We start from the raw sequence: 139,662 nt of genomic DNA, 5'->3' as shown, positions 1-139,662 counted from the left end.
GATGGAGAACATCAACAGATACAGCCCCAGTGTTTGTAACTTGGGCTGAGCCCGTCCTTGATTACACAATAAAATGAAAGTAACCTGACGCTTCGGTGGCAAAGAAATACAGAGAAAATGTTTTCTGCATCTATGTTATGACAGCTGTAACATAACATACATGAATTCTTGGAGAATTAGAGCTTGGGCTGCTTACCTGTTGCTTGGCAGCATATTCCTATTTTTTTTTTCCCCCGCTTAATGCCTAGTCAACCTTTAAGCTTCTGAATTTGAAGTTTTTCTATTTGATGTGTCACAGGCTGTTTTAAATTTTAACTGAAATCTCAGCCAACTGTTTCCTGAAAATAAGGTTAAAGTAAGATTTCCACACCCAGGCACACTTACTCAGCCCCTTTATGAAGAAGCCGAGCAAGTCATAGGATTTTTTTAACTCTCTAATACTTGGAAATGGCTTTTTGTCATCGTCACAAGAATTCCCCCAAGACCACTCACAACCCCAGCCTCCAAGTTACCCCTCTAATAGCTGCCTTTTTGCAACTGGAATGTAAGCAGTCTTTTTAGCCTTAGTCCTCTGGGCCAGCGGGGGTGTGAGGAACAAGGATGGTGCCACCACTCATGTCGGCAGCGCAGGGGAAAATAATCGTAAGGCACCCAGTTGAGCACAGGGCGAGGAAATAATCCAACAGGCTCAGTGCAGGGCTCAACCCGGTGGTCACAACAACGGACTCACACCCCAGCCTTAAAGTAATAGCTGCCGAGTCAGAACCCTGGCACCTAGGGGAGAGAACATCTGTTTCGAAGTTGCCCAACACCTAACTGAAAGCTCTCCTAATGGTTATCGAGGCCAAGTTAAGGTATTAGAACACACTTCCTGTGTATTGTTACGCCACCCGATAGTGTTCTTGTCCCTTTGATGTAGTATTATACTGAAAACATGAGGACTCTGAGAAATATCCTTTTTTCAGCCAGTGCCATTTACCTGGTGTTCAGGATGCTTTCAAAGACATCCGTACTTGGGGTGTCTTCCCTTTCCAGGGTTCACCCCCCTCACTGTGTAATTTAGCGCTGTGGAGAAGAGCACTGGGCTTGCTATAATCAAGGAATGGATGCTGTACGAGCCAGAACTGCGCAGAAAGCTGAGTGCACCCGTTCCATCTGGCCTTTGCTATTCAGAGACGCATTCAGAGGACAAGGGATGAGTTTTTCATTACATTAAGTGGGTCTTCTCGGCTGAGTGGCAAAACTCCAAAGAAAGCACTGCAGGGAAAAAGCTATATCCAGCAAGAGCAGCGTTCTCCCTGTTCAGCAGGGCCACCCAGCGCAGCAGTGCTCTGAAATTAGGCTGGCAAACCTGCCCCATCTCTCTCTCCTCCTCCACTAACCTTGGCTCATCGGACATGCCCACTGCTGAGCGTGACGCTCTCGGTGTCCTCTGCTACTCTGCTCCCTCACGCCTTGCTTGCATTTACCCATAATAAATAATAAAGTAATTCAAAGGGAGAAACAGCTCCCTTGTTGAGAAGCTTACTGTGGAGTTCAACTATTTTAATTAAGTTCTCCTGAGATCCCCTCTCTAAGCAGCAGCTTCCCCTCCACCACTGGGAAGTGGCCAAGGACCCCACTAAACATCGTCTGAACTGGTCTGAGCTTTTCTCACTGGAGAGATACTCCAGCGAGCACTTGGCAGTAAGTGTTTTGGATTAAGCCAAAGGAACAGTTAACTGCTCACTGCCAGGCTTTTTGCAGCACTAAATTTCTCACAAATGGGAGATGAGCCTCCTAAATTGCCACTTTCTGGCACAGCAGCCGATTTTCACCATCCCCAGGCCTTTGATATCAGCTGGATGGTAGGCACAAAGCTGACTCATCCGATGTCACATGCAGGTTAAGGCTCTGTATGTGAGTCACTCCCTGTCACAGCGCTCTGGTGGAGGTGACAGCCGTGTCATTGGGAGTAGTGAAAGCCAACAGAGTAACTGGGGGAAGAGGTAGAAGGAGGAAGCAAGCGTAATCACAGTTTAGGTAGGGGATGAAAGGTGGGACAACCACGATGTAGTCCCAGTAGAGAGTAAAATTGGCAAACAAAATCAGCCATTTAGGAGCCCATCTGTCACCTTGCAGGCTAATTCACTGGGCACAGAGCAGCAGACACTGTCATGAGGTACTTTAGGCCCCAACCCAAAATGGGGGAGCACAGAGGAGCCTGCAATCACAGCAGAGCAACCTGAGCTCAACCCCAGGTGCGCTGACAGCAAGTTATTAGTCTGTACAGAGACAGGGCAGGGACAGGTGATTTTTTACTCCACTGGGGAGCTGGTGGGAGCACTGTGAGTAGTTCAGTCCCAAACTGAACAGTTCTCAGGGTGTCGGAGCACTGCTGGGATCAGACACAACCAAATCATGGCTTCTCTTTTGACACTAAAACAAAAAAAGTCTGTCTGATTTTAAGCCTTAATTCATGTTGGTTTGTGTTGAAGTTAAAATTGTATTTGAAGGTAACTACGGAAGCTACTGTCACGCAGGCGCTGCTGTGCGAGCCACAAAGGGTGACGAATCCCTGCCAGCGGAACAGCAGCGGGAAACACAAACGCAGGCAGAGATGACTGCAGCCATCCCTCCCACCGGAGTTCAGCATTGAAACACTCAGGAGATCCAATTTGCTGTCGAAAACCTGTTTTCACTACAGCAAAGTGAGTACAAAAATAGCATTAAGCAAAAAAAAAAAAAATCCAACTCTATACAAGTATAAATGAAGAGAACTAAACTCCCAAACTAGCATGCTTGTGACAGCTTGCTGAAGTGCTGCCCGCAGCCCAGCCATCAAAACACCAGCACTTCAGGACAAACAGGAGAGGGGTTTTTTCCCTGAAACTGAGGGCTTGGGCAGTAGAATCTGGCAGTGTTTATGACATAACCTCCTCCCCGGCTTTTTAAACATTATACAAACAAATCTTGGAAAGATATATGGATTTATTTTGCCCAGAAAATTGGTTTCTGTCTAGAATTGTAGTAGAGTGAAGCCTTTCTCTTGTCCTTCCCAGCCTCCTTTCTCCAGCCAGCAGCACAAACCAAAACACCACCAACGCAAACAGCACCTCACAAGGGTTCTTTCCACTAGATTATATCTCTGCTTACTGTGGAAAACAAGCAAGAGGCAAGTAATTATTTGATTTACATCTTAGCATGGAAGTGTTATTGCCCCATACGAGACAGGCATGAAAGCAAACAGGGCCCATGATCTGGAGTGTATTTATTTTCTTCTCCTTAGCTGGAAGACCCACCTCAATACAAAACTCATGTTGGGAATCTCTATTGGGTCCACATGCCAGAGAACACAAGTATTGTATTTACAAATCACAGGGAGAGGGGAGTGAATATATATCTCACAACCAGATGAAGCCACCCAATAAGCATCTGGTTTTGCCAAAAATCAGAGTTACAGATCTGGACTCATGAGATCAACACCCTCCTTCCAGGTATTTGCTGTAGTTAGACACAAGCGAAGGTGTGTGTGAACTACCATTGGAAAAGAACAAGATGTTTCCCCACCACCACCAAAAAACCTCAAAAGCAGCCTTTTCCACCCAGAAGAGAGTCTTAAAAGAGCCACCACAAGCCCTGCTTGTTCTCAGCCAGGGCTTCAGCTAATGCTGCTTTAGAGGTGAGTTACTGTCACATGCAATTAACACCTTCAGTCTAATAATCCTGATGGGGTTTTGGGGAATGTAGCTCAAAAATGCACCCTTCTCTCCTCTCTACGCCACTCAGTATATACTCATTTAAACCCAGCCAGCAGCACACTTAACACCAAACTAATTGCAGGGTTTTTACGTGGTTGGCACTTTACATCAGGGATGGCCACTTTGATCTTATTACCATTAAATAGCATTTTACCTCCTCACCCAAGTTCCCAGCTAGTGGAATATTTGATTACGCTTCCCTAGGAATTAAGCGGAACAGACTGCCTTGACGAGGAGCAGACTAGGTGGACTACCTGCGCCGCAATTCAGTCTTGATTCCTTAACATTTCGCCACAACCAAAGGTCAGATTTTTTTCCAGAGGCAACACCTTTAATCTTAAATAACTCTGTAGACTGAACAGAAGAAAAAACTGTCTCTTAAGGTTACAGCAAGGGCTCTTCCTCTACCTTCCTACTTGCTAAGTGCTCCCTTGTACTGACTTGGCACACCAGTGTCTACACAGTCACTTTAAATACTCACTTACAGGTTAATCCACTGATTTATTTTTTTCCTGTGAGTTGCTCTAATCATTTGAATCCATTTAATCCTCCTGAATTTCCATTTGCTGCCTCTGTGACTTGATTGTCATTATGCACTGAGCAATTGCCACCTCCCCTGGATAGGATTGATAGGTGCCTCTAAGAGAGGTCAGGAATTTTACATGCTGAGAGGTCCCCTCTCAGTAACCTGTGGGGTTCAGCTGTCGAGTTTGCAGCAGTTTTGTGTCCAAACACAGGCTATTCCCCACATGGTCACTGATGTCCCCTTTCCTGCTGTTTTCCAGGTGCGCTGCCTCCTGTCAGGGATGAAGGGGAGAGCAGCCCGCAGCACTAGGGACAGGAATGAAGCCCGCAGCTCCAGGGGCACGGTAAGCTGTCCTGCTGTGTCACCTCCTCTTTCCTGAGGATCCCTTTTGTCACCAAAGAGCATTAAGCATTATTTCACCAGGCTGCCACCACTCCAAGAGCTCAATGGAAACAGCTGCTGGAAGCTACCATAGCCTGCCCCTATTGCAAGTTACCCAGGCATGTGCATTTCAGCTCTAAAAAGTTTGATTCCATTTTGCACCTGCACTGTGAGGTCTCCATCACAATGACCCTGAGTGCACAGGTTGAACCAAGCTCCCTCCACTCCCCTAAAGCCAGTTCTAGTCAACAAGCAGGAGCTGAAACTGTTGTTCCCAGTAGCGTTTGCTTCTGTATTCCAAGCAGCTTGTGCTGAAAAGTATATCTATTTGATGGGCTGTTAAGCTGTCTTCATCTGTTAGTTTGATTATGTCCCTTAAATACCATAACCTGTACCAGCCCTACCACAACGCTGCTACCAGCAAGTGGCTCCAACATCCTAGTTTTATCCACCAGAAAGCAACAAAAAACCCCAGGCACCCTCTAACCACATTGACCAGGGTCACCTAATGACTAGTAGCATTTTAAGGAAACCCTCGGCCTCAGAGATTTTAGGCTTCACTTGTGGTGACAGTTGAACACACAGAGTGCAGTCCCTCTTCTAAAGGCAGCGTGAATGATTTCCTTCGAGAGAGACAACTGCTTTTCTGTCACTGCAGAACTCTTGATACCTTTCACTGACCACACCAGAGAGCTGGAATTAGTCAGCAGGCTCCAGCTAAAGTCCTGCTACAAGGAGAGGTCAGGCCAAAGTTTTCAAAAAAACCTTATCCTTGGATTTGAATGCCATGTGGGGAATTATTTCAGTCTATAGTGATCTATCAGCATGGAATTAATTAGTCACCTCTCTTGGTTTAAGGGCATTAATGCATCTGATAGTGGCATCAGCTACTACCAGCCTACCAACTGTTTAACTTCCATATCAATGGGGCATTTCTCACCCAGCACACATGAAGTCCTGCCTTCAGTTTGCTGCAGTTCAGGGCCTTCAGTGGGCCAGTGGCTGAAGGCACGGATGTCCTGGTGGCCAGGACCCTGTCAGACTCAGCCTACGCTCAGTTTGCCCTTGAGGCGCCACGAGCAGGGACAGCCAGTCCCGTCCTGTTTCTTCTGTGGCTATGGCTGTACCGCACAGGCATCTTCATCTCCTGGGGAACTGCAAGTTCAGGGTCAGTTTTCTCACGATCCACATAGAAACCACCCATCCATAGAGCCTGATGAGGTCAGATCCCAGGTCACAAGATGACTGGAGCCACACTGCGGAAGCAGTTGACCCAGCTCAGTCCGCTTGCAGCTTTGGACCAGTCTTCTCCCCATCTTTTGTTGCTCCTTTACAGAACTCTGCAAGCTGGTACCGCAGCAATGGCCACGCCACCCCAGGCAGTTTGCTACCCAGCCCTCTCTCGATAACCCTGTGAGTCCCTTGGCCTTCAGCGCTGCTGTACACCACCGTACAAACCATCAGCCCCAGGGGATTCAGCAGAAGTGAAAGTCCAGAAGCAAACACAGTGACTGAGGGTGACAGAACCCCATCATATGAGGGCTCCTGCCAGTCTGAGGTCTACACGATTTGATTGCTTACCAAATTGCACGGTACGTAAATTCAGCTTCTAACCTTTGAGAGTCTTACATTTGTGGGGGAGCAAATAAGTTTTACCGAGATGCTCATTGAAAAGAGTAACCTCAGCACAGCACAGGAGTGAGGCCATGCAGTGGGCATAAGGGAAACTAAGCCAGGGTTTAGGACCTGTAATGGCCATCAGGGGAAATATCAGATTGCTGCTCTGCCTCAAGCAGCAAGGACTGGAAGTAAGTTTTCCTTGCCAAGATTTTCCCTGGAGAAGAGCAGCGGCCCAGGTCCATCCCTTTGGTTCGAGATGCCATCTTACAAGTACCTAACTGTAAGCCTCCAGAGATGGTTCTCCCTTGCAGAGACTTACATCCAATTAACTGACCCTTTCTCCAGCAAAATACTTGAAGCTGATCCTGCTGCGCTCCATGCTCTGCAGCCCCCGAGTATGGTTCAGACTTAAAGAACAAGGCACTATTTTTTCTGTGCATAGAGTTCGATAACAAAAGGTACTTCGAGCTCCAGATGCTTTTCTCCTGCTGGAGGTAGTCTGCTATTGCTATACAAGCAAAATGAGAGCACGTAAAACTTTTCTTAATCACTGCGGGGGGGGAAAAAATGACCAAGTCACCCCTTGGAGAGCCATTCTGATGGTAATTAGTAGTTCCCTGACTAAACCAGGTTGTCCTGGACTTAAAGCACCCCAAATGTATTTTTAATGAGAGTTTTCATGTTTACTCCCTTCAAAATAACATTGACATTCAGGTTGTTTTCTCCTCTGTGCGCATTTGGTGGGTGATGTGAGCACAGTTGCACTGCTAGCACAAACAGAAATACAGCACAGAGACCACAGAAAACTTAATTAAAATACTGTACTAGTCTTTCCGCACCTTCCCTCACAGCCCAACTAACATAACCCTGATTCCTGGCATATCCATTTCCCAGCCTCGGCAGGGCAACCGTGTTAACCAGCAGCATTTGATAACTGACCTTTAAAACATTATTTCAGCCCTCTTCAGTTGGCAGCCGCTTGTCCAGACAGCCAGGAACAAAGCCAAGCAAGTCCCAGGACTGGCTCTGCTCGCCCCCGGTCCACAGCCGGGCTCTTAGTGGCAACAGGCTTGGTTTTTTTTTTTTTTTTTTTTAATAAAAGCCCGGAGCCCTGCACAGAGATCAAACCCCCAGCCCATTTAGACCCTCACTCTCCACAGCAGCAGAGATGCTTTCCCCCCCGTCACACACAGTGGTCCTTGCTGGCCATACTGCTGACTTGTCCCTGCTGTTGGGAAAGTGTTGTGTGTGTGTCCCCCAGCTTCCAAACCACTAAATGCATCAGAGGCATCTCCTGCCACCCCCTGTCCCTCCCCAGTGCAAGAACTGGTCACTGTCACAGCCCTGGGACCAACTTGAGCAGCATGCGGGTGCGGGGGGGGGCTTGCCTGGCAGAAGGCAGATGCTGGCACCCCCAGGACCCCCATGCAGGTGGTGTTATGTCCCCAAGTCAATCAGGGCATCCCACCCCCCCCAAACCTGTTGCTAACAAAGCACCTGCAGTTTTCCCTCAGCTCCAGCAGAGAGGCAGGAACAGCCCGACCCAGGTCCCAAGCAGCCCCCCCAGCCCCAGGGTCCCCCCACTTACAGGTGCCCGAGCTCCGCAGCAGCCCCTTGGTGTGAGCGAGGAGGAGGAAGGCTGCAGCCCCCGGCGCAGCAGAGGGAGAAGAGACCCCGCAGCTGCCGCCTGATGCAGGAGGAGGCAGAGAGAGGAGGAAGGAGGGACTGGGGAGCACAGCCCAGAGCCAGGCTGGCGAGCCCTGGGGCTTGGGGGGTGTCCCCTGCGGCCACCCCTGCCCTGGGGTGGAGGGGGACGCCTGCTTGGCACATCAGGACTGGCTTCCTCGCACAGCTTTTGTTGTGGAGCCTCCCCCTCCTGCTCTTCTTGAGGCATCCCTTCGCCTCAGGGAGCTTGTTGTCAGGCACCAACAGTCTTCCCGCCCCCCCCCGCAGATGCCAGCCCTCTGACCCCCCCCCAGCCATTACAGCCAGGGGAGCAGCAGGCCAGAGCCTTCCCCGACACAGCATGGAGCTCCCGGGCTCACCTCCTGCCTGCTGGGGGGCAGCGCTTCCACCAAGCCTCTCTGGGGAGGGGGCAAGGGCAGCTCCAGCAGCTTGTAAATCAGCAGCAGGAACCAGGGGAGAGAGAACAGTCTGCCCAGCCCGCCTACCTGAGATGGCACCTTCTGCCTTCCCTGCTTCTGCCTCCCCAAAATCCAACTCCCACCCAGCCCCATAGCCAAAGCCGGGAATATTCATCCCAACACAGTCCCCAGGAGCTTCCTTCCTCCTCATGGGACTAAAGGGGGGAGAAGGGGAATCTCAGGGGGAGCAAGGGGTGCTCCAGGCCCAACTTACATCTCCACAGCAAGGAAAAAACTCCAGGGCTCTGCCTTAAATTGGAAAGCACATCCCTGCCCCCAGGGGCTTCCCCACAACACCTCTCCATGGGTACAGGTTACCAAACCAGCCCTGGGATCTGAACTGAGCTTAAACAGATCACAGACATCTTACCAGAGGCCAGGAGAATAAGGACTTCTGCCACAGGGCTTTAACCAGACTGAGCATTTCTAGGTGTAAGCAGTAAGACAAGAGTTAACAGGCACATCCTAAGAAGAACATGCTCCAGCTTTATTTTATCAGCCAGAAAAAGTAAAACAAAAGTAGAAATAAAAAGAGTCACATCCTGCCACTAACTCAGGTAATCTAAACAGATGACAGTAAAACTGAGACACACACAAACCCCATGATAGCAGCAAACCAGAGCCACCACTACCCCCTTCCACACACACTGCCCCACAGCACCTATATAAAAGTCCAAGGCAGTGCAACAACACCACCCAAATAAAAGCAGAAAATAAAGAAAACAATAACACATCAAGACAAACAAGGAAGCCACAACACAGCTACCAGGGAAGTGAGAAACCAGCCCCCTGGCCGCAGTTTAAATGCAGAGCTGTGGCCAATGGGGAGGGGGGGGCGGTGGGGGCTGCAGGTGAGGCCGTCAGGGTGATGGGACCTGCTGGGGCACTGGGGGTGCTCCGCCAGCACCTGGGACCCACCGGTGCTGACATCTCCACTGACACCTCCGGGGCTGTCAGCGTCCTTTGGGGCGAAGCAGGAACATCATCTCCATTTAGGAGGCGTCAAAGTGTCTTCTCCGCGGTGAGGGCGAGCGGTGAGAAGCGTGTGCGTGTGTGTTCCTACACCCCACGCACATCTAATCAGCCCCGTCGTTAGGTCTGACTACGTGATGACTCCAGGCCCGGTTTTGCTCATCATAGTCGGAAAGCGATGGATGGGCACAGACTGCCAACGGAATGTTTGCTACTTGATTTGCCAACTGCCCTTCAAATCAACCAACGGCTGTTGAAATTAGAAAGACCCATTAAAAATAACAAATGCGGGGACAGACATGATAAGGGAGACGCTTTTTCGGCTTTTCCGGATCCCGGGCCCGTCCCAAGCACATCGAGCGCGAGCACCAGGCTGTCAGGGTTTGCGGCCAGCAGCACGGAGGCAGGAGCGAGGAGGTCTCTGGATTCTGCGTAGGGATGGCAGCACCAGTCTCACGCTTAGATGAGGCGTGTGTGTTTGTTTTGTAACGGTCCCATCTGGCCTGACGAAGGAAGAAAAAAAAAAAGATCATCTGCGATTTGAAAGCCCTCGTTCCACGGAAGCCTTTTCTGCCAGGAAAAAAACAAAACGTGCCCGTAGAGCTGGAGGCACCGGGTTTGTGTGTGCGCACACGGAGCGGGGCTGCTGCCGCGGGCAGGGGGGTCTGCCAGCACAGTGACATTCCCCTTTGTGTCTGCCCTGGGGTGAGCGACACAGGACTAATTTCTCTCCTAATGCGGGGGAAACTCCACTTTTGGAAGACTCTAGTGTCCGAATTTGTGAAAATATTTACTTTAGAGCCAGCTAGGCTCTGTGGGATTCGAGGTCCTGGTGTTTTCAAGCCTTGCCAGGTGCAGGGATGAGGAGGAGTGAGACCTGGGCGTTTGACCCAGGCTGGCCAACAGGGTTATTTCATACCCTGAACGTCACATTCGATATAAATTAGAAAGTTTGCTGCATAGTCTCTCTCTCCCTTGATGGCCGCAGTCCAGAGAACTCCTTGCTCCGGTGCGGGAGCCCTGAGCCCTTCCCTTCCTCCCGAAGCCGCAGTGCTGTCAGTGTCCCACATGTACTGTCCCCTGCTGGGAGTGCACGGCTTCTGCTGATGGAATGGGCTGAGTATAATCCTTGTAGATCTTATATTAGTATCGGGATTAATGCTGGTTCTTTAGTATTATTGTTAATTATTTAGTCTTACCCTATTAAATCTATTCATATTTCAACCCTGGTGTTTCCTCGCTTTCCCCAATTCCCCTTGCCGGGTGGGGAGGGGTCCTCGGGTGATAGGATAATTGTCTGAACGACAATAAATTGTTATGGGTTTTCTCAAACCATAGCAGCATCCCAGGTGAGCTGCTTACGGATGCGACGGTGTGAATATTGGCTTTCCATTCCCGAGAACGGCTCACAAAGTGTCGGCGCGTTGCGGGCCGACCTCGTGGTCTCGTTTCTTCCCCTAATTCCAAAGTCTTTGAGTTGTCCAAGGGGAAGTTCCTGTGCAGGAGATGAGCTGTGCCTGGGTGTGTGTTTATAGACTTGGTTTTGTTCGGGTAGGTCCTGAAGCAGCCTGTGACATTGCTGCGGTGTGGGGTGTCACTGCAGGCGCTCGCGATGGCCTCAGAGGGTAACGACCCCCTCTCCTCTGCACGCCGGAGCAATCCTTCCCAAAGTAAACCCAGCTCAGGGTGAGTGCTTTTGGTTTTATCCTCAAATAATGCGTGTGGGGGGGGGGTTGCAGCTTGCCCGCTTTCTGCCTGCCACCGCAGCCATTAGAGGGGGTTCCCTGTCCTTCGGGCAGTGTCACAGGCGCGCGTGCCATCGGTACCTGCTGCCCGAGGACTGGCCGAGAGGGCGGGATGGCCTCGGAGGGAAGAGAATAAAACTGGTGTCAAGCTGCACACCGAGGGTAAGGCGGGGAGTTACGTCGCAGCCGTGATTTCTGGCTGAGAAGCCTGGGAGCTCGTCGGGGAGAAGCGCCAGGGAAGAAGGAAGCTCTGGGTTTATTAACCCAGTGAGCAACTCGCTGGGATCTCGGGAGAGCGGGACACGAAGTTTTTCTGGTGGAGTTCTCTTCTGAAAGTTCCCCGGAGTACTGGGAAGCCTTTACCTGGCATAGTCTGTATTAGTCAAAGCCCACGTGTTCAGGAAAGGTTAATTTCAAACAAATTCACAGAGATGCTGCCGAAGGACCGGGAGAGGATGCCCTTTGTAGGAGAGACGCTGCAAAGCGCTCCCCGTTGTGTAGCCCGTGCAGCATGCGCCGAGGCAGGACCTCATTTTTCACTGTTCTGGAATCTCAGAAGTGTAAATACCAGGAAATACACCCAACACGTTTAGCTACGAGAAAGTATGGAAAGGGTACCTATTGGCAATGAGCAAATTTAGGTAGGGAATTGGAAAGCTTTTTCATAGGAGAAACGTAAGCAAAAAGTACCCCCGAGTATTTTTAATAGGGGGATTTTGTCAGCTTGAAAGAAATGCTCCCTTGCGAGTTCCGAACTCCCGGTGAAGGCAGTGAGATTCCTGGGAAAGCTGTGTTAAATGGCATTTCAAAAGCTGAAACGGCCGGCTTTTACACCTCATCCTCTCCTTCCTCCCGGGGTGGCAGAGCTGCCCTTTCTCTTAGTCTTTTATTAGACGAGAATTTAAAAGGAAACTGGTTTTGGCTACAGTAATTTTGTGTAGCGAGTGACAACAGCCGAAACTGGAGATTTGTTTTGAGTCCGATGGGTCGCTGATTTATTTTGGGTCAGATGGGGATGAAAATGGGTCTGCGGTGGCTTTGTCGATGTCGGGGGAGTACGGACTTTTATATGGGGGGAAAGAAATGAGGGAAGCGTTGCTTCTAGGAGCCGAGTTCCTCATCCAGTGGGGACATCCGTGCGTCTGGGGTGTGAGATGTAGTGCGACGGCGGGACAGCGGAGGAGTTTGGACCTTCAGCGTTTGACTTGGTTCCCCACGGGTGACATTCTGCTGGCCGGCCTCCAAAACCGCATTTCAGCTGCAGGGAGGCTGCATCAGAGGTGTGGGGGGGTAAGTCCTGGATGCTTCTAAGCGCATTTCTAAACGCAGCATCCTAAAAAACCAGCTGGGCTTCAGTCCCAACAGCCAAGGCAGGACTGCTGTTGCTGGAAATTCGTCTGCGTTCATTCCTGCCTTGATGTCTCACGATGAGAGATGTTTTACTGACTTACTGTGGCTTGGAAGGGAACGACCACATCCACAGCCGAAGCTTGCTACAGCCGCAGACCTGCCTTTCGGGCTCGTTTCTGTGCTTGACGTCCCTTGTGGCAGCCTGACACCGATCTGTAGGTGGTTTCTTTTAGTGGCTTTCTCTTGTTTGCAGGATGGAGACATCCATCCCCGAGGAACACGTCTCCTGTTCTCCCTTAGTCAGTGCAAAACCCACTTCTCCGTGTTTCCCTCTGCTGCGGTGCCCTTGCTTGAGGGCGAGGGTTACTCTTTTTCCATCAAAACCAACAGCAATTGGGGTTCCAGGCCCTCCGGGCAGCGCGGAGGTGGTTTTCTCGCTGCTACAGCAGTTGTTCTCTCTGCAAATTCTCGCTGCCCCCCCATTGCCCCGGGAAGGGACCCCGTGGCGCGGTGCAGCCGCTTGCCCGGGGGTCTTATCAATGCCCTGTGGGGTTGGGCTAGTGCCTCCTCGCTCCAGCTAGCCAGCAAAGGCTGCTTTGTCCCGAGAGCTTGCTGTGCTTGGAGAGAGGGAGAAGTCTGGGGCTCCTCTGCTCCCCACTCCCCGTGTCCCATTTTGGGTGCCCCCCCCCACCCCCCAGCTTGCTGCTCTACATTCTTCCTCCAGCAAGGGATGGGCATGGAAAACAGGTCACCGGGCACAATCCCTCGGTTGGGTCTGGGCAAAAACCCCCCAGGTCCCTCCAGCAGGTCGCCAGGTGTGAAACACCCCCCCCTTATTCTGGTTTTGGGCACGTTAATGAGAAATTAGTCTCCGTCACCAACAGGATCCGCCCGGGCCGGGCCAGCGCTACGGGATGCTGACAGCGTTCTTTGGGCCGTTGGGTGCCCTCAGGGCCTCTCCCGGGACAGAGGGGCCGTGGCGGCGGGCTGACGAGCTCTGTCGCTGATGCGCTCCCTGCCTTTTTGGGGGAAAACCCCTGATAATTAGGGACTTTGGGGAGGACGCGGCTGCGGGCGGGCGCGGTGCCGCTGCTCCTCCGCCAGGCGGCGCCACCGCACCCCCAGCTCCCGCCCCGCCATTGGCTGCTGCCCCGCGGGCGCCGGCGCCGCTGATTGGTGGGCGCCGGGCGGGGCCGACCCCGCCCCGAGGCGACAAGAAGCCCCAGGGCGCAGTACCGCTCGCCACCGCCAGGGGGCGACGCCGCGGCGGGAGCAGCGCGAGGGAGCGGGCGGCGCGCGGAGGTACCGGCGGGGCGGGGGGGCCCTGAGGGGAGAGGGGGGGGGGTCCCTGCCTGCAGGGGGGGGTCCCTGCCGGGCCCGGGGCCCTCGGGGCCCGTCTCCGGGCGACCTCGGGGACCAGCCGTGCCCCTGGCGAGTCCCGGGCCCGGCCGCGGTGAGGGGGGACCGGGCCCGGTCGGGGCCGGGGGGTGGTTGGGCCCGGCCGCGGCTTGTGGGGGGTGTCCGGGCCCGCTCGGGGTCTGAGGGGTGCCCGGGGGGGGTTTTTTCCCCCCCCGGGTTGGGGTGCCGGGGCCCGGTCGGGCTGTGTGGGCGGTGGGGCCCGGGTTGCGGGTGTTTGGGCCCCCCCGGTTGGGGCGGTGGGGGGGCGGCTCTATCCCGGAGCAGCCCCGGGGGGCTCGGCCGGGGGTGCGGGGTCCCTGTGCGCAGGAGGTGGGGGGCCCTGGGTGCCAGGGCCGTGGGGTGGCTGTGGGTGACCGTCCCCTGGGAACACCCCCGGGGGGTCGGCGGGTGGGCCTGTGTCTGTGTTCTGGGGGGGTTCCCAACCTGCACAGGGGGACATAACATTTCTCTCTGCGCTGTACTGCGTTTTGGGGGGTTGGTAATGACTTTGTGTGGGCTTTGGGGTGGCAGACAGGGCCAGGAGGGCTTTCGGGGGCTGGGGTACGTGGCCGGGCACTGCTGGGAGCCCCATCTGAGGTCTCCTTTGGTGGAGTTAATGCATTTTTGGTGCAGGTTTTACGGTCCCCGTGTAATGCAAGCACCGCTGGTATTCGCTAGGATCCCAAAATGAGCCATTTTACATGGCTAGCTCTGGACTGCACCCGTTTCCAGGCCACGATGGTTTGGGCTGCACAGACGGGGCGTTCCGGGGACACCAGGGCATGGTCTTGGCATCCAAATGTGCAGACCAGATGGCTGATGGACTCAGAATTTCCAGGGATTCTCCAAAGAGGGGAAGCAGGGGTGCTGGTTGCTGCCCTAATCCCAGTGAGTACCAGGAGGCATGAGGAGAGGCACCAACAGCTGGAGGCACCTGAATTGACTCCACCTGTCTGCTGCTGCCTGGCTTTGTCCACAGTTTCTTCTGCTTCTCAGTTTCAGGTATTGGCTAGTACTTTGAAGAATGTTTTTTGTTCCTTCCTGCAAAACCCCAAGAGCTGCAGCTGTTTCCCAGCAGGGCTGAGGCTGGGGGGTATCATGTCCCCTGTGCTGCTGGCCGCAGCAGGGCTGGGACCAGAACGGCTGCGGCATTCCTGCAGGTCACCTGAACAAGAAGAGCCTTTCTGCCTTTCTGTAGCAGTTTCTGATGAGATCAAGGGTGTAATTAAATGCACAGTTAACACAGTTTACCAGCTGATGTGTTTAGGCAGCTGTTTACCAGTCCCCTGTGTGTGCTTGCTGGCCCTGGTTTATGGTTAAGATTAGAAGTTAAAGTTTTGACTTCACACAGTAGTAGTTGTATTTGTGCATTGATTTTTACCACTTTTCTTTCCCCCCAAGGAAACAGACTGTTTTATTGTCCCTTTCTCTCTCTGAGCCCTTCCCGTCTGTGTGCCTGACCCCGCAGTCTCTCAGCCACTGGGTTATTGCCAGGACCCACAAGTGACCGTGGACAGATGGCGGCACTGGCTGCTGGCCGTGATGTTTCATGGCTCTAGGAGCTGCCGGACATGACGGCCACTCGCTCACAGGGCTGCTGGCATCGGAGGAACCGGCTGACACCACGGCTGCTCCCACTGCTGGTTAGTGGGGACTTTGGTGGTGGCTGTGGTGACTTTGCTTGGGGCGCGGGAGAGAGGAGCGGAGCTCCTGGGGGTCTGGGGCCACTGCAGATCCCTTGGGCGAAGTCCTGGGGGCTGACACCTCCCTGCAGGACTCGGGGGAGCCCGGGGGTGGCGTGTACCCCCAGCCTGGGGAGTGTGAAGAAAATGCCCTTCCCTAACGATGACGTCGGTCGGTCTTTATCGTATGAAAGCGTATGGACTTTGCTGATCTGTACTAGGTCCCGTTCTACACCGCAGCGTGATGAGTGGTGTTTTACTGCAGACGTGGGTGGTGTTTGTGCTGAAGTAAAACAAACTAAAGGACGTCCAGGCCCTGGATATGAAGACTTTGCTGTGTGGAAGCCGGGAGCTGTCCCTGAAGGACAACAGACACCCCAGGACATCCAAGGTAAAGCCAGCCCCTCGGACGAGGCTTTGAAACCCTCCCGGCATCGCCTGGTGTCAGAGGGAAGTGGCTCTGGCCAGACAGACTGCAGGGGCATCGGGATCCAGCCAAGCAGCGAGGATGCTGCAGAAATAGAGCTGCTGTGCCGGGATTTTCTGTGATCAGTAATGGGCAGGGTGGGTGCCAGTGAGCAGTGAAACGTGTTGGACCCGCACGTGTGAAGGGTGCGAGAACCCCGGGTTTGGGGAGCCCCAGTTTGCCTGGGACGCCTCATGTGCAGGAGTCGGTATTTCCTCCGGTGAGTCTGTACTTTGTGTTCCAGCCTCTCTCCTTGGACAGCACGGGCCGGGTGCGGATGTACGGACCGGTGCTGGGCCCTGCTCTGCTCCTCTGCTCCGGGGCCTCACGCAGGCAGCCGCGGTGAGTTCTCTATTTCCCTCTCCCCGGTGCGGGATCCCCCGCGGTGCCTGGCCAGGGCCCGTTAACTTTCCTGGCGGGTTTCGGCACCAACCCTCTGGGGTCCCCTCTTGGGGGCCAACGGCTGTGGCTCGGCCAGTGGGGCTGGGGGTCCTGGCAGTTCCCGATTTCCACCATGGGATCAGTCCTCACTCGATGACGCTGGCAGCTCCTGGGCCTTGCTCCCATCTGTGTCCTCGGGGGAGGAGGGGACTCAGTGGGGCTGGGGGTCTCCTGGGGTGGCCGGTGACCCCTCCTGCTGCCAGGCTCCCTCCTCCTGGTGCAGGCACCGGCTGGTTTCTTCTTCGCAGCTCTTTTCCAGAGCGGCTGCTGGCAGGACAAACCCCTCCAGCCTGGCACAGGCTCTGCCAGAGCCAGGGAGAGCTCAGACCAGGGGAACTGGTTTGCACTGGGGTTCAGCCCTTCGGCCCTGCCCTGCATCATCCTCGCAGGCAGATGGCCCGGGGCAGGCAGCATTAGGGTGCTGCCACAGCAGGGCCTTGGGCTGGCTCTGAGCCCTGTTTGAAGCTATGCATTTACCTAAAGTCTGTTTTTTTCAGCTCAAAATGTGCTGCGGTGGGAGCAGAGGCCGCTCCAGGGACCCGCCCCGGCTCCTGCAGCCCCATCGGTGGACAGTGAAGCCGGGCACAGGGAGCGATGCCATCCCAGAGCTGCTGGTCCCTCGGGAGGTGTTGGTGGCCCCGGTGATGCCCGTGGCTGTGCCCACGTGCCGGGAAGGCTCATCCCAGTGCCCAGGCGAGGAGCGTGGCCCCGGGGCGGGGGAGGCCGTACCTGGTGAGGTGAGTGCCCTGGGGCAGCGGGGAATGGAACCGGAGCTGCGCGGGGGGACCAGGACACTCGCCTCCCGGGGATGGGGAGGGCATGTGCTGCTGGTGCTGGCCCCGGCCCCACCTTGGGGCTGCTGGAGTCGGTCTGTGACGCTGCTGCGTGGGCAGGTTTTCAGCCAGATGTGGCTGTCACCCACCCTTCTGGGGAGAAACGGGACATTTCTGGTGTCCCGTCCCCTCTCGGGTGCACAGTGACGGGCTGCTGCTGCCGAGGGTTTGGGCAGAGCTGCCCGTGCCTGGGCAGCCGCAGGTTTGTCCGTCCCAGTGCCACCAGGAGCTGATTGTCCCACCTCTCTCCCTCTGCAGGGATGGACAGATGGACGCAGGAGCCCCAGCCACACCGGGACCTGCGTGGGGTGAGGAGCCCCGGGAAGGAGCCGGGCTGCCTGCGCTGAGGCTGATGCTGCCACCTGCCCTGCGCCTGGTTGGGGACAGGGGACAGTGTGGCCTGCGCCCCCACGGAGACCTGTGAGGACTGCAGCGCTCCAGGTCCGTATGGCTTCAGGTCGGTTCTTTGGGCCCCCGTTTGTTTCTGTTTGTTTGTGGGTTCACTCCCATTTGTTCCCATTTGTTCCAGGTCCAGCTTATTTGTGGCTCCTGTTTGTTTCTGCTCTGGTTCCAGTCCAGCTGATGGACGGCCCCAGCTCCATTCCAGCTCATGGATGGCTCTGGCTCATTTCAGCTCCTGTTTGCTGTGCCTCCAGCTCATTTGCACCTTCAGGTGAGTTATTTCTGCACCCATTTTGTTTCTGGTCCAGCTCATGGACGGTTCCAGCTCGTTTGCAGCCCCAGGTCATTGTTCCTGTCCTGGTTTAGGCTGGGGCACAGTTAATTTCTTCCCAGTAGCTGGTGTGGGGCTGGTTTGGGTTTGTGCTGGAAACAGTGTTGATCCCACAGGGATGGTTTAGTTTTTGCTGAGCAGAGTTTGCACAGCTGGGTACGGGTCAGCTGGTGGTGAGCAACTGCACTGTGTGTCACTTGGTTTTGTATATTTTAGCATTATTATTATTATTATTATTATTTCCTCCTTTTTTGTTGTATTAAACTGTCTTTATCTCAACCCGTGATGTTTACTGGTTTTTTTTCCTTTCTCTTCCCCAGTTTTGGCTCCAGCTCGTTTGCGGCTCCTGTTTGTGTCTGCTCTGGATTCAGTCCGGCTCATGGACGGCTCCAGCTCATGGATGGCTCTGGCTCGTTTCACCCCTTGCTCGTTGCGGCTGCAGCTCATTTGCCCCTTCAGGTTGGTTATTTCTGCACCCATTTTGTTTCTGTTGCAGCTCATGGGTGGTTCCAGCCCGTTTGCAGCCCCAGGTCATTGTTTCTGTCCTGCTTTCAGCTGGGGCACAGTTAATTTTCTGCACAGTAGTTTGTAGGGGGCTGTTTGGGGTTGTGCTGGAAACGGTGTTGATCACACAGCAATGTTTTACTTTCTGCACCCATTTTTTTGCAGGTCCAGCTCCTTGTGGGCTCCAGTTGGGTTTCATCTCCTGGGCAGTTTTGGCTCCAGCCCATCTCCGGCTCCAGCCCATCTCCAGCTCCAGCCCATTGATGGTTCCAGCTCGTTTTCGCCTCCAGCTCTTGGGTGGTTCCAGCTCTGGCTCCAGCCCCAGCCCATCACAGCTTGTGCTTGTTCAACTGCTCCTGGCTTTTGGCCAGGTCGTAAATCAATCACTGTCATGGCTTGTATATGAATATGAACTGTCATAATTGTACACGTGTTGCCTAATGAGTGTGTTTATTGTTCAATGACTAGTCTGGTGAATAAACAGTTGGACTCTCAAATGAAGTGGGAAAAGTGCCTTTTCGCCCAGAGACTATCTCAGACGTTTAATTCGGCCTGGTGCATGCCGGCGTCCCGCACTTTGGGGAACAACGCGACTGGACCCCCACCTCCGGCGGGGGTCCACGCACCCTGCCTACCCCCCCTCCCGCCCGGGCCCCAGCGCCCTCCCACCCCCCTCTGCCTCCCACCGCCCAAAGTGCCCCCCTCCCGGGCCACTGTTTTGGGGCTGAAAACAGATGACTGAGCCTCCGTTTCCAAGTCCCAAAAACGCAGCACTTGGTCATTTTTCTGAGCCCAGACACGCAGGACTCCGCCGGCATTTTCAAGCACAGAAAACGCACGACTTAGTCTTTTTTCTGGGCTGCAGAAATCCCCAGGCTCTGCCCCAAAACCACCCCAGAGCTAACCCCAACCCCCAAACCCCCAGTGGGAGACCCAAGCCCTGAACCACCCCCCGGTGCCCAGTTGAGCCCCAAAGCTGGGCCTGAGCACAAACCACCCACCAGTGCCTGTTCCTGAGCCCCGAACCTGCCCCCAGCTCCCGGTCCTGAGCCCCAGATGGCCCGAACCCGGTCCTGAGCCTGAAGCTGCCCCTGGTGCCTGGTCCTGAGCCCCAAACCTGCTCCAGTGCCCGGTCCTGAGCCCCGAACCCCGTTCTGAGACCCGAACTCTCCCCAGCGCCCGGTCCCGAGCCCTGAATCTCTCCCCGATACCCGGTTCTGAGCTCAAACCGGACCCGTTTCCCAGTCCTGAATCCTCAACCCCTCGCTGCCGCCCCGACACCCACAACCGGCCCGGCCCGGGGCTCCCGGCCCCCAGCACCCACCGCTCAGCCCCGGCACCGGCTCCCGACTCCCCGCAGCCCCGGACGAGCCACGAACGGGCCCGGACACGGGCGCTGGCGGGACGAGACGGGGGGACCCGCCAGGCGGACCCGGGGCGCCGCTCTCCGGCCCTCCGGGCTTTATTCCCCGGCGCCCCGAGCCACGACGGCTCCTCCGACGAGACCCCGGCAGCGCGGACCATTCTCCGGGCGCCGGGCCCGGCCTCGGTCCGACCCTCCTCCGCTGCCGGCCGCAGGCCGAGCCCCCCGCGCCTCACCTGGCCCCGCCGGGGGAGCCCAGCCCGGCCCGGCCACTGCCGCCTCGGGGCCGCGGGCGGCGCCGCCGACAGCGAACGAGCGGAGAGAGAAGGAGAAGGGACGGCGCCCGGCGAGGCCCAAATACCCTCGGCCCCGCCCCGCGCACGCGCTCTGGGGCCCCGGCCCCCGCCCCCGGCCCCGCCCCGCGCACGCGCCCCGAGGCCCCGCCCCTCCAGCCCCGCGCACGCGCCCCGAGGCCCCGCCCCTTCCGCCCCGCCCCGCGCACGCGCCGCTTCTTCCGCCGGCAGAGCGGGGCCGGTGGGTGCGGACGCGGGGTCTTCTCCCGGGGCTGGTGAGCTGGGGACGGGGCTGGGGCTTCTCTTGCGGCCGAGGCTGCTGCTGCAGCCGGTGTTGGGTCTGGGAGCGGGTCTGGGTCTCGCGGGCGCGCGGTGCCGGGTCCCGGGGCCGCGGCGGGGTCGGGGCTGGGCCCGGTTTGCTCCGAGCCCGGCCTGGCCGCCCCCGTCCCGGCGCCGCGGGCCGGAGGAGCCGCGCTGCGGGGCCGGGCCCGGCCTGGCGGGGAGCGGCCCCGGGGCCCAAGTCCGGCGCTGCCGGCTCCTGCCCGCCGGGCTCCGGGCCCGGCCCCGCGGGGAGCCAGGGGCTGCCGGGGCCGGGCACGGGAAAACGGCGGCGGCTTCGTGCGGGCGCGGAATAATAAAGGTTGGAAGCCGCGTCGGGGCGGGGGCTGGCCCCCTCCGGGGGAGGTGGGGCCGGGCTGGGCGGTGGGTGCGAGCCCCACGGCGGTCCCGGGAGCCCGGGCTGCAGCCCCCAGCGGGGCCGGGGCTCTTGCCGGAGCCCCCCGAAGGCGGGACTCGGGCTCTGCTGCCCGGACACGGGCACACGGGGCCGAGCCCCCGAAGGCGGCACTCGGTGGCTCTGCCGAGCCCCAGCACTGGCCGCAGGAGCCTTGTCTGGAGCCCACGCACCCCCCCGGGGCTGGGGCTCTGCTGCGAGCCCCCGCAGGCGGGCACTGACCTCTGTTCCTGAGCACCAACACACGCGGCTCGGTCCCTGTCTCTCAGCTCTAACACTGGCCACAGGAGCCCGGGCTGGAGCTCCCAAAGGCAGCCCTTGGTCTGTCTGTGGGAGCCCTGACACTGGCCCCATGAGCCAGGTTTCAGGCCCCCAAACACAGGGCTGGGTCTCTGCTGCCAGGCCCCAAAAAGCAGCACACTTAGTCTCTGTTTCTGAGCCCAAAACCTGACCAAATGAGCCCTGTCTCAAGCCCCCTGAACGCAGCACTTGGTCTCTGATCCCAAACACACAGGGTTTGGACTCCATTTCAAGCCCCCAAAATGCAGCACTTAGTCCCTCACTCTCCACCTGGCCAAATGAGCCTGGCTTTGACCCCTGCCACCAAAACGCAGCACTTAGTCTCTGTTTCTGAGCCCAAAACCTGACCAAATGAGCCCAGTTTCAAGCCCCCCCCCCCAAAACACAGCACTTAGTCTCTGTTTCTCAGCTTGAACACTGGGCGAGTGAGCCTGGTTCAGAGCCCCCTCCCCAAAACACAGCACTTAGTCACTGTGAGCCTTAAATGGTCCCAGTTTCAGGCCCCCTCAAAATGCAGGACGTCTTAGTCTCTGTTTTTGAACCCAAAAACTGACCAAATGAGCCCTGTTGCAAGCCCCCCAAAACACAGTACTTACTTAATCTCTCAACCTGGCCAACTGAGCCTGGGTTTGACCCCTGCCACCAAAACGCAGCACGCACTTAGTCTTTTTTTGTGAGCTCAAAACCTGACCAAATGAGCCCAGTTTCAAGGCCCCCCCCCCCAAAACACAGCACTTAGTCACTGTGAGCCTTAAAGCGGCCAAAGAGACCCAGTTTCAGCCCCCCTCAAAATGCAGGACTTGGTCTCTGTTTCTGAGCCCCCAAATGCAGGACTTAGTCACTCTGAGCCCTGAAGTGGCCAAATGAGCCCAGTTTCGAGCCCCCAAGACGCAGCACCGAGTTGCCCTTTGTGAGCCCCAAAGCTGCCTTAGTGACTGTCCTGGTTGGCAGTAAAACAGCACCAATTCTCTGTTCAGTGACTTCACTTTTTAGCTAAGCCCCTTCCAAGGAGCTGAACTCTGAAGTCACCCATCTCTTCACCCCTCTCCTCGGGGAGAGCATCTCTCCTTTGTCCCGTGGCCAGAACGGCCCGAACCGCGACAGTGACCCCGGTGTCCAGCCCCCAGAGCGCAGGACTCGCTCTCTGCCCGGACACGCAGGACGTGGGCGACGTGTCCCGGCTCCGTGTGCCGGAGCCCCAGACCCGCCGGATTCACCCCGGGGTCGGGGTTTAACCCCAGCGGGGGCCGGGGGCCGCTCGCTCATCGCCCCCCCCGCATCCAGGAGGGTGGGGAGAAGAGGGAGAAAAAGGAGGAAAAACTCGTGGGTTGAGTTAAGGCAGTTTAATAGCACAGTAACGGCAGAGAACATCATCATAACAACAATAATAAACAATATAACAACAACAAGACCATCGGTACAAGGACACACACAATAACAATGCAATAACGACACCCACAAGAACAATAAAATATCGATCACAACAACAGCATCGGTCCAAGGACCCACACAAGGAAGCGACACAGCCCAGGCGGCTCTCAGCCCCCGGGGGCCGGTTGCCCGGCCCGTCCCCGCCCCGGCAGCCCCCGTTCCCATCCCCTCCCCGGTCGGACCGTTCCTCGCCGTGTTGCCGGCGCCGTTCCCGTCCCGCTGCCGGCAGAAGGGAGCTCCGTCCCGCCGAGCCGGTCCCGGCGCCCCCGGGCGGACTCGGGCCGTGCCGGAGCCGCCGCAGCCGCTGTCCCGGGCGGGAAGGCGGGACTCGCTGCCGGCTCCGCGCCCCGAGCCCGGCCCGGAGCCCCAGCCCCGGTTCCCGAGCGCCGCCGGGGGGAAGCGGGACCGGGCCGGGGGGCGGCGGCGGTCCGTCCCGGCGGTCGCCATTGCCCGGGTGTGGGTGCGTTCCCCGCCCCCTCGCCCCGCCCACTCCTTTTATGGACATCGCCCCGCCCACCGGGGGCCGCCCCGGGTCCCGCCGCCCGCCGGCTCCGCGCTGCCCGCTCCGCCCCCGGCCCGTGGCGTCATCAGCGTCACTAGGGCGTCACCACTCACCCCACCCCCGGTTGGCTGCGGACCGTGACGACACCGCGAGGGTGGGGCGGCGGGGGAACACCCGAGGGGGGAAAATCAGGGGAAATACACACACCCCCAACGCATTTGTGGCGTCGTTTTTGACAGCGGGAACTCAGGGGTGAGAAATGGAAAGAGAAATAAACAATGGAAAGAGAAAAGTTGTGACACTTCCCTTGATCCAGTGCCCACAGGGCCAGCAGGGAAAGGGAAGAAAGGGAAAAGGGGAAGAAAGGGAAAAAGGGAAGAAAGGGAAAAAGGGAAGAAAGGGAAAAAGGGAAGAAAGGGAAAAAGGGAAGAAAGGGAACAACAGTAGAAAAGTTGTGACACTTTCCTTTACCAAGGACCCACGGTGCAGCCAAGAATAAAGGGAAATAACATAAAGAGAAAAGTTGTGACGTTTTCCTTGACCCAGTGCCCACAGTGCAACCAGGGAAAAGGGGAAGTGGCAAAAAGGGGAAAAAAGGTGGGGGGGCGGAAATGGCAAAAGGGGGGGTGGGATGGCAGAGCCAAGTGACCGCTGCCTGCCCTGCGCCGGCCTGTCCCAGCCTGGCCACCCCGACCCCTCCGGTGGCTCCTCTGTCCCCGGCCCCGGGCAGGAGAAATCCAGGGATTTCCCGGCCAGAGCTGAGGGTTCGGGGGGCAGACCCGGCCCCCGTCAGCCGGGGGGGAGCTGAGAGGGGCCTTATTGTATTGGTGCCTTTTTAATAGACGGCCTACAGTTATCCAGATCATAAATCTCCCCGGTTCTGCATTTCCAGCCGGAAAACGCATTTCTCTGCTCTGCGCAGAGACACGGACGGGCCCCGGCTGCCCCGGGCAGGTTTGAGCCCAGAACCCGGCTGCTTCCCCCCAGACCCTCCTACGGCGGCACACCCCACACCCCCCCATAGCAATAGATATATGAAAATGTATGAATATCGATAAAAACACACACAGAAACCTCCGTCTCCTCGGGCAATGCTCGCTCCATCCCGGCCGCTCGCCCGGAGCCGCCTTTTGCCCGTTCCCACGCGTTCCTCCCCCAGTTTGGGGCATTTCTTTGGAATCCCCCCAGGGCGAAGGCGCGTCCCCGAGGCCGGGCTGGGGCTCTGGCAGGGGAAGGACCCCCCGTGTCCCACGGCAGCCCCCCCCCAGCTCCCCCTCTCCTTACCGTGCTGCGGGGAGAGGGGCGGGGGCGGCGACGGAGCCGTCGCTCTCTCTGCCGGCGGGGCCGGGGAGCGGGAGGGACCCCCCGAAGCCCAGCTCGCCCCCGGGCTGGGCCCTGAGCAGGCTCAGAAGAGCCGCCCCCGGGCGGGGGGAGCCTGGGAATGCCCCCCGAGGGGCTCCCGCTGCCCTTAAGGAGGAGTTTGGGAAAGGGCTTGTTAAAGGAGAAGCTGCTGCCTGGACCCAGCATCCCCCCCCCGTCCGTGGGGGCACACACAGACACCCCCCGGGCATGGGGACACACACACGCTCAGGCGCTGGATGTCATCAAATAATCCATTTAATCCTAAGGCCCAGCAGCAGGGACAGCCCGGGCTGGTGCCTCCAAAGGGAGGGATCCCAAGCAAAGGGATCCCCGGGCAGCGATTCCCTTGTGCCCCACACACCCCCTCACGCGCTCTCCATGGGTGTCCAACGGTGACTGTGGGTGTGGGGTCTCCTCACATCTCCTCGGGGTCCTGTCCCGTGCCCAGGCGGGCTCTGCTCTGGGCCCTCTGCAGTTGCCATCAGGGGTTGGAGCCTCCGTGTCTCCGGGTTGACGTTCCTTGTGCCCCTGCCCTCGCTGGCAGAACCCGGGGAACCGGAGAGTCCTGGGCTGGGGAGAAACACGACCAAACCCTGGGGGCGACGCTGACCCCCGTCCCCGGGGAAAAGACGGAACCCAGCGGGAACCAGCTGCTGGGAAACCACCCAGAAGAACGACTTTCCCATGGCCCAGGGCCAGCAAATCCCTTCCCTCGCGCTCAGGAGAGCCACAACCAGCACAAATCGCCCCAAAGCATCGCCCTGAGTCACAATTCTACTTACAACTGGGCCAACGCCACCAGCGAGGCTCTGGGCCACCCCACGGCCGGTCCCACAGCCCCAACACGCCGCCCGGGGGCTCAGGGGGAGCCCGGGGCAAGTCCCCGCAGCCGGGCACAAGCCCGGCCGGCCCCGGGCACCCCCGGAGACCTCGGGGCACCCAGAGCCACCTCGGAGCCAAGCCGGGGAGCAGGGCTGGTCTCCTCAGCGCGGCCAGGCCCCTCCCAGCCCCTCTGCGGGGCCCACGGGGACCCCCACGGCCAGCGCTGGGGACCCGCTGCCCCAGGAGGGGGACACAGGCTCCGGCCACCCCCGCCCCCAGGAGATGGGGGGCTTCAGGCAGCCCAGGGGAGGGAGGGCAGCCGCAAAACCAAGACCCTGGCAGGGTCAACAGCTCACCACCCCTCCCTGCACCCCCCCGGCCCAAAAGCACCCAAGCCCCACATCCGCCATCACATCCCCCCTCCACCCCCAGCCAAACCCCCCCCAGCTGAGGGTCATTTCTCATCAGCGTCAGCCAGGGAGGGCCCCCAGCTGTGGGGCTGCCCCAGGGGCTGCTGGGAGGGAAAGAAAAGGTGGGAAAAAAGGAAAAAAAAACAGAAAAAAGAAAAAAAAAAGAAAAAAAACAGGAAAAAAAAGGAAGAAGAAAAATGAGAAAAAAACAGATTTAAAAGGGAAAAAATAGAAAAAAAAAGCAGAAAAAAAAGAAAAACCCAGAGAAAAGGTTTGAAAAAAAGAGAAAAAAAAGGAAAAAATAGGGAACAAAAAAAAAGAAAAAAGTAAAAAACCAGAAAAAAGATGAATAAAATAAAAAGCACTAAAATAAAAAATGATAAGTATAAAAAGTAAAGGTGGAAAAGCAGCAGAATGAGCAGCAGACCCACCTGCCCCCCCCGCCATGGGCAGCTGGTGGTGGGGAAAAAGCAAAACAGACCCTGCAAAGCCCAAAAAAAAAAAAAAAAAATCAATGCAAAAAAACACCCAAACCCCCAAACTCCCCAAACAAATCACACCAAAAAAAAAAAAAAAGGGAAAAGAGGAGAAAAGCAGCAGCGGGGTCTCCCCAGGGGTGCCGGGGACGGGGCGGGGCAGGGGGGCGGTCAGGGAGAGGGACAGGTTTGGGGGGGTCGGACAGTGCTGTGTTGGTGGGGGTGGGGGCGGGGGCGATATTGCAGCATCACTGTGATGGGGGACATTGGTGTGAGGGGGGACATTGCTGTGATAGTGGGGACATACTGTGTGATGGGGGGGCATCGCTGTGATGGGGGACACTGGTGTGATGGGGACGTCGTCGGGGGGGCAGAAGGGGCCAGTGGTGATGCGCCATGACGTCACGGCGCCGGGCGGTGACGCAATCCCGGAGCGGGGGCTTTGCCCCAGTGACCCCCCCCCCCCGGAGCAGATCTGCCCCCCTGGGGCCCCGTCTCCGTCCGTGGGTTTGGGGGGGGTTTCCCAAAGTGACGGTTCTTGGGGGGTGACAGCAGCGTTGGCAGAGATTTGGGTGGGAGCCCACGCGGCAGGGGGGGAAGCGGCACCTCACGCGGGGTGGGCGCGGGTTGGTGTTGGCTGTGACAGGGAGAGTTCCTCCCCTGCCAGAATTTCCTCATTCCCTCAGGATTTTCCTGACATTTCCTGCTCATTTGCTAATTATTGTCACCTGCCTGTGCCGCGCCTTCCACGCAATGAAAAGAGCGAGACGGGGCTGGGGCTGGTCAGAGCTGTTTGCCAGGATGCTCTTCTGGCTGTGTCTTAGTTCCGGGGGAATAGAAAGGTCCTTCCTATCCAGAGCCAAGGACACAAATTCCTCATCTCCTGGTGCCTCGCAGCCCGCAGAGGTCGTGTCCAAGGCTGCCCTGGCGTGCGGCATTCCAGGTGGGAACGATGTCATCAGGGAAGAGGGAGAGGTGCTGATCTGTACGGTGTAGAAATCCGCTCTGCGTCGATGGGAAGCGATTCCCGGCTCCCCAGCGTGGTGCTCGGACATCGGGGCAGCCGGGGGCTTTGCCCCAGAACAAGGGATTTTGTGTTCTCTTGTGAGATGAAGCTCAAATGTGTCGCTGTGTCTCAACGGCTCCTCTCCAGAGACCATGGAGGCGATCCAAAGCGGAAGCCGCCGGCAGCACATTCTCTGTCCCTCCTGTTTGTGCCATCACTGCCCCGTGTTGGGTTTCCCGTGGAATTCCCGGAGCCAGGGAAGGGCAGGGAGAGCTCCCTCCATGCCACCTGCAGATGCTGCTCCGTGGGAGACGTCTCCAGGGCAGACACGGTCTCCGTGTCCCGCTCCGCCCCACTGCGCACCAGCGGGGAGGGACGGAACGGGCCCTGGGAGGGATGGCGGGGCCGGGCTGGGCTCCGGAGGGCTTGGAGAGGGAGCAATATTCCTTATATCCCAAGGTTCTGGCTGTACAGCAGCCTCTGGGGCAGTGGGAGGGGACGGACGCCTGTGGAGGCTCTCCGGAGCCCGGCAGAAGAGGGTGAGGGCCACCCCAGGGAAGAGGCTGCGAGTTTCCCTTGGGAAACACCTGAGGGATTCCAGCCCGCTGCAAAGGGAGGGGGGGATCGAGCAAACCACCCGGGACTCTCCAAAACGCACGTCCTCGGGCTCAGGAAGCACCTGCAGGGTTACACAGACTCCCTGGGATATTGTCTGGGATTTACAGAACCGCTTTCCCAAGCCACGGGAACCTGGGAGCGTGTGGAGCGTAACCGGTTGCCGGAGGAAGGCACATGGAAAGCGCTGAAATCCCTGGAGCCGCCTGCGCTGGTGGGATGGACGTGGTGTAAAACCTCTGGGGACAGGGAATCCGGTCCGGCATTCAGGGATTTGCTCATTCTGACTAACCAGAGTTTTGTCACGGGCCGGGAATACTCCGGAGAGGGAGGGAGATGCTGCCAGGGCCGAGACGGCCATCCCCTGCCCCCGGTATTCCTTCAGTTTATTGGGAACTCATCGCCTGCCGTGGCCATCACTGACCGCAGCCAGGAAGAAGATCCTGGGCTCCGTGGTCCCTCTGTTCCCGGGGGCCCCTTCCTTGCCACCAGGTTTCCCAGGAAATAAAAGGAGGACAACTTTGAGTGCCCACTTTAGGGTTTTATTAATAATTTTTTTTCTTGGCTGCTGTTGTTTGTTATCCGCTGCGTCGTAGTCTCTGCGGGAAGAGCCGTGTCTGAGAGCAGCTCCGGCGATGGACAGCGGCCGCTCTCTCCTCCCCTCCAGCAGCGGAGCCACTGCGGGGGGACAACGCGGGCGCAGGAAGGGCTGGGATTCATCTGGAGATGGTTTAAGGCGTTTGGGATGGGGACTAGGATGTAAGAGACCCTCCTGCACCCTTTGGAGGGTCACCATCGCGTAGAAGTCTTGGTGGTTTGGGCCCAGCAGCTGCGGGCTACAACACCCCCAGAATGGATTGGTTTCAATCTGCCATTGGAGCTTTGATTTCATGTGAAATGCAAAGCGGTCACCCCAAAATGGAGGGGAAGGAGTGGCGGGAACTCTGCCCTACAGAGCAAATCCCGGCTTTTTCACACGCGCGTACGTTCGGAGCCATCACCCCTCGGATTCCCAAGGGCTTTTGCGCTTTCCTTACGAGGCGGAGCGTGGGGAAAAGCAACGGGCTGAAATATTGGGCCTTGGACCCAAAAGGAAAGGGAGGAACTGGCCCGTGTGGCTCTCAAGGAAACGCAGGGCATCTGTGGGGGCTGGAAAAACCACAGGGCCAAAAGTAAAATGCAAATATGCCCCCCTTTATTTATTGGTTTTAAAAGTCATCCAGGGTGACACATTCCTGTAACTGGAAGGACAGAAATCTCTCTGGGAGCAGCCTGGAAATCTGCTGCTTCTAAGCGAAGAACACGCTCCATCCATGGGGAGGGGGATTTCTCTTCCACATCTGGGCAGCCGCCTGGTCCTAAAACTAAATCGTTCCAACAAAGACACAGATATTTTCATGTGAAATTTAAAATAGAGATTTCCGCCCCCCCTGCTCCCTTTTCGCTGCAATGGGGTCCCGCCCCCGCGGCACCTGCCAGGCGAGATCTTACCTTGGGCAGGAGTTTTCTCCCAGAGAATTAGGGGAAAAACCCCCATATGAATAATACATGGAAGCGCGAAGCCCCTGGAAGAAACCGGCCCTGTTTTGTGCCACGTTAACATCAATTTGCCTAAACCTGAACTTCCTTTGGGCACTTGAAGGACGCGAAAAGGACAAGGACGACTCCTAGTTGGAATAGAGCTGGTCGGCACCTTCCTTCAGGGGCTGGTTGGAGCTGCTGGAATCTGCCTTAATGGCAGCTCAAATGCCGACAGGCTCCGACTGTCCCTTCAAAGACACCCCTAATGCTTTCTGAGAGTTAAAAACTGAATTTTGTCACGTGAAAAGCTCCCTGCTGCTCTGGCAGAACTGTTTGATCCCTATTTGAGGCGGCTCTCACCTGGTAACGCCTTGAAGTTGGGGCTTCCCGTTCAAATTCCTGCCCCGCAGGTATTGCCGTGCCAAAAAGCCCCCTCCAGTGGGGCGAAAATGCAGCCTGGAATCTTCTTTAAGGCTCCTGGTGATGCAATGTCAGCATTAGCGCTCTCTGCACCAAGGTGAATGCCACTAGACACTCCCTTCAGGTTTGCTGGCCCAGCTTCAAACTGTCGAGGACGTACCCAGAGACCGTAATCTTTGGCAGAAGGTGGGAAAACAGAGGTTGAGCTGAGACCTGAAGCCAAACCGAGTGACACAAACTTCTCCTGTCGGTGCAGTAGGTTGGAAATTTGGCGTCTCAGCAGAGCAGTAGTAGAAACTAGGTAGAAACTCCTTCCTTTCCCCCTGTTTCCCTGCAGCCCGGCCTCTCCGACGGCAAAAGAGGGCCTCAGTGGTTACAAATCAAGTTATTTAATTCAAAGGAACTTTTTCCCCCCCCCCCAAGACAATTAATGTCGTGCCCGGGATGTGAACGGCCCTTCGCTTCACAAAGGACGAAACTGAAAAACGCGAAACCCAGAGCCTGCCCCGCGAATCAAAGCAGAGAAAGACTTGTTCTGGTCAAGATTTTATTGCTCCGTGCTCCCCAGTACAACCGACAGGGTCAGTGGTGTCCACTTTATAGAACGAGAAATGAGCTTGGCAGGAAAGAAATCCAAAAGGCACAAGGATTATCTACCCCCACGGGGTGTGTGTGTGTATATATATATATGTAGAAGATCAAGACAGAGAGAAAAGAGAATCGGGCTTTTGGGGAATGGGAAAGACACACAGACACCCCATTTGTCTGTCTGAGGCTCAGGGATTGTCGGTACCGTCTACACCCGAGTTTCTGGGCCCTTCCGAAGCCTGGCAGAAAGGCAGCAGCGATGCGTTAGCGGTGTCAGTCCAGGGGTTGGGTCACGCGCGGCCCCACGGCGTCCATCCCGCGGCCCCGCGCTTCCGCCCCGGCGTTATCCCACCCGCCGCCTCCATTCCCTCCCAACGCCTTCTGACAGCAACTCCCACCCTGCTCTCCTCCTGGCCATTCCCCTAAATCCCTACAAACGCTTCCAGAATTTAAGCTTTCGGGGTCCCCATCTGCTCGGGGGCGCTTTAGAGGTCGGTATCCCCTGATCTGTTAAAGGAGTCGATCGCCAGAACTTTTTACGGGGAAGCAAAAATTGCACGCCAAACTTTAATAACCTCTTTAGAAATTAAAGGTGCCTGGAATAAAAAAACCCCCAAACTGTCATAAGACTTTTTTTTTTTTTTTTTTAAAGAATAAGATCAACAGTTTCTCTACGCAGTTGAGTTAGCTTAAATTTCTGTTCTATGCGTACGACCCAGCACGTACAGGTACCTAATTCCATCTCTCTCTTTTATCTTGGCAAAAAGAAGAGTCACCTGCCCCTAGTGTAAATAGTTAGGACACAAAATACTATCAAGAAACCAACTTTTAATAAATCTCTTTACTTTTCAATGCTATATACAAGTACTTTACAGCAACCCGCAGGAGAGGGTGCGACGGGGCGGGCTGTGAACAAGATGGTCAGGGACAGAAACGACTCGTCCCTTATTGCAGGCAGATGCCTTGTGGGGCTGGAGAGTTTGAGGGGAACCGCGCCGAAAAATAAATCTCTCTCTCACCTTCACATCAACGCTGCTGGTAGGAAGGGAAAAAAAAAAAAAAATCCTCTTACTTTCAGTCTTGCCACAGCTATTTCTCGTCAGCGCCTGTTCCACCTCCGGGATGCTTTTTTCAGCTTCGGGAATCACCGCGGGAGCGTCTGGAGAAGAGAACGGGTTGGGGACTGGGGAAGGTGACAGCGCTGACGGCACGTCCAGGGTTTCCTGCGCTGGCGGGCGAGAGGAGAGGGACGGGACGGGACGGGACGGCGCTGCTGCTCCTCCACGGGGCGCGGGGCTCACTCCACAGCCGCCCCCCGGCATTTTTCCAACCTCCGACGACACCAAAGTGTCTAAACCTGCTTTGGACGGGCGGCTGGCTCTACGCGGACTCCTACCTTCAGCTTTACACCTTTTTTTTTTTTCTTCCCCTATTTCAAAAGAAAGTGTCACGTTGGTGATACTCAAGACAAAAAAAACCCCTTTCCCAGTGTCAGCAGCTGGAAACGGAACTCCTCCTTTCATGATAATGCTGCTTTAAAAATCAACTCCTGGGATGTGAATAAGGCAGCACTCGATGGCAGCCACCCAGCAAGTGTCCAGAACGCAACAGAGGTCAACAGTTGTCTGACAGCACAACACTCTTCAAAATAATCCTGACTTTCCGCAATATCCAGCATTGACACAACAGCTGCAAATTCGCTCAGACAACATCCCTTTAGAGAGATAAATCAGCAAAACAAGTCTTACGGAATCAGTCCTTCCATTGCAAAAAAAAAAAAAAAAAGTGTTTTATATAGTGTAAACGTCTGGTACCTCTTGGAGTGGGGCGTTTTCTACGTGTGAGCGCTAAAACCCCAAAATAAGGAGGTGAGTGCTGAGGTCAGGGCCGGAGCGATGCCCTCGGCGACTTCTGCTCGCGGGCAGGAATAGTCTTTTGTGCTTGCCTCCCAGGCGCTGAAGCTAGCCAGATAACGCAGTACGGGAGGAGGACGGGAGCAACCAGAAAGTGACCCAGCACTTCTCGTTCGTCTCATTGACAGGGAAAAGGAGTCGATGACCTGCAGCGTCCTGCTTGCGGAAAGCAGCGTGCCCCAGAGCGTCCAGAAGGAAGGACGTGAAACCCAAAGCGCCAAACAAAGCCTCTTCCCGTGACTCTCCTCCACGAGGCGTTCATCTTTCCACGGTGGAGGACGTGGAAGGCCAGCTCTTCTCAACGTGCTTCTTGCTCTTCCCGGAGGTTCTTGGTGGCGAAGGAGCACCCGCCGTGGTGTTATGAGCTGGCACCACCGGAAGAGCTGCTGCCAAGGCCAGGGCACCATGAGGACCGAGGCTGCTGCTGTTGGAGGGCGACTGGTGTAGCCAAGCAAACAGCCTAGAAGTCTTCCTGGCTGGTGGAGCTCTCCATTGCGGAAACTCAGCGCCTTTGGGCTTGGTGTTGGACGGGGAGACGTGCGTATCGGCATCTTCTTCCCAGAGCCTGCCCGGAGAACTTCTGCCAGGTTGGAACTGCGCGGAGCGGGGCACTGCAGGCGTTGGCATCACCAAAGCCCTGGGCAGGTCACTCTCCTCAAAGATGACGTCCTCAGCAGCTGGGGCCGCTTGGGTGAGGAAGGGGGGCGGGAGGGTGCTGCTGCGCTTGCTGCAGGACTCGCAGCACAGCTTGTTGTAGCCAGGGATGGAACAGGAACGGGCAAGCACTTCCATTTGACAGAAGATGGATTTGTCTCCCATGCAGGGCTCATCTGCAAAACAAACGTAAAGTCAATTGTAAACACAGCGAAGAGCACCCAGATGCCCAACAGCATTTAGGTGGGCACCCAGAAAGTTCTGCCTGCGTTTCATGAACGACGGGTTACTCGGAACAGGCAACCTGAGATGCTTCATCCCCCGACAAACCCTAAAAAATACCCCTCGCTGGGAACCAAAGAAATGGGCAGTCCCTTTGAAAACGTCAGCTTCTGTGCACAGCAGAAGCCAAGAGCTGCGGCAAGGCATGTTGTATTTGCGGAGGGCCACAGACGTCCATTTCCAGTGCTGACCTACCAGAGCTCCCACGTACCCACCACAAACCACCTTCACTTCCAGCCTGAGGACGTTATCCATCATTATCTATCAACAGGATTTGATAAAAAAGGAAAGCCAACATTTCTAAAGCATTCACTCCCCCCACCTTTTACTGTTCCACTTTGGGTCATTTGTCATTCGTTACGAGAAGGTGCTACATCATCGGTTTACCTCCACCGCAGGGTTTGGAGCACTGCGACCAACTCTTTAACACCCACTCAAAAGTGTCTGTTTCTTCCTGCAGGACATTGTTGCTGTTGATAGTTGGTACCGAATCCTCGTGAATGATGTATTTGTAGGTCAGGCTAGATCTCGTGTCATTCTCCCGAGGAACGATCTATTAATAATTAAACGGAAACAGTGGGACAAAACCAGAGCTATTATTTATTCCTTTGCAAAGTAAAGAAACCAAGGCCTGGCTCTTAGGGGAAACATGGAAGCTGCTGGTTAACTCACTGGGGAAAAAAAATTGGGTTTTGTCTTCACAGTTAGAACTAACAATAGTAAGATCAACAAGAAATGGACTGCAACTATCTCACTTCAAATGAGACGCATTTCTAGGCCAGCATTCTAAGCTGGCCAAGCAGGACACCATCATCGGGGACGAAAGGATGGCGTGGCCACATCATTTACTTGGCTGAAGAGTCTGCTCTCAGACACGGTTTGACATGCAATGCACTTTTTTGGGCCGCTGGAAGTGTCCCACTGATGTCTGACAACGCAATACGGGGCTTCTGACGGACTCATGACATGAGCAGGCAGCCGTTTCCAAAAGAGGGTGACAGCTAGGGAGAAAAGGGCTTCAGGCGACCAGCCGTCCCACCACACGTGTCTTTGGGAGAGGCGTCACACAGCGGGGTTTTATCTCAGCACAAGCTCCACGCTGGCCGTAGATGTTTTATGAAAGACAAACCCACCACATCCCCACCGCTTGGCACGTAACCTACCAGCACAACCCCCGCGTCGTGCAAGGGCCCGTCCGTGTGGAGGGTTTCGATGTTGTCTTCTATGTTGTACTCCCACTCCACGCCCAGGTCGAGGAAAGATCGGGATCTGGCCTCCTCCCCTTTCCCGTTCAGAATATAGTGTCCCGTAGCCTGGTTCTTAATTGCTGAAAGGATTGAAAACAGCAGCAGTCGCGCCTCCCATCACATCGTTGGCCATCACGGTGGAGATCTCATAGGTGGCCTTTTGCCGGGAGCCCCAGCGCAGCAGCAAGGGCTGTAGATGCGTTGCCGCAGAGAAAAGCCCTCCAAGCCCACCTCATGCACCCGCCAAATTCCAGTTTGATGACAGACGTATTCAATTTTGTACCTCCTTATCCACGTGAATTAAACATAGAAATACAGCTAGAGACAGGCCGAAGCTCCTCTTCCTATGCAATGTCCCCATTCCCCACACGAGCTTAGTTCCCAAGAAGCACGGGTAGGAACTCAGGTCAAATCTTCACAGTCACCCGTCTTCCTTATTTGCATAAGACCAACATCATTATTACTGGGAATGCCTCTTAGTATAACAGGCTCCTCAGCAGACTTCAGCTGCACTTCTTAGTTTCCTCAGATTATGAAAATGACAACTTTTGCATTGCATTTTAGTTTCTTTTGAGTACATATGTACGTACCAGTTGCTAAAATCGGTAAGCAAAGAGCCGAGGCATTTGAAACCCCGAGAAACTACTTGGGTTTGGGTTCCTGCACCACACCTTGAACATCACGCGCTCTCAGGATCATTATCATTATTATGATGGTCCAATTAGAAGCCAATACATTAAAAATCTGGAAGGTGGATTCTCATTTTTTCTTTTGTCCAATTTTTTTCCAATGCACCATACAACACGATGAAAAACAACTACGCAGAAACCTTACAAGTTCCTGGGATTACAGCAATCCAAGCGCAGGAGCTCTGCAGTACCTACTGAGTAGCTCCATGAAGCTGCTTGCTGCCAAAGCAAAGCTTTGCTTCTCTCAAAGGCTACACTTGGTCCAAAATGAAGCTCTTGGACCTCAAAAGCCAAGTTTCCCCCTTTGACATCATCACAGTTGAAACAAATTCTTCTTTTTTTTTTTTCCTTTCCTATTCCTACTTCTTTTCCGTAACTAATCCAACTCTGCCTGAAGGGTTTACAACTCAGACGCTGCCCTAGGGCACGAGGAGCTGATTAAAAGGACAATAAAATCCACGGAAGATCTCACCCCTCTCCTGTGAGCTAAAAATCCCTTGAGCGTTAGAAAATGGTAAGCAGTAAGATACAAACTCGTTGACGACGCTATGACCCGTCCTACGTGGGAAACATCTGAAATGAAATGGACTGCAAACATATCACAAGTTCCCCAATCTGCTTTCCTTAAAAAAGCTGTTGCTGACCATCTGCAGCAAATAAGAATAACTAAAGACACTGCATTTGAGTCACGTAATAGAATATATAGTTTTTACCCATTTAAATGTGAGTGATGATGGTATTTTGTTAGTAAACATGCAAATTAGGATCAGTTTGATATTTTGAAGAACACAAACGAGAAGTAAATACTTGTGCGCTGAGCTTATGCTGTAGGACTCGGGCCCGAACATGCCATTTTTGAGTGCCCATCTTTACCCTGAACACTTGAATTTGGGTATCTCCTTTCTCAGGTGCTTCTGCACGACTGCCCCGTGCTTCTGCTTCTCACCATGCCTCAAAGCCAAACCTGAGGAGAGAGACACTTACCAAGAAAGGGAGGAGAAGCCTCGTCTTCTTGGATAAACACATGTCGAGCACCAGGAGGGATGTCAAACATCTTAAGGTACCCTTTGGCGTGTGTGGCAGTCAATGGAGAAAGCAGAGATGGACAGAAAAAGTAATAGCCATGGTTAGGAGCGCGCCACACAATCCAGATTCCGCTTGCAGAGGAGTGCATCCATCACCAACAAAGAAGCCGGGGCAGAAAGAAAACGGAGCAAATAGTTTGTAACGTGTTTGATGGGACCTCCTTGCGTTTTTCCTCTTTTCAGGGAGAGAAGAGAAACCAGTTACAAACCTATTTGTCACTTGCCTAGCTGCACTGCTGTAGGCCACATCCGTTAACAATTCAGGCAAAAATATGTTTCCTATGTTCCTCGGCAAACAAGGGGGGAAAAACATGCGTTTTCCTGATTATTTTTTCCAAATCCCTCATCAGCCAGGCTGGTAGATTGGAGTTTACTTACTGTCAGGTTAGACGTTAGCCTCTGAAGTGTGTCAGCTTACCTCCCAGACACCAAAGCCTGGAGCAAGGTGCGTGTAGTGCGGAGCGTTTTGTCGCTACACATCCACCTCTACGGGAGTTCACCCAAACTACTTACGACTGTGGATGGAAAATGCATCCATTAAATTGCTGCTGCTGAAGCGACGGGGCTGAATTTGACTCTCCACAGCTCAAAGTAAAAAGCTGTTCCCAAAGGAAATGGTTCTTCTTTTAAATTCCAATTATTTATCAGTCCAAACCACGGGTAATCAGTGTAACATTAAGTAGGTATTGCCTTTAGGAAGACTAAAATCCCTCCGGGGGACCTGTCAACAGGCACTTGCAACAGGCAACCTGTCAACAGGCACTGGATTGCCAAAGTTACGGCAGCAACAATAAACATTCCGTAAACACTTCTAGCACTTCCACAAACTTCTGCAACTAAGTGGCCGATGAGCAGCAGCAGTCCTTGCTCTGTCTCCTAGCACTGATTCCTGCGTTATTCCGTGTCCGATCCATCAGCCTCCGGGGAACCATCCCTTTCGGAAAGGTGCTCTAGTCTAATTAGATAATTACAATCAGCAAACTTTTCCACTTGGTTTGTAATTATTAATAAGCATTTTCAGCAGAGTATTTGATGTATTTTATTTCCAGTCGCACGTTAGCTTATCTTTGTCCAAGTTTAGTTTGGCTGCTCACTGCCCAACTGTAATTATTAATGCTGCAGTAAAGCTCGTTTCACGGCAGCAATTACCAGCCTCTCAACTTTAAATGCAGATATTCACGTTATCTGTGCCTCAGCCTTTCTCTGCTCTGTCTTAAAACACTTAGTCCTATCAGACAGATACTCCTGAAATAACCGGAGATACACTTCCCTGAGTAGCTTCCCCAGGCTGGAGAAAGAAAAAGCAATACGGGAAAGCCTTAACAGTACCCAAAGCACAGCAAAATGTACAAGATGATACTGCCCTGGCTTAATGAATAACTGACAACATAGAAATTGCAGAAGTCGTCCAAGGAGATCCTGAATTATTATTGATAGGAAACGTGTTGCAAAACGCCCCAGAGCGCAGCCTGAAGATTGGAAGCGGGTGACTCTTAGTTCTGAGCGAGCAAAACGCCATCAGGTGTTCTACTGCGCCTCAGTCACACACCTTAAAGGGTGCGAGAAAGGAGGATTCCTGCCAAAATGGTTTCATATTTGGTTCAGAATTCAGCTGAATGTATTTTTGATGTGTTTATTTGACTAAAGGGCTGTGATTTGTGAGAAAGCGTCATAGAAACCCACGTGGACAGGAGGATCCACGTGCTCATTTCCTAGGCACAGAAATGCAGATTTCCATTTAAAACTCTTTGAGTTTAGGTTGGAGAGGAAAAGCTTCATCTTTAACGGGAGAAAAAAATGTTTCCTTTAGGCCTCCTACAGTGAGAGGCACGCTACCCTTAGCGCCAGGGAAGCACCTCCATTTCTTCTGCATTTCCCTGCGAGAAAAGTTGGGTTTTGTTTAGCCCAGCTCAGCGTATCCCCACGTTATCACAAAACACCGTCTGGCTGGGCTTCAGCACGCCCAAAGGAGAATTCAACACGCCCTGCACGGTATTTCTCGGTACACTTGACTGAGTAAGCTCTCATCTAACAGCTCCTTCAAAGGACAGAAATAGTACGCTGTCTTAAAAATGGCATTTCCTTATCAGCAACTAAACTGGTTTTGCACATGAGCAGACAAATTGTGTTTCGCTACCCGAAAGTCAGTTGTGTTTCTGCAAAAAAGCCTGACAGGAAGAGCGGAGAACGACAGAAATTATAGCGAGCAGCGGGAAAATGCTATTCCTACCAAGCTTTTTGGGAGTGCGCATGAAGGTTCCCTTCACCGTTCGACAATGAAAGTTATCCCCGCCGCAGACGCCACACTTATCTTCCACCTTGTTGGAGCCGATCTCCTTGTCACAACCCACTTTCTGCAGGAGGAAGAGCAAAAACAAGAAATAAGAGAAGGCTTTGTCATCGGTCGTTGGTTTCAGTTACAGTGGGAAGCCATCGCAAAATCAGCGTGCAGAGGAAACCACCGCCCAACACTCATCTGTTTTGTTGAAACACAAATTACTTGCAAATCTGGTGCTGGAGAGTGGTTTTCACGTGAAAAATAGGGAGTGATTCTTGCTTTATGGTCATGGACCTTCAAGACTAAGATGGGAAAGACAGAAAAATAGACACAATTCTTTTCAGACACGAAACCAAGTGCATAAAAGGCAAACGAAACCATCAGTTGAAGGGGAGGGGAGTGTTTCCATGGAACAGGTTCATTTAAATCTCAAGGAATCATGAGAAATATGACACTGCAAATATCTAATTTGGAAACATCTGCCAAGTCTACCTCCGGCCTGTTGACGGAGCTGTTGTGGGCGATGCTGACCAGAGCCATTCCGCGACTTGGCGCAGCTCAAAACCTCAACCGTGACCTTGGGCAAGTGACACTCACCGCACGTTCTCCGTGGACACAGATGCTGTAGGGATCTTTATAGGAGCAGCGAGTTCCATCATGTGCCAGCTGCTTCATGGACGCAACATCTCCGGTTTCCTTGGACTGGCAGTACAGGTGGCACCGCTTGTTAGCTGAGGGAAGGGAATTAATTGCATACATTAACAGCAATCCAGATGCGCTTCAGGAAAATATCCCACTAAAGGAGTGAAGAAAATACGACAGAGATAGAAAGGACCTTTTACAGACAGCTATGGGGGGGGAAAAGGGCACTAACTTGCTTTTCTGTGGATTACGGGCCTATCGCTTTGAGATATTCCCACAGAAATCAGTTCCCTTCTAAAGAGGCTCCTCGGACTGGGTTCCCGACTATCCTGGAAGCAGCTTTCACTCCGACGCTGTTGGGAACGGGGCTGAGTTTACAAAACCACAGGGATGCAGAAAAACGACACCAGAAAAATGAATCCGTGAGAAGGTGGTGCTAAAGCCCGGGAAAAAGCACAGAGGATTTGGATCTCTGTCTTTACCCTGTTTTGAAAATACCAGCTGAACACGTATTTCCTGGCTAAGGCTGCATCTAACTCTTTAGCGCATCAAACCCTACGAGCACCCACCAGCCGTTCCAGCAGGAGCCACGAGCCTCTCGCTCCAGCATGTGCTCACTGAGAGGAGGAGGAAAGTCAAGGGAAGCCTAGGGTTGGGGAAACGACAACTGTCTCGCGTGGCACCCGTTCTTTCCTTCCGGGACCATCCTTTTTTCCTGCTTTTGAGTCAAGACCCTGGTGTCCTGGGTTGAGCGACACAGGACTAATTTCTCTTCCCATGCTGGGGAAAACTCCACTTTTGGAAGACACTAGTGGCCGAATTCATGAAAATATTTACTTTAGAGCCAGCTAGGCTCTGTGGGATTCAAGGTCCCGGTGTTTTCGAGCCTTGCCAGGTGCAGGGATGAGGAGGAGCGAGACCTGGGCACTTGACCCAGGCTGGCCAACAGGGTTATTTCATACCCTGAACGTCACATTCGATATAAATTAGAAAGTTTGCTGCGTAGTCTCTCTCTCCCTTGATGGCCGCGGTCCAGAGAAACTCCTTGCCCCGGTGCCGGAGCCCTCAGCCCTTCCCTTCCTCCCGAAGCCGCAGCGCTGGCAGTGTCCCACATGTACTGTCCCCTGCTGGGAGTGCACGGCTTCTGCTGATGGAATGGGCTGAGTATAATCCTTGTAGATCTTATATTAGTATCGGGATTAATACTGGTTCTTCAGTATTACCATTAATTATTTAGTCTTACCCTATTAAATCCGTTCATATTTCAGCCCTGGTGTTTCCTTGCTTTCCCCGATTCCCCTTGCCGGGTGGGGAGGGGTCATCGGGTGATAGACTAATTGTCTAAACGACAATAAATTGTTATGGGTTTTCTCAAACCATAACACTGCGCAAGCTCTGGGAGATTCCAGGATTGAGTTGTACTAACGGCAAGCAAGAGGACGTACAGTCAGGGTGCTCGTCGGGCAGCCAGTGGTGCTTGCTGTTCTGATACTCGAAGTGGGAGTTGCGCTGCTGACACTGCTGCGCTCTGAAGTCCTCAAAGTGCTTGGGACACTCCTCCGTATTGCAAAGCTGAAACTCAAAATTGACCCCAGCACAATCTTCGCCTCCATTCACGGGCCTGCGAAGAGAAGAAGAACATTCAAGAGGTTCCAAAACCCTCTGGGCGTTAGGTCTGGGGACTCCTCTTCTGTCTCAGGTGAAATCTCCCATTCTATTTTAAGAGGCAATTTTGCAAAAAAGGCACGTGAAGTGACAGAAACGGACACAGAGCAGTCACCCGCCACAGATAACGCACTTGCGCAATAACCTCCGCGCTTGCCCATCCATCCCCAAGGCAAACGCTGAAATGCAGAATTAATCCCCGTGCACGTACAGGCTGCCAGCTGTGGATTTACAATTCGAGATTATCTAAGTTCATCCTGCAGCTTGCTAAGCTCACACACCACGTACTCTGCACTCTCTTACACAGCAGCTAAATCCTTGGGATGGTTTTCCACAGGCTTTCCTCTGGGAATTCCTGGATTCCCCAAAACCGATCCTGGCCCCCTGCAAAAAGCCGCGTTTCAAGGGGCTGGAACAGAACGGGAATTTTGGCAGACTCCATCCAAACTGTACACGCCATTTAAAGTGACACCTGTACAGACTCCCAGTTGACTGGAACCACCCCCTAGAGCCAGAAGACCTACATTGGATTGTTGCACTGGCGTGTTTGAAAGCGAACTCCGACCAGAGCCTTTAAAGGCTGTCGACTCCAACCCCCTGCCCTGGGCAGGGACACCTCCCACCAGACCAGGTTGCTCCAAGCCCCGTCCAACCCGGCCTCGAACACCTCCAGGGATGGGGCAGCCGCAGCTTCCCTGGGCAACCTCACCACCCTCACTGGAAAGAGTTTCTTTCGTATATCTAGTCTAAATCTTCCCTCTGTTAGTTTAAAACCGCTACCCCTTGTCCTATCGCAAAGAAGCCTGAGTAAGCACTGGGTGAAGAGGAACACACATGGAAGGAGACTAGAGACTTTTCCCCCTAATTCGGACACACACACACATGCCGCCTTCTCTCTTCCACAACTTTCACTAGTTCCTTTTCTGAGTTTAGGGCTTCATCCTGCCAGTTGCGCAGCCTAACTCCTAGAGGAATGACAAACCTTGGGAAAACACCAGCTCCCTGACACAGAGTCTGCCAGAGCGACTCCTGCCGTGCTCCCCAGACGATGCTTTGGGGGCACCCCTCAGTGAGGAAGCATCACTCTTGGTTTACAGCTTTTCTAATACAGATTTGAAGGGGAAAAAGAAAGAGCGTGGTGGAGGCCAGAGGTGGAGATAGCGGTGTCTAACTGGTGCCCCAGAGCACAGAGCAGGAACCGCAAAGAATTCTGTTTCCTTTAGCAAAACGACTACCACTGAGTGCTGGCCGGGCCTTACTGTATGTGTCTTTTGAGCTCTTGGCTGCTGCCCCTGGACCAGTGGTACTGATGGAAGGCAGCCTGCACCAAGGGAGCCATAACGCTGCCCATCGCCGTCTCGTCCCCGCAGCGGTTCCCTTGCCCGTCGTGCTCCATGCCCAGCCTGCAACAAAGAACCCGGCATCAGAGCCCAGGCATATTCCCCTCTTCAACCGGTCAAACAACTGTAAAGAAAACAGTTTCCCATCCACATGTAACCACGCAAAATGAAACTGTCCTTTGCATTCTGCAGATATCACCTGCACTTCAAACTGATCTTCTCTGATGCCAAAACGTAAGGACTCTGAATGCTCTTTCACTTATACTTTGTTGTATTTATTAACACCAGGAATGAACCAACTAGATGATGACGACTTCTTATGCTTCGGATAAAGGAAAACAACAATCCTGCTCATTCAGACATTGAATTGTTCACGGTTGTACGCTCATTTAGAGAAGCACCCATGTAAACACAGAGCTAACACAGTTATCGTGTTGCACCTCCAAAGAGCTAACGTGGTTAGCAGGCTACGTCTCCAAGTGTGCGCCTGGCACAGCTTAACATAAAGTGACCTGGTCATCTCCAGCTGGGCTCGATTCCTCCCAGCGAGCTGCACTACTTCGGGAAGACAAAACTCAGATCCTCAGCGCTGACGTTCATTCATGCGGAGAGCTAACAGAGATCCTTGCTTCATCAGTTACTCCCATTTTATCATTCCTGAAGAGGTGCCAAATCTCACACATCGGCACTTGGAGTCAAGGAGAAGAAAGGAGTTACGGATGCTCGACAAGCTACTGTCTGCACTGCCTGGGCCTTCCGGGTTTTACTGACCTCTTCAAACACCTTCCCCCTCTCTCTTCCCCCTCCTTTCTTCCCCCAGTTATCTCTTCATTGCTTAAACCACTGATGCGTTCCCAGGGGATGGAAACAAAACGGGCACAGCTTTCATACAGCCACTAAAATTAAACCGCTTGAAGCAAGGAGGAGATGCGGCACCGTATTTTGTTGGTAATCCAATTGTAAAGGTCAGACTCACACGTGCCCAGTTTCATGAGCAACGACAAAAGCCGATGAAAACCCATCCTCGTGGTTGAGCGTACAGCTTCGGACCGGGTGACACATGCCGGTAACAGGAGCATGTCCTGTTGAGAGGAACCACGGCTGATTCTTTCACCCGTTACATTTATTTCAAACGAGACCTCTCCCAATAAACTTACTACCTGAGAAGAACCCAGGAGTATTTTTTTCTGATTGTCATTTTTTTCTCTGTCTTTTCCTCAGGAAAAGCTAACATCTTTCTGGCGACAGGGAAGTCTGCCGAACATCTCGACCTCACCACTTTCGCTCCAGGGATGCCAGCCCAGACCTAAGGAGAACTCAGACCCTTATCTGCCCCCCAGAAGGAGAAGGGAGCATGGAGGTACTGAACACAAATCTCTAAGACGTCTCCGGCTGGACAGACAAAGCACGGTCGCACCCAGACTCTTATTTAACTCTGACATAAATCACACTTGGTGTAGTTAATTCCCGTTAGCATTAGTTCCTTGAGTCATCAAGATCAAGGCGGGTATCAAAGCGGCTGGGAAGCTGTCTATGAAAAGAAACCTCCAGTGAGCGATGCAATAAACTACAAGCGAAGTTGGCCCTTTCTAACCCCGGAACAGGGAACTGAAGGTCACGATGGGTGGCCGTGCTTTCCCCAACAGGACCAGGTTTCAGAACATCTATAAAATCGAATGCTTCCTTAAGTATTTGCTGAATGAAGGCCTAGGTTGCTTATTGTCTCAGGATCACGTAACAATGCAATTTCCAAATTTTCCTCTTTTCTGGCAGATGCTAGCCGAGAAACACCAAGGCCAGAGAGTTGTGCCCCACGTCAGCTGCATTACCTTGCATAGCAGCAGGCCCAAAATCTTGCCTGGTTAAGAAGATGGCATGGTCGTGGTGCTCAGAGTGGTTGGGGTCCCACTTCTGCTGCTGATACGCCCAGCGGCAAACGTTCTCCAGGCTTTTCGAGGGATTCCCGCTCTCAATCAAGCTAATGGACTGAAAGAGCACTGATGAGCACGTAACGACACACACAGCTGTGTCGTGGGAGAAGTGGGAGAAGTGACTGAGCAGAGGCAAAAGAACTGGCAGAACTGTGCTGAAACTTGGGCTTTTCTGGCAACCTTTTTATTCAAAGAATTTTTAAAAGCTTGATGCTCTTCTATGTCTGTTATCTCTCCCTGCATTTATTTTGCATCACCTTTTCTTCTCATCTCCTGTTTCACCTGCATCTTCTTTAGAAAGTCATATAAAAAAGACTACCGTTGTTAAAATCTTGATAGGAATGACTGATTTGGTACAAAAGCATTCCTTCCAGAAGAGGTAAACCTCTCTACTGTAGTCGATTAGGGCTTGCACAGGCTCTGCATCGACAGCTACTCACAGCAGATGGAGCCACAGGTGGGTAAGAGAAGATGGAAGTGTTTGGGGAGAGTGTATCAGCCCCCCTGTTTACCAAGTTATATGTTTCTAAACCTAAAAAGACAATATTCCGCAATCGTCTTTAGCAAAGACTGACTGTTGATGTTTCATGAGGTGTGTGGTAAAAAGAAGACGATTCCCTGCTAGCACGAGAGAGAGAATATCTAGTTATTCACACAAAGAAAAACTTGGAGTCCTGTGGCAGAACCTCCAGACGTATCTGGCAGTGTCTGTTCCTGCTGCTGCTGATCATAAAGCTCTCACTGACGTGTGGAAACAAACTCAAAGAGTTATTGAGAAAGAAGGCAATACCCACGGAACTGCAATGCTGAGTGGTCAGGGACCACCGAAAGAGGAATTCTGTCAAAAGCACCTTGCAATCCGGAAGGAAGGAGGCATGGAAGTACTGTGCTGCTGCTGCCTAATTTTGGTTTATTCTCAAGAAAAAAAAAGATATAAATCCTGCCAAGTCCAAACCTGCTTAGGATCCCTCGCTATAACCTGCTGCCCCTGTGCGTGTCTTTCTGATCTCAGTGACTTTAATCCAGGGAAGCTTTGTCTGAAGCAACCACCACGGGAGAAACAAATGTCAGTGGCCTAGTGCAGGAGACCTTTAGTTTCACAATGCACACCACAGCGCTGAAAACACCAAGGATTTTTTAAGTGTCCACTTCAATAGGTGTACTAGCTACCTCTTGCTGAAAGCAATCGTGAGGAATGTTTCACCGTTCTGGATTTTGTTCACAGAAAACCCAAATTCCTCTAAACTGAAGGCAGTGCCTTCAAGGTCCTCTCTTTTCGTTCGAGGTTTCCCCGAGGCAGTGCGGAGGAGAGGAACGCCGTGTTATGAAGGACAACCCAGCACAAAAGAAGAGCTAGCTGCAAAGCACCCCATACACCGACAGTGCCACGTTCCCAGCAAACATTACACAAAGTGGTGAAAACCCATTCTCCTCTTGCGAGGAGTGACCTCCGCACCAGCGTGGCACACGTCCACACGACAAGAGATGGGACCCCTAGAGTCACTGGGGCATAACCAGGGTGGGGGAATGAACAGAGAGGGGAGAGGAAGCGCGTCAGGCTTTCTCAGCGCTGCTGGGACCCCGTTTCCCACTCCTCTGCCAGTTTTCACTCTGCCTGTTTTCCCGCTGGACTGGTGGTTCTCCCAGGGGTGCTCCACCGGGGCTGAGGAACCGTGCTGACACCATGGCAGGCTTGGGGAGATGGAGGGTACAACTCCTTATGTGCTCCTGGTAAAGGTAAGATCAGGAAAATATCGATTCAGTCACCTCAAAGAACTCAGCTGAAGCTGCCCAGTAGTCGAGAGGCCACCAAGCTACCCAAAACAGCTCCAGGGGAATGACACCCCTCTTACCTCCAGAGGGTGACTGTAGCCCTCAGCCCTTCTGGAAGGCAGGCTGCCAGTGACTTTGGCCGTTCATGCAGGGAGATAACGGTAAAGCTTCATCTAGAAGCTAGGGACCACGCTGGGTTGTATGGCTTTGGAGTAGACGAGCCCATTTGGGCGTCTGGCTGCCAGCGCTGACCCTTCGCAGCCGGTTCTGACGCATCATTGATGCTGGGTCTTCCAGCCTGTTTCTTAAGCCAAGGCTACGTACAGATGAAACACGTCAGGCCTTTCTTTAGCTGAAACATAACCTGGAGCTCCTGCTGGCACGGCAAGGCCAAGTGCATGGTTCCTGGCGAGCCAGGCCTGGCACCGAGAGCCGTATGGTTGTGCCAGCGTGGCACGGTGCCCAGGACAACCAGGCTTGGCACAGGGTTGAATGAATGGGACTTAATACTGCTTTTTTGCACTTGAGCAAAACAGCATTGCTTACGATACCTCCTTATATTTGTTCTTTTGAAGCTTCTCTTGCGTTTGCTGCATCACACGTGGCAGAACTGCCCTTAACTTCCCTGCTGGGGAAGGACAGTCTCAGCGAGACACCATCAGCCTTGCAAAAAACCCCCACGAATGCTCCTGACATCCACCACAAATTCCCTCCCATCTCCAGCCTCGCGTTTGCAGCAGAAGATACATGTTTAGACGTGCACGGTTCATCTCTTGGACCTTCACACCACTAGATCCAAACCTAAACCTGCTCCAAAAGACAGGGCACAATGTCTGTGGCCAAGCTCAGCTGCGTGACCAACAGCGGTGCCAGGGCCTGGTCATCTTCTAGGAAGAAGCAAAGACTGGCTTGTGTGCTTTCTGATTCCCTCAAGACTAAAAAACCAGCTCCTCCTAACAAAGATACGCAGCTACGGGACGTACATTGACGGCCACGCGAGCCCTGCTGTCGACTCACTCGTGTCTCAGAGGTGATCACGGAGCAGCACAAGCATTCACTGGCTTGTTTCTCCTCAAAGAGCTTCACAGGCGGCTTCCCAACACACCACAGCCAAAGGGAGGACTGAATGCCTTGGGCTCCAAAACCAAACGCACAGACATTACTCAACTTAAAGGCCCTTTTCCTCAAAGCAAGGTTCTACAGCATCCGTTGGCTCCTGGTAGGAGAACAATTTCCCCGGCATGCTGAAACACCGCAGGGACCTAAAACGTACCAGCTCACAATGACAGAAACAGTAGGAAAGGCGTAAGACTGAACAAAGCTCCAGGTTGTAAACCTAGCAGACTAAACGCCGTGTTTCAGTTACAGCGTGCGTGCACGGCTGGAGTTTCTTACTCTAGATTTATAGCACAGGATAATTCTACACAGAGTTATTACAATGCGACACAGAGTTATGCTGGAAAAGATATCAGTTGCTTTAAATTCATTTAGAGATTTTTTTATTTTTTGCCTCTCTGATTCTAGGGATTAGAGTTTTAAACTGCTGGTCCTCATTCTGGGAGCCACAACAGGTGGGGCAGATTTTCAAAGACCCTCCTCATGTTTGTGTGCTTGGACAACTGAGGTGGGACTGTGACAGGCAAAAGCTGTGTGATGCTGAGGGTTGGGTTGGGTTTTTTTTTAAAGAAAGGACCAGGCTTTAAACATCTCAAAGGTAACTGGGGCCTTATGACAATGAGCCCATACCTGTGGGTACGCTTCGGCCCTGTGCTTCCCCCTCAATGCTTGAGGGGTCTCCTCTGTACCTAAGCGGTACGGCCTCTCACGCGTGGACACGTGTGTTGTTGGCAGCACAGTTCCTTAGGAAGGAAGAGATTACTTAACTGTTGAGGCACTGTTTTGAGAGGTCTTGTACATGACACTGAGCCCTGACACCTCCTTTCCCACCCTTGACGGCATCGCTGGTCTCACCTCTTCCACTCACCCCCTGGGAGATGTTCCACCAGCCTCATCAGAAGCAAGGGGGTTGCTCCTGTCACCCCAGCGAGCGCTCGTCCCCAGTTATCAGCACAAGCGCACTAACTAACCATAAAACAAGGACTGAAGGCCAAATTCACCGTACGTGTGATTGGGATGGGCTGTCCCTCCTCAAGCAGAACGCTGTGTACCACGGGGAGCTGAAACGGGGTTTGGGGGATGGCGGGGAGAAGGTGGTTCTGATGCTTTGCGATAGCGAAAGGACCGAATTCTCTCAGTCAGGAATGATGGCTGATGTGACACACAATAAAGAAATGTTACAGAGATGATTGGCAAGCCCAAGGAACTGTTTTTCAATTATTCCAGGAATAAAAAGGTGAGTGTGAAAAATACAAGAATCATTTGTACGTTCATCAAAATCATTATTAATTGTAAGCCTGGTCTCTTGTAGTCTGTCCTTAGGATATTGGTTTTTCTCTCCTGGAAAACCTTATGATCCCCACAGCTTCTAAGATGTATCCATACGGGTCTGACAATTAGATGCGTTAAGAAAAAGCCGCCCATTGCAAGGGATTATACATCTCCTTCCCATTGCTCTCATGTATTCTTTCATGAGAAAAAACAGAAAACATTTCGGCTTGAGCAATTCCAGCATTCAGTGCTGGTATAGTACACGACTTTTAACGTACGGTGCGAACCATGCTCTTCCATAAGGTGCATTTCCATAGAACCTGACAGCGTAGCTCAAGGCTGTATCTTTAAGCATAGCACCTTGCCATTGATTTTACAGCTAGAAATGCAGATGTAGACCAAACAATACTTGCTAACCCCATAAGGCACACCAGGATCAAGCGGTTCTATGAGGCTCTGTTCCTTCGCAGGTTCTACACAAAGATGGATATTGCCACACGAGTTGAGGAAGAGACGCTACTAGAAGGTTTGCTTTCTGTCAAAGGGCCGTTAGGTGTTTAGAACGCTTCTTCACCCTGCATGTTTATTCTTTAACCAGGTTTCCTTCAGAACTGTGTAGCGGCAGCAGTTGGGAATTATTAGAAATGTATCAAGTTTGCAATTTTTCCCTGCTGTTTATCAACCATTTCCAAATTCTTGCATTTACCCTAGAACGTGCCCTAGAAAACTACTGCGAAAAAGATGAATTAAAGGAACATCTTGAGAAGAGAGACCCGTATCCACCAGCAGACAACATGATCGTATTTGTGTCAAGCGGGGTCTCCTAGATGCTCCTGCGAGGGATTACAGAAGCCTTTCACGCCCCAGGACGAGCAGTGCCGCCCCACGAAGGTACTCACGATGGTCATGAGGGTGAGGAGGTAGTTTTGCACGTGTTCTTTGCCGTGGAACTGGAGGATGGAGTCATCCACACCCAGCAGCACCTCGACGTTGTAGTCGTCGTCCCCGGCGTGCCGGCGTCGCCGCAGGGTTTCGTTCAGCTGCTGCTCCACGCTGTCATACAGGGAACTCAGCTCTCCAGGGCCACCCAGAAGAGACCCTACAACAAATAGCAAGGCATCAACATCTGCTTCCAGTTCCGTCTCAGAAACATCCTCCCGCAACAACATCCTCGCCTGCAGAGTCACTGCTTCTTTGTATAAAATAAACAAGGAACTCAGAAGGGATTATTCTAGTGGTGTAGGGACAGGGGAAATCACCCAAGGAAAAAATTCATTCAACCATATGGTTCCATAATTTATCACACGGTTCTTATTTCAAGCATAAAACTCATCCCTGAGGAGATTTAGGCCCAGTACTTCTCTTCCTAACGCAGAATTTCCCCCTCCTGTTTTCCAGGCGTGCGTTACGGAGTGCCACAGACATGGGATGCCTCGGCATTCCCCGGGGATGCTGCACGACCCCCAACTTCAGCGCTCGGCAGCAACGTGGGCAGCCCCAACTCACGCGGAAAAGATCTCAGCCAGCAGTGTCTTGTGTTTCCCCCTCATACCCCACCGCTGGGACAGCTCAGATAGAGTTTCTGACTGACTGTTTTTTGTCTCTGTTTAAAAAGTAGGTGTTGGAATATCCTCTCCTGTGAATATCACAGAATACCAGGAGGGTCCCTTGAAGACATGGGTCCAGGGGCCGAGTTCAGATGGACTGTTCTCCATGGGCTTCTCAGGGGATGCATTCATGTATCTGCAATGACTCCAAAGCTACTTCTTCCACTTTAGACAGTAAAGCAACACATCACCATCGATTTTTGACAGGAAGGAAGCCCCACCCGTAGGCTACTTAGTTCTTCCTAAATCTAAGCCAACACACCAACAGGCTCTAAGCAATAAAAGCAGTGAAGGGGCCAGTCTGCAACACCCTACAGTGCAAACCAGTAGCTGTGAACTGCAGTCCTTCCCGAGGCTCCGGCTTGGAGCATCCCCATTGCCCCGCTCTTCCCTTGAGAAGGACGAGATGACACCACCCTTAAATGCACAGGGACCCTCCTGGTCCGTGAAGCCAGCAAGAGCAACCAGCGTCCAATGGGCAGGATGGTCCTGCCTTGCTCTCGCGTTGACTCGTACTGCACCGGGGCACGTCCTCAAAGGACGGCACAGCTCTCAAGACCCTTTTCTCCACACGGGAGCTGATGAAAGCCAAGGTGGCAAGGACACAAACTGTCCCCTTCACCTGTTTTCAGGCGAGACTCCCAGTAACCTGGATGTCAGTTTTGCTCGTGGAAGAACAGCAGGACCAGGGCCAAGGATGCAAAATGTGCTGGATCACGCCGTAATCCATCGTGAGCAGATTCCGCTCCTGGCAGAACCGCCGGGAAGCCTCTCCCTCCTAAATGTCACGGTGGTAACACGTAAATAACTCTCCCCAAACCCCACATCAAATGGCAAGGCTGGCCCCAGGGGTTTTGAGACGCTCAGCCCCGCCACCGTTGCGGGGAGAGACCGGCTCTGCAAACAGCTTTCCGATTCCACCGCAAGCCCTCTCGCGCTCAAGAATGCCAACCCTGTGATGGCGCACAAGTGGGAAATTCATAGACAAGCTCCAGTTCTAAAAATTGCTGCAGCTGGCGCAGCGTCCAATGGAAATACACCTGTAATGTCCCCGTACCACGGCACCAACGGGACAGCGCGAGATGCCTTCGGAGAACCCACCACCCGCGCTGCGCGGCACCTCCGGTTGGGCCGTCACTTCCTTTCCTAAAAAGGTGGTTTTGCGGTTCAAGCGAAGAGGAGAATCTCTTTTTGTGTGCCTGGCAGCAGCAGCGCGGGTCAGAAAGGATTCCTTTTACTTTGCCACCCCTCTCGAATACGTAGCCGCTTTCTGCACACACGGGGTATTCTCAATACGCCAATATTTTCTATGCGGGCACCCACAGAATGTTTTTCAAGTGTGCAATCCCAACAAAGCAAGAAAAAATAACCTCACTCTAGGAAGACCACTTTCGGCCAAGATTTTAAAGAAAAAAAACCAACCAAAACAGATGTAGTACTGGAAACGTTTTCAAGCGTTGAGCCTCCCGCCTCCTGAGATGCAACTTGCCCACTTTTCTCTGCAGAAACACCAAACCTCCCCCGGACTGGGCTCACGCGGGAAAAACCCAACCGTTTCACTCGGCGTGCAGCGTATTCCATGAAACGCACCAGGATTTCCGCAGATCCTACAAGCTACACTTTTCCTGCTACTATGTTTTAATTTTTTTCGCCTGCCATTCTTGGCACTGTGTAAGCGCATCACTCCTTAACAGAAACGCTAACATCGGAAAACTGCTGACTTTAAGGCTGGTTGGAGCCACTTATCAGCTAGTAATTACTTATCAAGCCTCACTGTGTGCTGCCTTTGCCCATACCTTGCTGGGAAGTGAAGCTGTGGCTCCTCTCCCTAATCACACCCGCTGTAAATCGCTATGCCCTGTCCAAAAAGTACCAGTGGATTATTGCTTGTTTTTCTCTTTTCCATAATCCAGCGACTTCAGAGTCAAACAACCAGAATCAGACCCAGGTTACGCGCACTAACAATAGCTCTTGTTGCAAATGCCACAATCTGCACCCATTGCCAAGCACTTGATAGGACATACGGGCAAATGGGTGATGGTGCGACACGTGGGAGCAGCAGCCCAAGGTGGGAAGACACCCACGTTCCTACAAACAAGTCATTACTCCTCTTTCTTCACACTGTTTTTCGTGATTCAGCCGAGTACTCGGGCGCTAGTGGGAATTTCAGAAGAGCTCACCCAGTCAATGAACCTTTTCACAGCATTAAAGTCTGTCCCAAATGCCTCAATCAGCCTGAAGGTATTTCCCGTAATTGATGACCATTAATTTTGGCTGGTTCTAAGAAGGTTGTTGGGTGCTCACTGGCTTCAGCGGAGGCACAGGGAAGGGGGATGAGCAGGGATCCCTTCTGAGCAGCACAGAAAGCCTCCTCACATGTGTTCTGTTCAGGACATGCAATTATTATTCTTATAAATACAAAATACACACATGTCATTCAGAACCCCCCAGGCAGGCAGATGCAGAGACAAAAACATTAGGTATTTTATCTAATCCGCTCCGCAGAAGACTGTCCAAGTTTGCATCTTCCCTAGGCATCACGTTGCTCCAAATGAGACTAATTATAAAGCCAACCCCTACGTTTACCGCCAAGCTGCAGTGAAAACCATCTTCTATCTCCTTTCCGTGCCCAGAGCTTCCCGGCTTCAGAAGGTGAGCTTTTCAGAACGCCACAACCCCTACAATTGCGAGTTCTTTCAAAAATTTATGGATGTCACAGCAGGAGAAGATATTACGGAAAAAAAATCTAAGAGGAGAGGTATTTACTGCAGTGAGTGCCACAATCAGTGAAGACATCAGCATTCTCCACCCGATTCACTCTGTAGGGACTTAGAGGTACCCGTGAGAGAAGGGCAGAGCTCCGTCTGAACGCTTCGTGTACAAAATCTGTGTTCACACAGAAGTGAAGACTGTTGGCTGCGCCCGGCGAGGCTTCCACAGACTTTCTGTATTGCAATAAATAACAAAAGCCACCACCCTTTCCATAGAATCATAGAATCATTTAGGTTGGAAAAGACCCTTGAGGTCATCGAGTCCAACCATCAACTCCACTCTACAAAGTTCTCCCTTACACCATATCCCCTAACACCACATCTAAACGAGTCTTAAACACATTCAGGGATGGTGACTCCACCACCTCCCTGGGCAGCCTATTCCAGTGTCTGACCACTCTTTCTGTGAAGAATTTTTTCCTAATGTCCAGCCTAAACCTACCCTGCTGCAGCTTGAAGCCATTCCCTCTTGTTCTATCATTAATTACCTGTGAGAAGAGACCAGCACCAACCTCTCTACAATGTCCTTTCAAGTAGTTGTAGAGAGTGAGGAGGTCTCCCCTCAGCCTCTTCTTCCTCAAACTAAACAGTCCCAGCTCCTTCAGTCGCTCCTCATAAGATTTATTCTCCAGGCCCTTCACCAGCTTCGTTGCCCTCCTCTGCACTCGCCTGTGCTGAGTACAGGGGGACAATCACCTCCCTACTTCTGCTGGTCACACTATTTCTAATACAAGCCAGGAAGACATTGGCTTTCTTGGCCACCTGGGCACACTGCTGGCTCATGTTCAGCCGCTTGTCAATTAGAACCCCCAGATCCTTTTCTGCCAGGCAGCTCTCCAGCCACACTGCCCCAAGCCTGTAGCGATGCATGGGGTTGTTGTGGCCCAAGTGCAGGATCTGGCACTTGTCCTTGTTGAAGCACATTCCATTAGCATTGGCCCATCGGTCCAATCTATCCAAGTCTTTCTGTAGAGCCTCCCTATCCTCATGTAGATCAACACTGCCGCCTAGCTTCGTGTCATCTGCAAACTTGCTGATGATATACTTTATGTGCTTATGAAGGTCATCAATAAAGATGTTAAACAGAAATGGTCGCAACACTGAGTCCTGAGGGACATCACTTGTGACTGGCCACCAGCTGGATTTAACTCCATTGACCATCATTCTTTGGGACCGCCCATCCAGCCAGTGCTTGATCCAGCGGATTGTATGCTCATCCAGGCCATGAGCCGCCAGTTTTTCCATGAGAATTCTATGCGGGACAGTGTCAAATGCTTTTCAAAAGTCTAGGTAGACAATGTCCACAGCCTTTCCCTCATCCAATAATCGGGTCATCTTGTCATAGAAGGAGATCAGGTCCGTCAGGCAGGACCTGCCTTTCATAAACCCATGCTGACTAGGCCTGATCCCCTGCTTGTCCGTTATATGACTTGTAATGGCACTCAAGATGATCTGCTCCATGACCTTCCCTGCTACCGACGTCAGACTGACAGGTCTATAGTTGCCTGGATCCTCCTTTCTGCCTTTTTTGTAGATGGGTGCTACATTTGCTACCCTCCAGTCCATTGGGACCTCCCCAGTTAGCCATGACTTCAGGTAGATCATGGAAAGTGGCTTGACGAGCACGTCTGCCAACTCTTTCAGCACTCTTGGATGTAACCCATCCGGTCCCATAGACTTGTGCGCATCCAAGCGGCGTAGCAGGTCACTGATCACTTTCTCTTTAATTGTGGTGACCTCGTTCAGCTTCCCCTCCCTGTCTCCTAGCTCATGAGGCTGGGTGCCCAGGGAACAGCTTGTTCCACTGCTAAAGACTGAGGCAAAGTAGGCATTGAGCACCTCAGCCTTTTCCTCCTCCTTTGTGACTCTGTTTCCCTCTGCATCCAATAAGGGAGGGAGATTTTCCCTAATCCTCCTTTTGTTCTTAATGAATTTATAGAAACATTTTTTGTTATCCTTAACAGCTGTAGCTAGGTTGAGCTCTAGCTGTGCTTTGGATTTCCTAATTCGCTCCCTGCATAGCTTCACTATATCCTTATAATCTTCATGAGAGACCTGCCCCCTCTTCCAAAGGTCATAGACTCTCTTGTTGTTCTTGAGGTCCAGCCAAAGGTCCCTATTTAGCCAGGCCGGTCTCCTTCCCCGCCTACTTGTTTTTCAGCACACAGAGACAGCCTCCTCCTGTGCCTTTAAGACTTCTCTCTTGAAGTATGTCCAGCCTTCCTGGGCTCCTATATCCTTCAGGGCAGTCTCCCAAGGGATTCTGTCCAGCAGCCTTCTGAACAGGTCAAAGTTTGCCCTCCCGAAGTCTAAGGTGGCAGTTTTACTAATCCCTCTCCTTGTTTCTCCAAGAATCAGAAGTTCGATCATCTCATGATCACTGTGCCCCAGATGGCCACCAACCTTTACCTCCCCCACAAGTTCTTCCCTGTTCACAAGAAGCAGGTCCAGGAGGGCACCTTCCCTCGTCGTCTCACTTATCAGCTGTGTGAGGAAGTTATCTTCCACACACTCCAGGAACCTCCTGGATTGTTCCCTCTCTGCTGTGTTGTATTCCCAGCAGATATCCGGGAGGTTAAAGTCCCCCACCAGAACAATGGCAAGTGGCTGCGAGATTTCCCCCAGCTGCTTATAGAAAGCTTCATCCGCCTCACTGCTTTGGTTGGGAGGTCTATAGCAGACTCCCACAGCGATATCAGCTTTATCAGCCCTTAACCTAATCCAAACACTCTCCACCCCATCATCACTATACTTGATTTCCAAGCTCTCATAGCGTTCTCTAATATACAGGGCCACTCCCCCGCCTCTCCTTTCCTGTCTGTGCCTCCTGAAGAGCTTGTAGCCATCGATTGTGGCTCTCCAGTCGTGTGAGGCATCCCACCACGTTTCTGTGATAGCCACTATGTCATAGTTTTCCTGGTGCATCATGGCTTCAAGCTCCCCCTGTTTGTTGCGCATACTGCGCGCATTGGTACAGATGCACTTCTGTCGGGTCTGCCAGCGGAAAAGTACAAGTATGCAAGAAACTCGAGGGCATGCCGACCTTGCAGACCTGAGACAAATAACTCTGAGGAGTCAGGGAACAGCTGGCCTTGCAGATCCGAGACAAATAACCTTGAAGAAGTAGGGAGTAAGCAACAAGTTATAACTGTAGCTTCTAGCACATAGCAAAACTGTAGCTTCTAGCATGTAGTGAAACCGCAAGCAGGAGGGATTATTGTAATGAAACATTTAGAGCTAAGCCAATCAGAAATGATAGAATTTATGTAACTGTTAAGTAGCTGTACAAAAGGCTTTCCGACGCGTCTAATAAACGGACATCTTGCTTGCATCAAGCAGCGTCCCGTCTCTCAATCGCGGCAAATTGGTGACCCCGACGTGATGGGTTGGTGAACCGCCTAGCTGAGCGGCTTGCTGCGAGTCCCACGGAACGTTGAATGAGCTGCTGAAAGGAAGCAGGGACTGGCCAGGAATCCCTCTGGATTTAAGAGGTGAGCTGTGGGAAACATGGGGAATCAGATGTCCCCCACAGAGAGAGACGTATATGAAGTTATGAAAACGCTCCTCCGGAAACATAAAAAAGATATTTCCGGGCAGGACTTAAAGATTATGCTTAAGTGGGTACAAATGAAGATCCCCACTGTTACGGCCTCCAGTATTTTTACCCGGGAACTTTGGGACGATGTGGGGGTAAAGTTGTGGGACTCAGCGACGTCAGGGAACGCCGAGGCTCAGCGTTTTCTTCCGTGGTGGAGAAATATCTTTGAGGCTATTAAGGCACAGGAAAGGGGCCATAAAGACTCTCCAGATACTAAGGGGGAACCTCCACCAGCTCAGCCTTTGCTTCCCCCTCCGCTACCTCTGCGACGCGCTAAGTCGCCGGGACCCTTAAAGGTCTGTGCCGCAGGCTACCCTCCTGAGGAAGATCCGCTTGACCCGGGGCCCGTTGATCCTGATAAAGAGCCTGACTTGTACCCCCCTGACCCTCATGATACATGGGCGAACATTAAACATCAAGCTTTAAAAGAAGGTGACTTGGAAATAGCGCGAACGATAGTTGCCCCTGTTATTTATCAAGGCCGGGGAGTGCAGTGGGAGGCTTTGTCCTTCCCGGTGATTAAAGAGCTGCGCCGTACCGTCACAGAACACGGGCTCTCTTCCCCATATTTTGCGAGCCTGCTGTCTTCTGTCTTTGATGCGTACGTTATGACTCCCCATGATTTAAAATCGCTAGCGCAACTGTTATTAACCCCTACCCAGTATTCCCTCTGGGAGTCGCATTGGAGAGGGGGCCTTCAAACTCTCCTCACCAGCTATGTGGGTCATAATAATGCTGCTCTTGCCGCACTGACCATGGAGCACCTTATGGGTACGGGTCAGCACTCTGATCCAGCGGCACAGGCTCGAGATTGTCCACGAGAGGCCCTGGAAGCGATCCGCGAAGAAGCAAAAAAGGCTTTACTCAAAATACCCGATTCCCATAAACCTCAAAAGGCATTCACCTCTATTACGCAGGAACCTCGGGAACCGTACATGCAATTTATTGATAGACTTAAGCAAGCTTTAGAACGCCAAATAGATAATACCGAAGCTCGAGAGATTTTGCTATTAAAATTAGCAGTAGAAAATGCTAACGCCGACTGTAAAAAATTACTTAAATCTTTGGTTGAAATGGTGGAGGCTTGTAATCGTATTGGTACTGTGGACCACAAATTTGAAGCGATGGCAGCCGCTTTCACAGCTATGAGAGGCATGTCTGGAGGAGGAAATTGTTACGGTTGTGGTAAACCAGGCCATATCAAACGAAATTGTCTCGCTTCTAATGGGGGAGCTAAAGCCCAAGCCCCTGGGATCTGTCCCCGATGCAGGAAGGGGCGTCATTATGCTAATCAATGTCGTTCTAAGTATAATTTGCAAGGGCAGCCGATACAGGGAAACCGCTTGCGGAGCGCGGGGCAGTGACGCGCACAGACACAAGTATCGTCGCCGGTGAATCGAGCCATGCAGATGGGTGTGACCCCGCCACAAGTCTTCGCCCAGCAACAGCCGGTAGCGCCGGATTGGACCTGGCAACCTCACACGCAGTAACGTTGCTTGATTCCTCTGTTCATTTATTAGCAACTAATGTTTCAGGTCCTTTACCCCCGAAAACACAAGGGCTACTATTAGGGAGATCATCGGTAACCTTAGCCGGACTTTTTGTATTGCCTGGAGTAATTGATGCAGATACCGTTGGGGAAATTAAAATCATGGCCTGGACCCCATTTCCCCCTTGCACAGTACCCAAAGGAAGCCGCATTGCACAATTACTATTGATCCCGCAGAACGCAAGCTCTCTTTCGCCTCACCCACCTCCGCAGCAAAGACAAGGAGGTTTTGGATCTACTGGGGATCCACAGATTCTCTGGGTACAGTCCATTTCCCAGAAGCGACCACTTTGTCAATGTACTCTTATTCACGGCACTCAGCAAGTAATCCTGAATGGGATTATTGACACAGGGGCCGATGTTACCGTAATTTCACAGGCGAAGTGGCCTCCACAATGGCCTTTGGCAGCTGTGCCTCAGGCGCTAGCCGGAATCCGAGGATGGATCAGAAGGCTGCGTGCTTTTGCTACCTTAGGCATCCCTGCACAAATCAAAACAGACAATGGCCCTGCTTATATCTCAGCTGCACTTAAAACCTTTTTTATCTCTTGGGGGATCACTCACATCACTGAGATCCGCATTCCCCTACTGGCCAGTCCCTGATTGAACGCTCTCATCAGTCTTTAAAGCGCTTGTTACAGCAACAGAAAGGGGGAGTAGGGACAGCCACCCCTGAAGAACGTCTACAGAAAGCCTTGTATGTTTTTAACTTTTTAAATTGTTCTTTAATAGATAACAACCCTCCGATCGTTCGCCACTTTAACACAAACACTTCTTTCGAAGCCAGCGTAAAAGCTCCAGTCCTGATCCGTGACCCTGAGACAGGTAAGGTCTTGGGGCCATACCCCCTTGTCACATGGGGCAGAGGCTATGCTTGTGTTTCCACAGAACGAGGCCCCAGGTGGATCCCAGCGAAGAGCGTGCGACCTTTCCGTGAACCCCTACCACAGTCGGGCGGCCACAACACCAATCCACAGCTAGATCATTCCCCTGAACAGCATACCGGAGAACATTCGGAGGACTGATGCAGTGCTTTTATGGACAATAGAGCAGAGACGCCAGTAGAACATATTCATTGCGTCACCTGTGGTAATTGTGACCCTTGGGTTTTATGTGACTGCTATCGCTGTGGTAAGAGATGGTAGCGATGGGTAACATTGGCCAATAGATGGTGTGACAGTTGCCTAATATATGAAATATATGCAATTAGCATTGTAAGAATTTAGCATTGCAAAAAAAAAAAAAAAAAAAAGAGGGAAAAAATTCCTTCGAACATCATGATCCTGATCCTGTAAACACTTTTTTGTATATGTGCGGCCTGGACACATGCCAATCCTTTGCCAGGGTACCACCCTCACCTTTTTGACCCCCGTCAAAACGTCTGGGTTACTCTGGCCAGGTCGCTCAATACAACTAGCTTTTGTGCTAGTCTTGCTACGCCCAGCTCGCCCTTCATCACCTGCTTAGTAGGGGTACCACTGAATAACTCGACCTTTCTACTGTTTAATAACTCTATGACAACCTTACGGAAGCAGTACAGTATTTCTGGAAGGTTTCCTTTTTCATGGAAAAATCTTAAGGACCTTTTTGAAAAATACGATAATTGGGATGATAAATTGCCAATAGGGCCCGAGCCGCAGGAAATTGACTTAGTAGATTCCCTTAATGCCTCTCACTGTTTGTTTATTGGCCTTAGGTCATGGTCGGGGGCCCAAAAAGAGGGGCGCTTAGTAAAGGATTCTCCACCGACCGTCATCTCACCTATTGGTAATGCTACCCTCTGGCAACAACAATGGTGCTTGAGCATTGCTCGAGACGCCACTCACTCAGCCCCCGGTACCACGCTCCCTAGGCGGCTCCCCTTGGGGTTCTTTTTTATTTGCGGAAATAGAGCTTGGTCTGGGATCCCTTCCAACCCTAGAGGAGGCCCGTGTACTGTTGGACAGCTTAGCCTTGGCACTCCTCACTATCATCCAAGCCCAAAACAGCGGTTACGTTTTACTCGTGACACAACACAAGCATTAGATAATACTTGCGACGATAATGTTAAGCTATGGAATCGCTGGGAGGTTTTTTTTCGCCTCGCTATTTACCCCTGGGGTGGCAGCAGCGAGAGCCCACAGAGACTTAGATGCAATTGCCTGTTGGGTTGTTAAGCAAGCAAATGCTACCAGCCGCATACTATCTGAGATGGCTGAAGACTTGTCCACGGTACAACACGCAGTCCTGCAAAACAGAGCCGCTATTGACTTCGTGCTACTGGCCCACGGACATGGCTGTGAGGATTTTGACGGAATGTGCTGCATGGACTTAGAGGACCACTCTTCTTCGATACATAAGCAAATTACACAACTCCTCGCGCGTTCACAAAAGGTGCAATCTGATACGGACTTCTTTGGATTGGGTGCTTTGGGTGATTGGTTTGGGCTAAAGGGCTGGCTTAGGAGCCTGGTACAATCTGCTGTACTCATATTGGTTATTATATTGGTAGGCCTTTTGATTCTAAGCTGCGCTCTTTCCTGTGTCAGGTCTGTGGTGACTAAAGTTGTTCGACATACATGGTTTATTCAAAACGGCGATATTCCGAAGATTTACGATAGTGTTAGTTCTGTCCAGCTCACTGAGTATGATGACCTCTAAACCCGCGCCTCAGTTCTGCCTTTAAAGAAACAAAAAGGGGGGAGATGTCGGGTCTGCCAGCGGAGAAGTACAAGTATGCAAGAAACTCGAGGGCATGCCGACCTTGCAGACCTGAGACAAATAACTCTGAGGAGTCAGGGAACAGCTGGCCTTGCAGATCCGAGACAAATAACCTTGAAGAAGTAGGGAGTAAGCAACAAGTTATAACTGTAGCTTCTAGCATGTAGCGAAACCGCAAGCAGGAGGGATTATTGTAATGAAACATTTAGAGCTAAGCCAATCAGAAACGATAGAATTTATGTAACTGTTAAGTAGCTGTATAAAAGGCTTTCCGACGCGTCTAATAAATAGACATTTTGCTTGCATCAAGCAGCGTCCCGTCTCTCAATAGCGGCACACTTCAGATGTGCTAACGATTCCAACACCTTTTTGTGAGTGTGGGCCCCATTTCCCACAAGTTCCCTCTCAGGTGCTTCCATGATTTCTAAATGTCTGTCCCTTCTCTCAAATGAAATGGCAGAGTGAGAGTCCTCGCTACTCAACCATCCTTCAAGCCCTGGCGTGCTTCCCTTGGATTTATTCCTGACAGGCCCAGTTATCTCCCCTTCCCCCCTCCTATCTAGTTTAAAGCCCTGTCAATGAGCCTTGCTAACTCCTGCCCCAAAATTCTTTTCCCCTTCTGGGACAGGTGCGTCCCACCTGCCACCAGCAGTTCAGGTGACTCATATAGCAGCCTGTGATCAAAGAACCCAAAGCCCTGCCGATAACAGCGGTCCCGGAGCCACAAGTTGACCTTTTGCCTCTTCCTGTTAATTTCCTCATTCGTGATTGCCACTGAAGGGATGGAGGAAAATACAACTTGCGTTCCTGATCCTTTAAGCTGCCGCCCCAAGGCTCTAAAATCTCTTTTAATCGATTTTGGGCTCCTTCTACCCACTTCATCACCACCCACCTGAAATACTAAGAGGGGGTAATAGTCAGAGGAGTTTACTAGGGCCGGAAGTTTGTCCAACACATCCCTGACCCGTGCCCCAGGGAGGCAGCAGACTTCCCTGCGAAGCGGGTCTGGATGGCATAGTGGCCCCTCCACCCCCCTCAGTAGAGAGTCACCCACAACAATGGCCCGTCTGCTTTTCCTTTTGGAGCCAGTTGTGATGCTGGGTCCATGGTGACTTAGTTTTTCTAACATTTCTGGCCTGGGTGTATCATCCTCCCCTCCAACAGCCAGTTCCTCCTGCAGGGCTTCATACCTGTTCTGCAAGGGTAACTGGGAAGGTGGGAGGGGATTTGCCCGCTTCCCCGAGCAGGGACCTGTTTCCATTGTCCCTCTTCTCTGCGATCCCCTCCTATTGCCTGGTGACGAGAGGGGAGGGGGCCCTCTGATTTGAGTGGGGCCTCACCCTCTTCCCTTTCAGGGAGGGGGTCCACCAGTCACTCTCTCTCTCACATTCCCTGATACTCCTCAGCCTCTCCACTTCTTCCTTCAGCTCAGCCACCAGAATGAGCAGATCATTTACCTGTTCACATCCGACACAGGTGTTGTCTCCGCTGCCCTCCATGGCGAGTGCCAGGCTCCGGCACTCTTTGCAGCCAGAGGTCTGGACGCCCATATGTTCGTGTGGGGCCTCTGTCTGCGTGCCCCCACTTTTTTTAACAGCAGCCTTCGACCGGGTAGCAACCATGGCTGGATCTCTACACGCAAGTGACACCTTGTGACTCGACGGTCAGTTGGGATGAACACCGATTGCTCACTCTGTGGCCAGGGACTAGTCCCTCCCGGAGGCTTCTTATAACCTGGTGGCTTGATCAACCGGGGGAGGTGCTGTCTCCACCCCCAGGCTCACTCAGCAGCCCGCCCACCAGCTGACAGTCCTCAGCACAGGCTGAGGGCTTTTGCCGGCTTCCAAAAGCCCCAAAAAGAGCTTTTCGTCGGCCCTTTTCATTGCAGATCCCTTCCCCAGCGCAGTCTTACCTGCCCTGAAGCTGGTCTCCGCGGCAATCATGGTCTCCTGTCATCAGGTCTCGGGGCAGCACATAAGTTGCGGCACGCTGGTCAAACCGCTGCCCGTCTGTTCAGCTGCCAGCCACCCTGTCCTTGCAGTTCTGGGTCATCTCGGTGGGATTTCTATTTCAGCTGTTATCATACAGGGTTGGGCTTTTTGTTTTTTTCACCCCACTTTACTCATCATCTTAGAGTGTAAATAAAACTGCAATTCCCAGTGAGGACATCCTAAAGAACTAACCGTCAGGTTTCCTGAACGTGGAACATTGGTCTGAAATCTGTGAACCGGTCCTTGTCCCATGGGGAGGGACGTGCCAGTCCTCCCTCTCACAGCGGCTCTTCACGTGCTGGCACACAGCAGTGGCCCGGGCGCGGGAGAGGCACAATGTCTTAGGGCCCCAGGGAGGAATGAGGATGCCAAACCTCCGGCAAAATGGAGTCTCCAGTGGGAAAAGATGTGCAAATAATTGAGGGGAGAAGACTGATGTGTTTGACTTCAGCACTGAATCCACACTCTGAGGCTTCTGTGAATTACAAGTACCTGCCTTTTATAGTCCTTGCAAAAGACAAAAATCACATCTGTGATACAACATTAAAAAAAAATCTGTCCAAAGAAATCGTGCCACCGAACTTTTGTTTGTTTGCCTTCTGTATTGAGGATGAGTTGCTGTGCGTGTGGCGGTGTGTGTGTCTGTGTGTATACAAATATAAAATTAAAATAGGAGGTTTGACTTGCTTGTCTTCAGGTTCTTTAGATGAGAGAGACGTTGGTCAAAATTGTCAAGATGAAATTAAAACCAAGCTGCCTGGGCAGGGGCAATGTCTGGCTTTGCTGAGATGTCTCAGCCTCCTCTGTGCTCTGCTCACGCACAGTCGCACGAGCAGTCCAGGCAAGTGCAGCGCTGCTTGGAGGTGAGGGTTGATGTGGCCGTGCGATTGGTGATTGTGCCGCGCATCTCCCTTGGTAAGCGGTTGCCTTTCTCGAAATACTCGACAGCACGAACTTGTCACTGTCTTCGCCTCATTCCCACCTTTTGAGGGAAGACATCAAAATGTTGTGTTTCAAGTTTTTCAACCTTGAAGTCTGAAATTCAGGTGTCCATCCTGATGAGACTGTGATGCTGGGATTCATTTGTAAGTACTACTTTGGCAAAATACTCGAGCATGTTTCCAAATCCCATTGATTTTGCCTGAGGCTGGGGTATGTGTTACTGGGCCAAGCGGCCTCAGAAGCTCCGGATACCTGGTAAGTACGGATTTTCCTTTTTTCCTCTCTCCTAATGCCTGCACGTGTACTAGTCCTATGCTGCCCTCTGTCTTTGGGTTTATAACATGAAAAAGAAGACAGAATTAGTCTTTTGTGTTACCGGTTCCTTTGGCCTGACAGCTTTGCCCTTCCTTCAGTGAGGATAACTTTAATTAAGGGCAGTAACTAACCTTCTGCTAAAAACCAGGCATCGGTGGGTGTGAATCGGCACCACACACATGCGGAGGGATGAATCTCAAGGGGCTGGAGGCAGCAGTGCCCTGGCTAACGACTCCAGCAGGGCTGTGCTGTGTGTTTCTGCGGCCGTGGCCTTTACAGAGCAAGTGTATGCCCACCTCAGCTTTCCTTTTATGGACTTTCCAGGCGTTTGTCCTAATTAAGCTTGAACAGGTTAATTGGCTGAATTTTTATGGCCCGATGACAACCCGTTTGTAAAACGAATCTCGTGTCATGTGGTGTCGGAGCTGTGCTCCCATCGCACAAGATCAGGCTGAGCATCCTGCAGCTGTCGCCGCAGACAGAGCGGAGGACATGCAGCAGACGAGGTAAACGCAACCGCGTCTGCTTCTCGTTGTGGTTCAGGGCAGGTACGTTGGGCTGGAGTTGTTGGGAAGCTGCGCAATCAGCGTTGCGTTCTGAGCACTCAATTTTACCTTTAACAAACCTTTACGTACTTGGGAGTTTCCCTGAGTCGACCAGGCCTGCCCCCCATTCCTCAGCGGCTGCCGCTTGTAGATGTTTTTGCCCGTTGACGTGGATTTTCTCAGGCAGCTCGTTTCCAACTCCTGGAAGAGATGGAATCACTCCATCCGGAGCCAAAATGTTGTTGCAAGTGGAGGTAAGACACAGAACTGAGCTCATGCAGGCGGGACGCAGGAAGGCAGCCTGATTTTAGGTAAGTGCACGCAGAAGTTCAGAGCAGCAAAGCCATCTCATAAAATTTCCCGGGGCTTTGGTAGGCTTATCGCTGCTGGGCTGCCTGCATCTCTGTTGCTAGCGCTCGAGCTCAGCCCGAGTGTTGGTTTCAGAGTCTGGTGGCGATTGCGCTTTTATTTAATTACTCTTACCAAAGACAGGTCCCTGCTTTGTTTCTAAAATGACTGTTTCTTACTAACCTTCTTCCCGTGTGAGAAAATGGGTAATTACTGACCACCTTACTGCGTAAAAAAAATAGGTAGTCACTCAGCTGATGTTACAGATAGTGATAATGAGGAGACGACCAGAAGTAGTTAATCACCAAGAATGGAATAACAAGAAGTAGTTGATCACTTCGAGGTTCTTCCATACGTCAAGTATGCACTCCTATACCAATTAGGACAGAGTTATGGCTACTTCAAAGAGCATCCTTACTATCTTCAAGAAGTTGGCAAACTTCCAGTGAACTTTTACTGTCCTGAGATGACTCAATACCTTAAAAGGATAATGTGAGGAAGGGTCTCCTTACCCAAACGACCACTGAGACACTCACGCTTGCGCAGAAGTGTTTTGCTGACACAGCAAAACTTGATAGGCATGTGCAAAAAGATTATTTGGTCATCCTAATGAATATGTAAACCTAGGTGGAGTTATGTATTAGGTAGGCGGAATTATGAGACTATTTTGTGTATAAATAATGGGTGAATATCCCCAGTAAGGTGTGCTAGATTCGTGGGGTCTTGCCCTAGCACCCGACGTTGAATAAAGCAATGTCTCCTCTCTAAAGTACTTTTGGTTTTGAGGGCTTTTATTTCAGGTAACATTAGCTTCCCACTGCTCTAAAAAAAGAAGTGTCTTACCAGGTCGTGAGCAAGAGAAGTTCCTTGGTTTTGATGAATCAATGGCTTCCGACGTGTTCAGTCTCTGCAAGGGTTAACAACCCTGACGCTGGAATAACTGCCTCCAGATCCCACTGCATCTGCAAGGAGGTCCTGGAGACAGGCATGGCATCCCTCCAGTGCCTGCCTGGGATCAGTGTTACCTCCTGCTTCCGAGCAGCAGCCCAAGGCCGTGGGTTCGCTGCCTCTTGCTTACGTGGCACAAATACACGGTGCGTGCAGAGCCCTCTGCGAAGGCTTGGTTATTTGCAGGGCTGCATCCCCCTCGACAGGCGGACGTTTCAGTGAAATCATTTTCTCGCAGCCAGTGTTCAAACCAGGAAGAAATAGTCTCTCTGATGGGACTACGAGCGCAGGCACCTATTTTGTTGATGTTTTAAGATAATGCGAGTAGCAGGTTGTCGTGGTTTAGCCTCAGATGGCAACAAAGAACCACGCGGCCGCTCTCTCAAGCTCCCCCCCCACCGCCATGGGGCGAAAATCGGAAGAAAAAGGCAAAACTCGTGGGTTGAGACAAAGGCGGTTTAACAGAACAGCAAAGGGAACAGGAAAACAATGGCAATAACACGGATAGAGGAAAACGACAAACGCGATGACAGTACCACCGCTCACCGGCCGGACCCGGGACGCCCCAGCCCGCTCCCAAGCGGTGACTTCCCGGTTCCAGACTGGGCATGGCTCACATGGAATGGAATACCTGTGTCCCTGCCGGAGCCTGGGGAGAACGAACCCTGTCTCCGCCGGAACCAGGACACGGGTGCATCGCCTTCTAAAGACTTCTGTCCACATCGGACTATTTTAGCAGGATGTCTCATCCAAACAGTTTTGCTGCAAGCATGGCTCTATTAGGAATGAGATGCCTTTGGGGAAGAGCAATATTTAAAAGTAATCAAAGCAGTGAAAATACAAACAAATCATCACAATGCCCTTTGAATGCAAATAACAAGCTATGAATTTATTTGGAAAGGATGTATTTTACAAAACTGAAATAAACACCGACAGATCTGAGATCCTTGCTTCATCATGGTCTTATGGCATGTCCTGAAAAAAACACAGCAGAAATTACCATTTTAATGTAGTGATCGGAAATCTAACTTCAAGGGGTAGAAATCTAACTGGGGGGCAGCAGGAGAGCTAGGACGGGGAGGCTGAGTCCCAGAAGCTGGGGCGGCAGCGGGGTGACTCATAAGCACTGGCTGCACAGTCATGACTGGAGATAGGCGGCCAAGGGGGCTGCTCAGGAGTGGTCCAGAGTCTGGTCTTGCTCCTCCTGGAAGCCCATGACACCGTTCAAATCAGCAGGCTGGAAAGTTCGATGTGAGTAACTGTGACCACACAGGATTCTTACAGAATTATTTTTTCCTTGTGTTTAAAGGATGTCCTAACAGACGTCTTTGGGTTAATGATTTTTATGGGTGAGTTCAAGGCTTTGAGATGCAGGAGAAACCTAATTAACAGAAGCAGTAACAATTCCACGTTTGGGATCGGATATGCATCGTGTTTACATGCAATGAATTCATGACCCTGAACGTTTGAAGACTTTGCTATTGCAAATCCCGAGTTTAGTTTTAAATTAGAAGATGCAGCGGGAGTTAGGGCCTGCTGCCGCTGGAGGGCTGCCTCCCCACGGGGACCAGGGTGGGCTGCTCTCTTCCCTCAGCCTGGGGGGGGTTCCTTCTTTGTCATCATTATGCGGTTGCCAGTACTGGAAGAAGAAAAACGAGTTTGCTGGTGTTAAATCACAACGGCTTTATATGCAGGTAAGTCATTAGTGTGTTGCCACAGTCATCCTATCCTTTTTTTTTTGTTGATGCTTTGACATCAATATCACATTTCCAGCAATAGTGTTCCTAGAAACAGTTCTGCACAAAACCTTTGCGGTTCTGGTGCCATCTAAGATTGAGAACGTGGACACCACTCTACTGGCAACAGGGTTGTTCCTTGTAAACCTTTTTTGCAGTTTTCCCGCCAGCCTCCAGCAGCCTGAGCACAAATGTTGTTGGGGGCGGCGGCGTGCAAACTGGAATACAACAGAAGCGCCTGTCTTACGATAGTGTTCAAACCTAGCGCCATTTGACTTCCAGCTACAGGGTCGACACTGCATTTGCTGTAAGCTTATTTCCCTGCTGAACACACACATCTCTGCTGGAGTGGGAGACGGACCCGGAGTAACGATGGAGTCTCAATATGAGTATGATCGTTCTCCCTTTATTCCAGTTTTCACAGAGTAGATATAGACAGGCAATAAGAGCACGCGCTAGCAGCAGCTATATGATTGGCTTACAGTCTCTGTCCCCGCGCTGTCCCTGCAGTTCATTCACACAGCAGATTGGTTACAAGAATTCACATAGTAAATTGCTCAGTCATTAGCACAACATGTTTTCTACCTTCTCAGTTCCCGTTTTTCCCATGTACTAATTCCATCTTCTACCACCTGTTTTGCTCTTAATCTAATCTCTCATAGTAGGGAGGCTGGCTCACATGGCCATTTTCTCTCAGACACGTTCCTACACATCTCCCTTTGGTGCCTGGAAGGCGATTGCTGTCAGGATGGTCCCAACGCGTGCGAGTTACTCACAGGCGGCACCCATGGGTGCCAGCGCTCTCCCATCAAGAGGAGAACTGTATTGTTAGCCAGGAAACGTATTGAGGAGAAATTTTATTGTTAGCCAGGACATCCATAGAAGAACCTGTTTGGTTCCAGAGAGGGAACCTGCACCTCTTCTTCCCACCCCTCCTAGCCTGATCAAGAGCCACAGGGGTGACCACATCCTTGCAGGGTGGTACAGCTTGCGGCTGCAATGCAGGATTTTCCCTGCTGATAAAGGCTTCCTGTTGAGAATTATACTCTGCAGAAACCAAAAACTACTCAATGTTGTAATGTTTCCCCACAATAGCATGCTCCAGTCACACTACAAACAAGGTGCTTTGAGGTACAAATGTTTTATTGCAATGTTTCATTATTTACAGTACCGTTCACTTTGTCCCTGGGTGCCACCAAAGTGCAGGCCATTTGAAACAGAAAAGCTAAATGATGGTAACTCGACAGCAAAACATGGCTGTGCCTTATGCTCGCACTGTTCTGCCTCTTCCCTGGTACCGAACGCAAACAAGTGTGCTGCTCTCCCTGGTCACTTGGAACAACCTGGTAACGCGTAACTCTGGTCTCAAAGGACCGCCAGTTGTTGCTCTCTTCAAGGTGATGCAGTCTTTCCAGCTGGACTTTACTTGGAATTCGGGGTTTCTGAATGCGTAACAAGATACCTTTGTACACAACACCGTCAAGTTCCTATTTCAATTTTTGATGTTTATTTCCAATTCTTACTGTTGACGATTCTCTTTGGTTTATGTAAGCTTTAAGTCATCTCTCTGTTTTGAGGCTGGATCTTCCTGGCTTAACTATCGTAAAAGAGCCAGTACCTCTAGAATTACCATAGAGTTGCTACTGGATACTGAAATTGGACATGTCATCTCCTAGAATTGCATTTAAAGGTCTTTACAGAACACCGCAGCTTCTATTGTATGTTTCCATTCCGTATAAAAATGGTGATTCAGACACCACTGAAGCCTACAATTTCACACACTGTCATCTCAAAGTAGGACAAATTTCACTGCTTACTTCAAGAACGATCTCTCAAGGGAAACTTGTCTTTTCGGGGGGCGTAGTTACTACAGATTTTATTGAAGACTTGAGAATTCCAGTGTTCCAGTGGCTCAACTCAGGTCAAGAATCTTTGCAGCTTTCTAACAAGTGTATTAGCTCGAGAAAGGCCTTTGAAAGACGGGTTTCAGGCCACGTACCTGCAATTTCCACTGCTCCCAGCAGTCTCTTGGGAGGTGGGCAGTGACCTCCTCTGCTCGTTTACCTTAGCGTGCAACAGGGATGTCGTTACCTTCTAAAACGTGAGATGCTTTGTGCTACAAAGCTCTCGTACAATTAGGAAATGTTTAAGACTACATTCCCCAAAATAACTTACATTAAATGGCACTCGAGTCCTCCAGAAAACATGTAGCAGAGCTGTTGGGTAAGCCTCAGCAGTAGTAACTGCTGCTCTCTCTCCTCACCCCAGGCCTCGTCTACAAACGAGTCCCTGTAACAGTTGCCTGAAATGAGTCTGAAATTACAGCTTCTCAAAAATGGGATGAGTGCAGCTCTTGGCAGGTTTTATCCCGTAAGTCACGCTTTTATTCCATGTTTTCACAGGCTTTTCTGTATCGCTATGGACAGAAAGCCACCAAAAGCTTTGCAGTGGCAGAAGGTAACATTGTCACAAAGAAGTTATTGGTTCTATTTCTTAACCTACCATACAAAACACGGTGTTTAAAAGCTGTGCAGTGCCTCCCTTACTCTCCTTCCTCAGGAATTTGGAGGAGGCAGCAGAGCTCACATGCAGTCCACAACGTTGCTGGATCCTTGGCCCGCGTCCCGGATCTGGCTGCTGAGACATGAGCACACAGCCACGCCTGCCCCTGCCCTGCAGTGTGACACCGAGCCCACCAGTTCCCACCTAAAGAAGATGGCAGAGGGGAAAAAGCAAACCAAAAATAAGTTCCTGTCCTTTCTGAGCAACTCGGAAGTATTTCTTTTCTGTGTCTGAAATTCTATTACACAGCCTAGTTGTATACTCTGCACAAAAATACACCCCGCTAGTTTATTCGCATTATTGTCCTGGTCAATCAGACTGAAACAACCAGAAGAACGTCACTTCTTATTGAATGCAGGGAAGAGGACAAGGGATGGAAAGAGGGAGGAGGCGGTGTTTAGATATTTACAACAAGAATCTAGTGGCATAAGCAGCACTCCTGCATCACTAGGCATGGACATTACTCAGTTATTACCGGGAAACAACAGAGGAACCTCCTGCTGCACACTATTCTATTATGTTGTGTTTTCATATGGGCAGATCTCCTTGCCTTATAAAGCCAAATAAAAAATTTCAAATTACCTGTTCACTATGGGATCAAATGCTTCTACTGTATTCAGGTATGCGTTGCCATTATGTCCTCCAACCGCAAAAATTTTACCCATCAGTGTCGCTATGCCGACGCCACCCCTCGGAGTTGTAAGCTCTGCTACATATTCCCATTTGTCACTGCGTGGGTCAAACCGCTCCACTGAGCTTAGTGGAGAGTTGTCATCAAAGCCACCTGCAAAGAATCACGGTATTATCAGTTTTTAGCTACTTCCAGTGCTGGCTGACATCCAGGACTGGCATTATCAGGCTGTTGTCAGCATTCAGTGGGCTAGTGTGCAGCTCCATTTCTTTACATGAATTTTACGAGCTCCTAAAAATTAATCTAACAGCTCTCCCTCCTGTCAGCACACAGGCATCACCAAGAGTGACGGTTTTCTTCTACTCGACTTGCAAAGAGAGAAGGTATTATTTTCTATTCTTTTTCTCCTTGAATTCATCTTACACAGAGTTATAATGAAACAGCTTCTAATTTGGAACAGGAGAAAACTAAGAGCAGTTGAAAGGATGATCCTGATCTTGTTTTGGCTTAAGCAAGACACACTCCTGCAGTGTTTTCAGAATACAGCATTGCTGAATACTCGCGTAGCAAAAAACATCCTCAAGTAAGACTTCAGTGACGCATTCCCCTTGCTGGGGCAGCTGTCAGAGAAGCGTTTCACTTGAAACTTTTAAAATCACTTACGATAATACACAAGGCAGAGCTCTGCAACTATCGCTACGGTGTGCTGGCATCTTCCTCCCTCAGGCCAGCAGGCAAATGCAAGGCGGAGCAGAACAAGACAGGCCTAGGACAACAGGCTGTGGAACAAGTGCGGTCACCGTGCAAAAAAGCTACTGTTGTCTACACTCAAAAGAGAACTAGAGTGCTTTAAAAGTGTGTGAAGTAAAGAATCATTTTCCTAAAAGGAAACCAGATTAGTGAGTCTCGAGAGGATTTCCTATATAGACATATTGTCCTGAACCCTGAAATGTGGGTTAGAAACTGCTCTTTATTTCCTTGCTAATACACCTCCATTTAAGCCTGCCCCGGTTGTGCTTGCTTTCTTCCCTTGCCCAAGAACACAAAGTACAGGTCAGGTCTATCTGTTCCCCAGTTCCTCTAGCAGCAACAGCCTCTTCCATATGCCAGTACTTGGCAGAAACAGCACTACAAAATGCCACATCCCTACTCACCAACAACATACAAGCAGCCGTGGAGCTCGCTGACACCATTGCCAGCTCTTCGCTGACCCATCTCTTTCACTTCCATCCACTTATCCAAATGGGGATCGTATTTCTCCACACTGGAAAGAGATGCTACACCGTCATTGCCACCCACAGCGTAAACGTGGTTCTGTTGTATAGAGAAAGATTATTTGTAACGTATATGTATTTACTCAGCGTTCCGTAAGCAGTGGTAGGGACACATGGTATAGCCATGCAGTTTTTACTTTTATTTAATTACAATTATTGACTCTTATTTAAGAATTCCAACAACAGACTTAATGAGCTAACAACTTGTAAAGACTATCTTCCAGTTAAAGACGTGAAAAAGTTATGTCGCGTAGCAGGTATTTTGCAGAGTATACGTGGTGCAGATGCATTCAGTACCTTTAAACACAGTAACCATGACAAACCCGAGTCTTCTGAACGAGACATGAAGCGTTAGCCTGGTGTTGTTAGAAGGGTCCTGGTACTTGCTCCCAGTACCTCAAATATTGTTGGAACAGGGAGCGCAGTTCAATTTGATAGGAGGATTCTCCTAAACAGCTTCACCTTTTGCACAGTTCCATAGGATTTTGATGACCGCAGGTGCTCAGACCCACCAGCCGCACTTTGTTTAAAATCTTGTGTTCTGCCTTGAAAAAGCACATTTGAAAAACAGGTCGGTTCCTCGGTTGGGCTCGACTTGGGAGGAAAGCGTCACTTACCACAAGGGCTACGGAGCCCACTCCTCCCCTGGGAGTGTTCATTGGGGCAACTGCACTCCATCGATCGGAATCGATGTCATATCTTTCCACATCGCTGAAGCAAGTGTTGTCATCTAAACCTCCTATTGCGTAAATGGGGCCACCAAGGGAGGCAAGAGCGATTCCTCTCCTAAGAAAACCACGGGATCAATACCTCAGTGCAAATCCTTACGGAAAGGGAACGGGAAAGACGCATCAAGTGCAACGTTACCTGACTGGCACCTGTTTCAAACTATGGGGAAAAAGGAATGAAAATTTAAAAGGTGAAGTTTATAATAATAATGACCAGTGACTGTGGCTCTCCCTCTGCGCACCTCTGTCGGTTTTGCAGCTTTGTCCTGAAAGTCTTTTGTATGTTTGCAGCCTCTCATTAGAGGGGCTCCAGAGTTTAATCCTAACTTCATCTCAGCTTTCCCAGGCACCTGTATGTTACTGTGTGATCCACGAACAGGACTGTTGCAGCTAGAATATTTTTAGACTGCCAAAAGGGAAAGCTCCTGTTTAAAGCATAAAGGCAGGGGGGCGTGGAATAATGTTTTGACTGAATGTCACCTAAAGCCTAAGTCCATTACTTACATGCCTGGATACATGACATTGTCTTAGTTGTTTGATTTCTCGCCACTGAATTCTACACCTCCTATTTTGTTTTATTGAATCTGATGGGGAACCAAAACCCCAACAAAGTTTTAACTTTGTTGGTATAGCTGCTGCTACAATTTGGGAATGATTTTTTGGGGGGCTAATATTAATACATATTAAAAGGCAAACTTGTGCTGGGTACTAGATGACTGAACTCTAGCGAGATTTAATTGCAATTTCTTCCATTCTGTGATTTTCTGTGCTAAAATAGTTGTCAGATTTTTTTTTTTCTACTGAATCTACCAATACAAGAGCGCAATCAGTACTCCAAAATGAAAAGTATGGTCTAGAATCAGTAGAAGCATTAAGTTTCTGCTTTAACTACCAAGACAGGTGGTTTACCATTTCACTGAGAACATTCTTGTCTCATTACGCAGAGGGCAGGTTCGGAGATACCTAGGCAGGGGCAAGGGAGGCACAATCTTTCTACAGAACAGACACTGTGGCACTCTCCTGGGCTTATCTTCAATTGCCTCAGCAGATAATGTAGACACCATCAATGGTGGCAGCTTTTTTGTCAACTGAGTATTCGGACACCACCTCTGTGAACGGGAGGAGTGGAGGGCAGCCCAGGCGCAGCAGCCCTTTCAGTGACCCAAGTACTGAGTAAGAAATGTCATGGAAATCTAAGGCTGATGTTTGCCAGGAATGTGCCCTGGGCTGCTGGCAGGAGGGAGGAAGAGGAGCAAGAAGCCACTTCTAGGAGTCTGGGAGCCACTTCTACTTTGATTAGGTCACACCTACAAATAGCTTTAGGACTTAGCCATGCTCAGTATTTCACTCCTACTTGTACGTGATGCTTTTAGAAACAACAAATAACAACAGAAACACGACAGAATAACGACAGAAAAACGACAGCAGAAACAAAAAATTACACATCTGTGAGTCCAGTACCTCCTTAAATAGAATCTTAAAGCTCCAAAGGCAAGAAAAATCCTCAACCTGCCTTTCAGTGTTTTAGTGTTTCTGGCCTTTTGTGGCAAAACCATACGCAGCCATTGGTTTCCCAGGCATGAAGTATTACACTGCGCATGTGCTGATGGCAGTTGTCTTGCTCATTCTTAAAAAGAGCAAAAAACCCACAGAAGTTAATCAGTTTCAAGTTCTTTATCAGGCGTAGCAGTGAGGCCCTAGATATCAGAATGTAAGCACAGATGGAGTAGAAGAGCTCTCTGCTCCAGAAGCCAGCCCCCCAACAAAGAAAAAAAGAAAAGGATAATAGAGGGACAACAGAAAGCCAAAGTGTAAACGTAACCAATGTCACCAGCCAGGGCCTCTCCCTAGAGAGAGGGAGTATGCAGTTTTGCCCTGAAATACTTACTGTATGTCATGCACAACTTTGTGTTTGTGCAAATATGTGATGCATGCAAGTACACGATGCAGATTTGTGTTTGCTTTACAGCTAGTTAATAAAAGTGTTCGAGAGCAGAAAGAGCCAGAATAGGACAAACATATCCAAAAAATAGGACATTCTGGAAACCCAAATAAAGGCAGGACAGACGTGAAGTTTTTCGGCATCAGCAAGAAATGATGTATCACAGACAGGGACTTAAATATTGGATGACGGGGCACATACCTCTTCGTGTTCATTGATGCCTTCATCATCCACTTGTTTGTGAGCGGATCAAATACTTCCATGCTTCCTAAGTGTTCATTTCCATCATGTCCACCTACTGCGTAGACTTTACCTGAAACACAGATGCATCTTTCAATACAGAGATTGCTTGGCAACGTTTCAGTTTTCATTTATTTAATATCCCCTGACTATGTGGAGACAAAAAGCTCAAATAAAAGTTAAAGTTTTCACATGTTTCCAATATCAAGATTTTGATAAGTACAGACTTTATATTTTTATATGGTGTACTGAACCAGAGATCTGTTCTAACGTGGAGTTTTATACAAAGCTTGAGATATGCGGACAAAAAAATTTTCCCATCACTTGAGTACTGCAGGTCAGGTCCGTTTTGGACATTTATATCAGTCTCTCCAGGTTTTCTATGGGGGAAAAAAAGATCTCTGTTCTGCTGCAGCAACACAGGGGCTACCGTTTACAAGGAAAAGTTGCGTCATGGGCGCTAAGCTGCTCTGGGCTGCACAGACCTGGTTTCAGAAGATGGAGACCCAAAAATAAAGGTAAGTCTGCTCTTGGAAGAGTTGCAGTCTTTGTGACTTGTGTGTACAGAGTGCAGTATGAAGGGAGCTAGTATGAGTACTAGCAAATTCTGGGTGACTCTGCTGTGGAAGGCCATTTCTTTATAAATGGATTTAAAAAAAAATAATAATCATCACCTAGTTTGGGTTGGAAGGAGCCTTTAAAGGTCATCTAGTCCAGCCTCCTGCAATGAGCAGGGACATCTTCGACTAGATCAGGTTGCTCAGAGCCCCGTCCAACCTGACCTTGAACGTTTCCAGGGACAGGCCATACACCACCCCCCTGGGCAACCTGTTCCCGTGTTTCACCACCCTCATTGTAAAAAATGTCTTCCTTTTAGCTAGTCTAAATCTACCCTCTTTTCATTTAAAGCCATTACCTCTTGCCCTATTGCAACGGGCCCTGCTAAAACGTCTGTCCCCATCTTTCTTACAAGCTCCCTTTAAGTACTGGAAGGCCGCTATAAGGTCTCCCCGGAGCCTCCTCCAGGCTGAACAACCCCAACTCTGTCAGTTCGCAGTAATGTCTTTTCAGTAAGCGTGCTCTCAGATTGTTTCAGAATCAAAAACCCCGTCATGGAGAAGAAGCTTTACTAAATTGAAGAATATCCAACAGTTAAGCCCCTGCAAGACAGATTTACTTAGGGAAAGTACCAATTCCAGCAGAAGTAGCAAACAAGTGCCTTTTGAATAGGGTTCCTTGAATAGGGTCACTGACCTCCCACAGAGATCACACCCACGTGCCTTCTCCTGCTGTTCATTTCAGGGCCGAAGAACCAGTTGTTCTTACTGATAGAGTAACATTCAATGCTGCGAAATGGGTCACCAGATCCACCTCTACCACCGACACAGAACAGCACACCTGAGGAAGACAATACAGGTTTCCAGAAAACTAGCAGGAAGATGGGAGATAAAGTTGTATAGCTGAGCGAACTGAAAATTACAGAGTTTGGGAGAAGTCGCATTTCATGTCAATGCCCTGCATAATTGGCTGCTGGATTTTGGCCTTTGTTTGGCATGCTGCTATGGCATGCTGCTATGGCAAGTTCACTATCTATGCTCTTGCAAAAACAATGCATATTTCAAATACACTTTTTGTGATTTTTGTTTAGGGAGATAAACATTGTTTGTTAAATGTAACGATGTACAAATCAGGATTTGCAGCCTAATATTCATCACTCACTTTCGGTGTAGGTTAGACAATTTAAAAGTTAGCTCAACCTTCTCGCACCAAAAGATAAGTGTCCAGGGTTTTTGGTATAGCTTTGAGCATACTGCTTGGTCATAACACACTTAACAGTTCCAGCTTTAACACAGATAGAGCTGATCAGGATAAATAAATAATGCTTTAAAGAAAGAAAATGACGGCTAAAGTTCTGCTAGGAAAATGCAGCACATATTACCTAATTACCAGAGAGGTACACGATGGCTTTCCCAATTTTGCACCAATCACTAGTAACCACTTATGCCGAGCTATCTAATCCTGCACAGATGCGCCACCTTTTCTCCACACCACTCCCTACGGGATAATCAGACACACATTTAATTACCAGCAGTCTGCTTCCTTGGTGTTGTGCGAATGGAGTACTCAAAGTCTGGCACTGCCCTGCTGCTCAGGTGAAGGTGGTAGTTTCTTGCTTCATCCAGCAAATCCCTACATTTTAGATTCTGCTTGACAATCTCTTCCTTTGCCACAACACCCATAAGGAAACAAATGGGCAAGAGAGGCAGCCGTACCTGACAGAAATGAACACAGTTGGAGTAACTGGCTGAACCGCTGAGTCTCACCATTCACAGTGACGCACACAGAACAGATGGCAGCTTCTGAGCCAGCTGCCAGCCCCACGCTCTTCACTAAAAAGGGTGGCTTTCGTTTGTTTTTTTTTTTCCAGAATAACAGCGATACGCACAGTTCTTTTTAGTGACAAACGTTTCCTACAACCATGTGCATTTTGGCAGCAGTGGAGAACTGTCCCTCGGCCCAGGCTGAGCGGAGGAAGGAGAAGCGCTGCTGCCTGTACTGCAACTGCACCTGCCTGGCGTCACACAGGCAGCAGCTGTGACTTTACCGGGACAGCCCGTGCCACGTCAGTCTGCTGAGGGTATGAATTTTCAGCTCATTGCTATGCCAACGTTAAGAGGGCTTTTGCTAGAATGGTTCATTTTCTTTGGGTGGCAAGTCAAAAAGGAAACACTGTCAGCATGAACGACATGTCCATTAAGGAGGCATTGCTAGTGCAGTAACACCTTTCTCTACAGTGGACTTGACAGACTACAGGATTTAAAAAAAAAAAAAAAAAGAAAGAGGTTGAGAGCTAATCGTTTCTTTCCCCAAGTCCTTCCTGTTCTCCAGAAAAGAGCTGGTGACCAGGCTGAGGAATGGAAGGCTCTTTCTGGCTGAGGCTACAGGCGGTCACTGCCCAGAGCAATCGCCACCGAGTGACAGGGCAGATCTGAAAGACGGTCAGCCCCTCCAAGACTGCCTTGAAACGTCCTCCTCCCCAGAGTCACTTATTTCTGCAAACCTTTCATTTGTCCGTGTGAGAGAAACAGTGAGGACTATCGAGTACAATCAGGTGCAAAGATTGGACAGGCGTTAGCAGGGGGGAACTGAAGTAAACCACCATCTGACTTCCTAAGGTCTTCCTAAGTCAACGCTGTCAAGCAGCTCCCAGTTTGCTCAGCAGCAATGGTGAAGGAGAAGGCCAGTATCTCAGGTGCTTCTCAGAGCAGCAGGATGGTGCTCTTATACGGCTGACAAATGTCCCTGTCTTCAAGTAAGCAAGCATCTCTACCCATTCTTCATTACCCACTTCCTTACCCAATTGCTTCTTCCTTTACTTTGGCCTGGCTTATTTTAGGCTGATTAAAAGCACCACCGTAGCCCTCTCATAGACTCATGAGGCAAGTGATGCGTTACGAACTCAAGGCTGAGAAATTCAGAACCTCATTATAACAGCAAAACCCCTAAGGCTGATGACGACGTGGATAATAACTGTCAAGGAGCCCAGTTGCGTTTTCTGCTAGCAGTAATGTCCAAATCAACTGATGGCTCAATATACTCTGGCAAATAACCCATATTTACAGGAAGGGGTTTCCTTTTTCATTGCTTTGTTCTCGACTCCGGTTTCCATGAATACAGTAAAGCTGTTAATCTCACCTGCTAGCACACCCAGGCAATAAAAATGATCTAATTAAAAAAAAAAAAAAAATCTCAAATTATATTGCCTGTAAGTTTAATTAGAGTGTACTAAAGAAGTCGTTTTGTACCAAAAACCTCATGCTAGTGTAGAGGAAACTGAAGGGGTTTGGAAGACAGTTAATAAAAAGTTGTGATCTTTTACCAGGAAATGTGGAAAACTATGCATGAAGACAAGGACAGCAGTATGCTACTCGCATGATGCCAGTATTAGCAATTCTGCCAAATGCAAAATATTCAAGTTGGAGTTCAGCGACAACTGCAGCAGCACAGTTGATCCCACCTGCTAAGATACCTAGGGCATTTTGCAGCGCATGGCAATTACCCCCTCCTCCCTAGCACAGATTCTCCATACCTGTCTCAAATACTCTATTTTAAACTCCCGTGACCAGCACATATGGAGCTTGAATAACTGAAGTACCTAATGCTTTGACAGGAGGAGGTCCAACGGGTGTTTAAATAAGTTTAGCTGAGTGACGTTTTGAGACCTATATGTGTTTCTATCAGAAGCAGTGGACTCGCCTCAAGTCTAGACCATTAAATGGCAAACTCCTTTTGGATCCTATAGGTAGCAGTGCTAGTCTAGTGAGCATTAAAGAGTCTAGCATATGTTTCCTAGCCTGCTCGTAGGGCTAACGCATCTTGGTCTTTTGTTAATTAAATATAGGGAACACTCTAGAAGTAACAAGACTTCATACAACGCATCTCCGTTACAGTTGTACTTTCCTAGTCATGTTAAAAACCTCCTCAACAGCTTTGCTCTCCTTTCTTAAGTACAGATACTTACCAGCAAGGGAAGAGAGCGTTTCAGGCTGTAGTAGTATCAAACCGAGCAAAGTGATGCCTTTATGTTCTCCACTGTGTGTAAATCTAAGAAGTTTCTGCTCTAACACAGCTGCAGCTTTTTGTTGGCTCCCCACTCTCCAGCCATGAGCACAAAGCGAGTACTCTTCTCTCTACAGAAACTGGAGAGTACGACTTCTTCCTGATATTCAAGAGGTCTAACCTGCTTCCACTGTCAACTCACAACTGCGAATACCAGATGAGGCACCAACTGCTCAGAACATTTTTCATCTTGGGATCTACCTAAGTGCAAACAGCTGATGACACAACTAAACCAGTGACAAGACAGGCACGCGGCGCCTCAGCCTGCCCTACCTGTGCAAGTATTTCATCCAGCCACGTAGCGTGATGCTGTGGATTGGCTAGCAGCCACTTGATAGCAGCGCTGTAAGCTTGCTTTTCATTTTCAATATTCAGGTCACTAGAGGACAGGAGTTTATGGAGGTGCTGTGGTGACACGTTCACAAAGTCTTCGCACTCCACCACTTCTGTAAAATGTTCGCAAGCGTACTGATCGGCCATGTCCATCAAGTCAATGCGGTTGTGACTCTCTGCAAATGCCCTGACTGCCAGGCAGTTGGAGGGATGGAAGTGCAGCTTCATGTATTCACAGCACGCCTTTGCTACCAGTTCCACCTGAAGAATGCAAGCAGCGTACAAGAGAGGCTGGACGTTATCCACTGTCAGAGTAAGCCGAGAGGAGTACACAAACTTCACCAGGTCTTCTATTGCATCGCCATCAAAGTCCCTGATCTCGATCAACGTCTGCTTGGCTTCAGCCATTTCCGAAAGAAACATGGCTCTGAAGTAAGGTATTACACAAGCTAGCACCAGTTTGTGGCAAGAGATAAGCTTCGAACCAACCTGAAAAGAAAAAAAAAACCCTCAATCTTTTACTGGAACGTCAGTTTCGGCTATGATAGGATGGACAGTCAAGCTGAGGTAAGAATTCTGAACTCGATATGCACTGAGCTACTGTATTTCATTCAAACAAGTTAACTCCATTTACCCTGTACTTCTGACACCAGATCCATATATCCCAAGCAGATCTGAGTTGTAACTTGGCCGCCAGAGCAGGGCAAGGCCATAACACAAGGAAGCGATAGCACTGATACACTGAACTTGCTTTTCTTTAAGAGCTATGTCCTATTTTTTTTTAAATGAAACATCCTTAGGAACCTTCTAGATGCATCCTGGAGTCAGGAGGAGATTGTTTGTTTGTTTTATGTGTATTCACACTTGTTTGCGTGTATTCACACTTGTTTGTTTTTGTGTATTCAGAGACTTTAAGGCGAGTAGGGGGGGAATTGTAAAGTGACATTTTTAGACAATTTAAACCTCTGGACTTTTACTACTGTTGAGGAATTGATAATGCTGCTTATTAGAAGCAAATTCATGTAAAACGGCACTAACAACAGCTATTACAGGGATGATTAAAAGTTACCAGTCACTTCAAGATTTTTAGAAGCTGTTTAGCTTCGAGAACTAGGTGGAGTATTCCCCATAAAGAGGAGGTATTTCTCAAAACTCTGATCAGAAAGAACAAAACAAGCTTTTCACTTATAAAATTCTAGAATTCATGGGCATTAAAAGTAAATATTGAAGGTAAAGGAACAATCCACTACTTGTCTGTGTTACATGAGTGCTTTCTTACAGCCTTGGTCAATCTGCAGTCTGCACTAACATAAAGGGATGGCTGAGTTAAAGCAACAAATTTCCCTGACAGACTCGAATTACATGTTCATTTTCAGATGAACGTGTTACAGTGAGCTGTCTTGCAATTTAAAAACACACACCAAAAAAAAAACCCAACCCCCCAAAAAAAGGATATTAAATTATAAAGGATAATTTGGAGTTTTTTCTAGCTCTGATTCACTATTTCTCTACCCTTTTTAAAAGTGTGTATTACCAACACAAGCGTAACCTGCCTGGTGAGCAGGAAGTTGAGTACAGAAAAGAAACACACATGAAAGAGTACGCAGACTAAAAGCGAGGAAAAGATGGATGGTTCAGTGTGAGTTAATAGATCACTCCAGAAGGAACAACTCACAGACCTACCACACGAACAACAAAACCAAACCAGCAGGAGAAAAGCAGACGGTAAGTATCTGCCACTGTCTGCTTTCTAACAGGGAGTTCTTCATATGACAGTAGCAGTCCAGTAGGTGGAATTCCAGATGCTAACTCTTTGGAGCAGAGGAAGTCTCCTGGTTTATCAGTGCTACAGTGTCAGCGCTCCAACTAATTATAGTACTGATGCAAAAAGATGGCACCAGCTGGTCTGCTATATCAGGGAAAGCTCCTAGGCCATTCCCGCCCTCAGAGATTTTTTATTCTGCCCATCATCCCACTCTCTAATTAGATCTTTCTTTTGAATTAAGTGGCTTCGCTATTTTACCCAAATCTGCTTAATTTTAAATATCTAGCATGTTCTTGTATTTCATAATCAGTTTCCTTCCAGTTATTAATCTTCATATTTTAGAGTCCAGCAGTTAAATCCATAATTGGTCTGACAGCAGCAATGCCAGAATTGCTCACTATCAGAGGTCATGCACAAAAGCAGAAAGTTCAGTAGAGAAGCAGTTATTCTTAAAACATGAGAAATGCCTAAGCACTACAGAAAGAAAAATCAAGCCTTCCAGAAAATTCTAGTTCAAGATACAGTTACAAGTTATTTGAAAATCACTAACTTAGGAAACCTTACGGTACGATGTACGTAGGTTTCTCTAGCCTCCATAGATCATATTCTCTACTTGAGGACTGGAAGCCAAGTCAGGCAATCTAATATTCTTAAATTACCAAAGTAGCTCCATGAAAAAAATGCAAATGAACATTAATACAAGCCTAACTTAGGGAAAGTTAAACTGCAGCCACCGTAAAGTGCATTTTCCAAGCCAAGTTTCCCTAGCAGGAGTATGTCTATGTTTAACTATGCTTACAAAATAAGACTTTCTGCCTTTTTTGCAAGGGTGGGTGGAAAGGGAGCAAGGCGAGGATGAGGTCAAGAAAAGGGAAGAGGAGGGTGGTTACAAGTTCTGCCATGAACCTTCTTCCCCAGCATGCCTTTTAAAATGACAGATGTAAAAAGACCTGATGATGAGCTCTCAGGCGAGTTCTGTTTCATGGCTCTCGTGCTGTCCGGAGCAGCTTCAGTATTGTCCTTCAATGTCATTTGTTCTTGGTATAGGAGATATGCTTCATCTCCTTTTCTTAAAATAACTATCTTACACTAGTAAGATGTCTAGCTAAGCAATACTTCACATTGGTAGGTGCTGACAACCACTGTTAACGGATGCTAGATATAAATTTATTGTCATCAGCATATAAGTAAGACAACTGAGTTACAAAGAATGCATTAAAGCATTGCTATGCAAGAATCATAAAACTGGTTTCCTCCTCCTTTACTCTTTGTTTGGTTGTAGAACATAATTGCCTGTTTGTTTTTTTCTTTCTTTGAGAATGCTGGAAGTTAGATTTGTTGCAGCAATCCTGTGTGCCAAGAAAGATTTAGCAGAGCAACACGGGATGCAAACATTGATATAAAATTGGGGATGAAGCTGTGTGAGAACAAAGAGGCTACAAGGAGCTGAAATTGCACAGTAAGATATTGGATCAACTGTGGGAACCTGCTTAGAAGGCAAGCTGGGTGAGGTCAAAGTCATGTATGTCCTCTCTCAGACTGTCAGTATCTTAAGTGTTTACAATTCAGTTGTAAACTTCCTAAATAAGAAAAAAAAAAAACCATGAGCATATCTAGAGATGCCTCAGATCCAACAGATATTCTATGGCTTCCATACTCCTGCCCAAATTTGCAGACACCTCCAGCACACTTATTCGTAGCTTAATCTTCAAACTGTTAAATGCAATGGATGTGCGACAGTATCACCTTCAGTGTAACATCACAGAGCTCTCCAGCTTCAAAGAAGTGAAGGAGAGAGCTGTGAAAATCCTTCCAAGCCTCATTTGCTTCAAAGACAAAGATGTCATCTTCACCGTCACTGTTGGAAGACCTAATTTGCTGCTGCTGCTGTTGCTGCCGCCTTTTTCCCTTTATCGCATGTTGTTTTGCCTGCTCTGGGACCATGGATTCTGAAGCCATTGGCTGTTTCTTCTTTCACTGCATGAATCTTCAAAAACTCCTGCCAAGACAAAATCCAGCCCATCAGGAGTCAAGTCCTGAAACGCAGTTAAATTCTGTTCATCTTCCTGTTTAAAAAAAAAAAAAAAAAAAAAACACACAAAAAATGATGAGACATTAGGTACTCCCAGTAGCTAACACTTTGATTACATGTTATAAATACTACCTATAATCTTACTTGGGGAAAGTGGGAGGAGAAAAAGGGAAAAAAAACCCCACACTCAAGAATCCTACACAGGTACCTTTAGGAAAAGCCATCGTTTGTGAACTTGTTGCCCACACTTCTTGAAAAAAACACATGAAAAAGGAAAGGCAAAGATGTCTCTTCCAACATTCCTGATCTCGCTGCTGTGGATGGCAGAGGAACAGAAGGGACACGGCCCACAGACACCTCTGCTTCTTTAGTACCTCTCATTGCTGCTGCTGCCACAGACAGACTATTGATCTAACCCGCAACAGGTGTTTTATACATATTTATTACTCTGCTTTCCTAGGTCTCTTTGTGCATTTAATGCAACTGTCAGAAAAATATAGAAAGCTTCTACAGAACTAGAGAACAAGAATTTAACTTACAGAAAAATCTTGGAATGAAAATTATTTCCTTTTATCTAGCAACCTTATTAATCCAACAGATTGATATTTAAAGCATGACAATGAGGAGCAAGTTTGTTCCTGCTTGCTAGCTTTTATTTTAGACTGTTTACCCAGCCTAACTGAAGATATTTAAGGTGTGTAAGATTTATACCGCTCAGACTGAAGGAATCTTAGCTATACTGACATCGCAGCTTTCCCACGGCTGAAAGACAGATCAGGGATACCACAGATAATGGGGAGAAGGCTTTTTCTGCTTCTGTCACTCAAATATTTTACTCTTCTTGCTACTCTGTGCTTCAGTTAGGTTAAGCTTGAAGTCCACCTTTTTATTTGAAAAAAAAAAAGCTAAGCAGTAGGGGAAGAACAGATTTTTTTTCCAGTGCAGTAGCATATTTTAAGTTTCATCTCTGTGTGTCTAAAAGCCACGAAAGCCAACTCGGTGAGACTCAGGCTGGACATCTACATGCTTTGTGGAAGATGAAGTCCACAAGAAAAAATGATGTACTATTTGAAAGTGTGGAGTTACTGATGCAGTTTACAAGCAAGAGTTCTGTTAGATTTTGGCATGGGAAGCAAATGGATTTGTAAGGTTTTAAGACAGAGTCTCTGGAAAGTATATTTAGTAGCGTGTTCTTCTCTTACACTGGATAGCTTTGGTTTTCATGTTTTCTGGTTAATTTATTAGGTGTTCATTCTTCATTCTACACTACGAGTTGATGACTGCTGCTGTAGTAAGCAGATGATTTCTGCTTATAGACTTTGGTGTTGGAGGAAGTGGACTGACTGAAGTAACAAAAAATTATTCTACAATAAAAATGTAAGTCACGTGTCCAGGAGCAGAACCGATTTTCTTCTGGGATATTTGGAAAGTGCCCATGCCTCTTACTAAATTTCCTACTCCTCATGCACTGGTACTGGAGTAAAGCAGGAAGTGACTGGAGGCGATCATACTTATTTCTGCTGTAGGCCACAGGGTTGTTGCCAGCTCTGTGTCCTGTGCGGTGACAAGGCTGTTGGCTGCACTGGGCCAGCCAGATCAAAGGAAGATGAAATGTGCATTGAATATTCACTAATGGTGCTGTAAGCAAGGCAAGTATTCTTCCTTTAAAAGATATCTAAGAGAAAGGTCTTACTTCTTCCAATATCACAAACTAGTTCAAAGATATTACGGGTCACGGGATATTTATATAGTTTATAGCAAGGAATACCTACCTTTTTCTGCTGAAAACATAACTTCTGTTATGACAGATTTGACAAATTAGTATACTAAGATGTTTTACTAGTTCGTTAGGAGGAAAAATCTTGGTATTTTGGTTCTCTTTCAACTTCAAATTAATCCTGCACTACTGGTACTCACCACGTTTGCTTTGTTTAACATGCCTTTCGAAGAAATCACTGTTACCATTGAAATATGAAGCTAACACAGAGCTTCAGAGGCAACCTACTGAAGTTACAAAAGTGAACATAGACAAGCAAGAGGAAAAAGAAGGAACTTGAAATGCCATACAAGGGTTTTGAAAAGCACCATGTATTACTCATTTAGAGATCAGATATAGCATCTTTAGCCTACACTTCTAGGGAACTCTTGCTTATTTTAGTCCTTAACTGACACTCTCACTTCACCGCTCCCTAGCTACTCAGACCGAACAGTATTTTTACAGCCGAGTAGAAATGCTGCTTACAGACAGAACTGCCAAATAAGTTCACAGCTCCCAAGTCCTAAGGTTTTTCCATCTGGCATACTTGCTACATTTATCTTCATGCTTTAACTGCAACTGCACATACACTTTCCAAAACAATTCTGTGTCTCACCGTGAAAGAGGCTGACGATGTGTGTTTTACCTATTCTGGTTATGCCATTGTAAACACCAACACAAAACCCATGAGTCTTAAGATAAATCAGTGCTGTTGCGTGACTTGTTTTTTTATGTTTAAAATAAACTGAGCAATAACATAAAATTCAAACATAACTGATTTTAAGCAATGTTTTTCATCCATATTTGACGCTTACATCAAAAGAAGCTCTTGGAGATGCTCTGAGCTCTCACCTGTAAGAAAAGAAGTTGAGTGCATATTTGGATGTATGTATTTAGTACATACTAAGCACACACTTGACACTGCAGGGGAAGAAACCAGAAATCACACCAGAAGAGACCGAGGCCATTACTTGGGCACATAGCCATAGATAGGAAAATCATACCTACTAGGGAGCTCCCAGTAGGGCAATATCAAATAAGTGTATGGGAACATGAGACCAAGTCACTGCTCCTCAGGTAAAAAGAAGCTTCTGCGGCACATTAAAAATTAACACGTTTAATATAACCTTAAGGAAATATTCAGAGAGCAATAGCTTGACACACTTCAGTTTCATTTTGATGAGACTTTGTGACAGATAATAATATCTTAGATAAGACTTCTATTCTTCCTCCAAGTCTCCAATTCAGGAATATCTTGTTTCTGTGATACATTTTGGATCATCCAAATCTTTTTAGATATCCATCCACCAATCCTTCGCTTGTCTTAATTACAGCATCTCGCAGTTTGAGTCTTCAAACAAATCACCATCTGCTGTGGAAAGTACCAGCTGTAGCCATGAGACACACAGTCCTCCCACTGTATATATCCACTTGGCTGTTAATTGTATCTGGCTTGAGAAATAGCACTATTACGAATTATATGATTTCTCTGAAAAATGAAAGGATTTTCACAATTGGAGGTTTAAGGTAAGTCAAAAGCCACTACCATACTTAACTTCTGTAAAGAGCCAGCGTTACCAACACGGTGCACTACTAGAGTTAAACACAAAGAGAAGTAACATTACAGATGTAAAACACAGTATTAACATAATGTATTGAAGTGCGAGATACAATCTATCACAACCAGACAGAAGGAGAGAACAGATGTTTCATTTGCAGAAAATACTGCTTTGGGCTGATCTGAATGCTTAGCTGCAGGCCTTTACTGTTACCAGATTTTAAATAGAAGAGAAATGAGTTTTAGTGGTGCTTGAATCACTGAAGTCTGGAAATCTGAAGTTCACTCAGAAGTCATGAAGGTTAGTATATTTCAACTCCAAACCTACTCCTCCTTCCACCTTGAAGTGGAACAGTAAATAGTTTTGTCATTGCACAGCCTTAAAGGGATAGCATTTTAAAAGAGCAAGAAGTTGAAGTTGTATTTTCACATCTTTAATTATATAGAAGTTCACTAGTTTAAGAACCACTAGCTAGGAGGATTAATCAGCATTTGGGTTAGCATACATGATGCTCTGTTAATTATATGCTAAGAATCCACAAACTGAGAGAGAAGGGCCATTTACAGATTTGCTCCCCAAATCAACAGTAATGCAACAATAACATCCAGCTACTTGAGGTTAGTTTACAACTGGGTGAATGCTGCAGACTTACACACACCATCTTTCCTCTCTAGAAGAAAACACTGACATGGCCATTCAAAACCTCAATAACATGTGCTCCCTTCTCATCTTGGCAATTACGTCTTCCAGCCTTGGTACAGTCTTGTATTTTGACTAGACTAAAGAGTGTAAGTGACCATCACAGAAAGTGACTGACTCTAAAGAAACTAAAGGAAGTGCCTCATTCATAACATCATCTGTTATTCCTTGTAGACAGCTGCTTGACACTTTCCATGAAGGAGTAACTGTCCGAATAAAAAAAAACCAAAAACCTAAACCACACGTTGTTTATAGCTCACCATTGTTTGCTGAGAGTACATCAGCAATTTTCTTGTCCAAGTTAAATATTTAGAAATATTGATGGTGTCTGCTCTTCTCAGAGTGTAGCTGTTCCAGACCCCAGAGCTGATGTTCTGGTGCTCAGGCGAGGACTGAGGACCCCCTCCTAGCTATTCCTCACTATCAAACTTAGAAAAGCAAGCAGTGATGGCAGGTCAGAACACAAGCACGTTATCTTATATCTGATGCAATTCAGGTAACAGTAACATCCTAAAGTGAAGCAATTTTGATTTACACATTCTAACTAAATCCGAAACTGAATTAAGTGTAAAATTCCTAGAGTCACATACAGTACTTAGGTCCAGTAGAGGTAAAATGCCTCAAATAATTTTAAAGCAAAAAGAAATGGAAGATGTTAGTGGCAGGACATGAATGAACATCGCTCTGTTTTCCCCTGTCATGAAATTAAACTCCAGCAATCCTGGCCAACAGGCCAATCTAGATGTTGGAGTACATGGCTTCCTCCCCTTGCCAGGTACCTCAGGAGACAGTGCCCCAGAAAAAGGGGATCGTCCTCATTCTTCCACTGGCACAAGAAAGGAAGATATTTCAGTGATACAAACAGAAACAAAATGAAGACTCCCACTATAACCACAACTAGGCAGTGTTCAGATGAGAGGTATTAGGATACCCATAAATCCAATGCTCTTTGTGAGCAGTGGTACTGAAGTTGGAAAACAGAAGGCAGAAGTCCAGGAGAAATCGAGATAGAGGTGAAGTTTCACTAACTATCCAGTATATAATTTTGGTTACCGACCCACAAGACAGACAAAAAAAAAAATCACATCACGATCTGTGCAGAGAAGGGCAGTTAACTTCAGTCAGAAAACAAAAGGGCCTTTTAATTGAAAGAGATGAAAGAAATTTGCTTTCTGTAAATGCAAAGTTTGTAGCCCTATGAGCAGGGAGGTTTCGGAAGTGACTTGAGTACGAACAGACTGCATGCATATAAATACACAAGTTTGTACATGCCGCTGCGTAAAACTAACTTGTCTAATAGAGAGCCTGATGAGTCTCTGTGGGTAATTAAATGCTGGTGTTGCTGACCACAAGGTTAGATAAGCATACGCAATGACAAGATCTTCTCCAGTTTCATCTAGCTAGTAGAACAAGTCTAGCTGTTGTCCTGTGTTGTACTAAGAAAACTCGAAGACTAGAAGAGAGGGCAGCTGGCAGAGCTGAGGAAGAGACAGAGGGAGAGAAGTAAGAGGGGCAGGAGGCAGCTGCAGTGCAAACTGCAGCCAAGCAGCAGCTTTGGCAGGGACTGCCCAAGCAGCTGTTCGCTGTTCAGTCTGGCTACAGCTGCATCACCAAGAAGGAACGTGGGGGGAAAAAACCAGGTAGACAAAATAGTGTAGAAAAGCCTCAGTGCTCTCCCCTTCTCCATTTACCAGTTCCGTGAAAGGAGTTATGGAAACTTCATGCAAAACTGCTCAGATTCCCATGCTAATTAGGTCAAATAAGACAAGGTTGGAAAACATGGGAAAGTTCAAGTTACACACTGTATTGCAAGTCTAAACCTACCATACTTTTCAGCAGAAAGTAAATTTAACAGGAAAAAAAAATCCGAAACCGCACATGTAACTCATTTAGCTTGTTTAAAACCACCAGGCTCCCTTTTGTAGAAACCAATAAAAAAAATTTCTTAAGACAATACTAATAGACAATTTCTAGATCCTTTCAGTATTTCAAAGGTTCTTTGTAGCAAAAACTGACATGTATTATTTTTTTTGTGTTATTTGTTACACGGGTAACACAGGCCCTTAACAAGGAGAGGCACTATTGTCTTCTCTGATGGACCTGATTAAAAATAACAGTAGTTTAATGGTCTCCACAGCAGTGCCTAGTCCAGCCCTTCCTGGGAAGTGTTAACAGAGAGCGAAATAATTTTTAACTCATTTGCCAGCTGCCCTTTATCCTGGACGTGTCAATCAAGGCACAGTACCCACCAGAGCATCCCAGAGCTGTTTCCCGAAACTGTTTCCCGTACACCCACCATGCCCATCCTTTCAGGGCTCCCTGCCTTAGCTGCCAACCATTATCATACTCTTGTCTAGATTTGAGATTCACTGAGGCTGCAACCTCATGTTACAGTCACAAGTCAAATGGCTCAAATAACAAAGCAATATCATCTTCCTTTTGTCCTAGAGCTGTAAGACTCCTTCAAAATCTCTTTGAAATCAGGAGCAGGGGGGGCAGAGGTAATACATTAAAAGGCTTCACAACCCAAGAAGCTACAACTATTGATGCAAGAAATTATTATTGCAAAATCTGTTTGGTGAAGCCTGTTGAGGAAGAACTAAGACACTGGCTGACATGCTACTATGCATCACATCACTGCCAGCAATTACACCATCATTATATCCTCTTGTCACCACACCGATTAAACTTGCTTTTACAAATAAATGGCCAACTAGAAAACTGGATAACAGGCTACTGACATCCCACTAACAATTTATAAAATCAATCAGGTCACGAGTACACTGCTAATCACACGCTGTACAGAAACTACAGGTACAACATTGGCATGTTACACTTCTTACACAGCACAAGAGTTCACACAGAGATTACAGAGGAGTCCACGCAACTAACTCAAAAACCTCAGACCCAATTGCTTAAAGGTGACTGAACCTTTTGCAGCTTAACCTCCATTACAAGCAATCGAAGCCATATATGACACAACTGGTCTGGTTTTAGCTTATTAACATTTGATGAGCTATTTTACCTGCTGTGGCACTTTGCTATAGTCACACGTGTTAATTGTTTCTTGATTATACTTCCAGAAGCCTTTGCAACAGGCACAGAAAGCCAGGTATCTCTGAATTTTTATAACTTTTACTACTGCAGGATACATAGGAACGACTAGGCAAAGGCAGAAACGCAGATCTATGAACCAGGAGGCCCTATCTGGTTTGTGAACTACCTCCACACTCCTTAAGGATAAGAGCTTGATTAACTGGTAATTCCCTGCAGCCAGTAAGCAATCAGCTTGTGTGGAGATGTGAAAGTGGAACCTATCAAAGCAGGAAGGAAACTCAAACAAGGAATATAAAGAGCTGGTGGAGCTGTGGTATCTGAAATTCTCATTTATTTGCAAAGAAAGGAGAGGCTAGGAATTCCTGAGGCCCTCCCCAGTAGCAACAGGTCATTTCTTGCTGTTTTTTAAGACAAGAAATATCTGGTTTGGGATAACTCAAGTGATTTTACTTGTTATCCTTTACAAGATGTCAATAGTAAGCTGACCAGGGCACTGGTTTCTTGGGCTGCGGTCTCCACCGTAGTGTGTTACATGCAGCATCTTGAAAGGCGCAGACTCCCAGCCGGGTTTACTTGCGTGTTTTTGTCTCTGTGCTCAAATCGTAGTGTAGCTACACGCTCTGTGAGCGCAGGGCTCCACGGGTGCCTCCCGAAGGCCAAGCTCCCTGCTGCTGAGGAGAGGCCAGCCCAGGCAGCCTGCCACCCGTGTGCGCTACTGCAGGGGGTGTAATCCAGCCCTGGGAGTTTTGCACCAATCCTAGATTAATTTACACGAAATCTACGCTCAGTTCGAGTTTCTGAAGTCAGTCATGGCAACAGCCGTTTGCAAGGAAAGGGAGCAGGGCCCGTTACCGTCCCCCCGGCTGAGGGAGCGCCTCAGAGGCGCGGGGTCCGGCCCGACCCGCCCTCCGGCCCGTCGTGGAGCGGCCGGGGGCGTTTCCGGGGTAAGAACGGACATGCGGGACCGCGAGGAGGCGAAAAAACCATCCCGTCCGCCCGCGCCGGAGCAAGCGGGGCCGCCACTCCGTTACACCTGAGGGGAGGGGGAGGCGAGTTACATAAAGGCAAGAGGAGCCCACCATGGCGGCGGGCCTTGACCAAGGGCGGTACGGCAGCCGCGGCGGAAGGGCCTGGGGGACAGCACAGGGGCGGCGGCCCGGCCGGGACGAGAGACCCGTTTCCCTCCCGCTCCCCGCCCCGCTCACCTGCGGTGCAGCCGCCGAGAGCCGGGGTCCGGCGGAGGGCCGGCCGAGTAGGAGCGGGGGGGGGGGCGCGGCGCATGCGCCGGGGCGGGAGGGCGGTGCCCGCACCGCACTACTCCGCGGCGGCGGCGAGGTGGTGAGCGCCGCGTCCCGGGCGGGCTCCTCCGTGCGGTGCGCCTTGCAGCTTGGGCCTGCAGCGGTACGAAAACCAGGCGCTTCTCCTCCCCTCCTCCCCTCCGCCCTGTGGTGAGGTGGGGGGGGCGGTTTGTTTCGTGTGTGAGGCGGTGCTGCAGTTCGTACCTCTCTCGGCGTTCCACGGGAGCCAGGCTGTACCTGCCCGGGCGGGAGGGAGGCGTGTGCTGCGAGGGCTGGAGTAGGCCGCGGCACCTGTAGTTCCAGTGCTGCCTTTTAAGAAACGAAACGGGGAAAACGACGCGCTGAGGGGAGGCCACCGCACGTGAGGGTTTTGCTGCTGCGGCAGGATGCGCTGTTAGGAAAGAGGGGAAAAAAAGCTTCACAGTAAAAACAGGAACGTGTGCTCCATTGGTGTTGAACAGTGGGCCAGCAGCAGAGTTCTATTTTAGGCCAGGCAGTTTATGGTGATTGCACAAGGCTTCTGCTGCTGCTCCAGGGGCAGGTTTTGCTGCAGCACTGCTGATGTGAGATGCCCTTGTTACATACCAGTGGTGTGGTAAATAGGTAAATGTGTAACTAGAACTCCTTGTGAAGAACAAACAGCGAAGAATACCACATCCTCGGAGAGACTGGAGGGACCGATAACAAGCTTGCAAAATAAATGGAGAAGTTAAAAAAGCTTCTGCATTTATCTTCCCCAGTCCACACAGAGATTCCTCTATTATCAGCTCCGACCAGCCATAGTGGTCAAAGACCCCGACAAACAGAATGATGCTCCAAGTTAAGGCCTTATAAGGCAAGAATGACCAAGAGTTCAGTCCTGCACGAAAACCACTAGGAACCACCCAAAACCTACCATGAAGCTCCCAGCAGACTTGATGCGCGTGTGCCAAGGTGATGTGAATATGGAAATGGTTGCTAGGAAGTGTAATGAATACGGAAATGAGTGCTGAGAAATGTAATGACCATGCATATTGTGTACGGGTATAAGTCTCTGTGAATCTCACATTTGGTGGACGTGTTAGATGGAGAGATCCCCCGTGTCCCTGGTGCTGAATAAAAGAATGCCTGCTTCTTAAGACTACATTGGTGTGAAGAAGTTCATTCCCGATTTCGGTGACACCCTGGCCATGGCTTTACTTCATTTTCTCGGGCAGAGGAGAACCATACAGGTCAGCAAGAGCTGATGGCTGTGCAGGGTGGCTGATCCTTCTGTGCCAGCTCCACTTGTTTATCAAGCGGTGTATGAGAATAGTTACTCTTCTTATTTTAATTGTTCTCTAACTTTGACTATTCTCTTTCCATTAGAGAGCGGTTTCTGTGAAAAATATGTTTTCCAGGCCAATTTGAAAAAAAACCAAAAATTTGCGCCTGAGTAAAGGCACACAAGTGCTGCTGGAGCACATGCTAGGCATCCATCCCAGGACAGTTTCACAGTGAAAATGAGTTTGTTGGCTTGCTATTATCTCATAACCATGTTTCCCGTTTCTGGTGCAGTGCCATGTGCTAAAGCTTATCTCCTTTCCTCTTGGTCCATAAAAAAAGCTGCCCTTCAATGTGAAGCAGAGGCAGGCAGAACAATCCCCAAGAAATAGCATCCTTTTTTCCTGAATAGAACACAATTCTGCTGAAAAGCAGGAAGATGTCTTATAAATCCATGCTTATCTGAGAATGAGTGGCTGGAGGTTTGCAGTTCCACACAGAATACACATATACTATGTTTAGGAGGAGGTGCACATTTTAGAGTTTTTAAAGGCAAAACCATCCAACTAAATAACACTGCTATTTGAGCTGGCCTGTTTGTGAAAGAACCAGAACATTATCCATGGAAAAATGGGGATAATCGTAATTACCTAAAATATAACTATTTAATGGGTTTGGGTTGTTATTCCCTACCCCGCTGTGTATTTTATAGAGGTCAGAGGTGATGAAAATTCAGTAGAAAACAGATGAAAGGATTACATGATGTGCCCAGAGTGCCCTAGTTTTGATCAACCCAAAGCATTTTAGGTTTTGCATAAATACATTTCAGCAAATTCCAATTCAGCAATGCCTCACTGGCTAAATTTCTGAATACAAAAAGCCAAGCAATCCTTCCCAAATCCATCCCTGTGTTTGAAAGGTACTAGCCTGTATGTACGCGGCACAGACGCTGCTGGCCATGAGCAGCTTCCAAGAAGGCTGTGACCGGACAAACTGACACAAATCAGGTTACAGTGCTGTGGGGAGCTTTAATCTGTGCTATTAGAAATTCAATAAGACTCGATGTGACCAAGGTGAGATGAAGCCACTTAGAGACTCTTGAAAATGTTACCTATCATGATGAAGACAGTAATTATGAATGTTAAATACTGTCATTAAATACTGCTGCTAAATGTTATTCTTCTAATAATGAACCTCTCAAATTTCAGTCAGGTCTGCTTATATAGTGGACAAAGAGAAACTATCACAGCCGCTCCTTTGTTTTATTCAGTGGTGATTCGGGTGGTGTCCTCAGAAGGTTTCTGTGTGCGTGAACTTCCACTCCTCTTGCAAAACAGACGGTCTCACCCACATTGCATGCCCAAGCAGCTCTGTACCCGGGTAAGCACAGCCCCCACGTTATGCAGGAGCGTGTGCTGTCAGACACAGTTATGGACCAGGAAGCATGCTAACGCTTCGACAGCATGGATGTCAAAGGATACGGATGACTGCAAAACTGCATGAGCATGGTGCCTGGGCATGTAGCTTACAAACACAGCTATAAGGCCTGTGGCACCAATAGTTCTCTTTCATGCTTCCCACGCTGGGTGACAGAGCCTCTTGTCAGGTAGCAGGGAAGTCACAGCAGCGGTATCTGCATGCTGGGTCCAGCAGCTCAGGGAATGCATAGTGCATCCGGTACATCAAATCCCTGGTGACTTCTCACACTCCTGTGCTTTCTGGATGTGGAACATCTGCAAGAGCTGTGGAAGGAGCTCCACAGACCTCTAGCCAATGTCCCAGTGCTTAACCTGCACCATTATTCATCTGGTCTGCGGGAGACTGGGTCGGCTCCGGCAGGGAGATTCAGAGCTAGGCACTTCCTACTTTCCTCTTGGAACTTCATTCTGTTCCTAATTAACACATCGGCATTTGGGCCAGACCCTAATTGCACAGCTCAGCAGTGCTGTCATTTCCTTGGCACGAGGCTCTAGTCAGTGCTGTGGCCGAGACGGAGGAGGCAGGCAGGGCAGAGAAGTGCCAACTCCACGAGACACATCAGGGAGAAGGCAGAGCGCGAGGCCAGAGTCGCTAACCTGACCCATAAGGAGTCCTAAGCCAGGGTGCGAGGTTCTGCTCTTCAAATTTGGCACTTAGCTGTAGGCGGCTCTATGAAGCTTGCTCGCAGAGGCTCCTGCTAGGCACCCATAATGATCCAGACTTTGGGATAAGGTTCAGTTGTTTGTTGTGGCCAGGAAGAGAACCGAGGAGCCCAGAAGCAGAAGGCTTGATGGTTCAATTCTGTCGCTGGTGTTCAGGAGACGAAGGCTTAAATGCTTGCTTTGTGTCTGTTTCTTTATGCCAAGCAGAAGGCTTGCAGTCTTGGGCAACGTGGAGAAGAGCAAGTGGCTCTCAGTTGTGACAGGCCCGTCCTCGTAGCAAGTGCTGAATTTTCAGAGTAAACAGAAGACATTAAATCCCTCTTCTCAGATTTGGGGGCTGCCTCCGAGGCAGGGAAACCAGAGTTACAAAATTACTTGCTGAACATGCATGCAAATTGGCCTCCTTTATCCTTCAGAACTCAAAACGGGCTTCTCAAATGTTTTGGGGTTTGGAGGGTCTTGGTTTTAAATACAACCCATGCCTAATATGCTTTAATTGACTTTTAAAAAAATTTTTTTTGATGCCCTGAATTTTGCAAGCCCCTTCTTTCTTCTCCTTTCTTGGCTACAGGAATCTTGCACTTTGAAGCAGATGTTCCCGAGCAGGGAACTTGTGCTTTGACACACCCTGAACCTGAATGTCCTGTTAAATGAACGTTACGCGAGCAAAAGGGAACCCATTTTTGTGTCATTTACCACCCCTTTGTGCTGCTGGCAGCACAAACTTCTACCTGTTGCCACTTAAGAGCAGGAGGGCTGGATGACGAGAGCTCTCCCTTTGCTAAAGAACCTCAGTTTACAGAACAACATGAAATGTTTAGGTGAGCAGGATGGATTCTACTGGAAGCCACCCATTTCCAGCTGTGCCAGAGGTGACAGTGTGTTCAGACCTCCCTCAGATGGCTGCGAGCCAGCAAGTGCCTGGCGCAGCTGGGAGTTGCACAAGTAGGTGGAAAGATGATCTGTGCTCTGAAGAGGTCTTTGACCCATGTTTCATCAGGTGCTGTTCTCTTGCACCAAAGGCCAAAGACCTTTGGGGGTTTAACTCCTGGTCAAGGTAGGTGCCGTCAGAGCAAGCCACTAGCTTGTGATGAGGAGCGGTGAGAAGGCCACCTGGAGCCTTCCCCTGCCCACGCTCTGCTGCCTGGCCCTGGCACCCGCATTTAAGCCCTGGCCTTGGCCCCAGCCCTTGCGTGGGCTCTGCTGTGGGTGTGCCGCGCCTGGCTCTGTACCTCACGGATCCTGATGTGGCTTCGCTTCTCGGTGTGACCAGGGACCTGCCCCGTCCCTGCAGCCTGGCCTGGTGGTCGGCAGACTCCGGCTGACCCTTTCACTGTTGTGGCACCTTCTCTGCGTCCTTGTCCTTGCTGAGGAGCTGCGGGGCAGTGCCCCGTCGGTGCAATGCCGGCGTCACCCCCACCTTCTCCTGCCAAGAATCCTTGCTGCGCCGCTCCCTTGCACCTGGAAGGGGCAGAGCAGGGTTGGGAAGGTAAAGAGCACGATCACACAGAGATGTTGTTGCTGCCGCATCTTCTCCAGTCAGCGAGGCAGCGTTTCAGAGAGGTGGAATACATAAGCCCTTAGGCTGATGCAGATGTGTTTGAAGAGACGGAAGTAAAAGAGGTTCTGTGGAGGCACATGTGCTCTCCGGTGTGTGTATGGGTGTAAATTAGTGCTGTGATGAATGTGTTAATTAGTCAAAATGAACACGTATTCAGGAGTTTCCAGGAGTTCAGGCCTTCTCTTGCATTGTGCCTGGGTGCAGAAGCCTTGTGGATTTCAACTCAAACTTTCCTGATGCACATGAACAACGGCTTTCCCAGCTCAGCATAACATTGCTCTTTGAATACACGAGTCCGACTTAGGCATACTGAAGCAGACAGACTGCAGGATTTTCATTAGGTTGGATTATTTGCCTTGTAACGTAAGGAGAAAAACAGTCCAGCTTGGTCTGCATTCTCATGTAATAAATCACATGCTCTAGCATGCACGAAATTTAGGAGGGCACACTAATTTTTAGAGAAATACTGCACAGTTTTCACAGGAAGGTGCCTGGGAATTGCAGATGAGCAGTGTGAGAAATGATAGGCGCAAAGGGTGTATTACTTGAACCTCTAGAACCTGGTCATGACTTTCACTGCTGAAGACGCCTTTGTGTTAACAAACTGTATTTATTTGGAATAAGGCATGGTGCTAATGCATAACTGATAATGGATGTAATTAGGTATTACATTACAAATGAGGCTGTATTCTTTCAGGTACTCACTACAGAAGCACACGAAACTGCGAGTGTTCAATATAGAGCACATCATTGCTTTTAAATTGGAAAAGAGACACTGAGGTGAAACAGGCCACCCACCTGCTCTATAAATTGCTTCTTGCAAGATACCTTCGCTCTCAGGGATGAGTTTGGATCAACATATTCTCAGGCAATGCCTTTGCACTTAAGTAGGCATCTGTGCTGTCCCAAAAATGGCCTTCGTGGGAATTCCCCTCTGCCTCAGCACTAGGAGACAGAGGCAATGCGATGCACAGACAAAGCAGCCCTTTAGACTTCAAGAGCTGCATCTCTGCTTTGTTATCACTCCACGTTACGCAGGCGTGTCCCTGCTGCAGGTGTGGAACAAACCCTTAGGTGCTTGGCAATGGGGGCCTGGAAGCATCTGTCTTAGTTCTGCTCTGCATCAAACCAGCTGTACTATGCTCAGCACATGTTCTGTTTTCACTTGCTCGTGCCTCTGGGAAATGAGAATCATTTTTCGCGTTTCACTGGGTGCTTCTCTGCCCAACGACTGCATCAAATTTGACATCAGTCAGCTTTTTCAGAACATTCAGGGCACGTTCTGGAAGCAACCTGAAAGAGATAATAACATGACAGTAAATGTAGGATAAGAGACTTAAATTATGGAGAAAAAAGCAGCGCCACAGGTGAAGGAAGAGCTGCTCTGGGAGCGGAATGTGTGCGCACACACATGGACTGAGACCAAGACTTAAACCAGGCGTTATTTCCAAAGAGCATGTAGGCCTCATCAATATGTGAATAGTTTTAACTCCAATCCCACCCATCTGCTTTAATGACAGTTCCAGGACAGGTATCTACTGGGCAGTATTTGGCTTGCAATATTGCCGCAGAATCCAGGAAATTTTAATATTGAACACAGATGTGTGCATTTGCTTTCTCTTTGCTCTCAAAAACTTATCTGGTTAATTTGGAGAATTCTTGGGGGGAAAAAAACAAACACCAAATATCTTTACACCTCCTCATAAAAAGAAATATGGGGTAGACCCAAGTTTGCTAGCTTTCCCAAACAGGAAATTACTGTTTCATGAGATACTGTAGTAGTTAACTGAAAACTTAATTTAGCTGTTCTGATGTTAATTCCAGATTTGGAACCTGAACTGTGGTGAAAACATCCCCTCAGCAGAGCAGCTGCACTGGATATTAAAGACATCTGAGAGGACAAATCTTGCTACATGGCAGAGCTAAGCTATAGAGACCTTTTGAAGCAACTTTACCAGCCCCCGTGAACTCAGTCTTTGGTGTTGACATGAAGAAACAAATAAGTAGCAGGTCCTCAGCTCTGTCTGAAACTTCTGTGAAGCTGCAGTTTCAGCGAAAGTGTTGTTTGCAGGCAAAAGGGAAATGGCGATCTATGAAGAAAATGTGTTCTCTTGCACTCCCCCTCCCTCCCTATCAGCTTGTAGAGCAATTGGGTTCTCCACTGAGAAGATCTAGCTGGAGAAAGTGCATCACAAGGACCTATAAGAGGGCTCAGAAAAATCTTTATGTATGATGTCTGCTGTTGTCATTAGAAAGAATCACTGCACTATTTGGTTAACTTGTGTTGTGGAATAAAACTCAATGTGTTCTAAAATGAAACTTAATCTTGAATCAGATGTTACAAGCTTGTAACTTCAGGCTTGTACAGTCAGCAAGTTATATTTGATGCAGGTGAAAGGTTTTCAGGGTTTTTTTGTTTATTTTTCTACTTGCCTTTCAAGAAGTAAAGCAATGCGTTGATTTGATGGAACAAAAACCATTTTCTGGTTGGTCAGTATTCCTTCCATCAGGGCCTCTACAACTTCTTCAATCTCCAAAATCTTTCCAAGCCTACATGGGAAAGCATACACGTAAGAGCTACTGTGGTAAAACAGGGGTGGGACCAGCTGATGTAGGATGCTTCACATATGCACAAACTCAGGTCAGTCAAAGGCAATCGCTATGTGGGTTAAAGAACACCGCAGATTTTCTTCAGCCAACGCTATATACTGGTTTTATATCGTCAGCTTCTATAGTCAGCCTAAAGCTGGGGCTAATATGTAGTGCCTTGATGCAAAGGAAGGACAGGAAAACAGAGTTTCGATAGTTACCTTGTACTGGGGTTTTTGACAAATCCCGTGTTTATAAAAACCGGACAAAGACACGTAGTTTTTATCCCATCCTTTCCCAGGGTAGACAGCTCCTCTGTCAGAGCTTTATGAAATCCAACCGCAGCAAACTTGCTTGAACTGCAGGAGCGGAAAAAGCCCACATCAGAAGGCAGAAATACTATTTTTAACTTCCTACACCTGGAAATGGCCTAAAAGATCACACAGCACTTACTAGGAGGCAAAAAATGCTGTCCACCTGAGAGGAAAGGGCAGGGAATAAATCTAACTTCCCCTGTGCCAGAGTGTAGTGCTGGAGTCGATATTGCTGCTTACAGCAGTACTTGTGGGACGCAGAGCGGGTGTCTTTCAGAAAAAGTCACCTTAGTGGTGAACAGACAGACGAATGTTCTTAGAGTTCTCAGAAAATGGGAACTAATCTGCATCAATTGATGGACTTCCTATTCTTCCCACGTGAGAAGATTCTTAGAAGGAATTCAGCTTCAGTCTGTAAAATTAAGAAGGACTGGCAGAGTCGAAATGGCAAAAAAATCTCCACTGTTTCTCATACCACGCAGGAGTGTCTTGGGACATTTGCATGTGAGCTTTGAAATAGAGGAGCGATACGCAGGCAAAAGGTGAGAAACATACTGCCACAGAAACTGGAGCAGGCCAGGAGTATAAATTAACTCCAAAGACAGTGGAGCCAGAGAATCAGTTTATTGAGTGCTATTCATTTGGACAGTGTCATCCCAGTAAAATCCCTGGCTGGGGAGTTCTCGCGTTGCTGACAGCGAGTGAGGCTCTAAGGAGTGTTCCCAGGGGAAGATTGCTCTGCCGGGAGCTGCTGTTATAGAAGGCTAGATCTGACGCAGAATGACAATATGCAATCTACCAGTTTTTCTGTTCACGTACAGTGATTTTTCTAGATGTGTTTCAAGTAGAAAGGCAATTTAACCTCATGATGGCAGAAGTATTTCTATACACTAGTCACTACCACAATGGTAGAAAGACCAAAAGCTACTCATTAGGGGTTTACTTTACAACACTGCAACAACTCACAGAAGCGCTGCTTTCTCAGAAGGAGAAGGGAAGGGGATACCTTTTTTGCTGCTAAGCAAAAGCCTGGATCGGTGAGGGAGAGAAAAAAAGGAGAAGCTTTCATTAGTCGATGAGTCACATGACCCTTCCTTCATGCAAGCATTGCTCCTCATTCAGTCAGAGCTAATAAGCAAATCGGTGGGAACCTCCAGGCATCCTTAAGTGCTGGCTGTTGTGCTTTTTTCCACCTTGGCATGGTCCTTTGGACGTACCGTATTCAGTGGGAGGATTCTTTGAACGAAAACGTCTGTGCTTGCAGACGGCGAAGACACAATTAAAAAAAAAAAAGGAAGAGAGCAGATTTTAAAATCACTTACCAGTAAGCCACCATGAAGGAAGTCACCAAATGACCCGCTGCTGAAGCCACCGTGACAATGTGACCGTGGTTGTTGTTCATCATGGTTGGCAGAAAAGCTCTTGTGGTCTTGAAAGTCATTTAAAACAGGAGACAAAAATGCAGGGGGAGACAGGGAAGGAGGAAAAGAACAATGTTTTCTCAGGCATATTCAACACTGACCCTGACTATCATTAATTCAGTGACTAATGCTAGTGCTAATGCTATGCCCTGCACAGCACCTCAGATTCTCAGAGCCACAGAGATACCTGTTCTCCATTCAGGTGGTACAACTGGCAACCTAGTTTCCAAATGGGAATATTTCAGGAAGTCGGCTATAAACAGCAGCTGATTCTCCCATCTTTCCTATGCTGCTCTTTAGGTTACGGGTGTCAGCAGCAGCGCTGCCAGTGTCTCACCCCAACAACCTCACAATAAAACGTTTGTCAATCTATAGCTTCTCTTTTCGTCTGCCACAAACAACAAGTCCTTAACAGCTGAAACCCTCCCACTCTGCAAGCCCTGCTGACAGCTGCCTACCCCAGGGGTCAGCTGCAGGCGTGCCAAAGACCCAGTGCCCAGCTCTGGTAGGGCCCACCTCGACTCAGACTGCTGGGAGAAAGTCCGCAGAGAGATGAGAGGCAGCAGTCACGAGGAGGGGCAGGAGTGATGGGAGATGGGCTCGGAAGTACCTCGTGGAACCAGGAGGGAAGGCGGTGACACAGCGAGGTACAAACCGCGAGGGGAAGAGCACCCGGGGAGACTGGCCATGCTGGTGGGTGCAGTCAGGGAGGGGCCAGTCCTCACTGTGCCGCTCTGGCTGGGCTCTGCTGGGAGCTGCAGGGCTGGCCCTCCCCAGCCCTGCCCAACCTGCACTCGCCTGGCCATTCGGTGGCCCAGTGTGCCAGTGTGCCAGCTGCCTTTTGTGTGGGTCAGCTGATAAAAGCTTTGCTTTGTATTTTTCAGCCGTGTATCTTCTACTTGCAGGGTCTCGGTGCTCAGCTGCGGGTGCCCAAACTACCTGATGCGATAAGGATCACAAATCCACCTACAACAGAGACCAACCCACGCTCGGATGAAGCCGAAATGAAAAAACGGGGCCAGGCTCAGGTCAGCGTGAGTCAGGTCAATCAAGTTTCCCAACAGTCAGTCTAGCTGGGTGCCCCTGTGCTATACACGTCCGAAAGACGCTTCTGTCATTCACTGGCAGCTGAAAATAATTGTTAGTCTAAATATACCTCCTCAACAATGCTCCCAAATGAAGGTAGGTATGAAGATGGTAGTGGCCCTTACCCACATGTGAGCAAGAATGTTGACTTCAAACATCCTTTCAATTTGGTGGTCCTGAGTCGAGAGCAGGTCGGCAGCTGTAATCACACCAGCGTTATTCACCAGGATGGAGACATCGCCAATGTCCTTTTTCACCTTTTGGACAGAAAAAAAACCAGAAAGGTGCGTGTCATTTGTTACCAAAAAATTGCAAGGCTGGGGAAGACAATTCATTCAACTCTTAACGTTGTTGCTTTTAGGGAGAGGAAGACCCTGTGGGAGGAACTGTGCAGTAGTACCAGGAAATCTGCTTTTGATCTGATGCTTCTCCCTTAAATGCTACCAGTATTTACAGTCTTCCACACGTTGCCTACAGACACAGTGTGCTCTGTGTAGTCACAGTTGGGACTACAGACGTTCAGACTGTTTTGAGCCAGCTGGACCATATCCTTTACAATGAAATGTTTCAAATGTCCCCACTGTTGTCCATGTGCTGTTCAGGAAACTAAAAGGCAAAAGTTCCTTCAGGGGCCGGAAGTCAAAAGAACAAACTTGGCAACGAGGCGTGATAGGCTGGAGCCTCACAAAACAGGATGAGGCTGGCTGTGATCTCGGAAGCGCTACTTCGCTCTCCGCACAGGAAGCGGCAACAAGTGGGCAGATTCCAGGGCTTGCATGATTTGCACACAACCCCTCTTTGTAGGAATGTGTCTGAGAGAAAATGGCCATGTGAGCCAGCCTCCCTACTGTGAGAGATTAGATTAAGAGCAAAACAGGTGGTAGAAGATGGAATTAGTACATGGGAAAAACGGGAACTGAGAAGGTAGAAAACATGTTGTGCTAATGACTGAGCAATTTACTATGTGAATTCTTGTAACCAATCTGCTGTGTGAATGAACTGCACGGACAGCACGTGGAGAGTGTAACTAGCTAATCAGAAACAAGCGAGTGGCGTGTACGGCTACAACACAGGGTCTAAAAGATGATGATCTGTGCTGAATAAGCGGCTTCTGTTGATTCACATTGGATCGTCTGGAGTCCAGTTATTTCTCCTCACCTCTTCTCTTGTTTTCCTGACTTGTCTGAAAATCGAGCACGTTTGGGTAAGCCTTTGGATGTGCCCTTGCTCCCCTACCTTCTCTGCAGCACTGTAGATTTCCTCCCTTTTGCTGCAGTCCACCACAAAGGCTTGAACAGTGGCTCCCAGCCTTTCGCATTCTGCTGCCGTGTCCTCAACGCCATGCTGTAAGAGGCAGAAAAGAAAGACATGCATGTGAAACCGTACCCTGCCCACGTGGTGCTGCTTGGGCACTACGGCAGACCAGGTAGAGGCTGAAGATTTGTCCTGATCGCATAACCACTGCCAAGCCCCTCAACAGCTCACGGCTACCCAGGCAAAGAGCTGTAGCCGGGGTCCACAGGAGGACGAGTATTCCAACCTTAAATTTTGGAGCAGCGTAGAGTGACTGCCAGAAAGAATGTGGCAACAAGAGTGAGTTTGCCTTTGTAAAGCATACATTGCTAGGCTGCAGAAAGGGGGCACTCGGTGACTTTCACAGCACAGCAGGCAGACACCGTGATTGTAAGCAGAGCTCTTCAAACACAGGCCCAGCTGACTGCCCCCAGATAAGAAAAGTGCCTTCCTGTATTCACAGACCGGATGGGAGAACAGAGGTGGGCTCCAAAGTGCACAGTGCAGAGACACATCTCTCACGAGAAAAGCATTTGACACACACAGAACAGAAGGCTCCCCTAAGGCATTATGTCAACCCGCTGAGTGAGTGCGGAAGTCACTTTGCTGTAGGCTTGTCCCCAGGTGCCAGAAAGCCGTGCCAACGGGGAGCTGTGCAGTGAAAACCCCCACTTCACAAATGGCCTGGGACAGGAGCTGTGCGCGTCCCTGGGGTGGGTGACCGGGCAGCTCCACTCCGCTCCAGCTGCTGCTGAAGGTTGATGGCCCCCAGGAACGAGGCCTTTCTCAAGGCAGTTGGATCCGGGAAGCACGCTCCTAAAACCTTCGGGATCCACCACCTCCTTCGGCATTGTATTTCAGGGCCTGCTTACACCCACCCTTGTAATCTATTTCCCAGCACCAAAGCCAGGTTCACTCGCTACTAAGTTTATTCATTTTTCCCCCACTCCAGTGAACACGGACAACACAACAGCAGCCCTTTACACATGGAGAGACCGGTACCATGCCTCCTCCCGCCCCTCCAGAGCCTGGCCTTAGCTATGATGCCTACCATGAACAGACACTGAAAATATGCAACAATATCCTTCCTAATTATGCAACCCCTTACGCTAGGCTTGTCTTGGGTTTTCTTTGTTTGCTTGTTTCTGGTGGGCTGGGGTTTTTTTGCAGCTTCAGGATGACACCATGAACTCCTCTGCAGTTTCTAATCCGCTGTGTCAGAACGTTTCGCGTGCACTGCTGCCCAGCCACTCACTGACTCTCTACAGCAAATCACTCCTATGCACACCAGTTTGCCTTGATCCCTACTGACTGATACTCTGCATGTTTGTACCTGTCCGTCCTCCACTTGCCAATGCCTTTTTGTGCTCTAGTGCATTTAGCTGAAGTAGAGTTTGGGCTAGGGTAAATGTTTAGCAAGGAGCCCTCTACACGCGTAACTGCGCCAGAAGGCAGCGGGGCTCACACACAGCTCAACGCAGTGATGCCCATCAATATGAGTACACGGACACGTCTTCCAGCTATGTACGCAAAATATCTGGGGCCAGAAAGAGAGCACGCAGAAGGTACACCTGCCTCTCTGTAGAAACGAGCTTCTGATCTGCGCGTGCCTTTTTCTGCCAGCTTGGGCAGCGGTTCCAAGAGCAGCTTGCTGACCACCGCCCTCCCTCTCGCAGGTACTCTTTGACGTGCTGGGCATGCTGCCTCGCTGCCTAGCACTGAGTCACTCTGGGACCCGGACACCCGCATCCTCCGGTGCCAGTGGGGCCAAACCCTCTCCTGGCGCTCAGCGTCCCAGCTGGTAAGCCGACCGCAAGCCCATGGGAGCTGAGGTGGAAGGAGGTGCTGCGGTTGCAACCTGGATGCAGCCCTTCCTACACGACTAAAAGCCAGCGGCCTCGAACGTTAACAAGCCAGGACACAAATTGTACCATTACCTTATTGATGTCCCACAGAACCAGCCTGCTTTGACGCTTGGCGAACTCGAAGGCAGTCGCTCTCCCTACGCCATGGCCAGCACCCGTGATGAGCACAAGCTCTCCGCTGACAGACTTTCTCTTCACGGGGACAAACAGCTTCACAAAAGCCTCTAAGTAGGAGTAGATGAGCGTACCCAAAAACAGGAGAAGACCCACAAACGGATTCATCGTTTTTTCTGAAAGTCTTCTGATTGCAGAACGGAACTTTAATCTCTACTGACGAGGACGTGGGTTGTTGATTTACCAGCGGGTCGCGGCCCGCCGGAGCACGCCCCGCTCGCCCTGTCAGTCACGGCCCTCTGCCCCGGCAGGCCTCACCGCCCCGCCCCGCCCCGCCGCGGCCGGGTCGGGCCTCAGCCTCCCCCCGCCGCCCCTTTGACGGAGCCCGCCATCGCCGAGGCGGGGCCGCCGTCGGGGCGCGAGGAGCGGCGGCAGCCAACGGTCCAACCGGCCGCGCGCCCGGCCACCCCTCCCAGTGGGCGCAGCAACCAATCAGAGAGCGGCGGTTGGGGAGGCCCCACTTGTAACGGGCGAGGGCCGTTGGGGGCCGCGGCTGTCGGGCGGGAGGTTCCCCCGAGCCGGCCTGCAGCGGGCGGTCCCCGGCGGCTCCTGCCCGGGAAGGGGGTAACTCGGAGCGGGCTGCCTTGCCCAGCCCCGCGCTGAACTCGCTGTCTGGTGGCCCGGTGCTGGGTGCGCAGGTCAGAGGTGTCGGAGCCTGCACCTGCGTTCTGTTCTAGCAGAAGGCGTACGGATTGACCGTCTCGTTATGGGGAAGCACAGCTGCAGCTCGCTGAGCGTTACAGCTGGTAGGATGTGCTGGACGTAGCTGTCAAAGGAGCTACTGCTCTTTTGTCAAAGGGGCTACTGAAGTGTGGCTCTTGGGCAGTTTCTGCCCCTTTGGCTGAGCAAAACGCGGTTGGTGGAGCTGGGAAAAAACCTCAGTGTTTCGCCCTTTGTTGTGATCTTGCCAGGTGGCATCCATCGGTGTCCCCCTGCCGTGGCTGTTCTTTCTCCCCTTTGTTTGCCCCTGCACGGGTGACAGCGTGGGTGCCTTGGTGTTCCTCTCCCAGGCCTTCATCTCAAGAGCGGCAAAGCATGTTCTTATTTGTTGTTTGCTGCAGGTGGAAGAGGGACAGAAGCGGCAATAAAAAATCGCTCATGCAGTTACTGGCAAAGACATCGTGAGGGTCCCTTCAGCTCTGTATTGTAATTCTGTCTCAAATCCTGCTGTGTGACTGCCCAGTCGCTCAGTCTCGTGAGGTCCTTGAGCAGTTTTCTTCATGTTGAGTCCAAGTCCATCCTTCTTTCTTTTGCATACCTTGGTGTGGTCAACAGATTTGTCACCTACCTATCTCTTCCAGGTCACTTAACGAAATCTGAATGGCACAAGTCCTTTCAACCTGTGGGACTCCACGGGTTAACTCCTGGCTGGCTCTTCCCTCTTATTCTGTCTTTTTAATTAGTTATCCATGGTCAGACTTTCCATCTTATGCTATGGCTGCTTAGTTTCCTCAAGTCCTTTGGAACATGCCATGAATTGGGTCGTCCATATCTAATTGAGTCTAAATTGCACAACTCACACTTGGACTTTCTTGTGTGTAATGAAGTATCCAGAACCTTAACCAGAACAGAAATGCTTAGAGCAAATGGGAGAAAACTAGTTTCAGTTGACCCATGCGCTCTAATGGTGTAACTCCATGGTCTTATTTTAAAAGCATTGCTGAACTTACTCCTTTGCTTTTCAGTTAGAAAACCAGATGCATCCAGGTCATGTTCATAACGTTACTTACGGATATTTTTGAGCTGGTTGGGGAAGAGTGAAGGCTGCATGAACATCTGTCCTCTGACCAAAATCAGTCCCCACTTAAAACTAGAGCCGTTGAAAAGGATTTTTTTTGTACCGATGTTTTGGTTGCACCGTTGCTCATCTTGTCTGCAGGAGACTGGGTCGGCTCCAGCAGGGAGATTCAGAGCTAGGCACTTCCTACTTTCCTCTTGGAACTTCATTCTGTTCCTAATTAACACATCGGCATTTGGGCCAGACCCTAATTGCACAGCTCAGCAGTGCTGTCATTTCCTTGGCACGAGGCTCTAGTCAGTGCTGTGGCCGAGACGGAGGAGGCAGGCAGGGCAGAGAAGTGCCAACTCCACGAGACACATCAGGGAGAGGCAGAGCGCGAGGCCAGAGTCGCTAACCTGACCCATAAGGAGTCCTAAGCCAGGGTGCGAGGTTCTGCTCTTCAAATTTGGCACTTAGCTGTAGGCGGCTCTATGAAGCTTGCTCGCAGAGGCTCCTGCTAGGCACCCATAATGATCCAGACTTTGGGATAAGGTTCAGTTGTTTGTTGTGGCCAGGAAGAGAACCGAGGAGCCCAGAAGCAGAAGGCTTGATGGTTCAATTCTGTCGCTGGTGTTCAGGAGACGAAGGCTTAAATGCTTGCTTTGTGTCTGTTTCTTTATGCCAAGCAGAAGGCTTGCAGTCTCGGGCAACGTGGAGAAGAGCAAGTGGCTCTCAGTTGTGACAGGCCCGTCCTCGTAGCAAGTGCTGAATTTTCAGAGTAAACAGAAGACATTAAATCCCTCTTCTCAGATTTGGGGGCTGCCTCCGAGGCAGGGAAACCAGAGTTACAAAATTATTTGCTGAACATGCATGCAAATTGGCCTCCTTTATCCTTCAGAACTCAAAACGGGCTTCTCAAATGTTTTGGGGTTTGGAGGGTCTTGGTTTTAAATACAACCCATGCCTAATATGCTTTAATTGACTTTTAAAAAATTTTTTTTTGATGCCCTGAATTTTGCAAGCCCCTTCTTTCTTCTCCTTTCTTGGCTACAGGAATCTTGCACTTTGAAGCAGATGTTCCTGAGCAGGGAACTTGTGCTTTGACACACCCTGAACCTGAATGTCCTGTTAAATGAACGTTACGCGAGCAAAAGGGAACCCATTTTTGTGTCATTTACCACCCCTTTGTGCTGCTGGCAGCACAAACTTCTACCTGTTGCCACTTAAGAGCAGGAGGGCTGGATGACGAGAGCTCTCCCTTTGCTGAAGAACCTCAGTTTACAGAACAACATGAAATGTTTAGGTGAGCAGGATGGATTCTACTGGAAGCCACCCATTTCCAGCTGCGCCAGAGGTGACAGTGTGTTCAGACCTCCCTCAGATGGCTGCGAGCCAGCAAGTGCCTGGCGCAGCTGGGAGTTGCACAAGTAGGTGGAAAGATGATCTGTGCTCTGAAGAGGTCTTTGACCCATGTTTCATCAGGTGCTGTTCTCTTGCACCAAAGGCCAAAGACCTTTGGGGGTTTAACTCCTGGTCAAGGTAGGTGCCGTCAGAGCAAGCCACTAGCTTGTGATGAGGAGCGGTGAGAAGGCCACCTGGAGCCTTCCCCTGCCCACGCTCTGCTGCCTGGCCCTGGCACCCGCATTTAAGCCCTGGCCTTGGCCCCAGCCCTTGCGTGGGCTCTGCTGTGGGTGTGCCGCGCCTGGCTCTGTACCTCACGGATCCTGATGTGGCTTCGCTTCTCGGTGTGACCAGGGACCTGCCTCGTCCCTGCAGCCTGGCCTGGTGGTCGGCAGACTCCGGCTGACCCTTTCACTGTTGTGGCACCTTCTCTGCGTCCTTGTCCTTGCTGAGGAGCTGCGGGGCAGTGCCCCGTCGGTGCAATGCCAGCGTCACCCCCACCTTCTCCTGCCAAGAATCCTCGCTGCGCCGCTCCCTTGCACCTGGAAGGGGCAGAGCAGGGTTGGGAAGGTAAAGAGCACGATCACACAGAGATGTTGTTGCTGCCGCATCTTCTCCAGTCAGCGAGGCAGCGTTTCAGAGAGGTGGAATACATAAGCCCTTAGGCTGATGCAGATGTGTTTGAAGAGACGGAAGTAAAAGAGGTTCTGTGGAGGCACATGTGCTCTCCGGTGTGTGTATGGGTGTAAATTAGTGCTGTGATGAATGTGTTAATTAGTCAAAATGAACACGTGTTCAGGAGTTTCCAGGAGTTCAGGCCTTCTCTTGCATTGTGCCTGGGTGCAGAAGCCTTGTGGATTTCAACTTAAACTTTCCTGATGCACATGAACAACGGCTTTCCCAGCTCAGCATAACATTGCTCTTTGAATACACGAGTCCGACTTAGGCATACTGAAGCAGACAGACTGCAGGATTTTCATTAGGTTGGATTATTTGCCTTGTAACGTAAGGAGAAAAACAGTCCAGCTTGGTCTGCATTCTCATGTAATAAATCACATGCTCTAGCATGCACGAAATTTAGGAGGGCACACTAATTTTTAGAGAAATACTGCACAGTTTTCACAGGAAGGTGCCTGGGAATTGCAGATGAGCAGTGTGAGAAATGATAGGCGCAAAGGGTGTATTACTTGAACCTCTAGAACCTGGTCATGACTTTCACTGCTGAAGACGCCTTTGTGTTAACAAACTGTATTTATTTGGAATAAGGCATGGTGCTAATGCATAACTGATAATGGATGTAATTAGGTATTACATTACTAATGAGGCTGTATTCTTTCAGGTACTCACTACAGAAGCACACGAAACTGCGAGTGTTCAATATAGAGCACATCATTGCTTTTAAATTGGAAAAGAGACACTGAGGTGAAACAGGCCACCCACCTGCTCTATAAATTGCTTCTTGCAAGATACCTTCGCTCTCAGGGATGAGTTTGGATCAACATATTCTCAGGCAATGCCTTTGCACTTAAGTAGGCATCTGTGCTGTCCCAAAAATGGCCTTCGTGGGAATTCCCCTCTGCCTCAGCACTAGGAGACAGAGGCAATGCGATGCACAGACAAAGCAGCCCTTTAGACTTCAAGAGCTGCATCTCTGCTTTGTTATCACTCCACGTTACGCAGGCGTGTCCCTGCTGCAGGTGTGGAACAAACCCTTAGGTGCTTGGCAATGGGGGCCTGGAAGCATCTGTCTTAGTTCTGCTCTGCATCAAACCAGCTGTACTATGCTCAGCACATGTTCTGTTTTCACTCGTGCCTCTGGGAAATGAGAATCATTTTTCGCGTTTCACTGGGTGCTTCTCTGCCCAACGACTGCATCAAACTTAGCATCGGTCAGCTTTTTCAGAACATTCAGGGCACGTTCTGGAAGCAACCTGAAAGAGATAATAACATGAAAGTCAATGTAGGCTAAGCGATGTAAATAATGGGAAAGGCAGCACCACAGGTGAAGGAAGAGCTGGTCTGGGAGTGCAAGTGTGCACACACAGCCTGAGACCAAGACTTAAACCAGGCATTATTTCCAAAGAATCCCTAGCCCTCTGTCTATTTTAACTCCAATCCCACCCATCTGCTTTAATGACAGTTCCAGGACAGGTATCTACTGGGCAGTATTTGGGTTGTGATATTTCTGCAGGATCCAAGTAAGTTCAATATTGAGCAGAGGGAGGTGCGTATCGAGTGTTTTATGCTCTGAAAAGCAGCAGGCCTATGGAAGGATGAGACGTTAAAACTCAATTGCAATTTCCTCTCCTAGGATTTCTTCTCTTATGAGTCATGTCTCTTTGTTTGCCTCTGCCCCAAATTAAGACAAAAAAGCAAAGTTATCCTAAAGGCTTTCACAGCATTATGTTTGACTTGTCTATGCTTCTGCAGACTTCCACTGTCAGCATGCAGCTCTTGGACATGCAAAAAGGCTTTTTCCCACTGTCTGGTGTCAGGTTTTGCAAACAAGATGTTACCAAGTGTTTCATGAAATACTGCTGAAGTTAACTGAAAAGTTAACTTAGTTGTTCTGATGTTAATTCCAGATTTGGAACCTCAGCTCTGGTAAAAACACCTCCTCAGCAGAGCAGCTACAGTGGATATTAAAGACGTGTGAGAGGACAAATCTTACTCCATGTGGCAGAGAGAAGCAGTAGAGCGCTTTTGAAGCAACTTTCCCAGCCTATGTGACCTCAGTCTTTGGTGTTGACGTGAAGAAACAAACACTAATAAACAGGTTCTCAACCCCGTCTGAAACTGAGCTGGGGCTGGTGTTGCAGTGAAACTGTTGTTCACAGGCCCAAGGGAAATCATAGAATCATGGAATGGTTCAGGTTGGAAGGGACCTTAAAGATCATTTAGTTCCAACCCCCCTGCCATGGGCAGGGACACTCTGAATAGACCAGGCTGCTCAAAGCCTCACCCAGCCTGGCCTTGAACACTTTCAGGGATGGGGCATCCACAACCTTCCTGGGCAAGTTGTTCCACCACCTCACCACCCTCACAGTAAAGAATTTCTTCCTAATATTTAATCTAAATCTACCCTCCTTCAGTTTGAAACCGTTATCCCTTGTCCTATCATTACACTCCCTGATAAAGAGTCCCTCCCCATCTCTCCTGTAAGCCCCCTTTAGGTACTGGAAGGCTGCTATAAGGTCTCTCCAGAGCCGTCTCTTTTCCAGGCTGAACATTCCTAACTCTCTCAGCCCATACTCATGGCATAGGTGCTCCAGCCCTTCGCTGGATCATTTTTGTGGCCCTCCGCTGGACCTGTTCCAAGAGGTGTATGTCCTTCTTGTGCTGAGGACTCCAGAGCTGCACGCAGTACTCCAGGTGGGGTCTCACCAGCGTGGAGTAGAGGGGTAGAATCACCTCCCTTGACCTGCTGGCCACACTTCTTTGGATGAGCCCAGTATGCGGTTGGCTTTCTGGGCTGCAAGTGCGCATTGACGGCTCATGCTGAGCTTCTCATCCACCAGCACTCCCAAATCCTTCTCCTCAGGGCTGCTCTCAAGCCATTCTCCACCCAACCTGTATTTGTGCCTGGGATTGCCATGACCCAGGTGCAGGACCTTGCACTTGGCCTGGCTGAACTTCATGAGGTTTGCACAAGCCCACTTCTCTGGCCTGTCCAGGTCCCTCTCGATGGCATCCCTTCCCTCCAGAGTGTAGATCACACCACACAGCTTGGTGTCATCGGCAAACTTGCTGAGGGTGCACTCAATCCCACTGTCCATGTTGCCAACAAAGATGTTAAACAGCACCAGGCCCAGTACCGACCCCTGAGGAACGCCATTTGTCACTGGTTTCCACATGGACATTGAGCCATTGACCACAACACTTGGAGTGTGGCCATCTAGCCAGTTCCTTATCCACCGAGTGGTCCATCCATCAAATCCATGCCTTTCCAATTTAGAGACCAGGATGTTGAATGGCAATCTGTGAAGAAAAAGTGTTCTCTTGTTCTCCCTCTCCCTCTCTATAAGTCTGTAGAGCAGTTGAGTTCTGCACTAAGAATATTTAGCTGCAGAAGGTGCATCACAAGGACCTATAAGAGGGCTCAGAAAAATCTTCATGTATGATGTCTGCTGTTGTCATTAGAAAACCACTGCTATTTCATTACCTTGTTATGTGTTCTTCTCATACTAAAATATTTCATGTGGTGGTTGTTTAAAAAAATTATACTCTCTCTTGCAGACAGTTACACATTATCTAGTTACTTTGATATTGATCTCAAACCTGGACTGATAAATTGCTGAGTATAGTGATGTCAAATACTGAAGATAATACAAAATAAATGAAACTGGGTTGAATGTGAATTTCTGCTGTCCAGCTGTCATTCCAGGGTTTCTCTATGCTGCCAAACCATATCTGTTACTACCATGAGTGCAAAATGCGGTTTCTCATAAAGTAACTCTTAATCTTGAATCAGATGTTACAAGTTTGAGGGCTGCATACTCAGGTATTATGATATGGTATGTTTCCCCTTCTCCCCTCCTTTTTTTTTTATATACTTTGCTACTTACATTTCAGAAAGTAAAGCAATGCTTAGATGTGATGGAACAAAAACCATTTTCCGGTTGGTCAGTATTCCTTCCATCAGGGCCTCTACAACTTCTTCAATCTCCAAAATCTTTCCAAGCCTACACGGGAAAGCATACACGTAAGAGCTACTGTGGTAAAACAGGGGTGGGACCAGCTGATGTAGGATGCTTCACATATGCACAAACTCAGGTCAGTCAAAGGCAATCGCTATGTGGGTTAAAGAACACCGCAGATTTTCTTTAGCCAACGGTATATACTGGTTTTATATCGTCAGCTTCTATAGTCAGCCTAAAGCTGGGGCTAATATGTAGTGCCTTGATGCAAAGGAAGGACAGGAAAGCAGAGTTTCGATAGTTACCTTGTACTGGGGTTTTTGACAAATCCCGTGTTTATAAAAACCGGACAAAGACACGTAGTTTTTATCCCATCCTTTCCCAGGGTAGACAGCTCCTCTGTCAGAGCTTTATGAAATCCAACCGCAGCAAACTTGCTTGAACTGCAGGAGCGGAAAAAGCCCACATGAGAAGGCAGAAATACTATTTTTAACTTCCTACACCTGGAAATGGCCTAAAAGATCACACAGCACTTACTAGGAGGCAAAAAATGCTGTCCACCTGAGAGGAAAGGGCAGGGAATAAATCTAACTTCCCCTGTGCCAGAGTGTAGTGCTGGAGTCGATATCGCTGCTTACAGCAGTACTTGTGGGACGCAGAGCGGGTGTCTTTCAGAAAAAGTCACCTTAGTGGTGAACAGACAGACGAATGTTCTTAGAGTTCTCAGAAAATGGGAACTAATCTGCATCAATTGATGGACTTCCTATTCTTCCCACGTGAGAAGATTCTTAGAAGGAATTCAGCTTCAGTCTGTAAAATTAAGAAGGACTGGCAGAGTCGAAATGGCAAAAAAATCTCCACTGTTTCTCATACCACGCAGGAGTGTCTTGGGACATTTGCATGTGAGCTTTGAAATAGAGGAGCGATACGCAGGCAAAAGGTGAGAAACATACTGCCACAGAAACTGGAGCAGGCCAGGAGTATAAATTAACTCCAAAGACAGTGGAGCCAGAGAATCAGTTTATTGAGTGCTATTCATTTGGACAGTGTCATCCCAGTAAAATCCCTGGCTGGGGAGTTCTCACGTTGCTGACAGCGAGTGAGGCTCTAAGGAGTGTTCCCAGGGGAAGATTGCTCTGCCGGGAGCTGCTGTTATAGAAGGCTAGATCTGACGCAGAATGACAATATGCAATCTACCAGTTTTTCTGTTCACGTACAGTGATTTTTCTAGATGTGTTTCAAGTAGGAAGGCAATTTAACCTCATGATGGCAGAAGTATTTCTATACACTAGTCACTACCACAATGGTAGAAAGACCAAAAGCTACTCATTAGGGGTTTACTTTACAACACTGCAACAACTCACAGAAGCGCTGCTTTCTCAGAAGGAGAAGGGAAGGGGATACCTTTTTTGCTGCTAAGCAAAAGCCTGGATCGGTGAGGGAGAGAAAAAAAGGAGAAGCTTTCATTAGTCGATGAGTCACATGACCCTTCCTTCATGCAAGCATTGCTCCTCATTCAGTCAGAGCTAATAAGCAAATCGGTGGGAACCTCCAGGCATCCTTAAGTGCTGGCTGTTGTGCTTTTTTCCACCTTGGCATGGTCCTTTGGACGTACCGTATTCAGTGGGAGGATTGTTTGAACGAAAACGTCTGTGCTTGCAGACGGCGAAGACACAATTAAAAAAAAAAAGGAAGAGAGCAGATTTTAAAATCACTTACCAGTAAGCCACCATGAAGGAAGTCACCAAATGACCCGCTGCTGAAGCCACCGTGACAATGTGACCGTGGTTGTTGTTCATCATGGTTGGCAGAAAAGCTCTTGTGGTCTTGAAAGTCATTTAAAACAGGAGACAAAAATGCAGGGGGAGACAGGGAAGGAGGAAAAGAACAATGTTTTCTTAGGCATATTCAACACTGACCCTGACTATCATTAATTCAGTGACTAATGCTAGTGCTAATGCTATGCCCTGCACAGCACCTCAGATTCTCAGAGCCACAGAGACACCTGTTCTCCATTCAGGTGGTACAACTGGCAACCTAGTTTCCAAATGGGAATATTTCAGGAAGTCGGCTATAAACAGCAGCTGATTCTCCCATCTTTCCTATGCTGCTCTTTAGGTTACGGGTGTCAGCAGCAGCGCTGCCAGTGTCTCACCCCAACAACCTCACAATAAAACGTTTGTCAATCTATAGCTTCTCTTTTCGTCTGCCACAAACAACAAGTCCTTAACAGCTGAAACCCTCCCACTCTGCAAGCCCTGCTGACAGCTGCCCTACCCCAGGGGTCAGCTGCAGGCGTGCCAAAGACCCAGTGCCCAGCTCTGGTAGGGCCCACCTCGACTCAGACTGCTGGGAGAAAGTCCGCAGAGAGATGGGAGGCAGCAGTCACGAGGAGGGGCAGGAGCGATGGGAGATGGGCTCGGAAGTACCTCGTGGAACCAGGAGGGAAGGCGGTGACACAGCGAGGTACAAACCGCGAGGGGAAGAGCACCCGGGGAGACTGGCCATGCTGGTGGGTGCAGTCAGGGAGGGGCCAGTCCTCACTGTGCCGCTCTGGCTGGGCTCTGCTGGGAGCTGCAGGGCTGGCCCTCCCCAGCCCTGCCCAACCTGCACTCGCCTGGCCATTCGGTGGCCCAGTGTGCCAGTGTGCCAGCTGCCTTTTGTGTGGGTCAGCTGATAAAAGCTTTGCTTTGTATTTTTCAGCTGTGTATCTTCTACTTGCAGGGTCTCGGTGCTCAGCTGCGGGTGCCCAAACTACCTGATGCGATAAGGATCACAAATCCACCTACAACAGAGACCAACCCACGCTCGGATGAAGCCGAAATGAAAAAACGGGGCCAGGCTCAGGTCAGCGTGAGTCAGGTCAATCAAGTTTCCCAACAGTCAGTCTAGCTGGGTGCCCCTGTGCTATACACGTCCGAAAGACGCTTCTGTCATTCACTGGCAGCTGAAAATAATTGTTAGTCTAAATATACCTCCTCAACAACGCTCCCAAATGAAGGTAGGTATGAAGATGGTAGTGGCCCTTACCCACATGTGAGCAAGAATGTTGACTTCAAACATCCTTTCAATTTGGTGGTCCTGAGTCGAGAGCAGGTCGGCAGCTGTAATCACACCAGCGTTATTCACCAGGATGGAGACATCTCCAATGTCCTTTTTCACCTTTTGGACAGAAAAAAAACCAGAAAGGTTCGTGTCATTTGTTACCAAAAAATTGCAAGGCTGGGGAAGACAATTCATTCAACTCTTAACGCTGTTGCTTTTAGGGAGAGGAAGACCCTGTGGGAGGAACTGTGCAGTAGTACCAGGAAATCTGCTTTTGATCTGATGCTTCTCCCTTAAATGCTACCAGTATTTACAGTCTTCCACACGTTGCCTACAGACACAGTGTGCTCTGTGTAGTCACAGTTGGGACTACAGACGTTCAGACTGTTTTGAGCCAGCTGGACCATATCCTTTACAATGAAATGTTTCAAATGTCCCCACTGTTGTCCATGTGCTGTTCAGGAAACTAAAAGGCAAAAGTTCCTTCAGGGGCCGGAAGTCAAAAGAACAAACTTGGCAACGAGGCGTGATAGGCTGGAGCCTCACAAAACAGGATGAGGCTGGCTGTGATCTCGGAAGCGCTACTTCGCTCTCCGCACAGGAAGCGGCAACAAGTGGGCAGATTCCAGGGCTTGCATGATTTGCACACAACCCCTCTTTGTAGGAATGTGTCTGAGAGAAAATGGCCATGTGAGCCAGCCTCCCTACTGTGAGAGATTAGATTAAGAGCAAAACAGGTGGTAGAAGATGGAATTAGTACATGGGAAAAACGGGAACTGAGAAGGTAGAAAACATGTTGTGCTAATGACTGAGCAATTTACTATGTGAATTCTTGTAACCAATCTGCTGTGTGAATGAACTGCACGGACAGCACGTGGAGAGTGTAACTAGCTAATCAGAAACAAGCGAGTGGCGTGTACGGCTACAACACAGGGTCTAAAAGATGATGATCTGTGCTGAATAAGCGGCTTCTGTTGATTCACATTGGATCGTCTGGAGTCCAGTTATTTCTCCTCACCTCTTCTCTTGTTTTCCTGACTTGTCTGAAAATCGAGCACGTTTGGGTAAGCCTTTGGATGTGCCCTTGCTCCCCTACCTTCTCTGCAGCACTGTAGATTTCCTCCCTTTTGCTGCAGTCCACCACAAAGGCTTGAACAGTGGCTCCCAGCCTTTCGCATTCTGCTGCCGTGTCCTCAACGCCATGCTGTAAGAGGCAGAAAAGAAAGACATGCATGTGAAACCGTACCCTGCCCACGTGGTGCTGCTTGGGCACTACGGCAGACCAGGTAGAGGCTGAAGATTTGTCCTGATCGCATAACCACTGCCAAGCCCCTCAACAGCTCACGGCTACCCAGGCAAAGAGCTGTAGCCGGGGTCCACAGGAGGACGAGTATTCCAACCTTAAATTTTGGAGCAGCGTAGAGTGACTGCCAGAAAGAATGTGGCAACAAGAGTGAGTTTGCCTTTGTAAAGCATACATTGCTAGGCTGCAGAAAGGGGGCACTCGGTGACTTTCACAGCACAGCAGGCAGACACCGTGATTGTAAGCAGAGCTCTTCAAACACAGGCCCAGCTGACTGCCCCCAGATAAGAAAAGTGCCTTCCTGTATTCACAGACCGGATGGGAGAACAGAGGTGGGCTCCAAAGTGCACAGTGCAGAGACACATCTCTCACGAGAAAACCATTTGACACACACAGAACAGAAGGCTCCCCTAAGGCATTATGTCAACCCGCTGAGTGAGTGCGGAAGTCACTTTGCTGTAGGCTTGTCCCCAGGTGCCAGAAAGCCGTGCCAATGGGGAGCTGTGCAGTGAAAACCCCCACTTCACAAATGGCCTGGGACAGGAGCTGTGCGCGTCCCTGGGGTGGGTGACCGGGCAGCTCCACTCCGCTCCAGCTGCTGCTGAAGGTTGATGGCCCCCAGGAACGAGGCCTTTCTCAAGGCAGTTGGATCCGGGAAGCACGCTCCTAAAACCTTCGGGATCCACCACCTCCTTCGGCATTGTATTTCAGGGCCTGCTTACACCCACCCTTGTAATCTATTTCCCAGCACCAAAGCCAGGTTCACTCGCTACTAAGTTTATTCATTTTTCCCCCACTCCAGTGAACACGGACAACACAACAGCAGCCCTTTACACATGGAGAGACCGGTACCATGCCTCCTCCCGCCCCTCTAGAGCCTGGCCTTAGCTATGATGCCTACCATGAACAGACACTGAAAATATGCAACAATATCCTTCCTAATTATGCAACCCCTTACGCTAGGCTTGTCTTGGGTTTTCTTTGTTTGTTTGCTTGTTTCTGGTGGGCTGGCGTTTTTTTGCAGCTTCAGGATGACACCATGAACTCCTCTGCAGTTTCTAATCCACTGTGTCAGAACGTTTCGCGTGCACTGCCGCCCAGCCACTCACTGACTCTCTACAGCAAATCACTCCTATGCACACCAGTTTGCCTTGATCCCTACTGACTGATACTCTGCATGTTTGTACCTGTCCGTCCTCCACTTGCCAATGCCTTTTTGTGCTCTAGTGCATTTAGCTGAAGTAGAGTTTGGGCTAGGCTAAATGTTTAGCAAGGAGCCCTCTACACGCGTAACTGCGCCAGAAGGCAGCGGGGCTCACACACAGCTCAACGCAGTGATGCCCATCAATATGAGTACACGGACACGTCTTCCAGCTATGTACGCAAAATATCTGGGGCCAGAAAGAGAGCACGCAGAAGGTACACCTGCTTCTCTGTAGAAACGAGCTTCTGATCTGCGCGTGCCTTTTTCTGCCAGCTTGGGCAGCGGTTCCAAGAGCAGCTTGCTGACCACCGCCCTCCCTCTCGCAGGTACTCTTTGACGTGCTGGGCATGCTGCCTCGCTGCCTAGCACTGAGTCACTCTGGGACCCGGACACCCACATCCTCCGGTGCCAGTGGGGCCAAACCCTCTCCTGGCGCTCAGCGTCCCAGCTGGTAAGCCGACCGCAAGCCCATGGGAGCTGAGGTGGAAGGAGGTGCTGCGGTTGCAACCTGGATGCAGCCCTTCCTACACGACTAAAAGCCAGCGGCCTCGAACGTTAACAAGCCAGGACACAAATTGTACCATTACCTTATTGATGTCCCACAGAACCAGCCTGCTTTGACGCTTGGCGAACTCGAAGGCAGTCGCTCTCCCTACGCCATGGCCAGCACCCGTGATGAGCACCAGCTCTCCGCTGACAGACTTTCTCTTCACGGGGACAAACAGCTTCACAAAAGCCTCTAAGTAGGAGTAGATGAGCGTACCCAAAAACAGGAGAAGACCCACAAACGGATTCATCGTTTTTTCTGAAAGTCTTCTGATTGCAGAACGGAGCTGGGCCCTGAAACGCCTGACGGCAGCACAGCAGGCAGGGGCGTAGCGGGGGAGGCACGGCTGTGCGGTGATTCACGGCTCATGGCCGCTCCCCTCCACCACCGCCAAGGGGCGCCTTCGTCCCTCCGGAGCACGCTCCGCTCGCCCTGTCAGTCACGGCCCTCTGCCCCGGCAGGCCTCACCCCCTCGCCGCCGCCCGCCCCGCCCCGGTCGGGCCTCAGCCTCCCCCCGCCGCCCCTTTGACGGAGCCCGCCATCGCCGAGGCGGGGCCGCCGTCGGGGCGCGAGGAGCGGCGGCAGCCAACGGTCCAACCGGCCGCGCGCCCGGCCACCCCTCCCAGTGGGCGCAGCAACCAATTAGTTCCGGCGTGTCGTAGTTCCGATTGGTGTTGCTCTGCCCAATGGAAGGGGAGCTTGTAAAGAGGGCCGTTGGCGGCGGTTGGTCGTGAGGGGCTGCCCTGTCCTGCGCTGCCCGGCTCGTTGCGGGCGCCGCCTGGAGGGGCGTCGGCAGCATCTCGCCGGCTCCTGCCCGCGGCTCGGAGCGGTGTGTCTCGCCCAGCAGGTTCAGCGCCTGCTTCTCACGCCTGTGCCCGGGCCCAGCTCTGCGGAGCTGAGACGGGGTTGCACCTGCCGAGGTGGGGTCGGTGACGGCGTGGATGCTACTTCTCACCGGTGCCCCGTATGCGGTGGCTGCGCACGGTCTCGCTCGGGCAGTCGCCGTGTTTTCTTTCACTGTTGCGTTGTCTGCCCAGCCTGCCCGGTGTGCTCTCCAGCGCCACCCGTCCCTCAGGTATCGTGGCCTGTCGGTGGTGAAGTTGGGCCAGGCTGGGGCTGGTGCTCCTGAGTCTCGGAGCCTGCCTGAGTCGGTGGCTCTGCTGGCGTTTGGACCCGTTGAGGTGGTGCCCAGCTCCCAAGGGAGCAGCCACGTCAATGCTGGGCCAAGATCTCAGGGCTGCCTTGCCATCCTTTGCTAGCTGAGGGAGAGCTTGGCGTGGGATGTGCTGTGTAGCCGAGGGTGTCCGCTTTGGACATGGCAGAAACAAGAGTCAGTCTGTCCTTTAAACTGATGCAGTTCTTGAAAAATATGAAACTGATGTAACATTGACCTGCTGTACGGAGGCTGGCACCCTACCAAGTCTGCCCTCTTCCCCATCTCTGTTAAAGATTTTATGAGCCTCAAGTGGTTTGTGAGTTGAATTGTGCTCTTGAGAACATCACCTCAAGTTGTGATAGTATACGGATGCTGTAACTGTGACCAATGAATTCTCAACTTCAGCGTGAAGCAGAACCTACTCTCCTAGACGCACCTGAAGATTTCATAGCATGAGTGAGGAGTTTAGACCTGGAACTGCTGTTTTTGAAAAAGCCTAGCCTGTTCTGGGTTCAAATAGCAAGGTTAATACTTAATGTATGAGTTGCTTTTTTCTTTTTTATCTGAAACTCATTGGTCCCATCATCACTTTGCTCAAATGTTAAGGTGTTAAAACCTGGATGCATTTTTGCAGAGGAGATAGATTTCCTTATATGCTGGACGTGATTCTTTATTGATTTTAAAAAAAAAGCATTTAACGAAGAACTTATATCTTGCTTTTAGAGTACTCTTCTAGGTTAGAGCTCCTTGCTGAGCTTTGTGCCTCTTATCTACAGTAATCCTGTTTATTTCTGTAATAGTTAAAAGAAAAAGGTACCGGAAGGCTGCTTTGTGTGTTGAAATCTACGTAGAGTTTTTAAGAGCTGATGATCAGGCACTATAACCTAATCTGCGGTTAAGTATTTTATTGTTGACTGGTCTTTCAGCTCCCGAAAACCCGTGGCAAAGTAAAATCACTAGAGGTCTCAAGTATTTTTTTCTTTTAACTAGTTTGACAGTTCTACCCTTATTTGAAATTGAAAAACAAAGTATGTGTTATCCTACGTGGTGTTGCACAAAATGCTATTTTGCTGCTCGCAGCAATTTGTAGAGCTCTGTTGCTCAGGCTTTTGGATGTTTCGTTCTTGCTCTTACATGGTCTACCACTAGATGTGAGAGCAGGACTCTTGTAAGCCTGGATTGGTTTGTTGATGAAATGCCCACATGGAGATTTAATGCTTAAGCAAGCCTTCCTGCTGCATTTATGGTAAATATCTTGGAGGTGTTCCTTGTATATTATTAATAACTGGTCAGTGTTCCACACAGCCTGGAATGGCAGTTCTAGTTCTCTGCTTCTCACTCATGCTATGAAATCTTCATGTGTGCCTAGCAGAGTACTCTTCTGCTTCAAGAAGCTGGAGGTAAAATTAAGAATTTGTTTGTCCAGGCATACATTTGCATGATATCTGAAAGAAGCAATAATATATTACTGAGAGCTGTTTAGTGGAAAAAGCCTAGTCTGTTCCATTTGCTCTAATGTACTATGCAGATCTGGAATTAAGTAACAAGGTTAAAACCTAATGAATGAGATGCCTTTTTCTTTTTTTTTTCTTTTTTCTTTCAGTAACTCATCTGCAAACTGTTGGTCTCATCTTCATCCTTTTAACATGTTCAACAATTATAATAAGTTCTACCACAGGAAAGCTCTTACGTCCCCATATCCAGGATCACATGTTGAGCGTAGCCAAGTTCCTGAAGATAAAGTGAGCTGGCTGATTGAGTGGAAAGATTATAATCCTGTGGAGTACACTGCAGTGTCTGTTTTGGCTGGACCCAATTGGGCAGATCCCCAAATCAAGTGGGTGGAAATTGTGGCTCTCTTTCTCCTGTGAACATAGAAGCAGGAAATAGTGATCATCTGAGTTAATAAAATCATCGGCTTAAGTGACGTGTAATTCTACAGTGACGTGTGAAAGTCAAGACCTAGAAAAATGGTGGTTAGAGAACTGAATGGTTTGGGTTAGCTGTGAAGGTCTTTGACCCATGATTTTACTGAGCTGGTGATGGAGGTAAGAGTAGTGTTAATTGGAATAATGGACGGCTGTTGGTGCTGAGTAGTGCTGCTTCTCTGTGTTGTAAGCTAAGTAAAACTCTCCTAATTCTGCTCAAGAATTTGGGAGAACACTTTCATAATATACTTGCTTGTTTGTTTATGGATTGAAAGCAAGATGGGGAAAGAATTAAAGTAGAATTGTAGTTCCTGAGTTCAGTGCTCTGACTGAGGCAACATGACAGGTTGAATGCATGACTGTAATTCTCTTTGTGTGAATGTCTATATCCATTTTTATTGATTCTACGAATATATTCTCCTCTCTAGGAATCCTGTATGCTTCTTGGCTAGAAAGTTAGATGCATGCATCTAGTGTAACTTGTGATAATGGGAAATGGTGATTCCTGTGTATGCACATCTGTGTAGAAAGATCAGAAGGTAATGGCACTTGAGGTTTCAGCCTTACCTTCCTTGTTTCCCGTTGCTGTGTGAGCATGTGCTTCTATCTGGTTTAGTGTTCTGCGGATTGCACGGCATGCCACTTCTCAGACTCTGTAGGGCTGCTGATGTCAGCAGCCAAGGCATAGCTGGGAAAGTGTCAGGTAATCTTCTAGTAGGTGTTAGTAATACTTGAAAATGCAGAGTCGTTTTTTAGGTATTAGTGTAATTTCTCAAACAAACTATGTGTGCAAGAAGCTAGTCAATAGTTTGAAATCTGTGATGGTTTGAGAGAAATTGCTTTTGGGAAAGCAAATACGCTTCTGCAGACAGGTAGCTGCTTCTCTACCAGTTTTCAGAGATGCACATGGGAGATTGGCATTAAGCTAATTTTGAAAATTGGTGATTATTAGCTTGTAACTCTGATAAATCATATCTAATAAAAAATTCTGCTCATTTTTTTTAAATTAGCAAAATCTCTTTTAGTTTTATCAATGGATAGTGTCCTATGTTCTCTAACCTTAACAAGAACACATTTGGAACACTTTGGCTAAATGAAAATCTGGAGAGACGCAGTATTAAATACTTTAGAGGGGTGCACTTATGTCTGCAGAACTAAATACGTGACTGTCATCAGTAAATGTTGAGACTTTATAGCCTTCTATAGAAAAAGGAGGGCCTACAATTTAAGTTCTGGTAAAAACTGCTCACTGGTCAAATGGTTCTTGCTGATCTGGTGGTTAGCCTTCAAGCTTTTGTGGGGCAGAGGGGTGTTTTGTGTTTTATAACTTACTGCTGTTAAATTACTCTTTCCCACACAGTGATAAAGGTTTTTCTCCCAAATTCAATGAGAGAGATGGAGAAGTGGAGAGGAAGAGTCTGAATGGCTTGTATGTGGTTGAGAACGGGAGACCCCAGTGAGTGCTTTTTGTTTGCATATTTAGTTCAGTGATGTAGTTTCAGAGCCCTTGCGGGTCTATCAGTTTTCATACATGGTACCTGCTAGAACAAAATCAAGATAGTCTCCCCTAGAGAGAAGGAAAAATGATACCTCAGAGACAGAGAGTTCTGTCTAGAAGAAGGTTGTGGCAGAGAGGCACTACGTCTCTGCCAGCACTACCACAACAGAGGGTTGTAATGACACTGGAGTTGAAGGGGTTCTAACGCTGTTAGTGGTGGGGTATGTTGAATTAATTGTTTCCGCAGTTTGACCAGGTCTTGGGCTCTGAAGCTTTTGTACCGCTTGTGTGCTGTGTCAGAAACGAAGAGTATTTCCTTCCACTGACAAATCCAGACATAGCACAGATGGGTAATCTCATCTAAAAATAATTTCTTTTCTTTCTGCCATTTGTACATAATTGAATGCTCTGTGCATCTGTAGTCTGGAAAACTAGACTCCATTTTCAGATGAGGTTGTGTGCACGATGGGAGTAATGCTTGATCGGGAGTACCTCAGGACACAATATCTGGGAAATGACAAGGCCATTCTATATATTTCCTTCCCGTGTACTATCAAACACAAAAAGGTTGATGAAGGGGGAAAATCATGCCACATTTGGTGGCACCAACTGTGTGTTGCTATCTTTTCCTTTGTTGTTATTTAACCTTCTTTAAAGCTGCTTTTTGAAAATACTTTTGAATGTGGGGAAGTAAATATGTTTAATGTACTGTGCCACTTATTTCAGAAATCCAGTGGGAAGGACTGGCCTCACAGGCAGAGGATTGTTAGGGCGCTGGGGACCAAACCATGCTGCTGATCCTGTTGTGACTAGGTAAGGGCCAGGTGACTGAAAATTGCCCTGCAGTAGAGCAAAAAAACTATGCATTTTGCTTTTTCCGTGCATCTCTGGACAGGATATTATTTTTCACAGGCCTTTTGTGTATGTTCCTTTATGCTTAAGCCCATTCAGACATGAGTATCTGAACTGAGAGATACATGGACATGTGGAACATGAATTTCATATTTTTTTAGTCTTTGTCTCTGGAAAAGAGTAAGGACTCACTGTTCATGACAAGCAATTGCTTTGGAAATGCTGAGGAAGTAGATTAAAAAAAAAAACAAACAACCCAGGAAGTGTAATTCAATAGAAATACATTATTAAAATAATCTTCAGTAACGAATGCAAAAACTGAAAGGATTGCATGATACTTTGATACTGGTATGTGATATGCCAAAAGACCTTAGATGAGGCATTGCAGGAATAGGTTTTTCTGTGATAATGACTCAACTGCAAAAAAAAAAAAAAAGCAGTGTGCCTGCTTTTACACTGTAAGAAATACTAACTTGGCCTAGTATATTGTAGGAGGAGGTGGGGTTAGACTTTTTTTCTATTATCAGTTTATGCTCTGTTTTAATGGTGCGTTTACTAGCAGGATCTGTGTGTACATGCTAACTATTTACACAAAGAAAGCTTTCAGAAAAGATTGTGTAGTTAACAAAGGTGCAAGCTCAGAAGTGCCATGCTGAAGATAGAACCATTGTGAAAATAACGCTAGTGCATTTTACTACTTCCCCTTTTCAGAAGGCTGCCAAAAGTACTGAGTTGTTTCCTGAAAGTAAAAGAAATGCTGGTTTTATTTTGTATTTATTTAGATAGCTTTTTGCTTTAACTTTGGTAGTTCTTAATTCTTTACTGAAGGCAATGGTGAGTGTTTATGGCCTTGTGCTGGTGCTGGGTGAGTGGTTCAGAGGTGTTGCAGCCTGCATGTACCTTCTGTTCTAGCAGAAGGCGTACTTATCCTCTAACGCACAACTGCAGCTCAGTGAGCATTACAGCTGATAGGGTGTACTGGACGTAGCTCTCAAAGAAGCTGCTGCTATCACAGGGCTACAGAAATGTGGCTCTTGGGTGGTTTCTACCCTTTTGGCTGAGGAAGACAGAGTTGGTAGAGGTGTGCAAAACCCTCTGTGTTTTACCCTTAATTGTGATCTTGCCAGACAGCATCCATTGATGTGTTGTCGTCGTCATCCCCCGTCATCCTTGTGTCCCCCTGGACTGTTTCTCCTGCTTTCTTTGCCCCTGCACAGGTGACAGCATGGGCGCATTGCTGTTTCTGTCCCACGCCCTTGTGTCAAAAAGCAGCAAAGCATGTTCTTGTTTGTCGTTTGCTGCAGGTGGAAGAGAGACAGAAGTGGCAATAAAATTGCTCATCCGGTTACTGGCAAAAACATCTTACAGTTCGTAGCTATCAAGAGGAGAGACTGTGGGGAATGGGCCATTCCAGGGGTAAGAGCAAAACTCTGGAGACAATAGACATTTTCCTACTGGTAAGACCACAAGGTGTGCGCGTGACAAAAGAGTGGTTTTTGATGAGTGGCCTTGTGTTGCAGCGGTGAGGAGAAATGCTCCTTAAACTAGCTTTGCCCAAGCGCTAGCTGGTATGCCTTCTGCTGTTTGCCTTGCAAGGTGGTATTCATATTTAATTCTGACCATGTCTTTTGCATGATGCAGGCACAATTTAATCCGTTGCAGTTCTTGAAGGATGTGCGTGCTCACTCTTTACAACTAAGTGCAAAGTTATCCCATGTCCAGAGTATGGTGCAGACGGATGTAATATACTAAGAGCCAGTCAAAGGTGACTAAAAAGACGTGGAAGCTGAGGGATAGTCACCTTTTCTTATTTCCCTCTCTCTAAGGGGATGGTGGACCCAGGGGAGAAGGTTAGCGCTACCCTGAAGCGAGAATTTGGGGAGGAGGCCTTGAACTCCTTGCAGAAATTGCCTGAGGAGAAAGTGGAATTGGAGAAGCAACTCCACAAGCTCTTCAGCCAGGAACACTTTGTGGTGAGCTCTGTGTCTCTTGTAATAGCCTCTTGAGCTATGCATGTAACTCATGGTTGTATGGAACTTGAAAAAGTGTAGCTGAAATGAAAAGAAGCTGTGATGTTTGGGTTGTCACGGTGGTGGAAACGGAAGGGATTGTTGAAAACTCTGTAAGGGCAAATGTGTCAGAGGGAAAGAAAATATCTTCTTATTGACTCCACCTTGTTTGTTGTGACACTGAGCTTGTTTTTGCTTTGTTCGGGGCCTTAGGTGTACAGAGGATATGTGGATGACCCTCGTAACACTGATAATGCCTGGATGGAGACAGAGGCTGTGAACTATCACGATGAAACCGGTGGGTATCTCCATGTGTGCTCTTAGTTACCTTTTACTTTATATGTTGATTTGAAATGTATGTTGGGCTGAGATTGGCAATGAAATTGGGGGAGCATGCAAGTCAGGTGTAAAATATTGGACTAAAACCAATGGGCATGAGAGTCTCTTGTCTCCTAAGATGTTCGGCCATGACAGGTAGCTGTCATTCCCCGTTGGTTTCTGTCAATCTAGAAATAAGGAATGTATGGACTTTGCCTGAAAATGATGTATTCATTTGTTAGCTAGTTCTAAGCTATGGGCCATGTGCCTTCGTGTGGAGGTTGAACATTGGACAGGAGTTCCTTCTTGTCACTGTATTTATCTTGAGTTGGTTTAATTTCCCTTTTTAATGAGTCTGGGGTGGAAGGATAGTCTGTTTCTTCTGTTATTTTTCCATTAGTAGTTAGTGTGTGCTTCAGAAGCATTGTCTTTGGCTGCTCGTGGATTTTCATTGCATTTATTGCTTTGGTCTTTTAATTGCTCTGAGACCTTTTATCTCGGTTACTCTGCCAGAGTTAATTATTGGACCTTATTTTACTTGTATAAATCAGTAGGAATGGGCATACATTGCTAGTTCTTTGATTTATCTTAAAAGGTGAGAGATGAGGATCCAAGATAATAGACTAATCTGTTCATATAGTGACACTTCCACTGTGTTTTAGGTAGTAGGTACCAGTGGTGAAGTTTCATATGTCACTGGTCCTTGATTTATCAGCCCCCAGAAACAGTGAAGATACTGTTCCTTTGATCTTTGTTTCTAATACACATGTTGTAATACTTTTAAAAGCTTTTCTTTGGCTGTTGTCTGTGAAGTCCTGGGACTCTTTTTGGAAACAGAGCAAGAAACTTCAGAGAGCAGTTCAGAAGCCTTTCTGCATCCCTCCTTAAGTACTATTTTTGATATTGGGGCCTCTAGTAAAATTGTAATTATTCTGGTGTTTCATAAGCACATATAAGTTTCAGAATTCGGTTTGACCAGTAGAAGAGTACCTGAAAAGGAAGCAGTCAAATGTTAGCCAAACAAACAAAAATCAAGGCAGAGGGATGCGTCTGGTCATGGGTTTCTCGTTCACTCTCCTTTAGTTCGGACCTTAAAGTTTTTTCTGGGTCCAGGGCATCTGACAGAGCCACGTGGAGTCGCTATGTGGTGTTACACTCAGCGGCTAATTGACTTTGCAGAATTTCAATTTGTTCTTGCAAGGATTTTATTTTCTCTCCTTCTGTTTTCCTGGTCAAATGTCTATCCTCCTGGGCTGCAGTCGGTGCTGGCCCTAATACCACACAAACTATAGCTTTTCCTTTACCGAACCGCAACTTTGGCTCCTTTGCAAGGGTAGTGATATGACTTGCCACTGGTTCTGGATTGTGCCAATTATCATGGGCCCAGACCATTCCCCGCGGAGTAGGACATGCCTTCTACTCCTTCAGTTTTTCCAAAATTGGGGAGCAGTCAAGCACAGGCATTTCTGGGGCTGTTATGACTTGCTACTGCTCGAATCTCCCCTGGCTTATAGCTGAGAGGCCACTTTCCGGACTCTCCCTGTCCACAGCCGGATAGAGAACTGGTATCCCTTAGGCCAACGGGTAGCAGTCAGGCCTTTGTTCCTGCTCGAACCTCTCCCAGCGAGACTGCTTCCTGATCCTGCCTGTCCGACCAATGCTGGATAGAGAATCGGTGTCCCTTAATACGGGTAGCAGTCAAGCAGTAACCCCTGCTTGAACCTCTTCTGGCTTATAGCTGAGAGATCATTTCCCTTAGGACCTTCGGACATCGAGAAAATCCTGTCCGTGACGCCATTAGGATGTCACATCCCACTCTCAGTAAAGAGAGGGGGTAAGTGACTTTAGATTCGTAAATTCTCAATGGTGCAGACTAAGGTGAGATAAATCTCAAGGTCCATATAGACCATCTATAGGTCCATATAGCTTACCAAAATGTTTAGTATAGGTCTTACCAAGTCTGTGATAATTGGTTAGGTATATAACAAATTATGGCAAGTGGTGAGGTATGCATTGTGTGACTTAGAGAAAAGAGAAACTGAGGGATAGAGAAAGGAAAAGATGGAGAAAAAGACAGAGATAAAGAGATCACCAGTCCTGGTTCCAGCGTCTTTTTCAGGGAATCTTCCCAGGCATAAAAATCTTCCCAGGCACGGTCGTCTTCTATTGTTTCTTCTTTGTTCCCCTCTAGGGGCACTTACTTTCCCCTTTTATGTTTGCTGAATTAGCATGGTCCACCCCCCTTGCTCAGGACAGCCTCGTCTCAGGTTTCTCCCTTCTCCCAGGTGATGTGTAGCATGATTTGGGTGGAGAGATGAGTGCCATAGACATACATATTTAGCATGATCTCTATAATCTTCATTAGCATATGCAGGGGTGTGCGCTTTCCTATGCATTTCGCGGATAATGAAGCAAAGGTCACTCCTCGGACACAATGGCCTTGAGAACGGAGAACTAGCAAGCTCACCACACGAGTGACAGAACTATCCTGTCTTCACAAGACAGTTCTCCCACACTTTCAGGCGCCAGAAGTGTTAGCCTTATCAGTTCTTTGAAGGCCAGGCCTGCATTATTTATTTCCTTGTGAGTGTTTGAGGCATTCCATGGAAGGCTTGGAGGGCCTTCTGCGCCTCATCAGGGAATTTATGGCCTGTCCCTTACAAGGGATTGGCTAAACTTGTGGTAGTGAGTACACGTTGTCATAATAATTTCTATTAACTTGTCGTGCTGCTGATGGTACTCTAGGAGTGGTGACAAGGAGTTAACACCACCTCTGCCACTCAGATTTGCCTTAAAAATAGTGCAAGTATGGAAAAGGTTTCGGGCACAGAATCCATGAGCAACTTAATTGGTTTCTCTCTGAGAAGGAGTTGGAGGTTTCTGCCTGTGAAGGAGCCATGTGGAAGGGTGGAACTCTTCAGATGTGAGAAGAAAAACCAGGAAAAAGATGCAATAGCATATCCTAAGTCTTGTTTTTTGAACAGGTGAGACAATGGATAACTTGCCTCTGGAAGCAGGCGATGATGCTGGAACAGTGAAGTGGGTTGACATCAGTGAGAAGCTCAAGCTGTATGCAAATCATAGCTACTTCATTAAGCTTGTGACTGAAGAAAGGGGAGCCCACTGGAGTGAGGATCCTGGTCCTGGGTGCTGTGAGTGATGTAAACAAGGAACTGACTGACACCAAGGGGAGCTTTGAAAGTTTTCCAGCTTTGAAACAGATGACACTGTCCTTCTCAGTGAAAATTCCATGAAATTCAGCTGGCAACAGCACTTGTCAGTGATAAATAGAGGCTTTTGCTTAAATAGAGGTTTTGCTTTCTTGTCTTCACTATTTGCAGCCATTTCATCATAATAACTGCAGATTTGCATGACATCATTGGGATTATGACTGGTTGTAGTTCAGAGACTGTTCACATTTGCTATGTATTTTTGCACTGACTTCTTGATAGAAGCGTGAATCCTTAAGGATGTGAGACTTGTAAGGTGATAACCTAAAGAATGATTTAAATTAAGTGCAACATAATAAAGTGAGTTTTCTCTTAATGTGTCTTTTCATTGATTTTTTTTATTTTTTTTTTTATTTTGAGAGATTAGTTTTCACACTTAATTGCTTTTTAGCTTACAGTATGGATGGTAGTCACATCGGAATGTCTGACAGCGCCCCTATCTAAAAAGATAACTGTTGGGGGATGTAACTTGATGACTGATTTTGGGAGCTGGGTTTTGAGATTCCTCTCTTCCCACTGCTTATGGCACTACAGCTGTTGGGGAGACTGCGCAATAAACAGCGTAATTGGAAGTATAATCTTGTAACTTGTGCTTTTTTTGTTTTAATGGTTTACATAATTTAAGTTGCAGTCAGGAGGCTGACGTGTGTCTTCTGTGACACTTATGCTGATAACAAGATGCTGTGGTTTAGCTCTTTGGCCCAGGTATCTATGAGGCTGTTTCAGAAATGAGTCCTGTTGTCCGACTCACTTCTCTCTGGGGTACCATGTCACCGCAAGACTTATTTTTCAAGGCCCAGGACAGTGTTCTGGGCAGTGGCATGAGGCACAGGGTATGTTTCCAGCCATCCAGTGGTTGCTTCCACCATTGTGAGCACATAGCGCTTGACGGGTTTGTGGCAGCGTGATATAATCAATCTGCCAGGCCTCCCCATATTTATATTTCAGCCATCGTCCTCCATACCAAAGAGGCTTTAACTGCTTGGCTTGTTTGATTGCAGCACATGTCTCACAGTCATAGAGGACCTGTGCAATAGTGTCCATGGTCAAGTCCACCCCTCGGTCATGAGCCCATCTATATGTCGCATCTCTTCCTTGATGGCCTGAGGTGTCATGGGCCCACCGAGCTATGAATAGTTCACCCTTATGTTGCCAGTCCAGATCCACCTGAGCCACTTCAATCCTAGCAGCCTGATCCACCTGCTGGTGGATCCTCCGTGGACTGGATCTGATGTTCCTCCATGGACCCATTCTTCGGTACATGGGCATCTACGTGGCGTACTTTCACAACCAGATTCTCTATCCGGGCAGCAATATCTTGCCATAGGTCGGCAGCCCAGATGGGTTTGCCTCTGCGCTGCCAGTTGCCCTGCTTCCACTGCTGTAACCACCCCCACAGAGCATTTGCCACCATTCATGAGTCAGTGTAGAGATAAAGTACTGGCCATTTTTCTTGCTTGGCAATGTCCAAAGCCAGCTGAATGGCTTTCACCTCTGCAAACTGGCTTGACTCACCTTGTCCTTCACTGGCTTCTGCAACTTGTCATGTAGGACTCCACACAGCAGCCTTCCACTTTGATGCTTTCCCACAATCTGGCAGGACCCATCAGTGAACAGGGCATATTTCTTCTCTTTTTCTGGCAGTTTATTATATGGTGGGGCCTCCAAAAACTCACAATGCCTAAGAAAGCTTGTGTTTCCTTTTTACTAGTTGGTGGAGACATAGCTGCTATTTTGTTGATCACATCCATTGGGATCTGATGGCATCCATCTTGCCATTTTATTCCTAAAAACTTGATCTCCCGCACAGGTCCCTTGACCTTACTTCATTTATGCCAAAACCAGCTTTCAGAAGGATTCGGACTATTTTATTCCCTTTCTCAAAAACTTCTGCTGTGTTTCCCCATACGATGATGTCATCGATGTATTGCAGATGTTCTGCAGCTTCACCCTGTTCCAGTGCAGTCTGGATCAGTCCATGGCAAATGGTGGGGCTGTGTTTCCACCCCTGGGGCAGTCGATTCCAGGTGTACTGGAATCCCCTCCAAGTGAAAGCAAACTGTGGCCTGCACTCTGCTGCCAAAGGGATTGAGAAGAATGCATTCGCTATATCAATCGTGGCATACCACTTGGCTGCCTTGGACTCCAGTTCATACTGCAGTTCTAGCATGTCCGGCACAGCAGTGCTCAGTGGTGGTGTGACTTATTCAGGCCATGATAGTCTACAGTTAGCCTCCACTCTCCATTAGATTTTCGCACCAGCCATATGGGACTGTTAAAGGGTGAGCGAGTCTTGCTGATCACTCCTTGAACCTCTAGTTGACAAATCAGCTTACGGATGGGAATCAGAGAGTCTCGGTTAGTGCGATATTGCCACCGATGCACCGTTGTGGTAGCAATCGGCACCTGTTGTTCTTTGACCCTCAACAACCCCACAACAGAAGAATCCTCCGAGAGACCAGGCAAGGCAGACAACTGTTTAACTTCCTCCGTCTCCAAGGCAGCTATGCCAAAGGCCCACCGGTACCCTTTTGGGTCCTTAAAATACCCTCTCCTGAGGTAATCTATAACAAGGATGCATGGAGCCTCTGGGCCAGTCACGATGGGATGCTTTTGCCACTCATTCCCAGTTAGGCTCACTTCTGCCTCCAGTACAGTCAACTCTTGGGATCCCCCTGTGACCCCAGAAATACAAATGGGTTCTGCCCCTCTATAGCTTGATGATATTAGAGTGCACTGTGCACCCGTGTCCACTAGAGCCTTATACTCCTGTGGGTCTGATGTGCCAGGCCATCGAATCCACACCGTCCAATAAACCCGGTTGTCCCTTTCCTCCACCTGGCTGGAGGCAGGGCCCCTCTAATACTGGTCATAGTATCCGTTACTCACTTCTTGCAGAAATGACTTGGAAGTTCCTTCAGGAGGATCAGAAGCAAGATCAGGCCTTCTGCTCTGTCTGGGGAACGGCCCACTGGAAACTGGGGCAGCTCTTTTCCTGGAGGGATCCCCTTTTGTGGTTGTCCTTCCTTGCAACTCCTGTACCCGTGTCTGCAGGATCGAAGTAGGTTGTCCATCCCACTTCCTCATGTCCTCTCCGTGGTCACGCAGGTAGAACCACAGGGTGCCTCGTGGCGTGTACCCTCTGTACTCTCTCTCTTGAGTGGGGAAATGCCTGCTCCTAATAGCTGAGACGCTGGCCCGTGCAGGTGGGGAGTAGGACATATTCTCTTCAAGTTGCTGGACCTTCCGCGACAGTTTCTCCACAGCTGAGACAAGGGGGGAAGAGAGACTTTTCATATGGCCGGAGCCGGCCAGCCACCTCATCCACCGTTGGTCCCTCTTCGCCTTTCCATTCCATTACTGCCAGTGAGTTGGCATATGATGATGTGCTGCGTACAAACTTCTGTCACGTGGGCCTTGTGCATTGCACCTCATCAGGGTCTGTGGGTAAGTCTGCATTGTCCAAGTCATAATAAATCATCTCCCGCACGGCTAATTCTCTCAGGAACTGGATGCCTCTTTCCACAGTAGTCCACTTGCTTAGTTGACATACAACATCCTCACTGAAGGGGTACCTCTCCCTCGCGCCTGACAGGAGTCATTTCCAGAGGCTGAGGGCTTGGGTCTTCTTCCCAATTGCCTTGTCAATGCCGCCTTCCCTAGACAGGGATCCCAGCTGCCTGGCTTCCCTGCCCTCTAATTCCAGGCTACCGGCCCCATTATCCCAACAACAAAGTAGCCAGGTGACAATGTCCTCGCCTGAAAGTCGGCTAAAATCTTTTCGCATATCCCGCAGCTCACTCAAGGATAGGGATCGGGTAATTATCTCTGGTTCTGCCTCTTCCTCCTGCTCTCGTGATGACCCTGGTTCATCATCATCTCTTACTAAGCGAACTGATTTCTTCGTGTACTTCTTCTTCTGTATGGGGGCAACTGATGCCGGCACGGGTTGGTTCCCTGGTTCAGCGGCAGTGGCTGCCACCGGGGTTGCAGTAGCCGCAGTGCCTGTCGGTCTGGTCTCCACCTCTCTCCCCTGCGGGTGCTGCGTAACGCTGAGTAGTGCCTGGTAGGTACCAGCCAGGGCCCAGCACAGCGCGGTGAGCTGTGCCTCTCTAGATTAGCCACAGCATTTTCCATTCAGATATTCTGCTACTCTATCAGGGTCTTGTAATTGTTCAGGGGTGAAGTCCCAGACCATTGGAGGCGAGAATTTCTCTAGGTACCTGCCCATGTTCTTCCACATGCCGTGCCACCCCTGACTATCCAGCCTCGGAGCAGATCTCCGGGTGGTAGTCTTAAATAGCCGTTTAACCCTAAACAGGACCTGGAACGTATTCAGGAGACATAGCACTAGGAACATGCTGGTTTGAGCATCCCAAGGATATTCAAAATTCTCAAAAGCTGTTATACCCGGCCTGAAGGAGAAAAGGGAGGCAAAAGAGCTGGGGAAAGTGTCCCTCCCTGTTTCCCCCACAGACTGGGTGTAATTATTAATAAATTCTGAGAGACGGTGCCCAGTGTACGGACAGGACAGCAAAACCACATAAACACCCCAAAACAGCTGTCTGAACAGTGATGTTATCATATCATAAACAGATATCGCACAGGACAGCGGAATGATAATCCTGATCCCTCTTCCAGACCCGATAAACAGCATCGCAGGGAGTACATAAGCCATATACGAATTTACATAGCACAGCCATGAGAACAAACCAAGCAACATGGCGATCCGCGACTATTTAACTAATACAATAAATGCATACAACAAATTCATTTTTTACAAGCTCTAGTTGGATTCTGTCGTTACCTCAACCCTTCGAGCCCCACGTTGGGTGCCAAAAAGGACTGTCATGGTTTGGCTTCAGACGGCAACAAAGAACCACGAGCCGCTCGCTCGGGCCTTCCCAACAGGGGAAGAATCAGAAGAAAAAGGCAAAACTCTTGGGTTGAGACAAAGGCCGTTTAACAGAACAGCAAAGGGAACAAGAAAACAACAACAATAACACGGACAGAGGAATATGCAAACATGATTACAGAACCGCTGCTCACCGACCAGACCCGGGACGCCCCAGCCCCCTCCCCCAGCAGCTCAGGGTGGGCATGGCTCACATGGCATGGAATACACGTCCTGGGGAGAACTAACCATGTCCCCGCCGGAACCAGGACACAAGAGCTGCACAACAGTCGCTGACATTTCTCCCTGTGTTTTTAATCAAGGGGTAATTGCTGTTAATTGTGTAATAATGTCAAGAGTTGATGACAGTAATAGCTAAAAGTTGTGGTTGAGACCTGGGGTGGGGATCTTAATGAATTTTGAGCCATGTGTTGAAGTAGGATGGTGATAAATGTCATGGTCTGGAATTACCTTGTGTAACAGTACTCTGGCATGCTCGTGCATGGTTGAGACTGTTGACGACATCCTGCTTACCTAGTGAATGAATTTAGGGCTTGCTCCTTTTCAACACTACCCCTTCCTCCCAATTAGCTACTGAAATCTGGAGGAGTCATGTGTGTTTATACAGGGAACTCTGGGAATCTTGTAGAGTTATTAGTATGTTCCTTTGAAAGGAAAAAGTAATGCTTTATTTTTAAATTAAGAGTAAGAGTTAGAGTTCTTAATTTTTCTTTCAATCCTTGCTCACCTCTTGCTGCACATTTGATTTCTTCTGTGGTCTTACTAAAACAGCTTAAATGCTTTCTGTTGCAGTTGAAGCTGCCATAGACTTGGTTCAAGTCTTTCTTCAAATTGTAGGTAAGATCTAGTGGCTGCTTAGGCAGAAACGATTTTGATTAATCTGTCCTCAGCGTACATAGTATGGAGACTGGGTGATATCTGGTAGGTCCATATCAAGACCTGAGACAACCTGTGAAACTCAGAATGGACAAAAGGCATAGCCAGCTTCAGGAGTTCCCTCCCCTCTCTACTCCTGGTCTTTGGAAACAGGATCATGGAAATGACTCGGGTATAGTTTCCTCTTAAGAAAAGATGAAGACAACTAAGAAATTCGATGCTCAGCGTTTATTCAAGCTTAACAGATAATCAGACAAGGTTTGAGAGGGCTGTGCACTGTAACCCACACCAGTTTCAGAGGCGGGCATGAGAAACAGGACGTGGTTGTTACTTATCCGCAGTTTCCAGTGCACTGGTGAGACAAAAGCTGGGAAGGAGCTGTAGGAAGTTGAAGGCTATCTAGAAGCAACTGCATTCCGTAGGAGACATCCATGGTTTTCCAGGTGTCTTCAGAGTAAGAAGAGAATGGCAGGTTAGAATTAATAGCAGTTAATTACTTTAATGTGCAATCCATACTTTATGCAGAGCAAGAACTTAGCAGCGTAGTTGGGTTTTGAAAGCATGACCACAAGAGCAGACCCTTAAGTTTATGGGAGGTGAATGTGCAGCTCCTGGTGACTGAGAACAAGGGTGACTATACTGCGGCATGTCAAAATAGGATGATTTTTTTTTCTTGAATTGTTACTGTTTACGTATGAAGCACTTAACACAGTGTACAGTACTAAAGATGAAAACAGGATAAAATAATGTCAATTCTGAAAATCCCACACTCAGTGAGACAGAAAAACGGCACTGGTTCCATAGCCAGTGTGTTATTCCTGAAAAGCAAAATTTCTGTAAAGAATCTTTTCAGTCCTTACTGGTCTTATGTTAAAGCCTTTTTTTGACAGGCTAAGCAGACTTGGCTATATGTTTTTTTTTTTAATTGTCATGTTTCCAGGAAAGCTTTCCGGTTAGGCAGCGTTCAGTTGGAGTGTGTGATCTTAGACAGTATGCCGTATGTAATGCAGTTACTTTATGCATATCCCAGTACCTTACTAATCAGATCTTGATGCTTACTTGTGTCCTGAAATTTGTTGCATACCTACAATATTGAAAGTTTATAAGTAAGTAAATGTAGTGGCGTTTCTTTTCATTTGGCAAATCTCCTGGAAAATGGTCAGCTTCTCCATAAGGGTGTTGTTAGCTTGTATATTAATGCAAATTAGATGTGTTGGAAAGTGTCATTTTTCAGCCTTATGTGTTGTGTCTCTAACTTATCCTAAACTAATTTTTTTAAATATCTAAGAGATCATCTATCCCCAGGGATTGGGATACCCAGACAAATGCTCAAAGAATATCTAAGGAACAGCAGCGGAATTTTGAGAAAGTTTGTAACCTCTTTTCAATCTGAAGAAATAGAGGTGGTTTTGTATTAAAAAATAACCAGTTACACCATAGAATGCAGGTTTGCTAATTAGAAAGCGGAGTGGATTACTCTCCTTGAGCTTCAAAGATAAATCACAGTCCCTCCCCATCTCCCTTCTATGGTAGTTTGTCGTTCAGAAGCCGCTCGCTCAATATCCCTGATGGAGCGCTCCCTGGCTAGCTAGAGCTTCCTGCAGTCCTATGTCCCATTGTTCTACCAGACAGTTCAGTCACCTCAGACTTTGGCTTTGTAAGCCTGCAGAGCACCCCTGAAGTTTCTGCGTAGGAAGAATTCACGGAAAGCTATCAGGAGCCTGTATTGTTCCTGTGAAAGAAAGTCATCTTGCGTCAGTATTTTCCTGTTCAGTACCAAAATCCCCAGTTAAATACAAATGGATTCTGTTAATTTAGAAGGAAAAGTTTTACGTCCTCTGAGCTGTCCGAGCTGTCCGAGCTGTCCGAGCTACCCGAGCTGTCCGAGCTGTCCGAGCTGTCCGAGCTGTTTGAATTCCCCGAGCTGTCCGAGCTGTCCGAGCTGTCTGAGCTGTTTGAGCTGTCTGAGCTATCCGAGCTGTCCGAGCTGTCTGAGCTGTTTGAGCTGTCTGAGCTGTCCGAGCTGTCCGAGCTGCTCGAACTGCGGCTTTCGCTACTGCTGTCCTGTAGAAAAAGAATTTTGTTTTAGAGTAAGGTGTAATTCCTCCTGCTTGTATTTCTTTAAAAAAAAATAAAAAACTATCAAATACTTCATTTTGGTTTTGATTTTTTTTTTCTTTTGCTGTTAGAAAGCAAAGATAGTTCTGCAAAGGGAACTTATTAATCTTCAATGTCTGTAATACTGTCAGCTGAAATAGCTAATTGTTGTGGTTTTGAGGAACCCACAATAATTTATTGTCGTTTAGACAATTATTCTCTCACCCGATGACCCCTCCCCACCTGGGAACTGGAATCAGGGAAAAACCAAGGAAACCCAAGGGTTGAAATATAAACAGATTTAATAGAATAAGACTAGATAATTAACATTAATAATACTAAAGAACCAGTATTGATCCTGATACTAATATAAAATACATGAGGATTATACTCAGCCCATTCTATCAGGAGGAAGCCGTGCACTCCCAGCAGTGGACAGCAAATGTCGGACACTGGGAGCGCAATGGCTTCGGGAGGAAGGGAAGGGCTTGCGTCCAACACCAGGGCAAGAATTTCTCAGGATCACAGCCATCATAGAAGAGAGAGAACTTCGCAGCAAAGTTTCTAATTTACATTGAATGTGACGTTCATGGTATGAAATAATCCTGTTGGCCAGCCTGGGTCCAGTGCCCAGGTCTCGCTCCTCCTCATCCCCACACCTGGCAAGCTCGAAAACACTGAGACCTTGAAACCCACATACCATAGCTGGCTATAAAGTAAATATTGTCACAAACTCAGATACTAGGGTCTTCTAAAAGTGCAGTTTTTCATAGCATTAGAAGAGACCTTACTGAAAGAGAAATTAATCCTGTGCCCCTCAAACCAGGACACTAGTGGAGAAAATACAGGCCCTGTTGTTGGGCTGGGTATGAGCTTGTTATTAGTGCTTAGAATTTATTTTTTTTCTTTAAAGTTTAAGGAAGACTCAATAATGTTGAGAATCTAGAATAGTAAAAACATAAATTGGTTTAGACCTGTGCCAAACACGAGTGTTTTTAAGCCTGCTGTATTAGTTTAAAAGCTTGTGATTTCCAGTTTGCAATGTTAACGTTTCCCACATTGGATGCCCGTTTAGTTTCTTCTTCAGTACTTACTGCGTTCGCAACAGCAAAAATCACGCTCAGAACACAAGAAAACAACAGGAATTTCATCTTGAGAGGGAGTCCTGTGGAGCAGGTTAAAAACAAAGAGTTAGTGTTCTGGTTTTGGCAAAAGGAAAGACCTGGGGGGGGGAGTATGGCTCTCCTCTGTGCACAGAGAAAGGAAAGTCAGACAGCAGGACCTGTTCCTAGTTGAGTGCAGCTTGTGGTGTGACCTTAACTGTCATCTCTGTATCTTAGCTGCTCATGTACGTGGTCAGAATAAGCTTGCTATCCCTCTGCTTCCTGATGCCTTGTCTGTGTTTTGAAATCTTGTCAGCATTTTACTTA

The 139,662-nt window shown here is 49.1% G+C and overlaps 6 protein-coding genes across 16 annotated transcripts in view; 1 reads left to right on the top strand and 5 right to left on the bottom strand.

Moving 5' to 3' along the window:
* NPFFR2 (neuropeptide FF receptor 2) overlaps positions 1 to 162 on the bottom strand; it is a 10,972-nt gene extending 10,810 nt beyond the window's left edge. Inside the window, exon 1 of the mRNA XM_054203231.1 lies at positions 152 to 162. Coding sequence (XP_054059206.1) covers positions 152 to 162 — 11 coding nt within the window. The remainder of the gene's footprint in view (positions 1 to 151) is intronic.
* Positions 163 to 31,262: 31,100 nt separating this feature from the next.
* On the bottom strand, positions 31,263 to 62,672 carry LOC128910723 (A disintegrin and metalloproteinase with thrombospondin motifs 3-like). Its single transcript, XM_054204312.1, has 13 exons — positions 62,402 to 62,672; positions 49,112 to 49,363; positions 44,002 to 44,196; positions 43,149 to 43,254; positions 42,092 to 42,235; positions 41,357 to 41,434; positions 40,613 to 40,788; positions 39,123 to 39,256; positions 38,478 to 38,601; positions 36,147 to 36,227; positions 34,390 to 34,553; positions 33,614 to 33,779; positions 31,263 to 33,120 (listed from the first exon to the last, which is right to left on the bottom strand). Exons 1-13 carry the CDS (start codon positions 62,430 to 62,432, stop codon positions 32,549 to 32,551), a joined length of 2,223 nt encoding a protein of 740 aa, XP_054060287.1. The 5' UTR covers positions 62,433 to 62,672; the 3' UTR covers positions 31,263 to 32,548.
* Positions 62,673 to 68,431: 5,759 nt separating this feature from the next.
* KLHL8 (kelch like family member 8) lies at positions 68,432 to 91,819 on the bottom strand. Of its 8 annotated transcripts, XR_008466758.1 has the most exons (12): positions 91,718 to 91,804; positions 85,973 to 86,049; positions 83,156 to 83,475; positions 79,585 to 80,133; positions 76,778 to 76,964; positions 75,946 to 76,089; positions 74,653 to 74,764; positions 72,399 to 72,567; positions 71,662 to 71,821; positions 70,459 to 70,660; positions 69,817 to 70,020; positions 68,432 to 69,730 (listed from the first exon to the last, which is right to left on the bottom strand). XR_008466758.1 is itself a non-coding variant. In XM_054203937.1 (11 exons), the coding sequence occupies exons 3-11, from the start codon at positions 83,366 to 83,368 to the stop codon at positions 69,897 to 69,899; spliced, it is 1,860 nt and encodes a 619-aa protein (XP_054059912.1). In that variant the 5' UTR covers positions 83,369 to 83,471; positions 85,968 to 86,049; positions 91,718 to 91,804; the 3' UTR covers positions 68,432 to 69,896. The 8 variants fall into 8 exon arrangements, 7 of the variants coding, with proteins under 7 accessions (XP_054059912.1, XP_054059909.1, XP_054059913.1 ...); XM_054203937.1 differs by having other exon boundaries at positions 68,432 to 70,020; positions 83,156 to 83,471; positions 85,968 to 86,049; XM_054203934.1 differs by having other exon boundaries at positions 68,432 to 70,020.
* Positions 91,820 to 97,344: 5,525 nt separating this feature from the next.
* On the bottom strand, positions 97,345 to 105,731 carry LOC128910557 (estradiol 17-beta-dehydrogenase 11-like). Its single transcript, XM_054203947.1, has 7 exons — positions 105,395 to 105,731; positions 103,401 to 103,508; positions 102,290 to 102,421; positions 100,980 to 101,086; positions 99,565 to 99,702; positions 99,188 to 99,304; positions 97,345 to 98,047 (listed from the first exon to the last, which is right to left on the bottom strand). Exons 1-7 carry the CDS (start codon positions 105,602 to 105,604, stop codon positions 97,960 to 97,962), a joined length of 900 nt encoding a protein of 299 aa, XP_054059922.1. The 5' UTR covers positions 105,605 to 105,731; the 3' UTR covers positions 97,345 to 97,959.
* Positions 105,732 to 109,917: 4,186 nt separating this feature from the next.
* On the bottom strand, positions 109,918 to 119,820 carry LOC128910556 (estradiol 17-beta-dehydrogenase 11-like). Of its 2 annotated transcripts, XM_054203945.1 has the most exons (8): positions 119,394 to 119,820; positions 117,396 to 117,503; positions 116,285 to 116,416; positions 114,974 to 115,080; positions 113,560 to 113,697; positions 113,183 to 113,299; positions 112,437 to 112,595; positions 109,918 to 110,548 (listed from the first exon to the last, which is right to left on the bottom strand). In XM_054203945.1, the coding sequence occupies exons 1-8, from the start codon at positions 119,601 to 119,603 to the stop codon at positions 110,461 to 110,463; spliced, it is 1,059 nt and encodes a 352-aa protein (XP_054059920.1). In that variant the 5' UTR covers positions 119,604 to 119,820; the 3' UTR covers positions 109,918 to 110,460. The 2 variants fall into 2 exon arrangements, with proteins under 2 accessions (XP_054059920.1, XP_054059921.1); XM_054203946.1 differs by lacking the exon at positions 112,437 to 112,595 and having other exon boundaries at positions 119,394 to 119,815.
* Positions 119,821 to 119,896: 76 nt separating this feature from the next.
* On the top strand, positions 119,897 to 130,668 carry NUDT9 (nudix hydrolase 9). 3 transcript variants are annotated; one of them, XM_054203942.1, is made up of 8 exons: positions 119,899 to 120,428; positions 122,113 to 122,346; positions 123,798 to 123,893; positions 124,662 to 124,748; positions 126,092 to 126,203; positions 126,614 to 126,760; positions 127,010 to 127,094; positions 130,099 to 130,668. In XM_054203942.1, exons 1-8 carry the CDS (start codon positions 120,295 to 120,297, stop codon positions 130,272 to 130,274), a joined length of 1,071 nt encoding a protein of 356 aa, XP_054059917.1. In that variant the 5' UTR covers positions 119,899 to 120,294; the 3' UTR covers positions 130,275 to 130,668. The 3 variants fall into 3 exon arrangements, with proteins under 3 accessions (XP_054059919.1, XP_054059918.1, XP_054059917.1); XM_054203943.1 differs by lacking the exon at positions 123,798 to 123,893 and having other exon boundaries at positions 119,898 to 120,428; XM_054203944.1 differs by lacking the exons at positions 123,798 to 123,893; positions 124,662 to 124,748 and having other exon boundaries at positions 119,897 to 120,428.
* The last annotated feature ends 8,994 nt before the right edge of the window (positions 130,669 to 139,662 follow it).

The sequence above is a fragment of the Rissa tridactyla genome, chromosome 5, assembly GCF_028500815.1.
Source record: "Rissa tridactyla isolate bRisTri1 chromosome 5, bRisTri1.patW.cur.20221130, whole genome shotgun sequence".
Classification (NCBI taxonomy): Eukaryota; Metazoa; Chordata; class Aves; order Charadriiformes; family Laridae; genus Rissa; species Rissa tridactyla.
Note: the sequence above shows the minus strand (reverse complement) of the source record. Positions and strands in the feature narration are given on the sequence as shown.

What these genes read in the sequence shown, in the direction of transcription:
- LOC128910556 (XM_054203945.1), bottom strand. Translation starts at nt 119,603, where the DNA reads ATGAATCCGTTTGTGGGTCTTCTCCTGTTTTTGGGTACGCTCATCTAC. An exon ending in TTCTGTGGGACATCAATAAG is followed by an intron (nt 117,504 to 119,393) that starts GTAATGGTACAA and finishes TGCCTCTTACAG; the next exon opens with CATGGCGTTGAGGACACGGC. An exon ending in TCTACAGTGCTGCAGAGAAG is followed by an intron (nt 116,417 to 117,395) that starts GTAGGGGAGCAA and finishes TCTGTCCAAAAG; the next exon opens with GTGAAAAAGGACATTGGAGA.
- KLHL8 (XM_054203939.1), bottom strand. Translation starts at nt 83,368, where the DNA reads ATGGCTTCAGAATCCATGGTCCCAGAGCAGGCAAAACAACATGCGATA. An exon ending in TCTGTGATGTTACACTGAAG is followed by an intron (nt 80,134 to 83,155) that starts GTGATACTGTCG and finishes TTTTCTTTTCAG; the next exon opens with GTTGGTTCGAAGCTTATCTC. An exon ending in GGGTGTGATCTCTGTGGGAG is followed by an intron (nt 74,765 to 75,945) that starts GTCAGTGACCCT and finishes TCTGTGTTTCAG; the next exon opens with GTAAAGTCTACGCAGTAGGT.
- LOC128910557 (XM_054203947.1), bottom strand. Translation starts at nt 105,604, where the DNA reads ATGAATCCGTTTGTGGGTCTTCTCCTGTTTTTGGGTACGCTCATCTAC. An exon ending in TCTACAGTGCTGCAGAGAAG is followed by an intron (nt 102,422 to 103,400) that starts GTAGGGGAGCAA and finishes TCTGTCCAAAAG; the next exon opens with GTGAAAAAGGACATTGGCGA. An exon ending in ATTGCTTTACTTCTTGAAAG is followed by an intron (nt 98,048 to 99,187) that starts GCAAGTAGAAAA and finishes TATCTCTTTCAG; the next exon opens with GTTGCTTCCAGAACGTGCCC.
- LOC128910723 (XM_054204312.1), bottom strand. Translation starts at nt 62,432, where the DNA reads ATGATTGCCGCGGAGACCAGCTTCAGGGCAG. An exon ending in GGAGACCAGCTTCAGGGCAG is followed by an intron (nt 49,364 to 62,401) that starts GTAAGACTGCGC and finishes TATTTGTTGTAG; the next exon opens with GGTCTCTTCTGGGTGGCCCT. An exon ending in CTGGGGCGTGAAAGGCTTCT is followed by an intron (nt 44,197 to 49,111) that starts GTAATCCCTCGC and finishes CCCACGACACAG; the next exon opens with CTGTGTGTGTCGTTACGTGC.
- NUDT9 (XM_054203942.1), top strand. Translation starts at nt 120,295, where the DNA reads ATGCTACTTCTCACCGGTGCCCCGTATGCGGTGGCTGCGCACGGTCTC. An exon ending in GTTGAGAACGGGAGACCCCA is followed by an intron (nt 123,894 to 124,661) that starts GTGAGTGCTTTT and finishes CACTTATTTCAG; the next exon opens with AAATCCAGTGGGAAGGACTG. An exon ending in GAACTATCACGATGAAACCG is followed by an intron (nt 127,095 to 130,098) that starts GTGGGTATCTCC and finishes TTTTTTGAACAG; the next exon opens with GTGAGACAATGGATAACTTG.